The sequence below is a fragment of the Pelodiscus sinensis genome, chromosome 1, assembly GCF_049634645.1.
Source record: "Pelodiscus sinensis isolate JC-2024 chromosome 1, ASM4963464v1, whole genome shotgun sequence".
Taxonomy (NCBI): domain Eukaryota; kingdom Metazoa; phylum Chordata; order Testudines; family Trionychidae; genus Pelodiscus; species Pelodiscus sinensis.
In genome coordinates, this window is record NC_134711.1 from 335,586,507 (window position 1) to 335,730,685 (window position 144,179).

General features: G+C 48.9%; 4 protein-coding genes and 1 long non-coding RNA gene across 5 annotated transcripts; 4 read left to right on the forward strand and 1 right to left on the reverse strand.

Moving 5' to 3' along the window:
* The first annotated feature begins 22,751 nt into the window (after nt 1–22,751).
* Nucleotides 22,752–81,585, forward strand: LOC142827788 (uncharacterized). The gene is made up of 3 exons (XR_012902545.1): nt 22,752–22,849; nt 78,402–78,516; nt 81,299–81,585. It is a non-coding gene; the product is annotated as an uncharacterized LOC142827788 (long non-coding RNA).
* On the reverse strand, nt 69,618–70,577 carry LOC102463599 (olfactory receptor 52E8-like). The gene has a single exon (XM_006112544.2). The coding sequence runs from the start codon at nt 70,575–70,577 to the stop codon at nt 69,618–69,620; it is 960 nt and encodes a 319-aa protein (XP_006112606.2).
* A 7,911-nt stretch (nt 81,586–89,496) lies between the features above and the next one.
* On the forward strand, nt 89,497–90,441 carry LOC102463858 (olfactory receptor 52K2-like). The gene has a single exon (XM_075923592.1). It carries the CDS (start codon nt 89,497–89,499, stop codon nt 90,439–90,441), a length of 945 nt encoding a protein of 314 aa, XP_075779707.1.
* A 12,787-nt stretch (nt 90,442–103,228) lies between these two features.
* On the forward strand, nt 103,229–104,173 carry LOC102443369 (olfactory receptor 52E2-like). Its single transcript, XM_006112545.2, has one exon. It carries the CDS (start codon nt 103,229–103,231, stop codon nt 104,171–104,173), a length of 945 nt encoding a protein of 314 aa, XP_006112607.2.
* Nucleotides 104,174–123,058: 18,885 nt separating this feature from the next.
* LOC142819180 (olfactory receptor 52E4-like) lies at nt 123,059–124,048 on the forward strand. Its single transcript, XM_075904287.1, has one exon. The coding sequence runs from the start codon at nt 123,059–123,061 to the stop codon at nt 124,046–124,048; it is 990 nt and encodes a 329-aa protein (XP_075760402.1).
* Nucleotides 124,049–144,179: the final 20,131 nt, after the last annotated feature.

A 144,179-nucleotide genomic window follows, 5' to 3' on the forward strand; every position in this document is an offset into this window, starting at 1 on the left:
TAACCCAGCTCTGGGCCGTCCCACGGGGTTTGCTCAGCCCCTGGGGTAGAAGCAGCATCTGGATGCAAACAGGCTGGGGAGAGGCCCGTCTGGGCTTCTGTGTTAATTATCCAGCGAGTGGAGTCAACAGCAATTAAAGGTCCTTCCCAAGGGAGTGGAGAACTCTTGGCCTCTAGGCTGAGGCTCAGGGGGGCCGGCATCACTGGGGGGCAAATTATCTCCATTCTGTTGGCCGCTCTGCGTTCTGCGCTGCTGCGTGACGTGCTGCAGTGACGCGAGGACTCTGCAGTCCGGGACGTGTCAGACCCTGGCCCCAGCACTTCACACCAGGCATGAGGCCGTCAAACATTGGCACAGACACTTGGGCCCTGCCGGTGGGATGGCAGGGGGGATTCTGGCCATAATGACATCAGCCAGCCCCAGAGCCGGCACTGACATCGGCTTCCGGAAGGTTCTGGATGGAACCTCCCACCACAACAGCACCACGGCAACCAACGGACGTGAACGAGAATGGGGGGAGGAACATGAATGCACCAACCTAGAGAAAGCCAATAACTGGTGGAGGGGGGATACAGATAGGGAAGAGGGGAGGAATGTACTGACTATGCAGTAGTCAGGATCACATGTTGTGATGGGGAAGCCCAGGGCAGCGATAGGGAGAGATGGGGGGAGGAACATGAATGCACCAACCTATAGAAAGCTTGTAACGGGGGGGGGGGATACAACTAGGGAAGAGGGGAGAAATACGCTGAGGATGCAGTAGTCAGGGTCACATGTTGTGACGGGGCAGCCCAGGGCAGCGAGAGGGAGAGATGTGCCCTTGGACGGTGGCCACTGGGGATGGTGAGGAAGGTGATGGTGCTGAGGAAGGTGATAGCTCACCTGTGAGGTTATTCCACCAGGGATGGTGTGAGTGTGGCTGTTCAGAGGTACCAGCTCTATCTGCCTTACTGAATGAGGGTTTATTGAACCTGCTGTGATGGCGCGTCGGGATTTTCCCGTCTCCCGCACCCCCGAAATGCCATGAACAGACTCCACCAGCCAGTAGAATGGAGGTTGTTTATTGCCCCTCCAGGATATAGCACAGTACAGATGTAATCTGGTTACAGGAACTGGGGGCTAAGAGGCCTCGGTGCTCCCCTTGAGATAGGGGAGTCCCAGCCCCCCTCCCCAGCTCCTTCTCCCCTGCTTTCCAGACAGGAACTCCCTCCCCCTCTCCAAGCCCTGCCCCCAGCCAGGGCAGCATTCCACCTTCCTTTGTTTCTCCCCATGGGGGGTAGCTGGTTCAACAGGTTTGGAGTCACCTTTGCATAATGAGGTTTTCCCTGCTGGGTCTTGCTACAGACAGCAGAGGTCACCACAGCCCAGCAAGTACCCCTACTACGTCACAGTTCTCCCCCCTCCGAGAGTGAACTGAGCAGGGTCACTTCGCTCGTGACCTAGGGAAGTTCGGGCCCGTCGCGACGGGACAGCGCGTCGGCGATGATGTTGGCGCTCCCCTTGATGTGGATCACTTCCATGTCGTAGTCCTGCAGGCCAAACAGGTACGGCTGCAGCTTTTGCAGGGCCCACAGCATGGCTAGGCATTCCCTCTCCATGGTCGCGTAGCTCCACTCCCGGGGCAGCCGCTTCCTGCTCAGGTACACGATGTGGTGACGTCCCCCTTCTCGTCCGCCTGCATCAGCACTGCACCCAGCCCAGTGTCCGAGGCATCCGTAAACACGATAAAGGGCTTGTCAAAGTCCGGGTTTACCAACACTGGGGCCTTGGCCAGGGCTTCCTTCAGTGCCCAGAGAGCCCTCTGGCACTGCTCCGTCCAGACCACCCTGTCTGGCCTCCCCTTCCTGCACAGCTCTGTGATCGGGGCAGCGATGGTGCTGAAGTTGGGCACAAACCTCCAGTAGTACCCCGCCATCCCAATGAAAGCCCGGACCTGCTTCTTTGTCTGGGGTACAGGCCATTCTCAGATGGCCTTCACTTTGGCCGGCTCTGGCTTCAAGCAGCCACTCCCCACCTTATGGCCCAGGTAGGACACTTCGGCCATTCCAACCTTGCACTTCCCAGCCTTTATGGTCAGCTCAGCCTCCCTCAGCCGATCCAGTACCTGGCTGACCTGGGCCACGTGGTCCTCCCAAGACTGGCTGAAGATGCAGATGTCATCGATGTACGCTAGGGCACAGTTCTCCATTCCCCGCAGCTGCTGGTCCACCAGGCGCTGGAAGGTGGCCGGCGCCCCTTTGAGGCCGAAGGGAAGGACCAAGAACTCATAGAGCCCCAGCGGCGTGATGAAAGCCGATTTCAGTCTGGCCTCCTGGTCTAGCGGCACCTGCCAGTAGCCCTTGGTGAGGTCCAGGGTGGTGAGGTAGCGAGCTCCCCCCAGCTTGTCCAGGAGCTCGTCGGGCCTTGGCATCAGGTAGGCATCGGACACCGTGATGGCGTTGAGCTTCCGGTAGTCCACGCAGAACCGGATCGACCCGTCCTTCTTGGGAACCAGCACCACGGGAGAGGCCCAGGGGCTGGAGGACGGCTGGATCACCCCCAGGGCCAACATGTCCTGGACCTCTCTCTCCAGGTCCTGGGCTGTTTTCCCCGTGACCCTGAATGGGGAGCAGCACACCGGAGAGTGGGTGCCTGTCTGCACCCGGTGGACAGCCAGGCTGGTGAGACCAGGCTTGTCGGAGAACAGCTGCTGGCGGGAGCTCAGCACCTCTCGGATCTCTGCCTGTTGGTCTGGGGTGAGCTGGTCCGAGAGGGAAATTGACTCCAGTTAAGAGTCCTCTCCGGTCCCAGGGAACAGGCCCACCAGGGGATCCTCCCCCTGCTCCTCCCAGGGCTTACACACGGCCAGCACCAAGTTCTCCCTGTCCCAGTACGGCTTCATCATGTTAACATGATATACCCGCTGGCCGCGCGTCCGGCCCGTCAGCTCCACCACATAGTTCACCTCGTTCAGCTGCTTAACCACCTTGAAGGGGCCGTCCCAGGCGGCTTGCAGCTTGTTCTTCCTCACAGGGATCAGGACCATCACCTGGTCCCCGGTAGCGTAGGCGCGGGCCCGTGCATTGCGGTCGTACCAGACCTTCTGATTCCTCTGGGCCCTGCTCAGGTTCTCCCTGGCCAGGCCCATGAGCTCAGCAAGTCTTTCCTGGAACGTCAGGACGTATTCCACGACCGGCTCACCCTCTGGGGAGACCTTCCCCTCCCACTCGTCTTTCAGTAAGTCCAGGGGGCCCCTCACTCGCCTCCCATATAACAGCTCGAACGGCGAGAACCCCGTGGACTCCTGGGGCACTTCCCTGTATGCAAACAGCAGGTGGGGTAGGTACTTGTCCCAGTCCTGCGGGTGTTTGTGCATAAAGGTCCATAGCATCTGCTTCAGAGTCCCATTGAACCTCTCCACCAGCCCATTGGTCTGGGGGTGATACGCCGAGGCCCAGGTGTGCTGCACCCCACTCTTTTCCCACAAGCACCGGAGCAGGGCCGACACGAAGTTGGATCCCTGGTCCGTGAGAACCTCCTGGGGAAACCCCACCCTGCTGAAAATGGTCAGCAGTGCGTCTGCCACCGTGTCTGCCTCGATGGAGGGCAGGGCCACGGCCTCGGGGTAGCGGGTGGCAAAGTCCACCACCACCAGGATGTATTTCTTCCCTGTCCGGGTCGCTCTGCTGAAGGGCCCCACAATATCCATCGCCACCTTCTGGAAAGGCTCCTCTATGATGGGCAGGGGTCTCAATGCAGCTTTCTTCCTGTCTTGGGCCTTCCCCACTCGTTGGCAGGAGTCGCAGGACCGGCAGGACCGCTGTACCGCTGCAAACATCCCCGGCCAGTAGAAGTTTTGGAGCAGCCTCAGCCGCGTGCGCCGGATCCCCTGGTGTCCCGAGAACGGGATGTCATGGGCCAGGTGTAGCAGCTTGCGGCGATACCTTTGGGGAACCACCTGCTGCCGCTGGAGCCCCCACTTGCCTACCGTCCCGGGGGAAAGCCATTCCCGGTACAGAAATCCCCTCTCCCACCGGAACTTCTCCTGGCAATCTCCTCCTAGGGGTTGAGCGGCACCCAGGTCAGCCCGGTCCCTCAGGGCCTGCAGGGAGGGATCCGCTCTCACCTCCGCCTGGAATTCAGCGGCTGGGGCTGGGACAGGGCCGTGGTCCCCCCCACTGCCTAGGTCCAACTCTAGGCCTGCTGGGACAGGGCCCTGGGCCCCCTGTTGGGAAACCTCCTCGAGTTCCGGGCCGCCAGCCCCTCACTTGCTCTGGCGACGGGTGGTGACCAGCGTCCTGTGGGGTCCGTCTGGCCACTCCTCCAGGTCACTCCCCATCAGCACCTCGGTGGGCAAGTGCGGGTGCACCCCCACTTCCTTGGGGCCCTCCTTGGCCTCCCATTTCAGATGCACCCTGGCTACGGGTACCTTAAAGGGGGTGCCGTCTATGCCCCTCAGAGTCAGCTGAGTGTCGGGTAGCATACGGTCTGGGGCCACTACGTCGGGTCGGGCCAGCGTCACCTCCGCCCCCGTGTCCCAGAAACCCGTCACCTTCCTACCATCCACCTCCAGGGGTACGAGGCAGTCCCTCCGTAGGGGCCGCCCTGCCCCCACCCGGTACATGGAGAAATCTGCCTCCTGAGGGTCAGACCTCCCAGGGGAGGTACACTGAGCATCCTTCCCCCCTTCCTGAGCGGAGGTTTGCCAGCCAGCCCCTGCCTCTGGAGCAGCCTGCCCTTCCTCCCGCCCCAGCCAGTTAACCCTGGAAAGTCCCAGGTCATGGGACCTGTTCTTGCGCCTGGTGCATTGAGCCCTCTTGTGGCCTCGTTGCCCACAGCGATGGCAAGTTCGGTTCTGTGGGCCTGTTTGGGTCGGCTCTGCCCGGGTCCTGGCTGGTTTTCTGGGGTATCGATGACTGGTCCTGGTCCCTGGGGCTCGCCTCGGAGGTGTCTCTCTCCGTTGCTCAGCCGAGAACTGGTCTCTGCGTGATTCCCTTTCTCTCCGGGACTCCCGTTCACCCCCGGACCGGCTCTCCGTGAACTCATCTGCCAGTTTCCCGGCCTCCTGGGTGTTCTCTGGTCTCCGGTCCTTGAGCCACAGCCTCAGTTTGGGTGGGCACGCTTCATAGAACTGCTCCATCATGACCAGCTGGAGCAGCTCCTCTGGGGTCTGGGCTCTGACTCCAGACACCCACTTGCAGCAGTATTGCGCCAGGCGGGAGGCCAGGTCCACATAGGTCTCCCGTGGCTCCTTCTGCACCCCCCGGAACTTCTTCCTGTACATCTCGGGGGTCAGCCCGAACTTGTGCAGCAGGGCCTCCTTGACTCGGTTATAATCCCCTGGCTGTAGGTCCTCCAGCTGACTGAGCACTCCGGCCGCCTCCTCGTTCAGTGTGGGGACGAGCTCCTGCAGCCAGTCAGCTGGGGGGACCCGTTGCAGTCCACAGGCCCTCTCAAAGGAGCCGAGGAACCCGTCTATGTCACCCATGTCCTTTAATTGGGCCACCGCGAGCCTCTCCAAGCGTCTGGCAGCCCCGGGACCCTGGGGCCCATCCACTCTTGGCACAGCCGGTGCCCCACCGGTTCTCTGCTCTGCCATGGCTAAGTCATGCTGTCGCTGCCTCTCTCGGTCCTGGCGCTCCTTCTCTCGGTCCTGGCGCTCCTTCTCTTGGTCCTGTACTTCCAATGCCTTCATCCGCAGCTGGATCTCCAGCCGCCGCAGCTCTGCTTGGCTGGCCCCTGCCCTAGATGGGCTACGGCTTGCAGGCCTCCTGGGGGAAGCTGTCTCATCTCTCAGGTAGGTTCCATCACTCCTCCCCCTCTCTGAGCCTGAAACACTCTCAGGGGGGGGTCTGGCTGCTTCCCCTGGGAACAAGATCCTGGCCCTGTGGCTGGTCATTCTCTTCCAGCTGGGCAATCAGTTGGGCCTTGGTTACTTTCTGCACAGGCAAGCCCCTCTCTCTGCACAGCCCCACTAGCTCTGCCTTTAAGAGTCGGGCGTAGGCCATCTGCCCGCTGGGCCCCTCGGTGCAGACTCACCAGTCTAGTGCTGCAGCGCCCCACGATTCTCAGGAACCGCTTCACTCTGTCTCCAGCACGCTTGGCTCCAGGGCTCTTGCTTCTACGGCGCCTTGTCGCTTGCCTCTGGGAGCTCCATCCACGGGGTGCAGTGGCTCCCACTTCTGACACCAGTGTGATGGCACGTTGGGATTTTCCAGTCTCCCGCACCCCCGAAATGCCATGAACAGACTCCACCAGCCAGTAGAATGGAGGTTGTTTATTGCCCCTCCAGGATATAGCACAGCACAGATGTACTCTGGTTACAGAAACTGGGGGCTAAGAGGCCTCATTGCTCCCCTTGAGATAGGGGAGTCCCAGGCCCCCTCCTCAGCTCCTTCTCCCCTGCTTTCCAGACAGGAACTCCCTCCCCCTCTCCAAGCCCTGTCCCCAGCCAGGGCAGCATTCCACCTTCCTTTGTTTCTCCCCATGGGGGAGGTGGCTGGTTCAACAGGTTTGGCGTCACCTTTGCATAATGAGGTTTTCCCTGCTGGGTCTTGCTACAGACAACAGAGGTCACCACAGCCCAGCAAGTACCCCCACTACGTCACACCTGCTAATACTATTTCCCTCCGTGAAAGTGTCTTCTGGTCATCTTTGTGTGAAGGAGCCTAGATGAAATTCTTCAAGCATCTCTATCTGTCCAGAGTTTTCTTCCAGCCCCGTGGCTCTTTTATGCACCCTCTTCAATTTTTCAACTTCCTTTCTGAGCGTGGAACCTGGGACAACACGCAGTCAGTTTCCCCAGTGAGTCAGCGCTCTGGAACACAAGGATGCTGAAATATGGATAAGGGGGCACTATGGACAACCAACCCACCATGAGCTCCCAGGGCCATGGGCAGAGGTAACCTCCTTCCCCTTCTCCATTTCACCACTCCTCTGGCTATGCACCCAAGGGTTCCAGCAGCTCGCTTGGCCCAAGCATCCCCCTGGAAGCTCACAATGAGTTGGTTGTCCACAGCGATCCCTAATATACATCTCAGCATCCTTGCGTTCCATCACACGGTGTCCTACTCTGTGGGGCAGGTCTGCATTCCCCGTTCTTATCATAGAATCATAGAATCATAGAATAATAAGACTGGAAGGGACGTTGAGAGGTCACTGAGTCCAGCCCCCCGCCCTCAAGGCAGGACCAAGCTCCGTCTACACCATCCCTGACAGATGTCTATCTAACCTGTTCTTAAATATCTCCAGAGAGGGGGATTCCACCACCTCCCTTGGCAATTTATTCCAATATTTGACCACCCTGACAGTTAGGAATTTTTTCCTAATGTCCAATCTAAAACTCCCTTGCTGCACTTTAAGCCCATTACTCCTTGTCCTGTCCTCAGAAACCAAGAGGAACAAATTTTCTCCTTTCTCCTTGTGACACCCTTTTAGATATTTGAAAACCGCTATCATGTCCCCCCTTAATCTTCTTTTTTCCAAACTAAACAAGCCCAGTTCATGAAGCCTGGCTTCATAGGTCACGTTCTCTAAACCTTTAATCATTCTTGTCGCTCTTCCCTGTACCCTTTCCAATTTCTCCACATCTTTCTTGAAATGTGGCGCCCAGAACTGGACACAGTACTCCAGCTGAGGCCTAACTAGTGCAGAGTAGAGCGGCAGAATGACTTCACGAGTTTTGCTTACAACACACCTGTTGATACAACCTAGAATCATATTTGCTTTTTTTGCAAAAGCATCACACTGTTGACTCATATTCAACTTGTGGTTCACTATGACCCCTAGATCCCTTTCCGCCATGCTCCTTCCTAGACAGTCGCTTCCCATCTTGTATGTATGGAACTGATGGTTCCTTCCTAAGTGGAGCACTTTGCATTTCTCTTTATTAAACCTCATCCTGTTTACCTCTGACCATTTCTCTAACTTGCTAAGGTCATTTTGAATTATGTCCCTATCCTCCAAAGAAGTTGCAACCCCACCCAGTTTGGTATCATCTGCAAACTTAATAAGCGTACTCTCTATCCCAATATCTACATCATTGATGAAGATATTGAACAGTACGGGTCCCAAAACAGACTCTTGAGGAACTCCACTTGTTATCCCTTTCCAGCAGGATTTAGAACCGTTAACAACAACTCTCTGACTACGGTTATCCAGCCAATTATGCACCCACGTTATCGTGGCCCTATCCAAGTTATATTTGCCTAGTTTATCAATAAGAATATCATGCAAGACCGTATCAAATGCCTTACTAAAGTCTAGGTATATGACATCCACCGCTTCTCCCTTATCCACAAGGCTCGTTATCTTATCAAAGAAAGCTATCAGATTAGTTTGGCATGACTTGTTCTTCACAAACCCATGCTGGCTATTCCCTATCACTTTATTACCTTAGGCATTGGTACAGTGTGTCCCACAAGATTATGTATATAAGAAGCAAAACGGACATTTGGAGTAGTGACATTATAAATGAGGCCTTTTATAATAAATGTTTTGTACTCCATTACTACCCAGTGCTGTCCATTCGTGTTATACCTCAGCCTTACTGCTGGTGGTCACCCTCTGCAATAAGCTTTGCTGGATAGGACCCAGGAATGTCTAGCGTCTCTGCTCCATTGGTCGCAGTGCTCTGTGACACACCAGTAAGTTGTTTCGCATGGATGCTGTCTTCCAGACAACTTACTGAATGGGCAGTGACCAGTTTATCAATTATTGCTGTGTTGGGATTTAGTGTTGGTACCCAGACACTGAACAAAATTGCTTGGAATAATATGTGCCGCAGTTTGGGTCCAATGTCACCGATCCAAATCGTTACAGGTAATAACAGGGATTTTTTTTTAACCCAAGTTGTAGTTTCATGCACTTAATTTCCTTCTGTGTTTCTTTTTCTATCCTTTTTTTAACCCGTTTTTTATGTTTGCTTCTATTTCTTTGTTGATTTTTCACCTGTGATGGCTAAACAGTTTAGCAATGCTATGCACATTGTAAATGGTGTACAGCAAAAATACAACAATAATACAGTGGTACAGCAACAATAGTGATACAGCAATCAACAATTGGTTTTACATAGCCAAATTTAAATGAACTAACAAGGATTTCTAGCTGTCAACTTAATTGTCTATACATAGGAGAATGAAGTGTACAGTTTTTTGTTCATAAAGCACTTCATTTTTCTTCTTTTCTTGATGGTTAGGCATTTCTTCACGGTGTGCTGGATCTTCGGGTATGTCTACACTACCCTCCTAGTTCGAACTAGCGGGGTAATGTAGGCATACCGCACTTGCAAATGAAGCCCGGGATTTGAATTTCCCGGGCTTCATTTGCATAAGCGGGGAGCCACCATTTTTAAAACCCCACTGGTTCGAACCCCGTGCAGCGCGGCTACACGGGGCTCGAACTAGGTAGTTCAGACTAGGCTTCCTATTCCAAACTACGAGGTGTACCGGTAGTTCGGAATAGGAAGCCTAGCCCGAACTACCTAGTTCGAGCCCCGTGTAGCCGCGCTGCACGGGGTTCGAACCAGCAGGGTTTTAAAAATGGCGGCTCCCCGCTTATGCAAATGAAGCCCAGGAAATTCAAATCCCGGGCCTCATTTGCAAGTGCGGTATGCCTACATTACCCCGCTAGTTCGAACTAGCGGAGTAGTGTAGACATACCCTCCTAGGCTACGACTATATTGGCAAGATTTTGTGCAAATACTTTTACTGCAAGAGTTTTTGCGTTAAAAGTATTTGCGCAAGAGAGCGTCTACACTGGCATGTGCTTTTGCGCAAAAGCATCCGTGCCAGTGTAGACGCTCTCTTGCTCAATAAAGCTCCAATTGCCATCGGGCTTTCTTGCGCAAGTAATTCATGTTGCCTGTCTACATTGGCCTCTTGCACAAGAACAGTTGTGCAAGATGGCTTATTCCTGAGTGGGAGCATCATAGTTCTTGTGCACGAAGCACTGATTTCATACATTAGAACGTCAATGTTCTTGCACAAGAACTCCCCGCCAGTGTAGACAGGAAGCAAGTTTTTGCACAAAAGAACCTGCTTTTGCACAAAATCTTGCCAATGTAGACACAGCGCCAGTGTTTTTGTGCTGTGATACCTTCTGGAGTTTTTGTTCTGTAGGATAAAACCTTAAAAAACTTCAGTTAGTTGACATAATACAAGTTTGTGCTTGACATCTATCTTGTTTTTAGTAACCCAAATTTAATAAACAGCTTAGTTGAGTTGTTTATAATAGGGATCAAGTCTTTTATAATACAAACTAAAATTTTGCAATTGTTGTATAGAAATCTATTTTCACTTGAGGTTTATTACCGGTTTTGTCTTCCAATAACGCTTAACTGGTAATATAGATACTCACAATATTTCATGAGACAGTGTATTTCTTTCCCCTCAAAGTGCTCAGCAATTTTACCAGGTTTTTAGAGTTAATTTGCTCCTGACACCAATTACACTTTTGTTAACTGTTTAAAAGTTGACAACTACTATTTTCCTTTAACATACCATAGAAGAAAACAGAATTGATATCAAAATGAATTTTTAAAACAGGTGTATGTAAAAACTCTGAGGATATTAAACATTCATGATGCTTAGTTATGTTTAGAAGTTCAACGTGGAAACCTGTTGAAAAAGTTTGCTTAGCTTTATGAATCATTGCTATATCACTCTTATAATTGCATTTAAAAGTAAAAACAAAGTTATAAAAATTCATACCAAAATTGACAATTTGTTAATGTTACCTAAACCTTAATCCTGGACCTTTAATGTTAAGGGTTTGGTTTCCCTTACTTTTTTTTTTTAATAAAAAAATCAAAAACTTTGATTAATAAAAGAAAAAAATTATTTGCAATTGCATTCTTTGTTGAGGCATGAAATATATGTGCATATATTGCAAATGACATATATTGTACCTGAACCCTTTTTGAACTTTGAAAAAAAATATTATTCATAAAATGATTATAGCCAAAATATGATAATAAAATAGTGTGATACCACATTTAAAAAAATACATAAAAATTAACTTTACTTGCAACAGAGTAAAAATAATTTAAAAAAAAACCCAAATGACATACAACATACAACAAAGACAACACACATTACATATAGGACAACTTACAATTAAAAACAAATGGTGCCAACATTACATTTATAACTATACAAAAGAAGAAAAAAAAGGGGAAAAAAGGGTTAAAATTTAAATCAGCAAGTTATTACCTTACTTAAAACTGTTAATAAAAATTATATATATTTCTATTAATATTTTCCAAATATGTTGTATCAGTTTAGTAACTTATGGTATTTCCTATTACTTTATAATAAGCTTTATTTTAAAACTCTGCTATACAGGTGTATTGAAATTTTAAAAAGCTCATGTTTCAAATAAAGGTAATGGTTCAGACTAGAAGGAGAGTCTGCATGTCTGTTGCTTAGCAACCATGTATTCAGGAAAGTTGGGAGTCATTCCAGCTGTTGCATTCCTGAAGGGTTAAAATAATTAATTTATGAGTATTATTTAAAGTAAAATTGTACCTTATTTGTTATTTATTATGTTTTATTTTTAATTTTATATTTTGAAAATTTCTATAAAATAACTAACCTTTAACAGAGAGAGGGAGAGTTGGGAGAAGACGGTAAAGAGACTCGAGTCAAGAGAGTTTAACTCTTTAAGTTCTCTTTACAGCCAGCAGCGAATTTAGCACACTGAGAAAGGGTATAAAGGAAAACATACCGGTATGTAAAAATATCTCAGACAGAAGAATGCATTTTAGCTGAGCACAGAGTATGCTTCCATGGGTTAGAGTAGTTGGAAATCTGCACCCTGGATTTTTATCCTGACTCTAAGATGAGAGTGGGGGTAGTTACCTGCGCTTAAAAAAACTGAATTTGTTCCCACAGTGTCTGTTGCTGTCTGCATGCTAGATGAATTTCAGGAGTGCCACACATGCTGCACTTAACTGTTTCAGGGCAACTCCATGAGTTAGTGCATCAATTCTTGTTAGCCTGCTTAAACTTGCTTTTTCTCTTTGAAATTATTTTTACTTACATTCCTGCAATCAAGTCGCAGGTCCTGTCTGCTGGTGTGCTCTGTGAACTGTTCCTTTTTTTCCTTCTTTTTATTTACCACTTCAGAAAGTATTGTTTGCTTCTTCTCCCTCTTGTGCATTTACTTTTCCCATTCTGACAGGCACCAGTCTAGGTCTCAGTTTAAGTTCAACTGGAACCTGGCTCTTATCATATGGGTGTGGTAGCAATGCAGTAGACCCTGTCTCATCTTTCACATTTGCCAGGACCACCTTGTACGGGACGTTCCTAAAAATGTTCCGTTACTCCCTGTTGGCTGACAGGCTGTGCTTGGGGCCTCCCTGTGTCTTCTCGTGCTTGTGTTACTGAACCTAAGTCTTGCTCACTAGCTTGCAGGCCTGTTGCTGGTTTCATGGGAAAGGCCTCCATTTAGGCCTGCTGACTCCATGGTACCGACACTCAACTTCCTACAGGGATCACTATGGACAACCACCTCATTGTGAGCTTCCAGGGGGATGCTTGGGCCAAGCGAGCTGATGGGACCCTTGGGTGCATAGCCAGGGGAGTGGGGAATTGGAGCAGGGGAAGGAGGTTACCTCTGCCCATGGCCCTGGGAGCTCATGGTGAGTTGGTTATCCATAGTGCCCCCTTATCCATATTTCAGCATTCTTGTGTTCCAGAGCGCTGACTCACTGGGGAAACTGACTGCGTGTCGTCCCAGATTCCACGCTCAGAAAGGATGTGGAAAAATTGAGGAGGATGCATAAAAGAGCTAGAAGGCTGGAAAATAACCTCTGGACAGATAGAGATGCTTGAGAACTTCATCTAGGCACCTTCATACAAAGATGACCAGAAGATACTTTCACAGAGTGGAAATAGTATTAGCAGGTTCAATAAACCCTCATTCAGTAAGGCAGATAGAGCTGGTACCTCCGAACAGCCACACTCACACCATCCCTGATGGAATAACCTCACAGGTGAGCCATCACCTTCCTCAGCACCATCACCTTCCTCACCATCCCCAGTGGCCACCGTCCCAAGGGCACATCTCTCCCTCCCGCTGCCCTGGGCTGCCCCTGTCACAACATGTGACCCTGACTACTGCATCCTCAGCGTATTTCTCCCCTCTTCCCTAGTTGTATCCCCCCTCCACCAGTTATTGGCTTTCTATGGGTTGGCACATTCATGTTCCTCCCCCCATTCTCGTTCACGTCCGTTGGTTGCCGTGGTGCTGTTGTGGTGGGAGGTTCCATTCAGAACCTTCCAGTAGCCGATGTCAGTGCCGGCTCTGGGGCTGGCTGATGTCATTATGGCCAGAATCCCTCCTGCCATCCCACCAGCAGGGCCCAAGTGTCGGTGCCAACGTTTGACGGCCTCACGCCTGGTGCGAAGTGCTGGGGCCAGGGTCTGACACGTCCCGGACTGCAGAGTCCTCGCATCACTGCAGCACGTCACGCAGCAGCGCAGAACACAAAGCGGCCAACAGAATGGAGATAATTTGCCCCCCAGTGATGCCGGCCCCCCTGAGCCTCAGCCTAGAGGCCAAGAGTTCTCCTCTCCCTTGGGAAGGGCCTTTAATTGCTGTTTACTCCTACAGCTGGATAATTAACACAGAAGCCCAGACGGGCTTCTCTCCAGACTGTTTGCATCCAGATGCTGCTTCTGACTCAGGGGCTGAGCAAACCCCCCTGGGACGGCCCAGAGCTGGGTTATAACCAGTGCCCGGCCCTGTGCCGGCTCTCGGCGTGGGACACTGCTGCAGACGCTGGACTGAGAGAGGTGCAGGTCGCGGCTGCCTGAGGGGGGTTCCAGGGAAGACACGTCCCTCTCAGCACTCACAGGTACCAGCTCTGGCTGAGGGCTCCCCTGCCCCACAGCCCCAGGGCAGCGTGGGTGTGAGGGGCAGAGTCGGTCTGGGCCCTTTGCGCTCGGCAGAGCCACAAAACATCCCAGGCCCTGCCCAGGGGAGGATTCCCACCAAAATATCCTGGAGTAAATGTGCATCGTTGGGTGCCCCTCCCCCTCTGGCCAGCAGGGGTCCTGGGAAAGGGTTTCCTTTGTCCGGCTGTGGGTCAGACTGTCCGTGGGGTTGGATGTACCTTGGCCCTGTGCTGGGGGCACTATGAGCACCTGCCTGCTCTGGTTTCATTATCGAGAGCTCCGGAGGGTTTGGGTCAGGAGGAGGCATGACCTCGTCCGTTCTGACCGCGCATCTCACCCTGTTTGAACCGCACCAGGTTTCTCCGGCCGGGTGGGGAGCTGGCAGGTTGTGGGACTTTGTCAGCTACAAGCCACACAATTGTCCCTATTCTATGCAGTAGGAATGTCTGTTGTTGTATTGGGCGATAGAGATGTAGCATGGGAAGGATTAAATACCTCATCAGTGTGAATCCTAGAGCAAGCAGCTGTAGCATGGCAAAGACAGGAGCTGTGACACGGGGAGATGATTTATTAACAGCAACACACCAATGGGGAGTTTGGGAAAGAACATCACTGGCTTTTACAACACAATAAATGATTTATGGGGCCTTTTAAATACTTCTACAGATGACATATGTGTAATGGCGACCCCACACATACACCCATCGCTTACTGGGGTGGACAGGAGGAGGCTGGCCAGCACCCGGAGATACTGGGGTTAAACTCAGGGCGCTAACATGAGTGTTGGCAGGGGGGCAGAAGAACCAACGGGATCCGGTGCTGAAATGCGAATTGGAGAGAGATGCCTGGTCTGCTCTTCCTTTGGGGGGAGTTCTAAGGGAGGGAGCCGGTTCCACACTCCGAATGACTGTGCCTACGAGAAATATTGGACATGGCAGTGAACTGGGCCTTGACGTACGGGGCAGCCCGGACCGTGACTAGGGGAAAGGTGTTTAGTCGCCATCAGGGTGGTTTTCTGTGTTTTGGTTGTTTGGTGAAACGTCTCTGTGTGACCCTTTGCCTTCCCTCCCCCTTCACGGTCTAGGAGCGTATCCCGAGATGTTCTCTGGGCTTTCATTTGTTTTACTCTGTTGCTCTGGAACACCTGGCAACCCCGTCTGTTTTATCAAGGGATTCCTTCTGTTTTGTTAATTAAATCACCCTTTTAAGGAGATGATTTGATTCTTGTGTCCTGAGAAAAAATAGGACGTGTGTATGTGTGTGTGTGCGTGTGTATCTGCATGCCTAAGCCTAAGAGGTCAGCTACCAGAGCCTGCAGTCTGTTCTCTCTTTGTTTTTCAAGTTCTCTTATGGTACCCCTGTGGCTGAAGTCCAAGTGCTTCTTCTTGAGTTCAGGAAGAAAGGGGTTTTCTTTTGCTTCACTTGGTGGTGGCAGCTACCTCTCCGTTCCCCCCCAAAACAGTTGGTGAATCTGTGATTCCAGAGAGTTTTTGCAGCAGAGCCTCTAGAAGGAAGGTATTTAAGGCTTCTTGCAGGCCCCACCTAATGCCCTTGGAGTGCCAGAGTGGGGAACAGCCCTGACACCTACATTAAAGACTTTTGTGTAATTAAAGGCTCATTATCGCAGGGCGCGCTCTTTGCTTAAGCGTGTCAATGACATTAGTTTTGCACCAAGCTAGCTCTAGTGTCCTCCAGGGGTTCGTGCCACTCACCATGTAGGGAAAGGGGTAAAGAGTCAGGCGGCAAAATTTCCAGATGATAAAGACTTCTCATGATAGCGAATTCCCAGGCAGGCTGCGAGGAGCTAGAAAATGATCTCTCAGAACTAGGTGACTGGGCCTGAAAATGGCAGATGAAATTTGCTGATAAATGCAAAGTAACGGAGATTGGAAAATGTAAGCCCCACTAGGGAAACCAAATGTTGGGGACTCATATTGCTCGAGAGAGAGACCTTGGCATCATTGTGGGGAGTTCTCTGAACACGTTTTCAGTGGGCTGCGGCCGTCAAAAAATCAAACGGGGGGTGGTGACTCATGAAGAGAGGGAGAGATACCAAGGAAGAAAACAGAATGTCTGTTTACAACTCCTTGGTGTGCCCACAGCTTAAATACGGGTGAAGATAAGGAGCCCCATTGCACACGCATGCGCACACACACACACACACACACACACACACACATATTGGCACTGGAAAAGTTTCAGAAAAGGGCAACAAAACTGATAAGGGGTTTTGAACAGCTGCAATAGGAGGAGAGATTAGTAGGACTGGGACTTTTTAGCCTGGGAAAGAGACAGCAAGGAGGGATATGCTGAAAGATCTATAAAATCATCACCAATGCAAGGAAACGAAGTCAGAAAGTCCTTGACTCTTTCCCATAACACTAACACTGGGGGTCACCACAGGCGTGACTAGGCAATGCGTTTAGAACAAACCATGGGAAGCGTTTCTTCCCAAAATGCACCGTCACCCCCTGGGACTTTGCTGTGCTGTCACAAGAGGGTGCTACACTAGATGGATCTTTCCAGGCTATTGCCCGTCACTTAACAGATGTTTTTGCGTTTTGTGCACTTTGTAGTTTGCATTTGTACATGTTGTAGGTCTAGCCCAGCTTTAGCTTAATTTTAGACAGACAGAATAGACATCTTGAGACTCTTTAGGGCTTGGGCTTTTTCAATTGAAGCTTTACACTTTTTATTTTACGCTTTGTAAATGTACCAAAAAGTTGGGTTCCGTGTGTTTCTACAGTCCCTTCACTTTACCTGGAATTGCTTGGAGATGTTTTAATAGTAAATGAGTCTACAGCTTCATCCCCAGCACCAATGCCATCCCCAATGTATTTTATACCACTTGTCCATGGTCGAGTTTCCATGTTTTATTGTTAGTGCCTCACCTGTAAGAGAGGGGAAGCATGTGGATTGCATGTTGGATATTGCACGTTTAGGTTTATTTGCACTTTACTTAACCACTTTGGTTTCTAATATTTGGGGCTTTAATTACTTTTTTCCTCTTAGATGGAATGCGGTTCGTATCAATGAAAACATGTGTCATTAACATTTCTAAGCAGCTTAATTTTTTTGTTGTGTCATTTCCCATGATGCTATATTTTTATAAGTCCACAGCCATTGACTTAGGTGAGTTTACATGAATATTTACTCATTTTTGTTCATGATTTACATTTAGGGAGGCTACAATTAATTTTAACCTTTGGAAGGTAGGGAAACAAGAAGACTTTTTATAAATACTCTAGAAGTAAGAGGAAGACCAAGGACAGGGTAGGTATCAGCCGATGGTCAGGGCAGTGCGTGGTGTGTGAGTGTTATTCACCCGAGTCTTCAACTGCTAGAACGCAAGGTTTCTTCACAGCGGGCAGCCTAGGGAAGCCCAACGGGCACCCCAAAGTTATTTTACATTCATGTCTAGCTGCTAGGACCAGGGTCCCTTCGCAGCGGGCAGCCAACAGGCTGACAAACGCCCCAAAGTTTGCAGGGAGAGCCTATTACAGCCAAGACTTTAACTGCTCGGACACATGGTCCCTTTGCAGCGGGCAGCCTAGGGAAGGCTGAGAGGTGCCCCACGGATCTGTCCCCTGGAGGCAACATGATCCAAACGCCCAGTTCTCACTGCATCTGCTCCTATGACCGGCTGGAGTTCTTTTAGATTGTGCTTGGTTCTCTTACAGCAATTAAAGGAGTCAGGTTAAAACTTAACCAACTACAGGTTTATTAAAGAGACTTTTAAAGCATGTGCTTACAGTGGCTATTGCTCTATTTCTTAACTGTTGGCAAATACAGATCTTATAGAAAAATGGTTACTAAGGAAAAAGGAAGAGAGAAAGAAATGGTACCAAGTGACAGCTTAATCTTTCAAGAGCTCTATCCTATGCATACACTAAAACAAAAGGACATGAACGGGTACAATTTTTACCCCCTTCTGCGTCTCTCGATTCCAGTGTGTTAGGCCAGGATCGGTCCCTCAATTCCTCGGAAAGACGAATACGAGGTGGGCGTCCCTGTGGATCTCAGGAGGCAATTACCTAACCCGACCAGTATTCCCGTTCTTATCTAAGATGTCAAATTCTGCTGGTCCGTCTTTGTGATGCTCTTACAAGGGAGTTGTGAACTTAATTTACACTTGTAAGAGAGAGAACTAAATTAGCAGTACTGGACACTTTTTTCTCAGCGGGCGATTCCCGCCCCCCCCCCCCCCCCCCCCGTGGCGAGGACGGCTGTGTGTTCGTATCAATATTAGAGCTACCCAAGGACAGTTCTCGCAACCTCTTGCAGGTCAACAATTGGCGTATCTTTGTTTACAGCCATCCAGGGTCACAGCAGCCAGCATATCCGGGCCTTCTGTCAAGGCTTCAAATACTATGCTGATTTTATTGCTTCTATGCCCTGTATGCACCTCAGGCACCTCAGAGGGGGCAAGAAAGATGGCTGTTGAAAGGGGGGGGTTCCTGTCAGGCTACCATAGTCCCACTGGTCAGTGAGGAGGGAGAAACACTAACAGAACACTTGGAAATGGCAGTGATGCTTAATGACTTCTTTGTTTCGGTCTTCACTGAGGGTATGTCCACACTACAACACTAATTCAAGCTAACTTAATTCGAATTAGTTAATTCGAACTAAGCTAATTTGAATTAGTGCATCTAGACCTAAAAACTAATTTGAATTAGTCTTTTGCTAATTCGAAATAGCATGTCCACATTGAGTGGACCCTAAACCGAAGTTAAAGCTGGCTAGAACCAGTGCCGGCAGGGCATCAGGTTAGGACTTAGAGTGTGGGGCTGCTGCTTCAGGCTAGCTGAGGGCTGTGCTTAAAGGGACCCGACCCCCCCATCCCGGACAGACAGTTCTCAGGGTTCCCCGCTTGCTTGTCTAACTCAATGAGGGACAACAAAGCAGTCCTATCTTGGAGTACCCTGAATGCCCACATTCGGCACATCACAGCACTCAGCCATCAGCCCGGCTGCACTTGCCACAGGCTGCCATCGGGGGGGGGGGTCAATCTGGGGGCTGTCAGGATAGAGGAGGCCCTGCAGGAGGTCTTCCACCCTGAGGAGCTAGCAGAGCCACCCCAGTCCTCCCCATCGGGGGCTCGTGCCCCATTCCTCCCTCATTTCCTTCCACTTACCCCTCCCTAGCCCCCCTTCCTGATGTAAAAAATAAAGGACATGAGTGTTCAAAAATAAAAATTCTCTTTGTTTAACAAAACGGGGGGGGGGGGGCGGATTAACCTCTGGGGAGACTGGGAAAAGGAGGTGGGAGAGGGGAAGAGAGAGGGTGGAAGAAGGGAGGGGAAAACCTGGGAGGAGGGAGCTGGAAGGGGGGAAGCCAGGGGAAGAAGGAGGAGGGGAAGTATAAAGCTATGATACGCCATATCTTCAGTACTGTGTACAGATATGGTCCTCACCTCCGAAAAGATATTTTGGCCTTGGAAAGGGTTCAGAAAAGGGCAACTAAAATGATTAGGGGTTGGGAACAGGTCCCATATGAAGAGATGCTAAAGAGACTGGGACTTTTCAGCTTAGAAAAGAGGAGACTAAGGGGGCATATGATAGATAAATAAAGTTAAAGAGAACTTAGATAAATTCATGGAGGTTGGGTCCATGGAGTGCTATTAGCCAGGGGTAGGAACGGTGTTCCTGGCCTCTGTTTTTGGAAGGCTGGAGAGGGATGGCACGAGACAAATTGCTTGGTCATTGTCTTCTGTCCATCCCCTCCAGGGTACCTGGTGTTGGCCGCTGTCAGCAGACAGGCTACTGGGCTAGATGGACCTTTGGTCTGACCCAGTACGGCCGTTCTTATGTTCTAAGCTCAGGGTCGGGGGTCTCACTGGACCAACTTGATTTTCATGAAAACCTGCTCCTTGGTTCACTTGTGGCCTTTGGTGGCCAGGCTGGCAGCTATCATGCCGTAGACGGCCACATTCCCGTGCCTATTGCAGAGGTCGTAGACATTGGAGGCCAGCCCCCAAACCTCGATGAGGTCCACGATGTCTGCACTCGACCTGGCAGGCGCCCTCCTCTTGTGGCCCCAGAAAGGCTCCTGGGAGCCGCCAGCCTGGTCCTGGGAAGAGGCAGAGGGCTGGGTGGCAGCGGGTGGCTGGCTTATGCCCTGCCAGGTGCAGGGTCTGCTGGCTGGGTTCTGGCAGGTTTGCAACTGGCACGAGCACTGTAGCCAGACCGTGCCCCTTTAAGGGCTATGGGGCCGGATGGGGGGCAGAAAAGTTTCCCTGGATTGGCCCAGAGTGGCCACCAGGGAAACCTGGGAAAGGCTAGCCTCCAACTAGTTCGAATTAAGTGGCTACACAGCCCTTAATTCTAACTACTTAATTTGAACTGTTACTCCTCGTAGAATAAGGTTTGCCTAGTTTAAATTAAGCGCATCGCTAGTTCGAATTAAATTCGAACTAGCGGTTTGTTAGTATAGCCGCTGTGAAAGTTAATTCAAACTAAAGGCTGTTAGTTCGAACTAACTTTGTAGTGCAGACATAACCTGAGAAATATGAAGGAATGACTAACATAGTGAATGCTAGTGGGAAGGGGGTAGGTTTAGAAGATAAAATAAAAAAAGAACAAGTTAAAAATCACCTACAAAAGTTAGATGCTTGCAAGTCACCAATGCATCCTAGAATACTCAAGGAGCTGATAGAGGAGGTATCTGAGCCTCTAGCTATCATCTTTGGAAAATCATGGGAGACAGGATTGATTCCAGAACACTGGCAAAGGGCAAATATAGAGCCCATTTATAAAAGGGGAAATAAGAACAACCCAGGAAACTGCATACCAGTTAGTTTAACTTCTGTGGCAGGGAAGATAATGGAGCAAGTAATTAAGGAAATCATCTGTAAAAACTTGGAAGGTGGCAAGGTGATAGGGAACAGCCAGCATAGATTTGTAAAGAACAAATCATGTCAAACCAATCTGATAGCTTTCTTTGATAGGATAACAAGTCTTGTGGATACGGGAGAAGCAGTGGATGTGGGATACCTAGACTTTAGTAAGTCATTTGATACGGTCTCGCATAATATTCTTATCAATAAAATAGGCAAATACAACTTCGATGGTGCTACTATAAGATGGGTGCGTAACTGCCTGGGTAACCATACTCAGAGAGTCATTATTAATGGTTCACAATCCTGTTGGAAAGGTATAACAAATGGATTTCTGCAGGGGTCTGATTTGGGACTGGCTCTGTTCAATATCTTCATCAACGATTTAGATATTGGCATAGAAAGTACGCTTATTAAGTTTACAGATGCTACCAAGCTGGGAGGGGTTGTGACTAATCTGGAGGATAGGGTCATAATTCAAAATGACCTGGACAAACTGGAGAATGGTCTGAGAAATAGAATGAAGTTTAATAAGGACAAATGCAAAGTGCTCCGCTTAGGAAGGAACAATCAGTTTCACACATGCAGAATGGGAAGCAACTGTCTAGGAAGGAGTACGGCAGAACGGGATCTAGGGGTTATAATGGACCACAAGCTGAATATGAGTCAGCAGTGTGATGCTGTTGCAAAAAAAGCAAACATGATTCTGGGATATATTAACAGGAGTGTTGTGAGCAAGACACGAGAAGTCATTCTTCCGCTCTACTCTGCGCTGGTTAGGCCTCAATTGAAATATTGTGTCCAGTTCTGGGCACCGCATTTCAAGAAAGATGTGGAGAAATTGGAGAGGGTCCAGAGAAGAGCAACGAGAATGATTAGAGGTTTAGAAAACATGACCTATGAGGGAAGGCTGAAGGAATTGGGTTTGTTTAGTTTAGAAAAGAGAAGACTGAGGGGGAACATGATAGCAGTTTTCAGGTATCTAAAAGGGGGTCATGAGGAGGAGAGAGGAAACTTGTTCACCTTGACCTCTGAGGTTAGAACCAGAAGCAATGGGCTTAAATTGCAGCAAGGGAGGTTTAGGTTGGACATTAGGAAAAAGTTCCTAACTGTCAGGTTGGTCAATAAATTGCCCAGGGAGGTTGTGGAATCCCCATCGGTGGAGATAGTTCAGAGTAGGTTAGATAAATGTCTATCAGGGATGGTCTAGACAGTATTTGGTCCTGCCACGGGGGCAGGGGACTGGACTCGATGTCCTCTCGAGGTCCCTTCCAGTCCCAGTACTCTATGATTCTTTGATCCTATGATCATGCTGTAGGTTTCTAAAGAGAAAATGCCGAGACCATTTGCCCGTACCCAGTTGATCCGAGTCTGGACGGCTGCTAAAACCATTGCTAACCGATTCTATTTTTTGCACTTTAGATAGGGCTTGCTTAATTGGTTTGGTTTTTTTTTAACTCATTTGACAATTCCGGCTGGCAGGGGATTTGCAGTTGTTGCTGGATATAAAGTTTTATTTACTGTTTTACAAAATAGGTCTCTAAACTAACCAGCCCCAAACTGTTCAGTCTGTCTGCACATGGCAACCTCCCCGGTTCTCACCGCCTGCCTGGGGAATGCCTGTGAGACCTCCTCTAACCCTCTGTGGTGGCTGGGTGACCAAGCTGAGCCCTGCTCAGAGCAGGTTACTCTCTGTCCCGTCCCTTAGCCAGGCAGACATGCTCTCTGCTTCGGCCACTGCTTCAAGGGAGCAGGGATTGCGTGGAGCTGCTGACGGTGATGCCCCTGCTCTTCCACTGAGCTCGGTCCCGCTGGGATGATTCCCTGGCCCAGGACTGGGCAATGGGTTGGATTTTTCCAATTCAAATTTTGAGCAACCACATAATGACGGATCTGCCCCTTGCAAACTTCATTGTATTAAGTAGCTGTGATGGGTGGAGGATACGACCCTTTCCTAGACCTCCCAGCATTCAGTGGGAGGTGATGGTGATGATGAGAAACTACCCTTTCTTTTCCTTTCGTTTGTGTGTCTAGAGGAGGAGCCGGGGAGAGAGAGAGGGACTGAACCAGAGATAAAGGCTCAGATTTTAGTGCTACCCATGCCAGAGGAAAGACTGAACCCTGGAACAAAGGCTACGTAAGTGAACAGAGAATGTTTTGTTAGACACAATCTGGTTAGTTTCTTTGTGTTTAGATTGGATATACTCCTCTGTGCTACCCCCTTACCTCCCACACACTGTAACTGAATCCCAGGGAAGCAATTCCCTGTGCTTTAAACTTTTTGTATGGCTCTGTAATGTTTAGCAACCAAATGCACATTACCAGACGTGTCTTCTTTGTCTTGTTAATAAAATCACTTTTTAAGACTATGATCTGGCTCCAGTGTCCGAAAATAACCCAGGAGATTCTGAGCACCTGTGCCTGAGACTGAAGTTCCGCTGTTAAGAAATGACAGTTTGTTTCCAAGGAATTACCCCACTTGAAAAAGTTCCTAAGTATTTTTTCCTGGCTTTCAAAGTTGTTTTCCCCATTTGGGTGATGGCAACGTACCACCAAAGATCAGGGAGTCTAGGAAGTCAGTAAACTAGCAAAGATTTTTTTTTAACAAAGCCTACAGTGACAGGGTATTTTAGGGTCTCTTGTGGGTCTCCCTCTTATGCATTTAACGCCCCAGAGTGGGAAACAATGAGGGTAAACCGGTACCCAAACTTGTGTTTCCTGCTAGTGCCTATTGAGGTTTCCCACAGCAGGACATGCAGAAATTCGTGTTGCATGAAGTGCTGTAAATTGTGGAATTGGTTTTAGTAGGGTCGAAATTTCATAATTCATTTCTCCAATAAAAATACAATTTTTCAACAGGTGCAGAGCAACAACTTTGCTTCACTCATGAGAACAACCTCCAGTAGAGCGTGTCGTGTCTCATATTCATATTGTCTCTCCTTTCAGGCATCTGTACTGTGACCATCTTCCTAGGGCCTGCGCACCTAAGGAAGTCAGGGAAAGTACGATACAATCAGACACTGCCCTGCCTTTGACTTGGAGAACGTCTCCCCTACACCATGTCACATTCCAACACAACTATCTTCACCAACCCTTCCACCTTCATCCTGCTGGGCCTTCCTGGACTGGAAAAGGCCCATATTTGGATCTCCATCCCCTTCTGTGCCATCTACGCTATAGCCTTCTTGGGGAACGTCACCATCCTGTTCATTGTGAAGATGGAGCCGAGCCTCCATAAGCCCATGTACTATTTCCTCTGCATACTGGCCTTCACCGACCTGGGCCTGTGCACGTCTATCCTGCCCAAAATGCTGGCGATCTTTATTTTCAATTCTCTGGAGATTGATTTCAATTCCTGCTTCATCCAGATGTTCTTCACTTATGGCATCTATGTGACGCAGTCTGGGATCTTCGTGGCCATGGCTTTTGATCGGTACGTGGCCATCTGCCATCCCCTGAGATATTCCACCATCATGTCCAACCCTGTTTTGGCCAATAGCGCTCTGGCCGCCATACTGCGCGGTATCATACTTATCCTGCCCATGGTCCTTGTAGCGAGGCAGTGGCCATATTGCAGAACCAACATAGTCCCCTCCGTGCAGTGTGGGCACATAAACGTGGTGAACCTGGCTTGTGGTGACACCCGCATCAGTAGTAACTACGGCCTGTTTTTGTTAAGCCTTCTGAATGGCGTGGATGTGTTTTTCATAGCTGTGTCCTATGGCCAGATCCTCAGGGCCATCTTCCGCCTCCCCACAAAGGACGCCCGGCTCAAGACTTTTGAGACCTGCGGCTCCCACCTCTGCGCCATCGCACTCTTTTACATCCCAAGTCTGTTCTCGTCCCTCGTATTCCGTTATGTCCAGAATATGCCCCGGTATGTCAATGTTCTCATGACCATTCTGAATTTCTTGGTGCTCCCCATGCTAAACCCCTTCATCTATGGGGTGAGAACGAAACAGATCCGGGACAGGCTGCTCAGGCTAGTTCTACGGAAAGGCTCCTAATGTTTTTTCCTGGGGCTCTGGCTCTTGCGGGGTGCTCTGTGCGGGGCCGGCTGCTGACGAGACTCAAGGCAGCTCCTGGCCGGTCACCGAGACATTAACCCCTGTTGCTGCCCTCACTGCTCTGTGTCAGAGTGAGACCCTGGGGATGGGTCTGGGCACAGCTCTCGGACACATCGGGCCAGCACCTTGCTCATTGCAGATGTCTAGAAACAGGCAGCCCAGCCAACTATCCTGCCTCTCCCTCATGGCCCTGCCCCTTCCCTGCCTACTGCCCCAGGACCGCCAATGCTCACTCCTCCCCTCCCCCATCACTCTCAGAGGGAAGGGAAGACACAGTGGTAGGGCCAACAGGTCAGACAGGAGCCATGCAGGACGCTGGGAATCCGTAGAGAAGCAGCTGAGGGTTGGGAGCATGTTGTGAGGCAGGTGGCTGAGGCTGCGCAACTTATGGCTGGTGGGCGACACAGAGGGAGGAGACCTTGGTGTGGCTCATTTCTTTCACATTCAGTTCCCTCTTTCTCTCCCCAGCTGGGACCTGTAGCTGGCAGGTCTCTAATGTGAGTTGGGCGTTTCTGGAGTATTTGGCCTTCAAGCTGGGGAGACAACAGCCCAGTAAGGCAGGAGGATAAATCGCTGGGTGAGCTGGGAAGGCAGGATGCTGAGCAGATGCCAGCTGCCTTCGGTAGCTCTCATGGAAGGAGACCTATGAAACAGCACCCATGAACCAACTAGTCACACACATACATGTCACCTTCCTGGGACCACAGGACCCCCCTTGCCTCATGGCTGGAGCTGGGTCATGTCACTGAGTCGATCACACACTCAGCATGGCACTTCTGTCACTGCATCTAGAAAATTTGTAGCCTTGCTGCTGGGTAGCGTTATCCCCTGTCATGGAGGGACCGAGAGAGTCAGAGATAAATTATTCACCCAGGGACACACAATTTGTCAGAGCTGGAAGCAGGAACCGAGAGTCCTGACACCACAGCCGCATTGCCCTGGCCAGGAACTGGCGCTGCTCCTCCTGGCCTAACTGAACTGAGTGAGAATATTGCTGTGCTATACCTGACCTGAGCGTATGGGCCACAGATATGGCTCACCTTGGGATTCATCTGGCTACACGCTATTTAGGTCCTTCTCCCAACTCAGGCTACAGCCTGAGAGAGCCCAGAGAGCTGTAGCTCAGAAAAAGGTTCTTGGGAAGCCTGGCATGGACAGTGAAACTGAGAACAATAGGAGTTCAATAAAACCTTTACTAAGACACAGGAAAGAAAAACAAACTGTGGTAGAGACAAAGATAACACAGTGCTAGTGCTTCCCAGGGAACATTTCTGCAGTAGGGAACTTCTTACCCTGGCGAGGTACACCTGTCTCTGAAGAGCTGGTGTGAAGAGACCGAGGACCAGCCTCTCCCCGGCTTGCCCAAAAAATTCAGAGGGCCCAGCCAGTGCATGTCGAGGGGCTGAGCCAGACTGTGAACCTGAGCCAGTAGTCAGAGAGAGGGCAGAGAAGCTGAAGAGCGAATGAACAGACAGACCCGAGAAGGGATGTTTTACAGACCTTGACCCTGCTTAGCTCAGATCCCACCTATCATCACAATTTGTATTTTCTCAGCCTAAGAAATGTTCAGGTTCACGAACTCCACAGATTGGGAGATGGTGACGCCTATTCCTACCTATAACTGAGGAGCACTCCCAAAGCCGTTATCTTTGGCCTTCCTGGCAGCTTCTCCGCAGGTACCAACAGGATGTGTCTAGACTGGCAAGGTTTTCCACAAAATCAGATGATTTTCCGGAAAATCTTGCCAGCTGTCTACACTGGCCGCTTGAGTTTCCGGAAAAGCACTGACGATCTATTGTAAAATCATCAGTGCTTTTCCAGAAATACTATGCTGCACCTGTCCGGGCAAAAGTCTTTTTCCGAAAGACTTTTGCGCAAAAGGGCCAGTGTAGACAGCATAGTACTGTTTTCCACAAAAAAGCACCGATCGCAAAAATGGTCTAACAGGGTCTCCCGATACCAAAGGACTGGCCACAGTCGCAGGTTAATTTATAGCTACAATCTCACCCCAAAGGGGACGCTCTGTGAGTCCTGCAGAATCCCAAGGTTTGTTCATAACAGAAAGAAAAAGACTCAGAGTAAAATTGACAAAATGACTCTGCATAAACCAGTGGACAATTCTTGGTGTAGGCTGGATGCAGAGATGGAATAAAGAGCTGCCTTATATGCCTTTGGGAATCGTACTTTGTTGGGATGGGGGCTTAGCCCTTCCAGGTTAAGTTCATAGCAAAGATTCTCTGGAAGGGATAAGCTGGAATGAAGACAGAGAGGAGGAAACCCCCTGGGACGTCTTTATACCCTGTCCCCCATGCAGGGGACTCCCCTGTTCTCCCTGTGTGAGAGCACGTCCCGGTGTGGAGTGTAACACAGGTGCAGGATACCTGTCCAAGCCTGACTCAGCCCTTTTTAGGCTGCCTCTGCTCCCAGGCTGGTGTGAACATTCACAGCAACGTTCCCCCTGTGGATTGGCACCACGTGAGGGGCGGTCAGTGAAGTGCAGCTGTGCCGCCCTCTCCCAGTGCTTTGGGAAGCCTGTTGCTGTCCCCCAGGAGCAAAGACGTGAAACACCAGCACAGAGCCAGTACTCCTGGCTTCCTACGCAGAAACGACACATTCATATGAGCAGCATGAACAGAGCATCACAGGACAGCGTGTCCCAATGGCCAGAGTCTACACTGCTGCCCTCACCATCAGGGCTGTGAGGCACAATAGCCAGAGTCAGAATGGCCGCCTTGTCCCTCAGGGCTGTGTGGCCCAATGGTCAGAGTCAAGAGGGCTGCCCTCTCCATCAAACCTCTCTTTGCTGCTAGCAGTGTCACTTTCCAGGTCTCCCTTGTGGGCTAAGAGCACCATTCACACTCATGCACAAGGGGAGGCAGCTGTTCAGAGATTCCCTTTTCCCACTTGTGATTTGGCTAAGAGGCAGACTCCCCTGTGGAGAAGGTAAAGGCCTCGCTGGGGAGAGCCACCAGGTCCTGAGTGGGCAGGACACACCCAGCTTGTGCCTTGGGGTACTCCTGAAAGGGGGGTTTGTCCAGGGTCCTCACGAGTCAGAGAGCAACCTCCTCCTATTACGGGGAGGTCACATTGTCCTTGTGGGGCTGCAGTTTGACTTCCCCGTGGCACAGCCCCACGGGCTGCAACCGCCGGAGCCAGGTCTGAGCGGCCCCGAAGGGAGGGGCACAGACCGTCAGTCGGTCGGCCCAAGACGCCCCTTAGCCCCGGAAGTAAGCTCCGGGAAGTCTCTCTGCGGGGCGCAGTGGAGAGTCCCCCATAGCCCCTGAACATGCATGCTGGAGCCTGCCTGCTCCCCCAAAGAGCCCTTCCCAGCACGACAGGGCCCACTATGTGCCCCAAGAATCCTTTTCCGAGATAGAGCTCTCCAGATTCTCTCTCACGCCGTAGCCTGAGCTGGGGGAAAACCTCCGTATCTTCTGGTCAGATGCAGTCAATGGTGAGCCATAACCGTAGCCCAGTGTATCTCAACAGTGGTACGGGTACCCCCAGGAGTACTCGAGAGATGTCTGGGGGTTCCTCAACACAACTGACAACTGGAGAAAACTGAATTTTTGTTTTAAGTTTTACAGCGCTTTATTATTTTTGTACTTTTTACACCCAAAAATTTCATCGCCCTCCTGGCTACAATTAAGTTGTTTAAGGAAATGTGTTGAAATGCCAGAAAAAAATGTTGTGCATCTGGAAACTATCGGTACTTAGGTTATTTATATATATCTATAGCTATATAAATTTAAGGGGTAGTTTATAAAAAACGGTTAAGAAACTCTGGTCTAGACCATCCCTGACAGGTGTCTGTCCAACTGGCTCTTAAATATCTCCAGGAATGGAGATTCCACAAACTCCGTAGGCCAGTGTTTCTTCAACTGCGTTCCGGGGCACACCAGTGTGATGCACGGCATGTGGAGCTGTGCCGCGTAGAACAGTAGAATTAAAAATGGCTGTCCTTAAAGGGGCAGGCGACCTTTTTTTCTTCAATAATTTTCCCCCAACCTTTTTCTTCCCCTCAATAACTTCCTCCCTAACCCTTGCTCCCCTAATTTTTTTTTAACAAAAGCATCCTTGGTATTCCCCATAAAAAATTTTGGTGTTACTTGGTCTTAAAAGTTTAAGAGACACTGCCCTAGGCAATTTATTCCAGTGTTTAACAACCCTGACAGTTAGGAAATTTTTCCTATCACCAAACCTAAACCTCCCTTGCTGCAATGTAAGCTCATGGCTGCTTGTCCTATGAGACATTTAATTTGGAACCAGAAATAAGTAATCAGGGAGCAGCGGAGAGAGTGAAATATAAAGCGTCAAATCCAGGACAGCTCTGTGTGAAACGTACAATATTAAAAGTAAATCAACAGTTTCAAAAAATGATTTGAGAATGTTCGGAAAGAGCAGAAAAGCTAGGATGGCATAGATAACTCCAAAACATTCCAGGGATCTCATTAATGTCAGTCAGAGATCAGCAGAGATTGAAGTTTGACGCTATTTGTAATTTGCATTAATGATCAGGAAGCAATTGGAAAAGCACTGCAGATATATTTGGCAGATGACCTAACGTTGGCAGAGCACATACACACCAATTGATCTGGAGCATTTTGTGAGCTGGGCTCATGCAAACAAAATGTCCAAAGACAGTAACATACAAGGGTATCCCCTAAGAACGGGGAATGCAGACTTGCCCCCCAGAGTAGGACACTGTGTGATGGAACGCAAGGATGCTGAGATGTATATTAGGGATCGCTGTGGACAACCAACTCATTGTGAGCTTCCAGGGGGATGCTTGGGCCAAGCGAGCTGATGGGACCCTTGGGTGCATAGCCAGGGGAGTGGGGAATTGGAGCAGGGGAAGGAGGTTACCTCTGCCCATGGCTCTGGGAGCTCATGGTGAGTTGGTTGTCCATAGTGCCCCCTTATCCATATTTCAGCATCCTTGTGTTCCAGAGCGCTGACTCACTGGGGAAACTGACTGCGTGTCGTCCCAGGTTCCACGCTCAGAAAGGAAGTTGAAAAATTGTGGAGGATGCATAAAAGAGCCACAGGGCTGGAAAAAAACCTCTGATCATATAGAGATGCTTGAAGAACTTCATGTAGGCACCTTCAGGCAAAGATGACCAGAAGATACATTCATAGTGAGGAAATAGTATTAGCAGGTTCTATAAACCCTCACTCAGCAAGGCAAATAAAGCTGGTACCTCTGAACAGCTATACTCACATCACTCATTGTGGAATAGCCTCACAGGTCAGCCATCATCTTCCTCACCATCCCCAGTGGCCACCGTCCCAAGGGCACATCTCTCCTTCCCGCGGCCCTGGGCTGCCCCTGTCATAACATGTGACCCTGACTAATGCATCCTCAGCGTATTTCTCCCCTCTTCCCTAGTTGTATCCCCCCCACCGTCACTAGCTTTCTGTATGTTGGTGCATTCATGTTCGTCCCCCCATTCTCGTACACGTCTGTTCGTTGCCGTGGGGCTCTTGTAGTGAGAGGTTCCATCCAGAACCTTCCGGAAGCCGGTGTCCGGACCGGCTCTGGGGCTGGCTGACGTCATTATAGCCAGAATCCCTCCTGCCATCCCACTTACAGGGCCCATGTGTGTCGGTGCCAACCCTCGACAGCCTCTAGCTGGGTGCTAAGTGCTGGGGCCAGGGTCTGACACATCCCGGCCTGCAGGCTCCTCGCGTCACTGCGGCACGTCACACAGCAGCACAGAACACAGAGTGGCCAACAGAATGGCCATTGGCTGGCCCCAGCGCTGCTGGCCCCACTGAGCCTCAGCCTAAAGGCCAAGAGTTCTCCTCTCCCTTGGGAAGGGCCTTTAATTGCTGTTTACTCCTCTTGCTGGATAATTAGCAAAGAAGCCGAGAGGGGCGTCTCCCCAGCCTGTTTGCATCCAGATGCCACTTCTCCCCCAGAGGCTGCGTGACCCCCCGGGACGGCCCAGAGCTGGGTTATAACCAGGGCCCAGCCCTGTGCCGGCTCTCGGCACGGGACACTGCTGGAGACGCTGGGGTGAGAGAGGTGCGGGATGCGGCTGCCTGAGGGGGTTCCAGGGAAGACACGTCCCTCTCAGCACTCACAGGTACCAGCTCTGGCCGAGGGCTCCCCTGCCCCCCAGCCCCAGGGCAGCGTGGGTGTGAGGGGCAGAGTCGGTCTGGGCCCTTTGCGCTCTGCAGAGCCACAAACGTCCCAGGCCCTGCCCAGGGGAGGATTCCCACTAAAATATCCTGGAGTAAATGTGCATCATTGGGTGCCCCTCCCCCTCTGGCTGCTGCCTCCGCCCCAAGGTGGCTGCATCTCTGAGCACAGGGGCCCTCGGGCTGAGTGGTGGGGCCGACGTTCGGTACCAAACCAGCCCTCAGGCCGGGCAGCACTTTTCTCAGGCCCCACTGGGGAAGCTCCCCCGGCAGCGAGAGCTGGTCAGAGGGCGGGGGCCAGTGGGGTGAGTGCCCAGACACTGCCCCTCCTGCATCGCAGGGCGCTGGTGGGAAGGGGCCGGGGCTGCCCCCTGACGTGTGTCGCTAGAAGCTATGGGGGGGCAGGGCCCCTCACTGGAACGAGCCAACGTTGGGATCCAGCCCGGGCTGGACGTCTCCTCTCCCAGCACCACTGGAGACGGCAGGTGCCTGTTAGGCCTGGGAATGGGAAACCAACTCAGCTGGCAGCAGAGCCCCCGTCAGGGAAACCTGCGTCCAACGCTGAACGTTTGCAAATGTAGAAGCCCCGAAAGTGCGGTCTGTGTAGGGAAGGTGTCAGGTGGGTCCCTACGGGTGGAAGCACCGACAGCACCGGCTGCAGTGGCCAGTCCAGCTCTGATCCCCCCAGCCAAGCTCTGCTCCCGTGTCTCTGTGGCAAGGAGTTCCCCAGGCCCAGCAGGGATCCTGGGAAAGGGTTTCCTTTGTCCGTGCTGTGGGTCAGACATTGGCCCTGTGCTGGGGGCACTGTGAGCACCTGCCTGCTCTGGTTTCTTTATCGAGAGCTCCATAGGGTTTGGGGTCAGCAGGAGCCATGACATCGTCCGTTCTGACCGTGCATCTCAACCTCTTAGGCCTGCCCCAGGTGCCTCTCACGGGGTGGGGAGCTGGCAGGTTGTGAGACTTTGTCAGCTGCAAACCATGGAAGTCTCCATATTATTTGTATTGGGCGATAGAGACGTAGCATGGGAAGGGTGAACCACCTGATCAGTGTGAATCCTTGAGTAAGAGGTTGTAGCATGGCAAGGAGAGGAGCTGTTACACCGGGAGACGATTTATTAACAGCAACACACCAATGGGTAGTTTGGGAACGAACATCACTGGCTTTTACATCACAATAAATGATTTATGGGGCCTTTTAAATACTTCTACAGATGACATATGTGTAATGGTGACCCCACACATACCCCCATCGCTTACTGGGGTGGACAGGAGGAGGCTGGCCAGCACCCGGAGATACTGGGGTTAAACTCAGGGCACTAACATGAGTGTTAGCAGGGGGGCTGAAGAACCAACGGGATCCGGTGCTGAAATGCGAATTGGAGAGAGATGCCTGGTCTGCTCTCCCTTCGGGGGAGTTCTAAGGGAGGGAGCCGGTTCCACACTCCGAATGACTGTGCCTACGAGAAATATTGGACATGGCAGTGAACTGGGCCTTGACGTACGGGGCAGCCCGGACCGTGACTAGGGGAAAAGTGTTTAGTCATGATCAAGGCATTTTTCTGTGTTTTGGTTGTTTGGTGAAACGTCTCTGTGTGACCCTTTGCCTTCCCTCCCCCTTCACGGTCTAGGAGCGTATCCCGAGATGTTCTCTGGGCTTTCATTTGTTTTACTCTGTTGCTCTGGAACACCTGGCAACCCCGTCTGTTTTATCAAGGGATTCCTTCTGTTTTGTTAATTAAATCACCCTTTTAAGGAGATGATTCGATTCCTGTGTCCCTGGAAGGAACAGGAAATCTGTGTGTGTGTGTGTGTGTGTGTGTGTGTGTGTGTGTGTCTGCATGCCTAATACCAAGAGCTTGCAGTCTGTTTTGTCTCCGTTTTCCAAGCTCTCTCGTGGTACCCCTCTGGGAGAAGTCCAAGTGCTTCTTCCTGAGTTCAAGAAGAAAGGGGTTTTCTTCTGCTTCACTTGGTGGTAGCGGCTACCTCTCCGTTCCCCCCCAAAAAAGTGGGTGAATCTGTGACTCCAGGGAGTTTTTGCAGCAGAGCCTCCAGAAGGAAGGTATTTATAGCCTCTTGCAGGCCCCACCTTGTGGCCTTTGTGTGCCAGAGTGGGGAACAGCCCTGACACCTATAGAAAGGACTTTTGTGTAATTAGAGGCTCATTATAACAGGGCGCGCTCTTTGCTTAAGCGTGTCAATGACATTGGTTTTGCACCAAGCTAGCTCTGGTGTCCTCCAGGAGTCCGTGCTAGTCACCACTTAGGGAAGGGGGTAAAGAGTCAGGTGGCAATTTTTTCAGATGATAAAGCCTTCTCGTGATTGGGAATTCCCAGGCAGACTGCGATGTCCACCCTAATACGCCATTAGCTTTCTCGGTTACTAGGGCACCCTGTTGACTCCTATCCAGCTTCTCATCCACTGTAATCCCCAGGGCTTTTTCTGCAGAACTGCTACTTAGCCAGTCAGTCCCCCACCTGTAACGATGCTTGGGATTCTTCCGTCCGGAGGGCCGGACTCTACACTTGTCCTTGTTGAACCTCATCTGATTTCTTTTGGCCTAATCCTTCAATTTGTCTAGATGAATCCTATCCCGGTTCTCCAACGTGTTTACCTCCCCCCCTAGCTTAGTGTCATCCGCAAACTTGCTGAGGGTTCAATCCATCCCCTCAGCCAGTTCATTAATAACGATGTGGAACAAAGCCGGCTCTGCAACCAATCCTTGAGGCAGTCTGCTTGAAACCGACAGCCAATCAGATATCAACCAGACATAACTACTGTTGGGCCCAACAATCTAGCCAGCTTCCTATCCACCTTCCAGTCCATTTATCCAATCCCTGCTACCTTAACTTACTGACAAGAATATTGTGGGACACTGTATCAAAAGCTAAACTGAAGATATATCACATCCATTGACTTTCCCATATCCACAGAGCCAGTTACCTCCTCATAGAAGCTATTCTGGTTGGTCAGGCATGACTTGTCTTTGGGGTATCCTTGTTCACTATCCCTGATCACTTTTCCCTTTTCCAAGTGCTTCAAAATGGATTTCTTGAGGATCCCCTCCATGATTTTCCAGGGACTGAAGTAAGTCTGATTGGTCTGTAGTCCCCTGGATTGTCCTTCTTCCCTTTTATAAAGATGGGCACTATATTTGCCTTTTTCCAATCATCCCACACCTCTCCCGATATCCACGATTTTTTTAAGATAATGGCCAAAGGCTTTGCAATGACATTGGCCAACTCCCTCAGTACCCTTGGATGAATGAAATCTGGACACATGGATTTGTTTATGTCTATTTTTTCTAAATAGTTCTTGATACAAAGGTTGATGCAGGATGATTTTTGGTGCAATCATGCAAGGTTATTGTCTCTGTCAGATAAACAAAAACATTAAAAGGACATTACTGAATTTCTAGGTCATAAATTTAATCGTGATGAATGGACCCACTCTTTTTCTTGTTGAGTTGTACTATAGTATGTGAAATGTTATTCATAATGGAAAAGCGTTTGACCCAAATAGATTTCAGAACATGGTTTTGTGATATTAATTTTAAAGACATTACTTTTTGAATTTTGAATAAATTACTGTTCTTGCATGATATTTTAAAGAGTTTTTCACTTTTCTAATAGCGTTGGTTAGCTTAAACTTCATAATTTACAATTCATTGTTAAGAGTTTGACCCCTTGGATAAATAACACCTTGTTCTGGGCAGTTCACAGAAAAAAAAAAACACTTTCTTTGAGAAATTGGAGAGTGTCCAGAGAAGAGCAACAAGAATGATGAAAGGTCTAGAGAACATGACCTATGAACGAAGGCTGAAAGAACTAGGCTTGTTTAGTTTAGAAAAGAGAAGATTGAGGGGGGACATGATAACCATTTTCAGATATCTAAAAGGGTGTCATAAGGAGGAGGGAGAAAACTTGTTCATCTTGGCCTCTGAGGATAGAACAGGAAGCAATGGGCTTAAACTGCAGCAAGGGAGGCTTAGGTTGGACATTAGGAAAAAGTTCCTACTGTCAGGGTGGTCAAACACTGGAATTAATTGCCCAGGGAGGTTGTGGAATCAACATCTCTGGAGATATTGAAGAGTAGGTTAGATAAATGTCTATCAGGGATGGTCTAGACAGTATTTGGTCCTGCCATGAGGGCAGAGGACTGGACTCGATAATCTCTCGAGGTCCCTTCCAGTCCTAGTACTCTATGATACTATGATCATGCTGTAGGTTTTCTAAAGAGAACGTGCCGAGACCGTTTGCCCGTACCCAATTGATCACTACTCTGGACGGCTGCTAAAACCATTGCTAACCAATTCTATATTTTGCATTTTAGATAGGGCTTGCTTAATTGGTTTGGGGTTTCTTTTAACTCTTTTTGACAATTCCGTTTGGCTGGGGATTTGCAGTTGTTGCTGGATATAAAGTTTTATTTACTGTTTTACAAAATCTGTCTCTAAACTAACCAGTTCCAGACCCTTCACTCAGTCTGCAGATGGCGGCCTCCCCGGTTCTCACCGCCTGCCTGGGTAATCCAGGAAATACCTCCTCTAACCTGTGGTGGCTGGGTGACCAAGCTGAGCCCTGCCCAGAGCAGGTTCCTCTCTGTCCCATCTCTTAGCCAGGCAGACATGCTCTCTGCTTCGGCCACTGCTGCAAGGGAGCAGGGGATTGCATGGAGCTGCTGACGGTGATGCTCTGGCCCTTCCCCTGAGCTGTGTCCTGCTGGGGAATCATTGAACTGGAAAAATCCAACGCTTTACCAATTCAAATTTTGAGCAATCACATAATGACGAAGCTGCCCCTATCCCGGACTAGCCAGCTCAACAACCATTGCATTAAGTAACTTTAATGGGTGAAGGGTACGACCCTTTCCCAGACCTTCCAGAATTCAGTAATTAAATTGCCTGTAAAGGGTTAAACTACCCTTTCTTTTCCTTTTGTTTGTGTGTCTAGAGGAGGAGCCGGGGAGAGAGAGAGGTACTGAACCAGAGATAAAGGCTCAGATTTTAGTGCTACCCATGCCAGAGGAAAGACTGAACCCTGGAACAAAGGATACGTAAGTGATCAGAGAATGTTTTGTTAGACACAATCTGGTTAGTTTCTTTGTGTTTAGATTGGATAAACTCCTCTGTGCTACTCCCCCACCTCCACACACTGTAACTGAATCCTACAGAAGCAATTTCCTGTGCTTTAATCATTTTGTATGGCTCTGTAATGTCCAGCAACCAAATGCACATTACCAGATGTGTCTTCTTTGTCTTGTTAATAAAAATTACCTTTTTAAGACTATGATCTGGCTCCAGTGTCCAAAAATAACCCAGAAGGTTCTGAGTGCCCGTGCTTGAGACAGAAGTTCTTCTAGTGGGTAAATTCCTTGTTAACAAACTATAATTTCTTAACAGCAGAACTTCAAAGTATTTTTTCTGGCTTTCAAAGGTTGTGGGTTTTTTCCCCCTATTTGGGTGATGGCAACGTACTGCCAAAGATCAGAGAGTCTATGAACTAGCAAAGTGTTTTTTTGATGAAAAGCCTTCAGTGAAAGGGTATTTTAAGGTCTCTTGTGGGTACCCCTCTTATACATTTAGGGCATGTCTATACTACATGGCTCCATCGACAGAGCCACGTAGATGAGTTTACTAGACATAGGAAAATGAAGTGGCAATTTAAATAATCACTGCTTCATTTAAATCAAACTGGCTGCCATGCTGTGCTGATCAGCTGTTTGGTGGCAAAATGGGGCAGTCTGGATGTGCCACGGTCAACAAGGAAGGCTTTTGTCGACCGCTCCGGTAAACCTCATTTCACGAGGCATACCGGAGTGGTCGACAAAGGCTTCCCTTGTCGACCATGGCATGTCCAGACTGCTCCGCTGTGCCGTCAAGCAGCTGATTGGCACAGCACGGGCGCCATTTTGATGTTAATGAAGCGGCAATACCCCTAAAGTCTGAGAGTAAGGAACAATGAGGGTAAACCAGTGCCCAGACTTGTGTTTCCAGCTAGTGCCTATTTAGGTTTCCCACACCAAGACACGTAGCAATTAGTGTCCCACGAAGTGCTGTAAATTATGGAATTGGGATTAGTTGGGTCGATTTCTCATAATTCATTTCTCGAATAAAAATACCATTTTTAACAAGTGAAGAGCAACAAATTTGCTTCACCAATGAGAAAAACCTCCAGTAGAGCGTGTCGTGTCTCATATTCACATTATCTCTCCTTGCAGGCGTCTGTACTGTGACCATCTCCCTAGAGTCTAGGCACCCAAGGTAGTCAGGAAAAGGCACAGTATAATCAGACACATCTCTACCTTCGACTTGGAGCACGTCTCCCCTACGCCATGTCATATTCCAACACAACTGTCTTCACCAACCCTTCCACCTTCATCCTGCTGGGCCTTCCTGGCCTGGAAAGGGCCCATATTTGGCTCTCTATCCCATTCTGCACCGTATACTTCATCGCCATCTTCGGGAACTTCACCATTGTGTCCATTGTGAAGACGGAGCCGAGCCTCCATTTGCCCATGTACTATTTCCTCTGCATGCTGGCCTTCACTGACCTGGTCCTCTCCACATCTATCCTGCCCAAAATGCTGGCAATCTTAATTTTCAATTCAGGGGAGATTGATTTCAATTCCTGCTTCATCCAGATGTTCTTCATTTATGGTGTTTATATGATGCAGTCTGGGATCTTCGTGGCCATGGCTTTTGATCGGTACGTGGCTATCTGCCATCCCCTGAGATATTCGACCATCATGACAAACTGTGTTTCCATCAATAGCACCCTGGCTGCTGTACTGCGCGGCATCATACTTGTCCTGCCCATGGTTCTTGTGGCGAGGCAGTGGCCGTATTGCAGAACCAACATTGTCCCCTCTGTGCACTGTGGGCACATGAATGTGGTGAATCTGGCTTGTGGCGACACCCGCATCAGTAGTCACTACGGCCTGTTTCTGTTAAGTTGTCTGAATGGCGTGGATGTGTTTTTTATCGCTGTGTCCTATGGCCAGATCCTCAGGGCCATCTTCTGCCTCCCCACAAAGGACGCCCGGCTCAAGACTTTCGGGACTTGCGGCTCCCACCTCTGCGCCATTGCAATCTTTTATGTCCCGAGTCTGCTCTCGTCCCTCATATTCCGTTATGTCCACAATGTGCCTCAGAACGTCAGTGTTCTCATGACCATTGTGCATTTCCTACTGCCCCCCATGCTAAACCCCTTCATCTATGGGGTGAGAACCAAACAGATCCGGGACAGGCTGCTCAGGCTAGTTCCATGTAAAGGCTCCTAATGTTTGCTCCTGGGGCTCTGGCTCTCGCAGCGATCTCTGTGTGGGGCCGGCTGCTGACGAGACTCTTCCCCGAGTCAGCTCCTGGCCGGTTACAGACATAAAACTGTGTTGCTTCCCTCACTGCTCTGTGTCAGGGTGAGACCCTGGGGATGGGTCTGGGCAGAGCTCTCGGACACATTGGGCCAGCACCTTGCTCATTGCAGGTGTCTGGACACAGGCAGCCCAGCCAACTATCCTGCCTCTCCCTCACGGCCCTGCCCTTTCCCTGCCTACTGCCCCAGGAAAACCGTTGCTCACTCCTCCCCTCTCCTGTCACTCTCAGAGGGAAGGGAAGACACAGCAGTAGGGCCGACAGGACAGACAGAGGCCATGCAGGATGCTGGGAAGCTGTAGAGAAGCAGCTGAGGGTTGGGAGCATGTTATGAGGCAGGTGGGTGAGGCTGCGCATCTTACGGCTGTTTGGTCCCACAGAGGGAGGAGACCTTGGTGTGGCTCATTCCTTTCACATTCAGTTCCCTCTTGCTCTCTCCAGCTGGGACCTGCAGGTCTATAATTTGAGGTGGGCGGGTCAGGCCTCAGGGGCAGGGCAAATGATCAGTGCTGAAGCCAGGAGGACAACAGCTGAGTGAGGCAGGTGGATAAGTATCCGGGTGAGCTGGGATGGCAGGATGTCACCTTCCTGGGACCACAGAGCCCCCAGTACCTCATGGCTGGAGCTGGGTCATGTCACTGAGTCCATCACATGCTCAGCACGGCAATTTTGTCACTGCGTCTAGACAGTTTGTAGTGAGGCTGCTCAGCAGTGTTATCCTCTGTCTAGAGGAACTGAGAGAGGCAGAGGTAAATGATTCACCCATGGACACACAATGAGTCAGTTTCAGAGATGGGTGCAGGAATCGAGAGTCCTGACGCCACAGCCACATTCCTCTGGCCAGGAACAGGTGCTGCTCCTCCATAGAGCTGGAAGAGACATCAGAAGGTCAAGTCCAGCCCCCTGCTCGAGCCAGGACCAATCCCAACTAAATCAACCCGGCCAGGGCTTTGTCGAGCCGAGACTTAAACACCTCTAGGGATGGAGATTCCACCCCCTCCCTAGGGAACCCATCCCAGCCCTTTCCCACCCTCCTAGGGGAATAGTTTTTCCTAATCTCCAACCTGGACCTCTCCCACCGCAGCTTGAGACCATTGCTCCTTGTTCTGCCGTCACTACTGAGAACAGCCTCTCTCCAGCCTCTTTGGAACCTCCTGGCATTACTAAAGTAAGTGAGAATATTGCTTTGCCATGACCTGACCTGCACGTATTGGCTACATTTCCAACTTACCATTGGCCTCATCTGGCCACATGATATTTAGGTTCTTCTCTGAGCTCAAGCTACGGCCTGAGAGATCCCAGAAAGCTGTAGCTCAGAAAAAGGTTCTTGGGAAGCCTGGCATGGACAGTGAAACTCAGAACAATAGGAGTTCAATAAAACCTTTACTAAGACACAGGAAAGAAAAACAAACTGGGGTAGAGAGAAGGAGTCAAGAACAGAACACGGTGCTAGCACTCCCCAGGGAACATTTCTGAGGTAGGGAACTACTTAGCCTGGTGTAGGTACACCTGTCTCTGAAGAGCTGGCATGAAGAGATGGAGGACCAGCCTCGGTCCGGCCTGCCCGATGAATTCAGAGGGCCAACTAGGTGGTCTGTCAAGGGACTGAGCGGGACTGTGAAGCTGAGCTAATAGTCTGAGAGAGGGCAGAGAGGCTGAAGAGCGAATGACCAGACAGACACGAGCAGGAATGTGTTACAGGCCTTAACCCTGCTCAGTTCAGACCCCACCTACCCTGCCCAAATCGTATTTCCTCACCCTGAGAAATGTTCAGGTGCACGAACTCTACAGGTTGGGAGATGATGACGTCTATTCCTACCTATTACTGAGGATCACTCCCAAAACCGTTATCTTTGGCCTTCCTGGCAGCTTCTCTGCAGGGACCAACTGGCTCTGTTCCCTCATTTTGCTCCCCAAAGTTGAGGAGCAACCAAAGAAGCTTTTCATCCAGGCCAGCGCTTACAAGGGCCCCTGGTAACACCCTGGACTAACTTGCATTGGCTGTTTGTACAGGACACTGGCCTGCAGGTTTCTTCACTGCTTAATACTCCAGGTACCTACGAGTGCAACCAGACTTGTGAAATACTGTTCATGCACAGTGGGATATAATACTCAGTTAGTATAAACCAGCCCAAGGGAAGCATGTTACCTGGTCCAGCAGCTATAGTACGATGGGGATTGTAGTGAGGCTGCACTCTGAAAGGTCAAATCAGGGCAATTACTCAGAGACTGGGCTACTCACACCCCACGACTGGGGCTTCTCCTCTATATGGCACATGAAACCAGTCACACCTGGCATGTCTGTTTGTCACTCTGACCAGCAAGTCACACAAACAACCCCCTGAGACACTCCAGCTTCTCCCGTGCAATAGCCAGCACCGCTCAACACATGCAGGAGAGGAGACGAAAACCAATCTCGCCAAATCCTAACAGGGTTTCCCGATCCCAAAGGACCCGCCACATTCCCAAGTCAATTTATAGCTACGATCTCACGCCAAAGAGGATGCTCTGTGAGTCCTGCAACATCTCAAGGTTTGTTAATACCAGATAGAAAGAAAAGGCTCCGAAAAAATTGTGACGAAATGACGGCGCATAAACCAGTGTACATTTCTGGTGCAGGCTGGTTGCAGAGATGGAATAAAGAGCTGCCTTAAATGCCTCTGGGAATTGTCCTTTGTCGGGACAGGGCTCAGTCCTTCCAGGTTAAGTTCATAGCAAAGATGCTCTGGAAGGGATGAGCTGGAATGAAGACAGAGAGGAGGAAACCCCCAAGGACATCTTTATACCCTGCAAGACACCTGTCCAAGCCTGACTCAGCCCTTTTTAGACTAACTCAGCTCCCAGGCTGGTGTGAACGTTCACAACAACGTTCCCCCTGTGGATTGGCACCACGTGAGGGGCGGTCAGTGAAGTGCAGCTGTGCCGCCCTCTCCCAGTGCTTTGGGAAGCCTGTTGCTGTCCCCCAGGAGCAAAGACGTGAAACACCAGCACAGAGCCAGTACTCCTGGCTTCCTACGCAGAAACGACACATTCATATGAGCAGCATGAACAGAGCATCACAGGACAGCGTGTCCCAATGGCCAGAGTCTACACTGCTGCCCTCACCATCAGGGCTGTGTGGTCCAATGGCCAGAGTCAACAGGGCTGTCCTCTCCATCAGGCCTCTCTTTGCTGCTAGCAGTGTCACTTTCCAGGTCTCTCTTGGGGGCTCAGGGCACCATTCACACTCATGCACAAGGCGAGGCAGCTGTTCAGAGATTCCCTTTTCGACATTATGTTGAAATATCGGCTTGCGGTGTAGACGCGCTCTTTGTTATTGAGGAACAGTGTCCGTTATTCTGACACAACGCTGGTGTGTAGACACAGCCTGTGCGGGCTGGAGTTGCTGTGATGCTGCCTGATGGCCTCCCCTGCCCACAGGGCCTCAGCCCCCTTCCCAGAGCTGCAGTGTCCCTGGCCCCAGACACCCTGTAGAGCAGCGGTTAGTCAGCCACTGTGCATTCTCTAAGTCTAGGCAATGACACCTGCCGTTCAGGCGCCTAGTGCGCCCTCTCCCCCAATGTCGGCCGGAGAGCACTCTTTGCGGTGTCCTTTTATAGATAGGTGCAAACAACGTACATCATTTCTTTACATACCGGGCTGCCGCCCTCTGTTGCCTAGTTACCACCCTTCACCTTACGGAAGGGAGACTCACTTACTATCTTTCGTGTTGTCAATCTCGACCCAGTCCTGAAGCTAGGTAGGTATGTGCATTAGTTTTGGGGGACTCTTAGTACCAAGACATTTCTTATTAAGGTGTTCCGCTACTCCCCTCTGGCTTACAGTCTGTACTTGGTGCCTCCTATGTCCGTCCATGCGCCACATGACCTACACAATCACACAGTTATCAGTAGGGCCTGTTTATTGGCTCCTGTGTTACTGAACCAAAGTCTTGCTCACTAGGTTGCAGGTCTGTTGCTATTTTCATGTTACAGGCCTCTTATATAGGCCTGCTGACTCCATGTTACTGGCCCTCCACTTACTACACAGGGATGTTCTCACACAAGGGCTGCGTCTAGACTGGCAAGTTTTTCCACATGCTTTTGGCAAAAGCACTGACGTTCTACTGTCTGAAATCAGTGCGTCTTGCGCAAATGCTTTGACGTTCCCGTTCGGGCAAAAGCCCTTTTCCGGAAATGCTTTTGCGCAAAAGGGCCAGTGTAGACAGCTGAAAAAAAAACCCAATGGCGAAAACGGTGGTCGGGGCTTTCTTACACAAAACCTTGGCTAGATTGGCACCGACGCTTTGCCGCAAAAAGTGCTTTTGCGGTAAAGCGTCCGTGCCAATCTAGACTCTCTTTTCCGCAAATGCTTTTAATGGAAAAACTTTTCCGTTAAAAGCATTTGTGGAAAATCATGCCAGTCTAGACGTAGCCAAGGAGAACAGTGGAGTCCTCTCCACAGGGAGCAGAGTACAGAGACATCCCTGGGGTTTCATAGAATCGTAGAATAATAGGACTGGAAGGGACCTCGAGAGGTCATCGAGTCCAGCCCCCCGCCCTCAAGGCAGGATCAAGCTCCGTCTACACCATCCCTGACAGATGTCTATCTAACCTGTTCTTAAATATCTCCAGAGAGGGAGATTCCACCACCTCCCTTGGCAATTTATTCCAATATTTGACCACCCTGACAGTTAGGAATTTTTTCCTAATGTCCAATCTAAACCTCCCCTGCTGCACTTTAAGCCCATTACTCCTTGTCCTGTCCTCAGAAACAAAGAGGAACAAATTTTCGCCTTCCTCCTTGTGACACCCTTTTAGATATTTGAAAACCGCTATCATGTCCCCCCTTAATCTTCTTTTTTCCAAACTAAACAAGCCCAGTTCATGAAGCCTGGCTTCATAGGTCATGTTCTCTAAACCTTTAATCATTCTTGTCGCTCTTCTCTGTACCCTTTCCAATTTCTCCACATCTTTCGTGAAATGTGGCGCCCAGAACTGGACACAGTACTCCAGCTGAGGCCTAACTAGTGCAGAGTAGAGCGGCAGAATGACTTCACGAGTTTTGCTTACAACACACCTGTTGATACAACCTAGAATCATATTTGCTTTTTTTGCAACAGCATCACACTGTTGACTCATATTCAACTTGTGGTCCACTATGACCCCTAGATCCCTTTCCGCCATGCTCCTTCCTAGACAGTCGCTTCCCATCTTGTATGTATGGAACTGATTGTTCCTTCCTAAGTGGAGCACTTTGCATTTCTCTTTATTTCCTCCTCTTTGTCTTCATTCCAGCTCATCCCTTCTAGAGCATGTTTGCTGTGAACTTAACCCAGAAGGGCTGAGCCCTGTTCCAACAAAGGACGATTTCCAGAGGCTTTTAAGGCAGCTCTTTATTCCATCTCTGCAACCAGCCTGCACCAAGAAATGTACATAGGTTTACGAGCCGTCATTTCATCACAATTTTATTCTGAGCCTTTTCTTTCTGTTATGAACAAACCTTTTGATGCTTCAGTACTCACAGAGTGTCCTCTTTTGGGTGAGAGCCTAGGTAGAAATTGACCTTGGATTGTGGCGTGTCCTTTGGGATTGGGAGACCCTGTTAGAATTTGGCGAGCTTGATTTTTGTATCCTCTCGTGGTGCTAGCTGTGGCACAGGAGAAGCTGGAGTGTCTAAAGGGGATATTTGTGTGACTCCTTGCTGGCCAGAGTGGCAAACAGAAGTGCTCACTGTGACTGGTTTCATGTGACTTATAGAGGAGGATCCCCAGTCGTGGGCTGTAAGTAGCCCTGTTTCTCAGCAATTTCCCTGAGTGACCCCGGAATCACTGTCGTATTATACCTGCTGTACCAGGTAACATGCTTCCGGATATTGTGTCCCGCGATCCGTGAACAGATTTCACAAGTCTGGTTGCATTCGTAGTTATCCACAGTGTTCAGCTGTAATGTGAGAAACCTGCAGGCCTGTGTCCTGTACAAACAGCCAATGCAAGTTAGTCCAGGGCATTAGCAGGGGCCCTTCTAACTGCTGGCCTGGATGAAATTCTTGTTTGGTTGCTCCTCGACTTTGGGGAGCTAAATGCGGGAACTGAGAAGCTGCCAGGAAGGCCAAAGATAACAGTTTGGGGAGTGAGCTAATCCTCAGCAATATTTGGGAAGAAGTGTCATCATCTACCAACCTGTAGGCTATGTCTACATTGTGCATTCTTGTGCAAGAAGATATACAAATGAGGCATGGCGATGAATATCACCACACCTCATTTGCATACCTAACGAGCCTCCATTTTGCGCAAGGGGCTTTTGTGCAAGAAGGAGCAGTCTACACTCAGGTCAGGTCATGGCACAGCAATTTTCTTACTCCATCTAGTAACTCCAGGAGAAGCAGCGTCAGTTGCTGGCCAGAGCAATACGGCTGTAGGGTCAGGACTCCTGATTCCTGCTGCTGGCTCATTCAGTGTCCCTGGGTGAATCATTTATCTCTGTCTCTCAGTCTATCCATGGCAGGGGATAAAGCTGCCCAGAAGCCTGGCTAAAGGTTGTCTAGATTCAGTGACCAAAACGCCGTGCTGAGTATGTGATCCAGCTGTGGGGCACTGGGGGCCCTGGGAGCTCAGGAAAGGTGTCCTGTACGTGTGTGATCAGCCAGCTCATGGGGGTTTCTTCCATTGATCTCCCTCCACGGGAGCTACCAAAGGCAGCTGGACTCTGCTCAGCATCCTGTCATCACAGCTTACCCGGAGACTCATCCTCCTGCCTCACTTGGCTGTTGTGCTCCTGCTTTCAACAATGATCATTTGCCCTGCCCCTGAAGCCTGACTCAGGCCATAACGCTCCAGAACCACCCACTTCACATTAGAGACCTGCAGGTCCCAGCTGGGGAGAGGAAGAGGGAATTGAATGTGAAAGAAATGAGCCACACCAAGGTCTCCTCACTTTGTGGGACCCACCAGCCGTAAGATGCGCAGCCTCAGCCACCTGCCTCCCAACCCTCAGCTGCTTCTCTAAGGCTTCCCAGAGTCCTGCATGGCTCCTGTCTGTCCTGTCGGCCCTACCGCTGTGTCTTCCCTTCCCTCTAAGTATGATGAGGGAGGGCAGGAGTGAGCAACGGTGGCCCTAGGGCAATGGGCAGGGAAGGGGCAGGGCCGTGAGGGAGAGGCAGGATAGCTGGCAGGACTGCCTGTGTCCAGTCACCTGCAATGAGCAAGGTGCTGGCCCGATGTGTCCGAGAGCTGTGCCCAGACCCATCCCCAGGGTCTCACCCTGACACAGCAGTGAGGGCAGCAACAGGGTTTAATGTCTCTGTGACTGGCCAAGAGCTGACTCAGGGAAGAGTCTCGTCAGCAGCCGGCCCCACACAGAGATCACTGGAAAAGATGGAGCTCCAGGAGCAAACATTAGGAGCCTTTATGTGGAACTAGCCTGAGCAGCCTGTCCCGGATCTGTTTGGTTCTCAACCCATAGATGAAGGGGTTTAGCATGGGGGGCAGCAGGAAATGCAGAATGGTCATGAGAACATTGACATATCGAGGCACATTCTGGACATAACGGAATATGAGGGACGAGAGCAGACTCGGGACATAAAAGAGTGCGATGGCGCAGAGGTGGGAGCCGCAGGTACTGAAAGTCTTGAGCCGAGCGTCCTTTGTGGGGAGGCGGAAGATGGCCCGGAGGATCTGGCCATAGGACACAGCGATAAAAAACACATCCACGCCATTCAGACAGCTTAACAGAAATAGGCCGTAGTGACTACTGATGCGGGTGTCACCACAAGCCAGATTCACCACGTTCATGTGCCCACACTGCACGGAGGGGACAATGTTGGTTCTGCAATATGGCCACTGCCTCGCCACAAAGACCATGGGCAGGATTAGTATGATACCGCGCAGAATGGCGGCCAGAGCGCTATTGGCCAAAACAGGGTTTGTCATGATGGTCGAATATCTCAGAGGATGGCAGATGGCCACGTACCGATCAAAAGCCATGGCCACGAAGATCCCAGACTGCATCATATAGACGCTATGAATGAAGAACATCTGGATGAAGCAGGAATTGAAATCAATCTCCCCTGAATTGAAAATTAAGATCGCCAGCATTTTGGGGAGGACAGATGTAGACAGGACCAGCTCGGTGAAAGCCAGCATGCAGAGGAAATAGTACATGGGCTCATGGAGGCTCGGCTCCATCTTCACAATGAACAGGATGGTGGTGTTCCCCATAAGGGCTATGGTGTACATGGCGCAGGAGGGGATGAAGAACCAAATATGGGCCCTTTCCAGGCCAGGAATGCCCAGCAGGATGAAGGAGGAGGGATTGTTGAAGACAGTTGTGTTGGAATATGACATGGCGTAGGGGATACGTGCTCCAAGTCGAAGGTAGAGATGTGTCTGATTATACTGTGCCTTTTCCTGACTACCTTGGTTCCTAGACCCTAGAGAGAGGGTCACAGTTCAGATGCCTGCAAGGAGAGAAAATGTGAATATGAGACACAATACGCTCTACTGGAGGTTATTCTCACGGGTGAAGCAAATTTGTTGATCTTCACTTGTTGAAAATTGGTATTTTTATTCGAGAAATGAATTATGAAAAATCGACCCTACTAATACCAATTCCAGAATTTACAGCACTTCATGCAACACGAATTTCTGCATGTCCTGTTGCGGGAAACCTCAATAGGCACTAGCAGGAAACACAAGTCTGGGTACTGGTTTACCCTCCTTGTTCCCCACTCTGGGACTTTGAGAATAGAAGAGGGGGACTGACAAGAGACCTTAAAATACCGTGTCACTGACGGCTTTTGTTAAAAAACTTTTCAAGTTCACAGACTCCCTGTGGTACATTGCCATCACCCAAATGGAAAAAAAAAAACCCCACAGCCTTTGAAAGCCAGGGAAAAAATACTTAGAAACTTCTTCCAATGGGGAAATCCCCTGGAAACACACTGTCATTTCTTAACAGAGAACTTCAGTCTCAGGCAGGGATGCTCAGAACCTCCTTATTTTCGAGGGGGTGGGACACAGGAGCCTGATCATAGTCTTAAAAAAGTGATTTTATTAACAAAACAAAGACACATCTGGGCACGTGTATTTGCAAACCTCCTTGCTGGAGGCATAAGGGATCTGTCGAAAAAGGCTTTCTTTCTCGACAGATCCCCCTCTAGACTGCTGCTTTTTGCCGACAAAATGCTGAGTCGGCAAAACACGGCAGCCATTTTTATGCAAATGAAGTGAGGGATATTTAATCCCCGCTTCATTAGCAATGTTGATCTGCCTAATCTGCATCTCTCTGCCAACAGAGGGATGCAGTCTAGACATACCCTCAGTCTCCAGAAAGGGAAGAGCAGGTCGAAAAGGGATTCCCCAGATAAGCAGTGAGAATGGGAGAGGCTGCCCATGTGCAGACAGACTGAAGCAACTGGGACTGGTTAGTTTAGAGACAGATTTTGTAAAACAGTAAATAAAAGTTAGTATCCAACGACAACTGCAAATCCCCTGCCAGCCGGAATTGTCAAAAAGAGTTATAAAGAACCCAAAACAATTATGCAAGCGCCATGTAAAGTGCTGCAAAAACCTGGTCAAATTGAAAGTGGCTAACAATGGTTTTAGTTGTCCAGAGTAGTGATCAACTGGTTTATGGGTAACCAGCCTTGGCACATTCTCTTGACAAGGCCTATGACATGATAAAGTCTTGTCTTGTGAACTGCCCAGAACACGTTGTCAATTACCCATGGGACAAAACTCTTACCAGTGAACGTTAAATGATCAAGTTTAAGCTAACCAATGCTATTAGAAAAGTGAAAAACTCTGTAAAATAGCATGCAAGTGTAAGCAGGGTCAGGGTAAACTCTATCCTGACATCTAGTGGCGAACTGTGGCAAGTGGTGCAAAGAGACTTCAGGGGCTGAGCCCAATTTGCATAGACACACCCACCCTGTCCAGTATGTGCCACAGCAGCCCAAATCGTCACTTTGGCCACTGTGGGAGCCCCAGTCTCTCTGTTATTGAGGCAGAGGGGATAAAAGTGCTGTTACCCTGATTATGCGAATCAAGGACAATGGAATGGTGGAACTGTTTATGACAGAGGGATTCGCCATAAACTAAGTAGCACTCGCTAGACAAGGGGCATGGGTTCCAAACCCAGTCAAATTGAGAGAGGTTGGGGACAGGTCTTGGTACCTGGGGGTGGGGCGGGGCCCTGTCTGAGGGCCTAAACAACACTGATTGCACTCCCTCCTCTCTCCACTGTGGAATATCAGAGTTAATTTAGATTCCATTACGAGTCTAGTTCTGAGCTGTAGAGGTAACTTTGCTGTGGGCCAGCGCTACGGCTTCACTGTTATGAGCTGAAATCACTGTGTGCTGTGCACGAGAGCTGAAATCACTGTTGCTGAGCTGTGGACGAGAGCTGAAATCACTGTTGCTGAGGGGAGCCTGGCGCTGTGCTGCTAGCAAAGCAGTTTGCAAGGGGCAACCAGCAAGCACAGGCGGACAGTAGATGCAGCTGGCGGTGGCCTGCGGCTGGTAGGAGCGGCAGCTGGTGGAGCAGCGGCAGGAGCAACCAGCTGGCAGCCCGGAGCGTGGACCGAGGCGGTTGGTGGCTTTGCGGAGCCGGACAGTGGAGGCGGCTTACCTGACGACAAGTGGAGTGTGGCGGAGTGACTCGCGTTGACGGTGGCGGCACGGAGAGGCGGAGCCACCGCCGGGCCACGTAAGGTGCATTGATCCCCACCCCTCCAGGTTGGAATGGTGAAACCCTGCCGGGTGGACTTTTGAACCCTGGGATGGCACTGACCCAGGGCTGAGACTCTTGGGGTGTTGGACTTTTGGGACGTTGGGGAGATTTGTGGCTGGGGGGAGGGCCGTTGCTCATTGGGGAGATTTGTGGCTGGGGGGAGGGCCGTTGCTCATTGGGTTACCTCATGTTATTAAAGGTTTGCTACTCTACTGAGGCTCTGTGCTTGCGAGAGGGGAAGAATTGCCTCTTTTGAGGCACCCAGAGGTGTATGTAAGATTTCCCAGGTCACTGGGTGGGGGCTCGAGCCCGTGTTGTATTACCGGCTCGTTGGGAGGAGACCCCTAGATACTGAACCCGGCCCTTGCTGCTGCTATTTACTCGGCTTGGCAGAAGGGTTACACAAGTAAGAACAGTAATTTATTCAAAATTCAAAAAGTAATGTCTTTAAAATGAATATCAAAACTATGTTCTGATATCGACTTGGGTCAAACAGTTTTCCATTATGAATACAATTTTACCAACTATAATGTAACTTGACAAGAAAAAAAGTGGGTTCACACATCACGATTACATTTATGACCTAGAAATTCAATAATGTCCTTTTATTTTTTTTGGTTTATCTTACAAGGAAAATAGCCTTGCATGCTTGCACCAAAAATCATCCTGCATCAGCTTTGTATTAAGAACTATTTAGAAAAGCCAGACATACGAAAATCCATGGACCCGGATTTAATGCATCCGAGTGTACTGAGGGAGTTGGCAAATGTCATTGCAGAGCCTTGTGGATATTATGTTTAAAAACTTGTGGAGATCAGGAAAGGTCCTGGATGACTGGAAAAAGGCAAACGTAGTACCTTTTTCCAATCCCTTAAAAAAGGGAAGAAGGATAATCCAGGGAACCACAGACCTGTCAGCCTTGAAAAATCATAGAGGGGATCCTCAAGGAATCCATTTTGAAGCACTTGGAAGAGAGAAAAGTGATCAGGAATAGTCAACGAGGATTCACCAAGGGCAAGTCATGCCTGACCAAAGTGATCAGCTTTTATGATGAGGTAACTGGCTCTGTGGACATGGGAAAGTCAGTGGATGTAATATACCTTGACTTCAACAAAGCTTTTGATACGGTCTCCCACAATATTCATACCAGCAAGTTAAGGAAGTATGGATTGGATAAATGGACTGTAAGATGGATAGGAAGCTGGCTAGATTGTAAGATCGAACAGGTAGAGATCAACGGCTCAATGTCAGGCTGGCAGTCAGTTTCAAGTGGAGTGCTTCAAGGATCGGTTCTAGGGACAATTTTGTTCAACAACTTTATTAATGACCTGGATGAGGGGATGGGTTGCAACCTCAGCAAGTTGGCAGATGACAGATTAGAGGATTGTGCCAAAAGACATCTAATGAGGTTCAACAAGGACAAGTGTAGAGTCCTGAACTTGGGACGGAAGAATCCCAAGCATTGATACAGGCTGGGGACCAACTGGCTAAGAAAAAGCCCTGGGGATTACAATGAATGAGAAGCTGGATAGGAGTTAACAGTGTGCCCTTGTAGCCAAGAACGCTAATGGCATATTGGGGTGCATTAGTATGAGCACTACCAGCAGATCTAGAGAAGTGATTATTCCCCTTTATTCGGCTCTGGGGAGGCCACATCTGGAGTATTGCGTCCAGTTCTGGGGCCCCCACTATAGAAAGGACGTGGACGCATTGGAGAGGGTCCAGCAGAGGGCAACCAAAATGATTCGGAGGCTGGAGCACATGACCTATGAGGAGGGGCTGAGGGATTTGGGTTTGTTTAGTCTGCAGAAGAGAAGAGTGAGGGGGGATTTGAGAGCAGCCTTCAGCTACCTGAAAGGAGGATCCAAAGAGGATCGAGAGGGGCTGTTCACAGTGGTGATGGACGGCAGAACAAAGAGCAAGGGTCTCATGTTACAGTGGTCTCAAAAGTGTGAAAGCGTAATGTTTGGAACCGGCTTGCTGCATCTCCTTGCTGTGCTCTGCATTCCTTGCTTGGTAGACACATGTGTTGTGGGCAGTACACATTAAAAAAGTCTCTGCTCAAGTAAAAAGTGAAAAATGGTTCATGCAAGTAAATTTTTAAACCAAAAATTAGAAAACAATGATATATTTGTACATACTCACAAGGTCTATTAATGTTTAAATTTAGTTTTAATAAAAAATAATCTCAATGTCAGAACTTGAAACTTACCTTCCAAAGTTTAAAATTCAATGTAGCCTCCCTAAATGTAAATCATAAACAAACATGGGTTAATATTCATGTCAACTCACCTAAGTCAATGACTGTGGAATTATATAAATATAGCATAATGGGAAACCCCACAACAACAAAATTAAGCTGCTTAGAAATGTTAATGACACATGTTTTCATTGATATGAGCCGCAGCCCATCTAAAAGAAAAAAGTAAATAAAGCCCCAACTATTGGAAACCAAAGTGGTTCAGTAAAGCACAAATAAACCTAAGTGCACAACATCCAACATGCAATCCACACGCCTCCCCTCTCTTACAGGCCAGGTACTAACAATGAAACAAGCAAACTCGACCACGGACAAGTGGTAAAAAATACATTGGGGATGACATTGGTGCTGGGCCGAAGTTGTAATCTCATTTAATATTAAAACAACTCCAAGCAATGCGAGGTAAAGCGAAGGGGGCTGTACAAACACATGGAACACAATGGTTTGGTACATTATCAAAGCATAAAATAAAAAGTATAAAGCTCCAGTTTAAAAAGTCCAAGCCCTAAAGAGTCTCTAAATGTCTATTTTGTGTGTCTAAAATTAAGCTAAAGCTGGGCTAGAGATACAACGTGTACAAATGCAAACTACATAGTGCACAACACGCAACATCTGTTAAGTGACGGGCAATAGCCTTGTAATGGCTCCGAAATCCTCCTACATGCCAACGTAAGAGGGGCCATATGGGCTCAGACCAAAGATCCGTCTAGTGCAGCATCCTCTCTTGTGACAGCTCAGCATCCTCTAGCCAGAAGTCCCATGCATTTGTTTCCCGTGGTTTGTTTTTAATCCACTGCCTATTCATTCACGTGGTTCTAGTGTTATGGGAAAGAGTCAATCACGTTCTTACTTAGTTTTGCTGGATCAGTGATGATTTTATAGATCGTCTACCATCTGCCCCCTTTGCTGTCTCTTTGCCAGGCTGACAAGTCCCAGTCCTATTCATCTCTCCTCATGTGGCAGCTGTTCCAAACCCTTCATCAGTTTTGTTGCCCTTTTCTGAACCTTTTCCAGTACCAAGATACTTTTTTTCCCTTTCTTTTTCAATGGGACAACCGTATCTACATGCAGTATTCAAGCTGGGGGTGTCCTGTGGAGTTGTGCACGGACATTCTGTTTTCTTCCTTGGTTTCTCTCCCTCTTTTCATGAGTCACCACCCCCTGTTTGATTTTTGGACGGCCGCTGCCCACTGAGTGGATGTGTTCAGAGAACTCCACAATGACGCCAAGATCTGTCTCTTGAGCTAAATGAGACCCCAACATTGGGTTTGCCTAGTGGGGATTATGGTTTCCAATGTGCATTAATTTACATTTATCAACACATTTCATCTGCCATTCTGTGGCCCAGTCACCTAGTTCTGAGAGATCATTTTCTAGCTCATCGCAGTCTGCCTGGGAATTCGCTAGCACGACAAGTCTTTATCATCTGCAAAATTTGTCGCCTGACTCTCTACCCCGTTCCCTACATGGTGAATAGCATGGACCCATGGAGGACACTAGAGCTAGCTTGGTGCAAAACCAATGTCATTTAAACCCTGAAGCAAAGAGCGCGCCCTGCGATAATGAGCCTCTAATTACACAAAAGTCTTTACTGTAGGTGTCAGGGCTGTTCCCCACTCTGGCACTCCAAGGGCACAAGGTGAGGCCTGCAAGAGGCCTTAAATACCTTCCTTCTAGAGGCTCTGCTGCAAAAACTCCCTGGAATCACAGAGTCACCAACTGTTTTGGGGGGAACGGAGAGGTAGCTGCCACCACCAAGTGAAGCAAAAGAAAACCCCTTTCTTCCTGAACTCAAGAAGAAGCACTTGGACTTCAGCCACAGGGGTACCATAAGAGAACTTGAAAAACAAACTGCAGTCTCTGGTAGCTGACCTCTTAGACTTAGGCATGCAGACACACACACATGCACAGACACACACACACACACAGACACACACACGCACAGACACACACACACAGACACGCAAAGAGACGTCCTGTTTCTACCCAGGACACAAGAATCAAATCATCTCCTTAAACAGGTGATTTTATTACCAAATCAGAAAGATGCACTTGATAAAACAAACTTGGTTGCCGGGTGTTCTGCACAGCACAAAGGGCCCCAGATCGACTCTCTCCGCTCACACCCACACTGCCCTGGGGCTGTGGGGCAGGGGAGCCCCTCAGCCAGAGCTGGTACCTGTGAGTGCTGAGAGGGACGTGTCTTCCCTGGAATCCCCTCAGGCAGCCGCGTCCCCACCTCTCTCAGCCCAGCGTCTGCAGCAGCATCCGGCGCCAAGAGCCGGCATAGGGCTGGGCACATTTAATAACAGCTCTGCCATCCCAGGGGGGTTTGCTCAGCCCCTGGGGGAGAAGCAGCATCTGGATGCAAACAGTCTGGTGCTTCTGAGCTAATTATCCAGTGAGAGGAGTAAACAGCAATGAAGACCCTTCCCAAAGAGAGAGGAGAACTCCTGAGCTCTGGGATGAGGCTCAGTGGGGCCAGCAGTGCTGGGGCCAGCCAATGGCCGTTCTGTTCACCGCTCTGCGTTCTGCGCTGCTGTGTGACGTGCCGCAGAGACGCGAGGAGCCTGCAGGCCGGGACGTGTCAGACCCTGGCCCCAGCACTTAGCACCCGGCTTGAGGCCGTCAAACGTTGGCACCGACACCCGTGGGCCTTGCAAGTGGGATGGCGGGAGGGATTCTGGCCATGACGACGCCAGCCAGCCCCAGAGCCGGCCCGGACACCGGCTTCCGGAAGGTTCTGGATGGAACCTCCCTCCACCACAGCACCATGGCTGGGTTCCCCACCCCAGAACAATGTCAACGCTGGGCTCGGTGTCAGGACACCGGCCTGTCTCAGCTCAGGTGGTAACTGGCATCCTTCTGCACAGTCGACGGCCCCGGTTCCAGGCTGTTCATTTGCCCACTGGTGTGGGAAGGCCCACTGTGTGGGGAACCCGGAGGGAAAGGGGAGGGTGCCAGGAAGTGCTGAGGGGATGGGAGTGAGTCTTGGTCTCTCGGCAGCAGGGCGATGCCACATGTTTCTAGGGACGGGAGAGGTGGAGCCCAGCTCCTGCCCTGCCGCAGAGGACAGGGTCTCCACAGAGAGGCAGGCGTGTGCACCGCCTTTCAGGGAGACAAATGCCCAGGGACCAGCTCAGAAGGGGCAAATCCAATGCTGGGGGGCACAAGAAGAAGTGGGAGGGAGCCATGGCAGCGCGCAGCATCATACTCGTACTGCCCCATCCATTGCTGGCCATATTTCAAAACCAACATCATCCCCCACTCCTACTGCGAGCACATGGCCAATGGTGCCGCTGGCCTGCACGGACATCCACATCAGTAGTTACTATGCCTCTTGGTAGCACTCTTTGGGTATGTCTACACTACAAAGTTAGTTCAAACTAACGGACGTTAGTTCAAACTAACATTCATAGCCACTACACTAGCGCTCCGTTAGTTTGAACTTAATTCGAACTAACGGAGCGCTTAGTTCGAACTAGGAAAACCTCATTTTACGATGATTAAGCCTAGTTCGAACTAGCTAGTTCGAATTAAGAGCTGTGTAGACCCTTAATTCGAACTAGTGGGAGGCTAGCCCTCCCCACCTTGCCCTGGTTGCCACTCTGGCCAACACCAGGGAAACTCTATTGCCCCCCTCCCGGCTCCGGACCCCTTAAATGGGCACGGGCTGGCTACACAGTTTGTGTCAGTTGCAAGGCTGCCAGCACCCGTGCCAACACACCCTGCACCTGACACCCATGAGCCAGCCACCCGATGCCACCCAGCCCTCCCCCTCTTCCTGGGACCAGCCTGGAGGCTCCCAGGACCCTGCCCGGGGCCGCAAGAGGCGGGCACCTGCGTGGTCTAGTGTGGAGATCGTGGACCTCATCGAGGTTTGGGGGGAAGCCTCCAATGTCCACGATCTCCGCACTAGACACCGGAACGCGGCCGTCTACGGACGCATGGCTGCCAGCCTGGCCGCCAGGGGCCACCAGCGCAGCCGGGAGCAGGTGAGCTGCAAAATCAAGGACCTGAGGCAGTCCTACTCCCGGGTCTGCCTGCCAGGGGCCGACCTGGAGGCCTGCCCCCACTTCCACGCCCTGGCCCGCCTCCTGGGGGCTCAGGCCATCCCTACCCCCCGGGATGTGATAGAACCTGGGGCAGAGGGACCACTGCAAGAGACTGAGGAGGAGGAGGAGGAGGAGGAGGGCTCCGAGAGCCAGAAGCATGCCGGCAGCCTGCCCAGGACCCAGGACCCCCGGGGCACCCCACAGAGCCGCACGCCTGTGTCGTCTGAGGCTGGGGAGGCGTCCACCTGTGAGTACCATAGAGTCATAGAATCATAGGACTGGAAGGGACCAGGAGGACCTGAGGTTGCGCCGGAGGAGTTTGGAGGCCCTGGAGGAGCAGGGCCATGCCCTGCGAGGCCACCTCCAGAGCCTGCTCGACCGCTTCCCAATTCCTCCTGCTCCCGCTCCTGCTTCCTCCGCACCCCCCGTCCCTCCTGCCCCACCCTCCACAACCATTCCCCACCAACGCCCCCGGACCCACAGTGTGGCGAGACGGGAGAGGCAGCCGGACTCCCACCCCTGAGCTTTCCTTTCCCTTCCTCCCTTCCCTCCCCTTCCTGCTCCCTCGTCCCAGGTTTCCCCCTCCCCTCTCCCACCCTTCTTCCTCCCTCCGCCCACCCCACTTATGTTAAATAAAAAGACATTTTTGTTTGAAAAACAGGTGTCTTTATTTGACAGTAGGTTGGGAGGGGAAAGGGGAAGGGGGGTTGGGTGGAAGAAGGCCCCAGTGGGGCATGCAGGGAGAGGTCGGTCAGTCCTCCTCCTCCTCCACCAGGAAGCTCTCCCGCAGGGCTTCCCGGATCTGGACGGCCCCCCGCTGGGCTTCCCGGATGGCGGCGGTGCGGGGCTGACCGTAGTGTCCAGCCATGCGGTCAGCCTCAGCCATCCAGGCTGGCAGGAAAGCCTCCCCCTTTCGCTCACATAAATTGTGGAGCACACAATATGCTGCCACCATGGGAGGGATGTTGTGCTCGGCCAGGTCCAGACGGGTGAGGAGGCATCTAAATCAGGCTTTCAGTCATCCGAAGGCCCCCTCCACCACGATGCGGGCCCCGGTCAGCCTGGCATTGAAGGCCTGGTGGGAGGGATTGAGGTGCCCCGTGTAGGGCTTCATGAGCCAGGGCTGCAGTGGGTAGGTGGCATCCCCCACCAGGCACACGGGCATGTCCACGTCCCCGACCCTGATGTGGCGGTCGGGGAAGAAGGTCCTGTCCTGCAGCCGCTGGCACACAGAGGAGTTGCGGTACACCCAGGCGTCGTGTGCTTTGCCGGACCAGCCCACATTAATGTCCGTGAACTGGCCCCGGTGGTCACACACGGCCTGCAGAAGGATGGAGAAGTACCCCTTGTGGTTGACGTACCGGGACACCTGGTGTTCCGGGGCACGGATGGGGATGTGCGTCCCGTCGATGGCCCCCCCGCAGTTGGGGAAGCCGAGGGCGCCGAAGCCCCGGATGATGGCGTCTGGGTCGGCGAGGCGGACCACCCTGCGGAGCAGCACCCGGTTGATGGCCTTGACCACCTGCGGAGAGAGACGCAGCAAAGCGCCAATCAGTGGGGCTCCTGGGTGGCTGGGAGCATTCGTGCCCTGGCAGTGCCCCACACCCCACTCCCGGAAGCAACCCCCCTGGCGGCGTGTAGTATGGCCGGGACAGACCGACCCCTCCGGTACGGGGCGCTTTTGCCTCCTCCCGCCCCCCTTTGTCCCTGGGGCGGCCCATCCCCTCCTCGCAGCCCCCCTCCCTCCCGGCGCAGTGGCCGATGAGTGCCATACCTGCATGAGCACCACTGCAACAGTGGATCTCCCCACGCCGAACTGGTTCCCGACGGATTGGTAGCTGTCCGGCGTGGAGAGCTTCCAGAAGGCGATGGCCACCCGCTTCTGGAGGGGGATGGCGGGCCTCATGCGAGTGTCCCTTCTGCGCAGGGCAGGGGCGAGTCACTCGCAGAGCTCCAGGAAGGTGTCCCTCCTCATCCTGAAGTTCTGGGTCCACTGTCGGTCTTCCCAGCGCTCCAGGACGATGCGGTCCCACCAGTCGCTGCTGGTGTCCAGACGCCAGATGCGGCGGGGCACGCCGGTGCCGGGGCGCTGCCGCGGCTCCTCCACAGCCCCCAGGGCGGCCAGGTGGAGAGGCAGGGGTCTGACGTGCACCAGGTGGTGCCAGGCAGCCTCGAGCCATTGGTGGCAGGCTTGCAGCAGCAAGTCCAGAAAGTGCACCAGAAGGTCCTAACGCTAATTCGAACTAGTTTTTAGTTCTAGATGCATTAGTTCGAATTAGCTTAGTTCGAATTAACTAATTCGAAATAAGTTAGTTCGAATTAGCGCTGTAGTGTAGACGTACCCTTTGTGACTGGTCTGTACGTGTTTTTTATTACTGTTTTTTTAATTCTATTACGTGTTTTTTTAATACTACACCCAGTATTGCGGCTCCCACCTCAATCTCATATTAATCTCTTAGGGTATGTCTACACTACCCCCCTGGTTCAAACTCGGGAGGGTAAAGTAGTCGTACGGAGTTGCAAATGAAGCCCGGGAAATTCTCTGTCTCCTCACACCAGCTCCTCAGAGGTAGGTGGACCTAGCTCAGAAATGGTCCCAGGAGGAATGCTAGCACGGTGGTATGTTCTTTTCCCCTTGGCTACGTCTACACTGGCATGATCTTCCGGAAATGCTTTTAAGTTTTCCGTTAAAAGCATTTTCGGAAAAGCACGTCTAGATTGGCAGGATGCTTTTCTGCAAAAGCACTTTTTGTAGAAAAGCATCCGTGGCCAATCTAGACGCGGTTTTCCACAAAAAAGTCCCGATCGCCGTTTTCGCGATCGGAGCTTTTTTGCGGAAAACAGTACTGTGCTGTCTACACTGGCCCTTTTGCGCAAAAGTCTTTCAGAAAAAGACTTTTGCCCGAATGGGAGCAGCATAGTATTTCCGCAAGAACACTGACGATCTTACATGAGCTCATCAGTGTTCTTGCGGAAATTCAAGTGGCCAGTGTAGATAGCTGGCAAATTTTTCTGCAAAATCAGATGATTATGCGGAAAAAATTGCCAGTCTAGACACAGTCACAGTGTCTACTGAGCTTTGTTTGTGATTCCAAGCTACACCTCTCTGGATTCTCTCTCATGCCATAGCCTGAGCTGGGAGAGGAACCTAAACATTGGCTGGCCCATACGCTCCGGTCAGGTCATGGCACAGCAATATTCTCACTCTAGCTAGTAACTCCAGGAGAAGCAGCGTCAGTTCCTGGCCAGAGCAATACGGATGTGGGGTCAGGACTCCTGATTCCTGCTGCTGGCTCATTCAGTGTCCCTGGGTGAATCATTTATCTCTGTGTCTCTCAGTCTATCCATGGCAGGGGATAACGCTGCCCAGAAGCCTGGCTAAAGGTTGTCTAGATTCAGTGACCAAAATGCCGTGCTGAGCATGTGATCCAGCCGTGGGCCACTGGGGGCTCTGGGGTCCTAGGAAAGGTGCCATGTACGTGTGTGATCAGCCAGATCATGGGGGGTTCTTCCATTGATCTCCCTCCATGAGAGCTAGCAAAGGCAGCCGGACTCTGCTCAGCATCCTGTCATCGCAGCTTACCCGGAGACTCATCCTCCTGCCTCACTTGGCTGTTGTGCTCCTGCCTTCCACAATGATCGTTTGCCCTGCCCCTGAGGCCTGACTCAGGGCATAACGCTCCAGAACCACCCACCTCACATTAGAGACCTGCAGGTCTCAGCTGGGGAGAGGAAGAGGGAATTGAATGTGAAAGAAATGAGTCACACCAAGGTCTCCTCACTTTGTGGGACCCACCAGCCATAAGATGCGCAGCCTCAGCCACCTGCCTCACAAAATGCTCCCAACCCTCAGCTGCTTCTCTATGGCTTCCCAGAGTCCTGCATGGCTCCTGTCTGTCCTGTTGGCCCTACCGCTGTGTCTTCCCTTCCCTCTGAGTATGATGAGGGAGGGCAGGAGTCAGCAATGGTGGCCCTAGGGCAATGGGCAGGGAAGGGGCAGGGCCGTAAGGGAGAGGCAGGATAGCTGGCAGGACTGCCTGTGTCCAGTCACCTGCAATGAGCAAGGTGCTGGCCCGATGTGTCCGAGAGCTGTGCCCAGACCCATCCCCAGGGTCTCACCCTGACACAGAGCAGTGAGGGCAGCAACAGGGTTTAATGTCTCTGTGACTGGCCAAGAGCTGACTCAGGGAAGAGTCTCGTCAGCAGCTGGCCCCACACAGAGCTCGCTGGAAAAGATGGAGCTCCAGGAGCAAACATTAGGAGCCTTTCTGTGGAACTATCCCGAGCAGCCGGTCCCGGATCTGTTTGGTTCTCAACCCATAGATGAAGGGGTTTAGCATGGGGGGCAGCAGGAAATGCAGAATGGTCATGAGAACATTGACATATCGAGGCACATTCTGGACATAACGGAATATGAGGGACGAGAGCAGACTCGGGACATAAAAGAGTGCGATGGCACAGAGGTGGGAGCCGCAGGTACTGAAAGTCTTGAGCCGGGCGTCCTTTGTGGGGAGGTGAAAGATGGCCCTGAGGATCTGGCCATAGGACACAGCGATAAAAAACACATCCACGCCATTCAGACAGCTTAACAAAAACAGGCCATAGTGACTACTGATGCGGGTGTCACCACAAGCCAGATTCACCACGTTCATGTGCCCACACTGCACAGAGGGGATTACGTTGGTTCTGCAATATGGCCACTGCCTCGCCACAAGGACCATGGGCAGGATAAGTATGATACCGCGCAGAATGGCGGCTAGGGAACTATTGGCCAAAACAGGGTTGGTCATGATGGCGGAATATCTCAGGGGATGGCAGATGGCCATGTACCGATCAAAAGCCATGGCCACGAAGATCCCAGACTGCGTCACATAGATGCCATAAGTGAAGAACATCTGGATGAAGCAGGAATTGAAATCAATCTCCAGAGAATTGAAAATAAAGATCGCCAGCATTTTGGGCAGGATAGACGTAGACAGGACCAGGTCGCTGATGGCCAGCATACAGAGGAAATAGTACATGGGCTTATGGAGGCTCGGCTCCATCTTCACAATGAACAGGATGGTGAAGTTCCCCAAGAGGGCGATGATGTACACGGCACAGAAGGGGATGGAGATCCAAATATGGGCCTTTTCCAGTCCAGGAAGGCCCAGCAGGATGAAGGAGGAGGGGTTGGTGAAGACAGTTGTATTGGAATGTGACATGGCATAGGGGAGATGTTCTCCAACTCCAAGGCAGAGCGGTGTCTTATTGTACCGTACTTTCCCCTGACTTCCTTAGGTGCCCAGGCCCTAGGAAGATGGTCACAGGACAGACACCTGAAAGGAGAGACAATGTGAATATGAGACACGACACGCTCTACTGGAGGCTGTTCTCATGGATGAAGCAAATTTGTTGCTCTGCACTTGTTAAAAAATTGTATTTTTATTGGAGAAATGAATTATGAAAAATCAACGCTACTAATCCCAATTCCAGAATTTACAGCACTTCATGCAACACGAATTTCTGCATGACCTGCTGTGGGAAACCTCAATAGGCACTAGCAGGAAACACAAGTCTGGGTACTGGTTTACCCTCCTTGTTCCCCACTCTGGGACTTTGAGTATAAAAGAGGGGGACTGACAAGAGACCTTAAAATACCGTGTCACTGACGGCTTTTGTTAAAAAACTTTTCAAGTTCACAGACTCCCTGTGGTACGTTGCCATCACCCAAATGGAAAAAAAAAAAACCCCACAGCCTTTGAAAGCCAAGGAAAAAATACTTAGAAACTTCTTCCAATGGGGAAATCCCCTGGGAACACACTGTCATTTCTTAACAGAGAACTTCAGTCTCAGGCGGGGATGCTCAGAACCTCCTTATTTTCAAGGGGGTGGGACACAGGAGCCTGATCATAGTCTTAAAAAAGTGATTTTATTAACAAAACAAAGACACATCTGGGCACGTGTATTTGCAAACCTCCTGCTGGAGGCATAAGGGATCTGTGGAAAAAGGCTTTCTTTCTCGACAGATCCCCCTCTAGACTGCCGCTTTTCGCTGACAAAATGCTGAGTTGGCAAAACGTGGCAGCCATTTTTATGCAAATGAAGCGAGGGATATTTAATCCCCGCTTCATTAGCAATGTTGATCTGCCTAATCTGCATCTCTCTGCCAACAGAGGGATGCAGTCTAGACATACCCTCAGTCTCCAGAAAGGGAAGAGCAGGTCGAAAAGGGATTCCCCAGATAAGCAGTGAGAATGGGAGAGGCTGCCCATGTGCAGACAGACTGAAGCAACTGGGACTGGTTAGTTTAGAGACAGATTTTGTAAAACAGTAAATAAAAGTTTGTATCCAGCGACAACTGCAAATCCCCTGCCAGCCGGAATTGTCAAAAAGAGTTAAAAAGAACCCCAAACAATTATGCAAGCGCCATGTAAAGTGCTGAAAAAACCTGGTCAAATTGAAAGTGGCTAACAATGGTTTTAGTTGTCCAGAGTAGTGATCAACTGGTTTATGGATAACCAGCCTTGGCACATTCTCTTGACAAGGCCTATGACATGATAAAGTCTTGTCTTGTGAACTGCCCAGAACACGCTGTCGATTACCCACGGGACAAAACTCTTACCAGTGAACGGTAAATGATCAAGTTTAAGCTAACCAACACGATTAGAAAAGTGAAAAACTCTGTAAAATAGCATGCAAGTAAGAACAGTAATTTATTCAAAATTCAAAAAGTAATGTCTTTCTGACATCGACTTGGGTCAAACGCTTTTCCAGTATGAATAAAATTTTACCAACTATAATGTAACTTGACAAGAAAAAAAGTGGGTTCACACATTACATTTATGACCTAGAAATTCATTTATGATTACATTTATGACCTAGAAATTCAATAATGTCCTTTTATTTTTTTTGGTTTATCTTACAAGGAAAATAGCCTTGCATGATTGCACCAAAAATCATCCTGCATCAGCTTTGTATTAAGAACTATTTAGAAAAGCCAGACATACGAAAATCCATAGACCCGGATTTAATGCGTCCGAGTGTACTGAGGGAGTTGGCAAATGTCATTGCAGAGCCTTGTGGATATTATGTTTAAAAACTTGTGGAGATCAGGAAAGGTCCTGGAGGACTGGAAAAAGGCAAACGTAGTACCTTTTTCCAATCTCTTAAAGAGGGAAGAAGGATAATCCAGGGAACCACAGACCTGTCAGCCTTGAAAAATCATAGAGGGGATCCTCAAGGAATCCATTTTAAAGCACTTGGAAGAGAGAAAAGTGATCAGGAATAGTCAACGTGGATTCACCAAGGGCAAGTCATGCCTGACCAAAGTGATCAGCTTTTATGATGAGGTAATTGGCTCTGTGGACATGGGAAAGTCAGTGGATGTGATATACCTTGACTTCAACAAAGCTTTTGATATGGTCTCCCACAATATTCGTGCCAGCAAGTTAAGGAAGTATGGATTGGATAAATGGACTGTAAGATGGATAGGAAGCTGGCTAGATTGTCAGACCGAACAGGTAGTGATCAACGGCTCAATGTCAGGCTGGCAGTCAGTTTCAAGTGGAGTGCATCAAGGATCGGTTCTAGGGACAATTTTGTTCAACAACTTTATTAATGACCTGGATGAGGGGATGGGTTGCATCCTCAGCAAGTTGGCAGATGACAGATTAGAGGATTGGGCCAAAAGACATCTAATGAGGTTCAACAAGGACAAGTGTAGAGTCCTGAACTTGGGACGGAAGAATCCCAAGCATTGGTACAGGCTGGGGACCAACTGGCTAAGAAAAAGCCCAGGGGATTACAATGGATGAGAAGCTGGATAGGAGTTAACAGTGTCTCTTGTAGCCAAGAACGCTAATGGCATATTGGGGTACATTAGTATGAGCACTACCAGCAGATCTAGAGAAGTGATTATTCCCCTTTATTCGGCTCTGGGGAGGCCACATCTGGAGTATTGTGTCCAGTTCTGGGGCCCCCACTACAGAAAGGATGTGGACGCATTGGAGAGGGTCCAGCAGAGGGCAACCAAAATGATTCGGAGGCTGGAGCACATGACCTATGAGGAGAGGCTGAGGGATTTGGGCATGTTTAGTCTGCAGAAGAGAAGAGTGAGGGGGGATTTGAGAGCAGCCTTCAGCTACCTGAAGGGAGGTTCCTAAGAGGATGGAGAGGGGCTGTTCTCAGTGGTGATGGACGGCAGAACAAGGAGCAAGGGTCTCAAGTTACAGTGGTCTCAAAAGTGTGAAAGCGTAATGTTTGGAACCGGCTTGCTGCATCTCCTTGCTGTGCTCTGCATTCCTTGCTCGGTAGACACATGTGTTGTGGGCCGTACACATTAAAAAAGTCTCTGCTCAAGTAAAAAGTGAAAAATGGTTCATGCAAGTAAATTTTTAAACCAAAAATTAGAAAACAATGAAATATTTGTACATACTCACAAGGTCTATTAATGTTTAAATTTAGTTTTAATAAAAAATAATCTCAATGTCAGAACTTGAAACTTACCTTCCAAAGTTTAAAATTAAATGTAGCCTCCCTAAATGTAAATCATAAACAAACATGGGTTAATATTCATGTCAACTCACCTAAGTCAATGGCTGTGGAATTATATAAATATAGCATAATGGGAAACCCCACAACAATAAAATTAAGCTGCTTAGAAATGTTAATGACACATGTTTTCATTGATATGAGCTGCAGCCCATCTAAAAGAAAAAAGTAATTAAAGCCCCAACTATTGGAAACCATAGTGGTTCAGTAAAGCACAAATAAACCAAAGTGCGCAACATCCAACATGCAATCCACACGCCTCCCCTCTCTTACAGGCCAGGTACTAACAATGAAACAAGCAAACTCGACCACGGACAAGTGGTAAAAAATACATTGGGGATGACATTGGTGCTGGGCCGAAGTTGTAATCTCATTTAATATTAAAACAACTCCAAGCAATGCGAGGTAAAGCGAAGGGGGCTGTACAAACACATGGAACACAATGGTTTGGTACATTATCAAAGCATAAAATAAAAAGTATAAAGCTCCAGTTTAAAAAGTCCAAGCCCTAAAGAGTCTCTAAATGTCTATTTTGTGTGTCTAAAATTAAGCTAAAGCTGGGCTAGAGATACAACGTGTACAAATGCAAACTACATAGTGCACAACACGCAACATCTGTTAAGTGACGGGCAATAGCGTTGTAATGTCTCCAAAATCCTCCTACATGCAAACATAAGAGGGGCCATATGGGCTCAGACCAAAGATCCGTCTAGTGCAGCATCCTCTCCTGTGACAGCTCAGCATCCTCTAGCCAGAAGTCCCATGCATTTGTTTCCCGTGGTTTGTTTTTAATCCACTGCCTATTCATTCACGTGGTTCTAGTGTTATGGGAAAGAGTCAATCACGTTCTTACTTAGTTTTGCTGGATCAGTGATGATTTTATAGATCGTCTACCATCTGCCCCCTTCGCTGTCTCTTTGCCAGGCTGACAAGTCCCAGTCCTATTCATCTCTCCTCATGTGGCAGCTGTTCCAAACCCTTCATCAGTTTTGTTGCCCTTTTCTGAACCTTTTCCAGTGCCAAGATACTTTTTTTCCCTTTCTTTTTCAATGGGACAACCGTATCTACATGCAGTATTCAAGCTGGGGGTGTCCTGTGCAGTTGTGCACGGACATTCTGTTTTCTTCCTTGGTTTCTCTCCCTCTTTTCATGAGTCACCACCCCCTGCTTGATTTTTGGACGGCCGCTGCCCACTGAGTGGATGTGTTCAGAGAACTCCACAATGACGCCAAGATCTGTCTCTTGAGCTAAATGAGACCCCAACATTGGGTTTGCCTAGTGGGGATTATGGTTTCCAATGTGCATTAATTTACATTTATCAACACATTTCATCTGCCATTCTGTGGCCCAGTCACCTAGCTCTGAGAGATCATTTTCTAGCTCATCGCAGTCTGCCTGGGAATTCGCTAGCACGAGAAGTCTTTATCATCTGCAAAATTTGTCGCCTGACTCTTTACCCCGTTCTCTACATGGTGAATAGCATGGACCCATGGAGGACACTAGAGCTAGCTTGGCGCAAAACAAATGTCATTTAAACCCTGAAGCAAAGAGCGCGCCCTGCGATAATGAGCCTTTAATTACACAAAAGTCTTTACTGTAGGTGTCAGGGCTGTTCCCCACTCTGGCACTCCAAGGGCACAAGGTGGGGCCTGCAAGAGGCCTTAAATACCTTCCTTCTAGAGGCTCTGCTGTAAAAACTCCCTGGAGTCACAGATTCACCAACTGTTTTGGGGGGAACGGAGAGGTAGCTGCCACCACCAAGTGAAGCAAAAGAAAACCCCTTTCTTCCTGAACTCAAGAAGAAGCACTTGGACTTCAGCCACATGGGTACCATAAGAGAACTTGAAAAACAAAGAGAGAACAGACTGCAGGCTCTGGTAGCTGACCTCTTAGACTTAGGCATGCAGATACACACACATGCAGATACACACACATGCAGATACACACACACACACACACACACACACACACACGCAAAGAGACATCCTGTTTCTACCCAGGACACAAGAATCAAATCATCTCCTTAAACAGGTGATTTTATTAACAAATCAGAAAGATGCACTTGATAAAACAAACTTGGTTGCCAGGTGTTCTGCACAGCACAAAGGGCCCCAGATCGACTCTCTCCGCTCACACCCACACTGCCCTGGGTCTGTGGGGCAGGGGAGCCCCTCAGCCAGAGCTGGTACCTGTGAGTGCTGAGAGGGACGTGTCTTCCCTGGAACCCCCTCAGGCAGCCGCGTCCCCACCTCTCTCAGCCCAGCGTCTGCAGCAGCGTCCGGCGCCGAGAGCCGGCACAGGGCTGGGCACATTTAATAACAGCTCTGCCATCCCAGGGGGGTTTGCTCAGCCCCTGGGGGAGAAGCAGCATCTGGATGCAAACAGTCTGGTGCTTCTGAGCTAATTATCCAGTGAGAGGAGTAAACAGCAATGAAGACCCTTCCCAAAGAGAGATGAGAACTCCTGAGCTCTGGGATGAGGCTCAGTGGGGCCAGCAGCGCTGGGGCCAGCCAATGGCCATTCTGTTCACCACTCTGCGTTCTGTGCTGCTGTGTGACGTGCCGCAGAGACGCGAGGAGCCTGCAGGCCGGGACGTGTCAGACCCTGGCCCCAGCACTTAGCACCCGGCTTGAGGCCGTCAAACGTTGGCACCGACACCCGTGGGCCTTGCAAGTGGGATGGTGGGAGGGATTCTGGCCATGATGACGCCAGCCAGCCCCAGAGCCGGCCCAGACACCGGCTTCTGGAAGGTTCTGGATGGAACCTTCCTCCACCACAGCACCATGGCTGGGTTCCCCACCCCAGAACAATGTTGTCAACGCTGGGCTCAGTGTCAGGACACTGGCCTGTCTCAGCTCAGGTGGTAACTGGCATCCTTCTGCACAGTTGACGGCCCCGGTTCCAGGCTGTTCATGTGCCCACATGCTGCAGGAAGGCCCACTGTGTGGGGAACCTGGAGGGAAAGGGGAGGGTGCCAAGAAATGTTGAGGGGATGAGAGTGAGTCTTGGTCTCTCGGCAGCAGGGAGCCCAGTTCCTGCCCTGCCGCAGAGGACAGGGTCTCCACAGAGAGGCAGGCATGTGCACCGCCTGTCAGGGAGACAAATGCCCAGGGACCAGCTCAGAAGGGGCAATTCCAATGCTGGGGGGCACAAGAAGAAGTAGGAGGGAGCCATGGCAGCGCGCAGCATCATACTCGTACTGCCCCATCCATTGCTGGCCATATTTCAAAACCAACATCATCCCCCACTCCTACTGCGAGCACATGGCCAATGGTGCCGCTGGCCTGCACGGACATCCACATCAGTAGTTACTATGGCCTCTTGGTAGCACTCTCTGTGACTGATCTGGAAGTGTTTTTTATTACTGCATCCTACACCCAGTAATGCGGCTCCCACCTCAATGTCATTTTAATCTCTTACATCCCTGCTGCTTCTCCTTCCTCACACACCGGTTTGGCCATAATGTGCCCCCATATTTCTATATTCTCATTGCCAATATGCGCATCCTGGCACCCCCATCCTGCACCCCTTCATCTACGGAGTGAGGACCAAACAGATTCCAGGACAAGCTACTAAATCTCTTTACTGATAAAGGGACATACATTTTTTCTCCTGGTGCTCTGGAAATCAGACGGATCTCAATGTGGAGCCATCTTGGCCTCTTTCCTGAATCACTGGCTGGACGGTGAGAGAGCCAATATTCTCTTTCCTGACCATGACAAACTGAGGCATGGGTCCAAGTAGGACTCACAGGATTGCCCATGAAAATGTTATTCCTAAACAGTGTCTGTGAGTGGCTTGCCACAGGATGTCAGAACATACTAATATTGCTGGGTGTCTCTAATGTTTATTTAATTTCAATTATTTTAAATAGGAATTAGATACAGAGCTCCTGACATCTAATTAATACATTCTCTGCCAAAAAACTAGCATAAGCTGATGGCCCATCAATGAACAGAGTGGGCAATGGAAGAAACGTAAATCCACCGGACGGGCTTTCCTGTGAATGTTCTAGCCAGAATACGATTAACGGTCCTATTGAGTCGCATGGAAAGAGGGATTGGCTCATGTGACACTGGACTGCATCCCATGCTTAGACTCTTCCAATAACTAGTGGGGGGCTTTTGTTGGAATGAGAATTTGTGTTGGAATGAGAATTCAAAGGAAGAAATGACATCGTCACTTGTCCTCACTCCTTTGACAAAAGAACACCTGAATACATGGAAAGGTCTTCGATAGCGGAGGTGTTCCCAGGCTGGAATGGAGAAGTCTCAGGGTGTCTATGGAGGACTGGTGGAGTAATCAGGGTGAAATACTGTTTTATTCAAATCCCATGTAACTTACAGAACTCCAATTCTGAGTTTCTTTATCTCTTCACTACTCTACTGCATATTACTTATAATCACTTACAATCTATCCTTCTGTGCTTAATATATCTGCTGTGTGTGTGTTCTACCTAAAACAGTGCATGATTCAAAATGCAATTGGAAACGTACTTATGAACAGGGGCTGGCACTTTCTCCTCACCACATTGAGGGAGGGGAAGAATAAACTTACAATTGTCAGGCTTCTGACTAGGGCAAGACGATACAGAAACATTTATCAATGACCTGGAATGAGATATCATATCCTTGCTGATAAAGTTTGCAGACAACGCATCAATCGAGAAGAAAATAATGTGTGTTTTAATATGGATACATAGAACAAGAGACATTTAGGCGCAAAGCAAACAGGGCAGGCTTTTAGGGCAAGGGACGGTATCCTCGGGAGCAAGGAAGCAGATTGGGGTGGCTGTGGAGTAATACACAGGGGTATCTCCATTAGGAGTGGGGAAGTAACATTACGTGTAAGTCAGGCACTGGCCACTCCTAGAATGCTGCCTCCATTTATGGAGTGCTCAATTCATACAGGATGTTGATAAAGCAGAGAAGGAGCATCACTGCCACCCCACCTCACCTTCACTAGTCAATGGACGTGTTCAAAGAAAACCCACCATGCAACTCTCACTAAATATTAAACCCAGCAAAGCAGGAGCTCAAATAGACTTACCCTTCTCCACTGGGCACTTACCATGCTCCATCTGGCACTCAGCCAGGGAGCAGATTTAGGGTTTACCTCCCATCCCTCCTGTCCTGCTCCCTCATCTGAAACTGAGGCCCACCCAAGTGGGCACTTCTGCTATTCCACTCATGCACAACATCATGCCGAAGATGTAGATGGCACCAACTTTGTATAAGGCCGGGCATGCTTCACAAAAGAAATCTGTGAAAATGTGCCACACCATCTGGAGTCAAATTCTCAGCGTCATCTGCGGAGGGAACAGCTGGGCTAGTTACTCATTGCTGTGGCTGAAATAGGTGCAGGGAAGGTGCCTTTTTCCCCTCAGAGCTTGTCCTGTCCCCCTGGAATGCATTCTGCACCTTCTCCCACCCCGCAGATGGACACAAAGGCTTTACTTGTGTTCTCCTTAGCGTGCTTTGGAGTGATGAACTTTAGTCCTATCCCCAATGTTCTGAGATCACTCTCCACAGGCTACTGGTCAGAAATTGACTCGTCTCTCTCTTGTAGCTGGCCACACTGGTTTTATGGTCCTCACAGAGCTTCCCTACCAATCTGGGTTTTGTTAAGTGACCCAGAATAGAAATGGCCAAGGGCCTGGAGAAGTGTCATTACCTCAAGGCCCAGAGCATCACTACACAGTCCAGGTTCAGAGGACCTCTGGTAGCCATTGCTTTGGGATGTGAGAAGCTCTGTTAGAGATGGCCCTGATCAGCAGAAACAGGGGCAAGTAGCCCTTTCTCTGGGAACTATTCTCAGCACCCTCTCGCGGATCTCCTTCGCCCTCACTCCGTAAATGATGGGGTTCAGCATGGGGGGCAGGAGGATGTGGAAACTGGCCACCAGAATGTGGGCAGAACGGGGGATCTGCTGGCCAAACCGGTGGGTGAGGTACGAGAAAAGCACCGGGGAGTAAAACACGAACATCACCCCCACGTGGGAGCTGCAGGTGCTCAGAGCCTTGAGGCGTGCGTCTTTGGAGGGGAGCAGGAAGACAGCCTGGAGAATACGAACATAGGACAAGAAGATCAGAATCACATCCAGCACTAAGAGGGAAACTAAAAACAAGTCATATTCTCCATTGGCCCTAATGTCTGCACAAGCCAGCTTGGCCAGTCCCATGTGCTCGCAGTAGGAATGGGCCAGGACACGGATGCTACAGAAAGGCAACCGGCCAACCAGGAATACCATGGGGAGGACAAGGACTCCGGGCCTCAGGACAATCCCCAAGCCAATCAGGGTGATTCTTTTCTGCGCTAAAATGACAGTGTATCGGAGAGGGTTGCAAATGGCCACATATCGGTCAAAGGCCATGGCCAGGAGAATGGCCGACTCCATGCCCGTGAATGTGTGGATGAAGAACATCTGGGTGAGGCAGCCCTCCAGCCTGATCTCTCTGAGGTTGAACCAGAAGATGCCCAGCATGCGGGGCACGGTGGCTGTGGAGAGGCCCAGGTCAACGGCAGAGAGCACGCACAGCAAGTAGTACATGGGCTGATGCAGACGGGGCTCTGTTTTGACGATGAATAGGATGGTGCAGTTTCCTAGCAGGGTGATGATGTAAATAGCGCAGAAGGGGATGGAGATCCAGACATGTGCAGCTTCCAGCCCTGGGATGCCCAGCAGGATGAATGTGGTGGGGTGGGAGTAGGTGTGATTGAGCAGTGACATCTCAAGGAGCCGCTGATGTCCTTGTGGTTGGCACACAAGCTCCCTGCCAGGAGAAAGAGCAGAGCTTCACTTTGCTTTGCGTCACTCATCCAGCCTGGACATAAGAGCCAAAGAGAGAACCTGCACAAAGAGAAATAAACAATGAATCTCGGATCCAAGAACTCGGAGCGCAAGTGGTGTTCTCGTCCATCCTCCCTGTTGAAGGGAAAGGACTGGGCAGGGATGGTCGAATTGAGGACATAAATGTGTGGTTGCGCAGGTGGTGTCGCAGAGAGGGCTTTGGTTTCTTCAACCATGGGACTCTGTTCTGGGCACAAGGATTGTTAGGAAAAGATGGGATCCACCTAACCAAGAGAGGAAGGAGCATCTTCACGGGCAGGCTTGCAAACCTAGTGAGGAGGGATTTAAATTAGGTTCGTCGGGGGACGGTGATCAAAACCCTGAGGGGAGTTGGAAAGTCAGATACCGGGATGAAATGCAGAGAGGAAGGAGCAAGAAAGGAGGACCCCTGATTCGAATGGAGAAGATAGGACGATCAACTGGTTACCTGAGGTGTTTGTACACTAATGCGAGAAGCCTGGGCAACAAACAGGAAGAACTGGAGGCCCTGGCCCAGACCAAGAAATATGATTTAATTGGGATAACAGAGACTTGGTGGGATGACTCGCATGACTGGAGCACTGCCATGGAAGGGTATAGACTGTTCAGGAAGAACAGGCAGGGGAGAAAAGGAGGAGGAGTTGCACTATATGTAAGAGAGCACTACGATTGCTCTGAACTCCAGTATAAAAAGGGAGATAAACCTGTTGAGAGTCTATGGGTTAAGTTTAAAGGAGCAAACAACAGCAGTGATGTTGTGGTTGGTGTCTGCTATAGGCCACCGAATCAGGTGGATGAGGTAGATGAGGCTTTCTTCGGATAACTGAGAGAAGCTTCCGGTTCGCAGGCCCTAGTTCTCGTGGGGGACTTTAATCACCCTGACATCTGCTGGGAAACCAATACGGCAGTGCACAGGCAATCCAGGAAGTTTTGGGAGAATGTTAGGCATAACTTCTTGGCACAAGTGCTGAAGGATCCAACCAGGGGCTGTGCGTAGCTTGACCTTCTGCTCACAAACAGGGAGGAACTAATAGGGGAAGTGGAGGTGGGTGACAACCTGGGAAGCAGTGATCATGAGATAGTAGATTTCAGGATCCTGACAAAGGAAGGAAAGAGAGTAGTAAAATACACACCTTGGACTTCAAAAAAGCAGATTTTGACTCCCTCCGAGATCTGATGGGCAGAATCCCCTGGGATGCTAACATGAAGGGGAAAGGAGTCCAGGACAGCTGACAGTATTTTAAAGAAGCCTTATTGAAGGCACAGAAAGAAACCATCCCGACGCGTAGCAAGAGAGGCAAACATGGTAGGAGACCGGACTGGCTTACAGGGGAAATCCTTGGTGAACTTAAGCACAAAAAGGAAGCTTACAAAAAGTGGAAACTTGGACAAATGACCAGGGAGGAGTTTAAATGTATAGCTCGAGAATGCCGGGGGGTTATCAGGAAGGCGAAAGAGCAGATGGAATTGCGACTGGCTAAGGATGTGAAGGATACAAGAAAGGTTTCTACAGGCATGTTAACAAGAAAAAGGTGATCAGAGAGCGTGTGCAGCCCCTAATGGATGAAGGAGGTAACCTAGTGACAGATGATGTGGGGAAAGCTGAAGTACTCAATGCTTTCTTTGTCTCTGTATTCACGGACAAGGTCGGCTCCCGGACTAATGGTCTAAGCGACGCAAGATGGGATGAAGATGGACAGCCCGTGGTGGGTAAAGAACAGGTTAGGAACTATTTAGAAAAGCTAAACGTACACAAATCCATGGGCCCGGACTTACTGCATCCAAGGGTACTGAGGGAGTTGGCAAATGTCATTGAGGAGACTTTGGCCATTATCTTTGAAAAGTCATGGAGATTGGGAGAAATCCCGGATGATTGGAAAAAGGCAAATGTAGTGCCCATCTTCAAAAAAGGGAAGAAGGACGATCCAGGGAACTATAGGCCGGTGAGTCTTACCTCGGTTCCTGGAAAAATCATGCAAGGGTTCCTTAAGGAATCCATTTTGAGGCACTTGGAAGAGAGGAAAGTGATCAGGAATAGTCAGCATGGATTCACAAAGGGCAAGTCATGCCTGACCAATCTGATTAGCTTCTATGATGAGGTAACTGGCTCTGTGGATGTGGGAAAGTCAGTAGATGTGATATACCTTGAATTTAGCAAGGCTTTTGATACGGTCTCCCACAATATTCTTGCCAGCGAGTTAAGGGAATGTGGATTGGATAAATAGACAGTAAGATGGATAGAAAGATGGCTAGAAGGCCGGGCCCAGCGGGTAGTGATCAATGGCTCAATGTCAGGATGGCGATCGGTTTCTAGTGGAGTGCCCCAAGGTTCGGTTCTAGGACCGGTTTTGTTCAATATCTTAATTAATGACCTGGATGAGGGGATGGATTGCACCCTCAGCAAGTTTGCGGATGACACTAAGCTAGGGGGAGAGGTAGATACGCTTGAGGGCAGAGATAGGGTCCAGAGTGACTTAGACAAATTGGAGGATTGGACCACAAGAAATCTGATGAGGTTCAACAAGGACAAGTACAGAGTCCTGCCCTTGGGATGGAAGAATCCCAAGTATTGTTACAGGCTGGGGACCAACCACTTAAGTAGTAGTTCTGCAGAAAAAGGACTTGGGGGTTACAGTGGTTGAGAAGGTTGATATGAGTCAACAGTGTGCTCTTGTAGCCAAGAAGGCTAATGGCATATTAGGTTGCATTAAGAGGAGCATTGCCAGCAGATTCAGAGATGTCATTATTCCCCTTTATTCGGCTCTGGTGAGGTCACATCTGGAGTATTGTGTCCAGTTCTGGGCCCCCCACTACGAAAAGGATGTGGACGCATTGGAGAGGGTCCAGCAGAGGGCAACCAAAATGATTAGGGGGCTGGAGCATATGACCTGTGAGGAGAGGCTGAGGGAGTTGGGTCTGTTTAGTCTGGTGAAGAGAAGAGTGAGGGGGGATTTGAGAGCAGCCTTCAACTTCCTGAAGGGGGGTTCCAAAGAGGATGGAGAGAGGCTGTTATCAGTAGTGACAGATGACAGAACAAGGAGCAATGGTCTCAAGTTGTGGTGGGAGAGGTCCAGGTTGGATATGAGGAAAAACTATTTCACTAGGAGAGCGGTAAAGCACTGGGATGGGTTACCTAGGGAAGTAGTGGAGTCTCCATCCCTAGAGATTTTTAAGTCTTGGCTTGACAAAGCCCTGGCCGCATTGATTTAGTTGGGTTGGTCCTGCCTAGGGCAGGGGGCTGGACTTGATGACCTTCTGAGGTCTCTTCCAGCTCTATGGTTTTATGATTCTATGAAGCTGTCGGCTGAGGTGGAGGATCTCTGTAACTCCTGCTATCTTTACAGGCCTCCCTGGGTCTCAGAGTAGAAGAGTTTTGCACCAGGAACATTGAAGCCATGCGGAGGGACAGACAGAAGGGATCACCATGCCTACGACATCCTGGAAATGTAGCCACACATCACACCCCGGACACACTCAGCCAGGAAGCCACCCCTGCAACAAACCCTGTTGCCAGCTCTGTCCACACAGCTACACAAGCAACTCCATGACAGTCCCCAGCCACATCAGCCACCACATCAGGGGCTCATCCACCTGCACATCCGCCAATGTGATCTGTGCATCCAGTGCCAGCCCCTCTGCCATGGAGATTGGCCAGACTGGACAGTCTCAACCACAAAGGATGAATGGACACAAATCAGGTATCCAAAACGGTAACACACTGAAACCTGTAGGGGAAGAATGTAACCTGCCTGAGCACTCATGAATGGACTATAAGTAGCCATTCTTCTACAAATGAATTTCACAAGCCAACTACAAAGAGAGAGAGAGAGAGTGCCGAATTGACCTTCAGATGCAAGTGCAACACTATCTCCCTTGGCCTGAAGAACGACTTGATCCGGTTAACATCTTGCAACTTCAGCTTTCCTTACATTCAACGCCCCATTGACATCAAAGGCTCTGTATGGGACACTGTCAGCCCTCTCAATTCGCCTCATTAGCATTGGGACTACAATTGACAGGTACGTTCCCCCCCTTTCTTATTCTGAGGGTCCCCCTTTTCTTCTCCACTCAAAATCATCTCATCAGATAATGTGGGCTTCGCCCAGGAACGCTCACGATACTGTATATAGATATTTGCTAGCCTCAGACTACTCATTGTTTTTAAAGTTACAGACTAACACAGCTACCCTCCTGAAGCAGCGAGGAGTCCTGTGGCACCTTATAGATTAACTGAAGTGTTGGAGCATAAGCTTTCGTAGATACATGCATCTGATGAAGTGGGTCTTTGCCCACGAAAGCTTATGCTCCAACACTTCAGTTAGTCTATAAGGTGCCACAGGACTCCTCACCGCTTTTGCAGATTCAGACTAACATGGCTACCCCTCTGATACTTGACTACCCGCCTGAGACTTTTAAATCGGACCAAGGACAGTTTCCTAGCTCAGAAACATTGTTCTGTCCTGGGGGACTCCAGCACAGTGATGGATACACTTGGTGCTGTAACTTGGAAGTTTCACGAAGCTGACAACAATTCTGAGCCAAAGGAGCAGGCGGCAGAATTTCACTAGAGCAATGTGAATCCTGAGAACACCGGACTAGCTGCCCAAATGGCCACAGCCCCACAACTGAGACAGAAGGTTGTGCTGGCTACAAATGTGAGGAGTTCAGAGGCGCAGTGACAGCAGGTATAAAACATATTGTGCCCATCTATAAAAAGGGGAATAAAAACAACCCAGGAAACTATAGACCGGTCAGTTTAACGTCTGTCCCAGGGAAGATAATGGAGCAGGTAATTAAGGAAATCATATACAAACACTTGGAAGGTAATAAAGTGATAGGGAATACCCAGCATGGGTTTGTGAAGAACAAGTCATGCCAAACTAATCTGATAGCTTTCTTTGATAAGATAACGAGCCTTGTGGATAAGGGAGAAGCGGTGGATGTCATATACCTAGACTTCAGTAAGGCATTTGATACGGTCTCGCATGATATTCTTATTGATAAACTAGGCAAATATAACTTAGATAGGGCCACGATAAGGTGGGTGCATAATTGGCTGGATAACCGTAGTCAGAGAGTTGTTGTTAACGGTTCTAAATCCTGCTGGAAAGGGATAACAAGTGGAGTTCCTCAAGGGTCTGTTTTGGGACCCGTACTGTTCAATATCTTCATCAATGATGTAGATATTGGGATAGAGAGTACGCTTATTAAGTTTGCAGATGATACCAAACTGGGTGGGGTTGCAACTTCTTTGGAGGATAGGGACATAATTCAAAATGACCTTAGCAAGTTAGAGAAATGGTCAGAGGTAAACAGGATGAGGTTTAATAAGGAGAAATGCAGAGTGCTCCACTTAGGAAGGAACAATCAGTTCCATACATACAAGATGGGAAGCGACTGTCTAGGAAGGAGCATGGCGGAAAGGGATCTAGGGGTCATAGTGGACCACAAGTTGAATATGAGTCAACAGTGTGATGCTGTTGCAAAAAAAGCAAATATGATTCTAGGTTGTATCAACAGGTGTGTTGTAAGCAAAACTCGTGAAGTCATTCTGCCGCTCTACTCTGCACTAGTTAGGCCTCAGCTGGAGTACTGTGTCCAGTTCTGGGCGCCACATTTCAAGAAAGATGTGGAGAAATTGGAAAGGGTACAGAGAAGAGCGACAAGAATGATTAAAGGTCTAGAGAACATGACCTATGAAGCCAGGCTTCATGAACTGGGCTTGTTTAGTTTGGAAAAAAGAACATAAAGGGGGGACATGATAGCAGTTTTCAAATATCTAAAAGGGTGTCACAAGGAGGAAGGCGAAAATTTGTTCCTCTTGGTTTCTGAGGACAGGACAAGGAGTAATGGGCTTAAAGTGCAGCAGGGAAGGTTTAGATTGGACATTAGGAAAAAATTCCTAACTGTCAGGGTGGTCAAATATTGGAATAAATTGCCAAGGGAGGTGGTGGAATCTCCCTCTCTGGAGATATTTAAGAACAGGTTAGATAGACATCTGTCAGGGATGGTGTAGACGGAGCTTGATCCTGCCTTGAGGGCTGGGGGCTGGACTCGATGACCTCTTGAGGTCCCTTCCAGTCCTATTATTCTATGATTCTATGATTCTATGATGATATATGGAAGACAAAGGAAGTGAAAGATTGTATAAAATCAATAAGAAAACCCAAAGGACACAAGCATAGATAAGGACAATAAAAAGGAGTTTTAGAAACGTATTAGGAACAAAGAAATCCAGACAATGGAATTGGTAATTACTGTAGTAAGATGAGGACCCAAAGCACAAGCCTAGGTATCACAGGCCTGGTGTGAGGCCTGAGGCTAAGACTTTGCTAATATAAAGCAAAGTCAAGCTGCAAGCCAAAGGCAGGACCTGCTCACAGAAGCTGGCAAGAACAGGCTGATGTTACAGAAACACTCAGAGCTAAGAGGCACATTCCAGAGGGGTCGTAACAGAACATCTCGTTAAGAAACATCTTGGTACCAACACAACCCTGAAGAGACAAGAGGAACTTACTGACCCAGGTTCAGGACTGGGTCTAAACTGACAGCATGAGAGTTAGTAATGGACCGCCCCTTGTACAAAGGAAGGGGTGGTATCTTGGTAATGTCAGGAGTGATGTGTGACTTTTTTGTACCTGTGTATAAAATGTACCACAAGGGAGTTGTCTTTGTCCAGCTGAGGGGCAGTGTCTCATCCCTGGCACTGAATGAGTTTGTCCATTGTCCGGGGGTACATAGGCATACTGGTTCAGTAGCATCTACTGATAACTGTCACCATATATCGTTTGACAATAAAACTGGCTGGGCTCCTTCAATCCTTATCTGATTTTGTCATCTTTGGGGTTCCCCCGGGAGTCTGCTGTGTTGACTACTGCACAAAGTCAACACAGCACACAGGAGAAGCACACAGGTGCATCCAAAGGGTTAGCATCATTGAAGGAGCAGGACACCTATCAGCACCTCATAATGATGTCTTCTTACTACTGCAGTTACTAGCTGGAAATGGTAGAATGATTTATAATAATGCAGAGAAAGCAGAAGTGTTCACTAAATATTTCTGTTCTGTAATGGCGCGGGGGAGGGAAAGGATGGTATAGACTCGCCATGTAGTGATGATCCTCTTCCCATTCCACTAGCATCTCAAGAGGCTGTTAAACAGAAGCTATTAAGCTGAAACATTTTTCAATCAGCAGGGCTTAATTAATAATAATTAAAGGAGGGAAATTCAATTCATGCCGGTCAGCATGGGTTATGGAAAATAGACCCTGTTACCCTACACAGAGATCTTTGAAGATGGGATTACAGGTTTGGTTGGTAAAGACACTAATGTTGACTAAATAGACTTAGATATCGGTAAGGCACTTGACTTGATACTGCAGGACATTTTGATGAAAAAAACCTAGAGAAGTATAACATTAATATGGCCCACCGTACATGGATTAAAAGCTGGCTATTGGTTCGGTCTCAAAATGTAACTGTAATTGGATCATCGAGTGGGTGTATTTCTTGTGGTGTCCCACAGGGATCAGTTCTTGGTCCAATATTATTAATATTTTTTATTAAGGACCTGGAAGAAAACATGAAATCCTGACATACAAAAAAATTGAAGGAGTAATTAATGAAGGGGACAGGTCATGGATTCAGATCAATCGGGATCGTTTGATAAACTGGAACCAAGTAAATTATATTGATTTTAATCTGGCTACATGTAAATACCTCCAGCTGGGACCAGAAAACGTAAGTCGCCTTTACACGATGAGTGAGCAATCCTGGAACCCGGACACTGAGGAAGATTTGGTGGTTGCTGTGGCTATTCAGCTGGACAGGAGCCCCCAGTGTGAGTCAAAAGAGCTACCATGGTGCTGGGATGCATGGGTGGGAGCGGGAGCAAAGAGGCCATTTTTCCTCTGCTGGAATCCTGGGTCCTGCCCAGTGGCCTCTATGGAGGAAGGACGGGGAGAAGTTGGAAGGGATCTGACACAAGCCACACGAATGACTAAAGGGTTTGAAAAGTTTCCTAAGTGTTGCACACTCAAGGAGCCCCAACTATTTAGCTTAACGAGGGGAGGGCTGGGGGTGACTTGATCACAGCCTGTGAGTGTTGACAAATCTTTGTGAAAGGGCTGCTCAGCCTAGCCAGCAAAGCTGCCATGAACCTGGGATCACAGAAACACACATTCCTGAGTAATGCTGGGCACGGAGCACTCCCACAGGCACCTCCCGGTAACCGGTGATACCAGAACAGCCCGATATCCTGGAGGGTACAAAAGCAGTCGCAAGGACAGCAGGAACACACTGACCCCTAAAAGCGGAGCACAGCCGGGGGCCTGTCTGGAGCACTTGCTGCCCGGACCCCCTGAGGAAGCGTTCGGGGTTGGGAAGAAAACCTGCCTCCCCAAACTCAGGCCAATGGAATGTAACCGCCCCGTCCCCGCACCTCCCTCTGAGAGTGACTCCGTCCCCCCGGTCACTGCAGAGAAGTGTCGCCCAGAGCAGCCTGGGCTTGGACAGGGTGGGCATCTCACTCACCCTGAGCAGAGAGAGCGTTTTTCTGTGAGAAGCAGGAACCTGGCAGCTCAGGAAGGGCTGAGAGCTCCAAATGCTGCTAGGAACCGTGGAGCCTTGTTAACTTATCCCGGAAATCCCCACGGGGCTCCCTCCCTGCCGCCCACCAGGGAACAGAGTGAGCCTTCCAGACAGGAAAACACGTCTACCCCCTGAGCATCCCTCCCAAGAGCTCCCCCACCCTCCCCATGCTGTGAGTCAGAACCATGCAGCTGCTCCAGCGTCTGCCCCTCCAAGCCGGTGGCACCTGGGGTGTGAGAGGAAAGCCCATAGTCACACGGAGAGCGGAAATGGGCCCGGCCTAAGCTTCAGCTTGGAAAAGAGGAGACTAAGGGGGGATATGACAGAGGTCTATAAAATCATGAGTGGTGTGGAGAAAGTGAATAAGGAAAAGTTATTTACTTGTTCCCATAGCAGAAGAACTAGGGGTCACCAAATGAAATTAATGGGCAGAAGGTTTAAAACAAAGAAAAGGAAGTTCTTCTTCACAAAGTGCACAGTCAACCGGTGGAACTCCTTGCCTGAGGAGGTTGTGAACATAAGAACATAAGAACGGCCGTACTGGGTCAGACCAAAGGTCCATCTAGCCCAGTATCCTGTCTGCCGACAGTGGCCAGCACCAGGTGCCCCAGAGAGGGTGGACCAAAGACAATGATCAAGCGATTTGTCTCCTGCCATCTCTCTCCAGCCTCTGACAAACCATTTTATCCCCTGGCTAATAGCCTTTTATGGACCTAACCTCCATGAATTTATCCAGCTTCTCCTTAAACTCTATTATAGTCCTAGCCTTCACAGCCTCCTCTGGCAAGGAGTTCCACAGATTGACTACACGCTGTGTGAAGAAGAACTTTCTTTTATTCGTTTTAAACCTGCTACCCATTAATTTCATTTGGTGTCCTCTAGTTCTTCTATTTAGGGAACTAATAAATAACTTTTCTTTATCGGCCCTCTCCACACCACTCATGATTTTATAGACCTCTATCATATCCCCCCTCAGTCTCCTCTTTTCTAAACTGAAAAGTCCCAGTCGCTTTAACCTCTCCTTATATGGGACCCATTCCAAACCCCTAATCATTTTAGTTGCCCTTTTCTGAACCCTTTCCAAGGCCAAAATAGGTGAGGAGACCACATCTGTACACAGTATTCAAGATGTGGGTGTACCATAGTTCTATACAGGGGCAGTAAGATATTCTGGGTCTTATTTTCTAACCCTTTCCTAATAATTCCTAACATCCTACTTGCCTTTTTGACGGCTAGAACTATAACAGGGTTTAAAAGAGAACTAGATAAATTCATAAAGGTTAAGTCCATTAACGGCTATTAGGCAGGCTGGGTAGGAATGGTGTCCCTAGCCTCTGTTTGTCAGAGGGTGGAGATGGATGGCAGGAGAGAGGTGGTTTGATCATTCCCTGTTCGATTCACTCCCTCTGGGGCACCTGGTGCTGGCCACTGTCGGCAGACAGGGTACTGGGCTGGATGGACCTTTGGTCTGACCCAGTGTGGCCGGTCTTCTGTTCTTATTTTCTTATTAGAGCCCTACTATCTTAAGCTCTAGGAAAGCTCCCACCCAACTCTCACCTGCCCCATGTGGCCCAGTCTGGCTTAACTCCATGACAGGCTGAGGGTAGAGCCATCCCCATGGCCCTGGGCTCCCCATTAGAGGCTCCCAGCAGCACCCCTCAGGCTGGGCAGAAGATATCTCTGCACCCTAGAGACATCTGGTGCCAGTTGCACCCGCAGCCAAAGGAGGTGGCTCCCTGGGGCCACGCTAAGAGGTGGAAATGTCTAATCATGTGGGGGGCAGGGGATGGGAGCTGCCTTTGGTTGGACAAGGGCCTGCAACAGAAGCCCATGTATTCCCGGCCTAGTGTGGGGCCTGAGATCCAGACCAAAGTTGCTCAACCTGGAGTTCCTCAGCTTTTCTCTACCCCCCACATCTCATCTCCCCCATGGAAATGGGGGTACCCATTGCTCGACAGTGCTGCAACCTAGTAGCAGCTTGCTGCCACAACAGAGCGGTGTTGCCCATTCTTACCGGTGTGTTGTTCTTTCAGATGCTGGTAGATGTTTGGCTGTGTGCATGCGCTTCCTCTGTGTGCTGCCCGGGCTCCAAGCAGATATCAGCACCGGAGACCACAAGAGAGCCTCCAAAGCTACACAATTCTAAGAGGTGGGAAGGTGTCTCGGCAGGTTTATTGTCAAATGAAGCACGGTCTCTAGCTCCCCAGATCTGGTGTTGAAAGTGCTGCTTGTGTATGTCTGCCCCGACAACGTACCAGCTCAGTCAGTGGTAGGACTTTCCATTCCCCTACACCAGGCACAGACAGTCCAGTGAGATACACCTTTATACACAGACACAAAGTCACAGGATCTGGTAGTGCCAGAACACCCTGACCCCTGCACCTCCCAGTGATAACAGGAACACACTGCACCCTCCTAAGGACAAGGTCAGGACGACAGCATGATAGCTAGGGATGTTCTCACTGGACCAGCATGCTCCAGGTAATGTGTGACTTATGCCGAGTACCTTAGGTCTGTGTGTTTCTGCAACATCAGCCCTGGTCTTGCCTGATTCCGTGAGCAGGGCCTGCCTCTTGCTCACTGCTCAACTTTACTTTGTATCAGTCAGTGTGCAGCTCGTGCTCTCCAGCAGCTGCTCTGTACCACGGGACAGCAAAGGATCAGGAGAGAGGCTTGCAGCACTGAACTCAGCAACCCCCCAATCAGCTGTGTCAGGCCACACGGGTGAGAAGATCAACATTCCAGAGGTCGACTCAATTGAGTAGGTCTGGGGGGACCCACTAAATCAAATACCAAGGGCAGCCCATCAACCGTGGAACTCCTTGGGGCTGGGGGGAGCAATGGAAGCTGACAAGAGAGATTCTCCCATTGACTTCCCGCTGTGGGGCTGCCCCAGAAAATCGATACAAGGTAGCTGGAGTTACATGTTGTACATGGAGTTTCTTCCCAACTGTAGACCTGGCCTTGGTTTTGGCATCTTTTTTACTGGGCACATTCCTAAGGGAAAAGACCAGCAAACTCTGACGATGACAGACAGGAAGTTTGACTCCCCCGAGACTGTGCCAAAAAGCCTGCTGCTGTAGTGAGGTTCAGGGCTGACAAGCAGAACAGGAGTTGGCTAAGCAAGGAAAAGGAGACAGGCATAGTCAGAGAGAAATAAAGTCCAAGTGTGGTGAGTAGGTGAGAAAAAAACTCTTTTGTTTTCCTTTGCTCTGTATAGCCTCTTGCTCTTCTCCTGGGCCACAGACCAGAACACGTCTTTTCCGGGACATGAGTGTCTTGTATAAAAACAGAGAATTTGCTCTCAGAGAGCTATAGATCCACAGATATGCACATTGGCACCCCCATACTCACATCTGTTGTGTAATTGTAACACACCGTGTACAATATATGTCATGTGAGGCGTCAACGCTCAAGTGATGGTTTGCTGAAAATGACAGTCCTATTTGTGCACATGTATCTTTCTTGCCTCAGAAGTTACAAATACTAACTCTGACCCTGTCTAGCAAATGTGTTTGTGCCTGTGGTAACTCCCAGAAGGCAGCTCACCTCAGGTCTACCCAGCACAGTCTGAATTGACGAGTCCAGTTCTCGCTCCCTGGATGAACACAATGGGACAACGAGAAGCAAATCCCCTTCTGATGGATTTTCCTGGGGTTGCTCTAGCCAGGAGATGGTGAATGGCCAAGGCTGTGACTCATTTAAGAAGACCAGGGCATGTGACCAGCTCACATGACACAGGCGTCCATTTTGGCTCCTACTTTTACACTGACTTTGCATTTGAACTTTTTTGGGTTTGAGGAAGTTCCCTCCCTATGGCAGAAGCTAGAAAGGGAGAGGCCTCACTCTCCACATAAGAGAACTGGGTTTTTTCCCAACTGGGGTGAGAGAGTGTTTCATTCACATCCTGCCTCACTTGGGCTATGTCTAGACTGCAAGCCTCTTTCGAAAGAGGCTTTTTCGAAAGATGCTTTCGAAAAAGCCTCTTTCGAAAAAGAGCGTCTAGACTGCAAGCGGAACTTTCGAAAAAGCAAGCCGCTTTTTCGAAAGAGAGCACCCAGGCAGTCTGGATGCTCTCTTTCGAAAAACCCCTGTTTGCATTCAAGAACGCCTTTTTTCGAAAGAGCACTTTCAAAAAAATGCGTTCTTCCTCATGAAATTAGGTTTACCGCAGTCGAAAGAAAAGCCGCGTTCTTTCGATTTAATTTCGAAAGAACGCGGCTGCAGTCTAGACGCAGGTGAAGTTTTTTCAAAAAAAGGCTACTTTTTTCGAAAAAATCCCTGAGTCTGGACACAGACTTGCAGAATGCAGAATGGAAAAGGTTTCTGAGTCGGGAACACACTTCCATCGGTTCGCTGCTTGCTTGTGCATCTTTCAATGTATCACTTGTCCTTAGTAAATACGATTTCCATTTGTGAAGGGGAATGTGTCCAACTACAGATTGTCTTGGAAAGGTTTCCCCACAAGGAGGGAAGGGCAGACCGGGGAATAACCTGACACCGGCCGGGCTTCTGAGCAGGGCAAGACAGCAAAGCTCTGGGGTCCTTTCTTCGGGAGCAGGGGAGAATTTGCTGGAGATTCTCTTACTGTCCATTCGTGAGTGGCTGGCAAAGGCAGCCATGTAACAGTAGCTAGGTGCATCCCTGGCTGTGACACACATCGAGGCAGCAAATCATGCCTGGCCCACAACCTGCCCCTGCCAGACCATGAGTCAATCTCCCTCTTTCCATGCATGGACAGTGGTTAAAGGCGAATCAGGACTCCTCAGTTGCCTCTGTCCTCTTCCTGGGCCTCACCTTACCCATCTGTACACAGTGGACATAGGTCTGAAGACTGTCACTTGCTGGGTGGTGTGACAAGGTCAGTCCAGAGGGCTGCTTCTGCATGGGGAAAAGGCAGCCCCCAAAGGGTCCAAGGCCTGCAGTTAGGGCAGAGGCTGCAGGGCAATTAGGAGCAGCTGACAGGGAGATGGTCCAGGCAGATTGGGGCCAGGTGACCCCACTTCAGGTCTTTGGAGGCCTTGAAAAGCCTCCCCAGCTGGAAGGTGGAGGAGAGACAGAGCAAGGGCTTGAGACAAAGCATTAGCAGTTCCAGAGCTAGAAACAGCAGGGGAGGGAGTCCCAGAGGGAGCAGCCGGGCTCCCTACCCTAGAAACCAGCTGCAAGCCCCCACCCCTGGCAGAGGGGGAAGCTGCCAGCCAGGGAAAAAGGGACCCGGCAATAGTGCTCGGTAGCTCCTTCAATGAAAGATGCTACAGGGTGTGAGGATATTTCCTGGTGAGAAAGATGGATCGCTGGTCCCAAAGCACTGAGTCCGTGGGCCTGCCAGAAGGGTCCGTGTCTCCCGTCAGTCATCCTTCTCCAGATCTCTTTGTTCGGCTCTCGACCCGTCCATCCTGGACAGACGGGTTTAGTTACCTGCACAATATACTTTGAATACACACAGAGACAGAAAACAGCCAATTCCCCAGTCTCACCACAGAATTCCCAGCGCTCTGGGGGGAGGCATCGTAATTGCTGCTTACTCTGAAAACTGGAAAAATACACAGAACACGAGACACGGACAGAGAGACCTCGGCTGGGGTGTCTCCGGTCTCCAGCCTATTTGCATCCAGGGGCCCCTGCACTCCGAGAGGCCAAACCCCCTGGGCCTGCCCAGCGCTGAGTTATAAACAGTGCGGCTGCCCGGGGCCGCTCTTGTTGCCGTGCGTGGCTGCAGACGCTGGGCTGGGCGAGCTGTAGGACACGGCGACCTGAGGGGGATTCCCAGGGAAGGTCACAGGTATCTGTCTTCTCCTGCTCACCAGACCTAGTACGATGTGTGTGAGGGACACACAGTCATTCTATTGCCCTCTCCCCTCTGCACAGCTAGGAAACGCTCTGGGGCCCAGATAATGTCAATTGGATCAAGTGTTCATCTCAAACCTTCAAGAACTGGTCCAGGGCATGAATTTCCTTCAGTATCACTGGCCAAAGTGTCCCTATTTGCTTGCCCCAACCCCAAGTCCGGCTGCTAGGCTCCACCCCCGAGGTGGCTGCATTTCCCTGGCAGAGGAGGTCCTGTGGGCTGATTGGTGTGGGTAGGGTCATAGGAAAGGGCGAATCCTGAGGCTGTGTTAATGCAAAGAGACTGTCCCCTCTGGCTTTAGCATCTCAGGGCTCTGGGGAAGGGGCTGTGTGCGTGGGTTATTGCCAGCGAATGGGAATTGGATGAAGTGTGCTGTCTTAAACCTTCAAAAAGCGGTTGAGTCAGAGCAGGAACACGCAGCCCAGAGGCACTGTGCTGTGAGACACAGTAAATGAAAATGCCAATTGATCTGCATCATCCATCGAATTGTAGAGTTTATGTTCAGAAGGGACCATGAGATGATCCAGTCGGACAGACTGTAAAATACAAGCTAGTTAATTTCACCCAATTACCCTTGTATTAAGCCTCTTGGCTGGAGGGTAGCTGAGCTCTAGGATGTTCTATCGCAGACTCAGAGAGCCAGGGGGCTGGACCAGACCTCAAGGGTCAGTTAGAAAAATCCGCTGCTAAGATGCAGGATTTGCTGTAGGTAACCCACACAAAACAGGTGGCCACCCTTCTGGCCTTGGAAAACCGCCCCCTTCCCTTAGCATCTCTTCCACCGTCCTACTGCGCTTAACGTTTGGATTTGAACCCGAGAGTTAAAATCTGCTGTGCTGTACTGGGGTCCTGCTGCCTCTCGTCCTGCGCCCTGTGGCAAGAGAAAACAGCGTTTCCCAGCGTTTCCGGGCAGCCTCTCCCATACTGGAAGATTCTTTTCAAGTCACTCTTTAAGCTCCTCTTTGCCAGACTAAGAGGCCGTTCTTTCAGCCTTCACCGGTGCGGGGCCTCTCCCTCCTTTGGGTCAGCTTTGTCCCTCTCCTATGGATCCGATCCCCCATCCTGACATCTTCCTGTGCTGCAGTGGCCAAAACTGGACCCATTAGAACAGCTGCAGCCGCCCCCGGGCCTAGCAGAGAAGTGTGAGCCCCTCCTGTGACTTGCAGGCCCGGCTGCTGATACTGCAAACCAACCTGGCCTCTGCAGTTATCCCCGGAGCAAATCCATCCCCAGCCCTGGAAGCTGCAGGGAGCAGGACGCGGAGGGAAAGATTGTGCTGCTTCTCTAGGTAGCACCCTGGGGCGGGCCACGCCCTGTGCTGCAGGTGAGCCCCTGTCATCGGGGTGAGACCTGTCTGCACAGACATACAACTGCCGGGCTGCTGCAGCCTGCTCAGTGCAGCCAGGGCCTCAGGAGAGCCGGGAAAGGGTCTAGCCCGGATCTGCAGACGTGGGGAGCTGCAGAATTTCCCGCTTCTCATCGCAGTGTCTCCCAACGGCCAGGAATCCTCGGTGCTAAATAACTGACTGTGATTCCCTCCCTCCCCGTGACTTATGACTTATAGACACAAATGGACATAACTCAAAGATGCTTTGGGCAAATGATCTCATGTAATGTATCGATCGTCACGTCAGCATGGGCTGGAGCTGTGTATCTGGCTCTGGTGTGCGTATGTTTCTTAGGTGTAAAATCAGACACATGGGGTGCATCTAGACTGGCAAGTTTTTCCACAAAAGCAACTGCTTTTGCGGAAAAACTTGCCCGCTGTGTACACTGGCCACTTGAATTTGTGCAAGAACACTGACAATCTAATTGTTAGTGTTCTTCCGCAAATACTATGCTGCTCCCATTCGGGAAAAAGCCCTTTTCTGGAAATGTTTTTGCGCAAGAGGGCCAGTGTAGACAGCTAAAAAGTGTTTTGAGCAAAAAAGCCTCAAATGGCCATCGGGGCTTTCTTGCGCAAAACCACGTCTAGATTGGCACAGACACTTTTCCGCAAAACGTGCTTTTGCACAAAAGCATCTGTGCCAATCTAGACACTCTTTTCTGCAAATGCTTTTAACGGAAAAACTTTTCCGTTAAAAGCATTTGCGGAAAATCATGCCAGTCTAGACGTAGCCATGGAGTAGGAAATAGTTTATGATTTTAAAATGTGTAAATGGAAAACCATCAGGGTGATTCCAAGGTTAGGAGGCCTCAGTCTTTGGATAATCATATTCAAATAGACTTTTGCCCTTAAGTCTCAGCTGTAGCTGGTAGGGACTGGCCAGGTGACTTCCCATGCAAAAAGGGACTCAAAAACTATAGGAAAGGAGGGGTGTTTTGATTTTGGCTGGCACACCTGAGGGAAGGAACCAAAGACCCCAGGGGGAGGAAAACTCCTACTTTAGAGGCTTAGCTGGAAAGAAACCGTGTTAGGGTGAGTTTGTAAGGAGTTTGTACTGAGGTTTCGGTGTAGAATTAGCGAAGCATTTTCTGTTATTTTGAGTCTATAACCCACTTTGCTCGGCCAGTTCTCCCATGTAACAACTTACAATCCTACTGCTTCTGCTCAATCAAATCACTTTTATTTTCTATCAAACCCAGTAGAAATCATTGTTACCTGAGGGAGCGGCCGATGGGCACACCCCCCCCCTTTCATTTTAAAGGAGACTTGTTTTACCACACATAGGAATGACTGAGCCATGAACCATCATCAGAAATGGTGATAAAGGTTCCCAGAAGCTACGTCTACACTTCAGCCTTTGTTGGCAGAGACAGTGCAAATGAAACGCTCATTAGCATTTCTTGCACTCTCATTTGCATAGTCTCTTCCGATCCATTTTTGAGAAGAGATTTTTTTTTTGCAAAAAACCCCCAGGGTAGACGGGGCAAAAAACCCTTTTGCTCAAGATCCTGTATATCTGTTTTTTGACGAATAAGGGTTCTTGCACAAAAGGGTATTTTTGTGCAAAATGGCCCCGTCTGCAAAGAGTTTTTTGGTGCAAAAAAAACCTCTTCTACAAAACAGAACAGAAAAGACTATGCAAATGAGAGTGCCAGAGATGCTAATGAGCACTTCATTTGCATTGTCTCTGCCAACAAAGGCTGCAACGTAGATGTAGCCAGAGAGTAGTTATTAACAGGTCACAGCAAGTGGGGTTCTGCAGGGGTCTCTTTTGGGACCCGTTCTCTTCAATACCTTCATCAATGATTTAGATAATAGCATAGAAAGTACGCTTACTACATTTGCAGATGATACCGAGATGGGAGGGGTTGACCAGAGGATAGGGTCAAACTTCAAAGTGATCTGGAGAAATGCTCTGAGGTAAATAGGATGAAGTGTAATAAGGACAAATGCAAAGTGCTCCGCTTAGGAAGGAACAATCCGTTTCACACATACAGAATGGGAAGCGGCTGTCTAGGAAGGAGTACGGCAGAAAGGGATCTAGGGGTCATAGTGGACCACAAGCTAAAGATGAGTCAACAGTGTGATGCTGTTGCAAAACCAAAAACAAACAAGCAAGCAAACAAACAAACAAAAAACAGTTCTGGGGGGCATTAACAGGAGTGCTGTGAGCAAGATATGGGGAGTCATTCTTCCGCTCTACTCTGCGCTGATTAGGCCTCAGTTGGAATATTATGTCCAGTTGTGAGTACCACGTTTCAGGAAAGATGTAGAGAAACTGGAGAAGGTCCAGAGAAGAGCAACAAAAATGATTAAAGTTCTTGAAAACATGAGGGATGAGGGAAGACTGAAAGAATCGGGCTTCTTTAGTTTGGAAAGGAGAAGACTGAGGGGGGACATGAGAGCAGTTTTCCAGTCTCTAAAAGGGTGTTACAAGGAGAAGGTAGAAAAATTGTTCTCCTTGGCCTCTGAGGACAGGACAAGAAGCAATAGGCTAAAATTTCAGCAAGGGAGGTTTAGGTTGGACATTAGAAAAAGCTTTGTAACAGTCCGGGGGGTTAAACACTGGAATAAATTGCCTGGGGAGGTTGTGGAATCTCCATCTCTGGAGATAGGTAGGAGCAGGTTGGACAGACACCTGTCGGGGACGATCTAGATGGTGCTTGGTCCTGCTATGAGGGCAGGGGACTGTACTCCATGATCTCTTGAGGTCCCTTCCAGTTATAGGATTCTATGATTCTATGGAATTAGCATTAGTATTGTCAATTATTCAGGTTCATTTCTCTGAATAATTTTCAAGCAACCAATTTGCTCCACCCACTAGAACAGCGTTGAGTAGTGCATGTGTTTTCTCATGTGAACATAATTTCTCCTTCCAGGCATTTGAACTGTGACCATCACCGTAGACTCAGGGCACACACAGGAATTAATATGAAAATAGAGTACATGCAGAGGACACCATTTTGTCTTACAGTTGGACACCTTCTCCAAATTCCATGTCAGCTTCCAACACAACTATCTTCACCAACCCCTCATCCTTTATCCTCCTGGGCATTCCTGGCCTGGAGAGAGCCCATGGATGGATCTCCATCCCCTTCTGCGCCATGTACACCATAGCTGCTTTGGGGAATGTCACCATCCTGTTGACCGTGAAGAGGGAGCCAAGTCTCCATGAGCCCATGTACTATTTCCTCTGCATGCTGGCCATCACCGACCTGGTCCTGTCCACATCCACTCTGCCCAAAATGCTGAGCATCTTCTGGTTCAATTCCAGGGAGATCAATTTCAGTGCCTGCTTCACCCAGATGTTCTTCATTCACAGCTTCTTAAAAATAGAGGGTGGAATCTTCGTGGCCATGGCTTTGGATCGCTACGTGGCCATCTGCAATCCCCTGAGACATTCCACCATCCTGACAAACTCCATGGTAGCCAAGATTGGCCTGGCCGTGGTGGGGCGTGGTGGCATTCTCTCACTGCCCTATCCCTTCCTGGCCAGGCAATGGCCATATTGCAAAACCAACATCATCCCCTCCACGCACTGTGAGCACATAGCAGTGGTGAAACTGGCCTGTGGCGACATCCGTGTCAGTAGTTACTACGGTCTCTCGGTGACATTATTTTTGATGGGTCTGGATGTGTTTTTCATCATCCTGTCATACACCCAGATCCTCAGGGCCATCTTCCGCCTCCCCAGCAAGGATGCCCGGCTGAAGACTTTTGGGACCTGCACCTCTCACCTCCTTGTCATTTTAGCCTTTTACATCCCAACTCTCTTCTCCTTCCTCACACAACGGTTTGGCCACAACGTTCCTCTTTATTACAATGTTCTCACTGCCAACATGTACCTTCTAATGCCCCCTGTGCTGAACCCCATCATCTATGGGGTGAGGACCAAACAGATCCGACACAGGCTGCTCCGGCTGATCATTCATAAAGACTAATTGATTCTCCTGCTGCTCTGTCTCTGTCTCTCAATAGGTTGGGTGTCAAAAACTACCAGCAGCTAAGGAAATTTCACCCAGACAGAAAAAAGCAGTAACTGCATTCTAGAGACAATCTCTGTGTGATTTGAACTTCCCCAGTGTTTTAAGAGGGCCTGAAATACATGCCCATGTATCCCAGACCTAAAGTGAGGTCTGCAGTCTGGGCCAAAATAGTCAAGTTGTTGCTGACATAAGTGTATGACACTGTGCCCCAGGTCTGTATGTAAATATGTTTTAAAATATGAATATGCATATATCAAAAGGTGTTTTATGCAAAATGGGGCTCATTCAAAATCGAATAGCCCGTGAATGTGCATATTCTATTTGTGTGCACGAGTGACAGGGCGTCTGCCCTCACTGGCTCTTTCAGGGCAAAACCCAACCCTGAGTGAGAGCTGAGAGCAAAGCTCCAGCTGAGGTAGTCCTGGCTGGGGGTATATAAAGAAGGACTCCTGGAGGGGCAGAGACAGACTCACTCTTGGTATGGCTGGAGATCAAGTAGGACTTGGCTGCCTAGGAAGCAGGAGGCTTCCTAGAGGTAGAGCAGGGTTGGGGAAATTCTGGCAAGGCAAGCTCCCAGGCTGCATTGCCTGAAGCAAGGCCTGAGGATCCTCAGGCTGCAGGGGGGCAGCCAGGGCAGGCAAAGGCAGTAGTTTGCCCCACCCCCTTGCCAATGCTGAGTGACCATTACAGATGGCAGTTCACCCCTGAGGCCGGGCCTAGATGAAGATGGCAGTGGGTCACTGAAGCAAGGAAGATACAGGGCAACTGGGTGTTCCTTGGGAGGGAAGGAACCCCATGTACAGAGAATGATAAACACCCCCTGGAAGGAGGCAGAGAGTGACTGGAGGGGGCACTGCCGGAGGGAAGTGTCTTGAAGAGGATCCCGCAGTCTGGGAGCGATGTGGAAGAGACTGCATGGAGTGAGGTGACAGGGAAACACCGGCAGAGCAAGGCGCCATGCATGTACGTGAGCTTCGGACAGGAGGTGCCGTTGTGGTGAGTCCGCCCCCGGACAGCATGTATCACTCTTTTATGGGAAGTTAGAAATGTGAAGTGTCAATTGGTTTATGAATCTAGATTCTCCAGTGAAAGCCATTATTGGGGCGTAAGGAACTTAATGGCCTGGTGCTTAGGACAATGATCTGTGAATGGCCTTGTTTGTCCTGCAGCCAAACCTGCATTAGGGCCTCCAGAGACATGTCTCTATGCCGCCTACTGCTGGAATCCTCCTTGAATTCGATATTGTTCCACCAATCAGGGGGAGGGGCAGCATGGACCAAACGGTTCTGCACCTGGGAAAATTATTTTTAAGGGATGGGAAGCAAACCATGATGGATTTCAGAGCCTGCTCCCCTCCCATCCTCAGCATATCACATGGAAGACCTGGAAAAAACCTGATTCTGGGGGAGAAGCTGTTACACCCAGGTCTTAGACAATTTCATCTCTGGACAGAAGCAGTGTACCAGAAATCAGGTCTATGCGGAGAAGATGATTTGTAACAATCTCTCTCTACGAGCCTTAGCGGGGGTGGATTGTTTACCTGAGCTTAGTAGCTTCTTGTGATCTGTCTCTCATCACTGGCAGCCACTCACATACTACTCTTAACACTTAAGAAAACCATGTTTCTTCTTCCTTTCTTGTTCTCCCAGACACACTGGAGGATTGGGCCAAAAAAATTCTGATGAGGTTCAACCAGGACTCTGCATTTGTCTTTCACTTGGGACAGAAGAACCCCAAGTATTGTTACAGGCTGAGACCGACTGGCTAAGTAGCAGTTTATCAGAAAAGGCCCTGGGGATTGCAGTAGATGAGAAGCTGGATATGAGTCAACAGGGTGCCCTTGTAGCCAAGAAGGCTAATGGCATATTAGGGGGCATTAGGAGGAGCATTGTCAGCAGATCTAGAGAAATGATTGTTCCCCTTTATTCGGCTCTGGTGAGGTCACACCTGGAATATTGCGTCCAGTTCTGGGCTCCACCATTACAGAAAGGACGTGGACGCATTGGAGAGGGTCCAGCGGAGGGCAACAAAAATGATTAGGGGGCTGCAGCACATGACCTATGATGAGAAGATGAGGAATTTGGGCTTGTTTTGTCGGCAGAAGAGAAGAGTGAGGGGGGATTTGATAGCAGCCTTCAACTCCCTGAAGGGAGGTTCCAAAGAGGATGGAGAGAAGCTATTCTCAGTAGTGAGCAATGGCAGAACAAGGAGCAATGACCTCAAGATACAGTGGGGGAGGTTTAGGTGGGATATTAGGAATATCTATTTCCCTAGGAGGGTGGAGAATCCCTGGGATGGGTTCCCGAGGGAGGGGGTGGAATCTCCATCCCCAGAGGTGTTTAAGTCCCGGCTTGACAGAGCTTTGTCTGGGATGATTGAGTTGGGTTGGTCCTGCTTTGGGCAGGGGGCTGGACTCAATGACTCCTGAGGTCTCTGCCGACCCTGGGATTCCATGAGTCTATGATTCTATTTTTGTTTATTGTCAAAACCAGTGTTTGGGGAAGAGGTCGGGGAGGAGGGGACAACAGAGACAGTCTCCTCAGGAGCAATGAAGCAGATCGGGGTGGCTGTGGAGCCACACGCGGGGATCTCCATTAGAACTGGGGTGGTAACATTCCCTGTGAATCTGGCACTGGTGGGACCACTGCTGGAATGCTGCTCCGTCTTTGGTGTGCACAATTCACCCGGGATGTCGATAACGCGGTGATGGATCATCAGACTAGTCGAGTGGTTCTCCAGTTCGTTTGATCGCGCCCCCTGGGCTGTGTGTCTTTCACCGTTTACCCCCCCCACCCCCACCTCCTGTCACTCTAATTCATGCCCCAATGAAAAGAAACCCCCCAAGCAACTCTCACGACACATTGAAACCAGCAGAGCAGTGACTCTCACAGAGCCAATCGCCCACTGGGATAAGGGCAGAAGCCAAATTGTGATTGTGGTTGAGGCTCACAATGAAACCTTCACTCCAGGGGCATAGCCGTGGGTGGGCCAGAGTGGATCAGGGCTGCCCCCTCAATTGGTATCTAGGGTCACCCGTTGCTCCAGGCATGCACCAGGGCTTCCCATGCTCTGCCCCTCTGCAGTAGCTGGGAAAGAGGGGGGCAGTGTTTACCCCTCTCCACCCTGGCACTCCAGGCAGAGAGTGAGGCAGGGCTTACCCCACTTGACCCTGCTGCTCCATCCAGAGAGTGGGATGGGACACTGGGTCTGGCTTCGTAGGCGTTGGCACTCTGGCTAGGACGTGTGGCTGGGGGGCTGGGGTTTGCTCCGCTCCACCCTGGCACCCTGTCCGAGGAGCAGAACTGGGCTTTACTGGATCCACTCCAGCGTGCTGGCTAGGGAGCAGGGCCAGGGCTTCCCCTACTCAGTTCCAATGGTGCAGACCGGGAGCAGGGCTCAGGTGCTGGGGATTATCCTGTTCCTCTTCACCATTCCCACCGGGAAGCACGAGGGGGATTTGCCCTTCTCCACCCCAGCACTTATCAGGCTCCATCCCAGTACTCCAGCCATGGAGCAGATTTGGGCTTCAACCTCCTTCTGGTGGCTCCACCCATTTTGCCCACCCACCTGAAGTTGGGGCCACTCAAGTGGGCCCCTCTGGATATATCACTTGTGTCCAAATCTCACAGCAACATGGAACAACCCAACTTTGTGCGATGCTGGGCACGCTTAAATGGGAAATCGTGCCGCCACTTGTGGAGTCAAATTGCCTGCCTATTCTGGGTCGTAATTCAACATGATCTGGACAAAATGGTCCTAATTCTCATAACTTCCTCTGTGATAATGAGATACGAGTATGGCTAGAGAAATGACTTTCAGTGCATCGTAACCTCAGCTCTGACACCTTACTTGGCATGTGTTGTAAGTCTTATTATTATGATAAATGAACAAGGGAAAGGGGATTACAGGATGCTGCCCCAAAAGGAGTGTCACAGCATGGTCCTTTGCCAGGCAGATATTGAGGATGACAGACAGGAAGTTTGGCTCCCCGGGGACTGTGCCAAAAGGCCTGCTGCTGCAGTGAGGTGTGTGAGGGTCAGGGCTGACAAGCAGAATGTGCAGGTGGCTCAGCAAGGATAGGAAGACAGGTATTGTCAGGGGGTGACATAGTCCATGTGGGGTGAAAAATAACTCTTGTGTTTTCCTTTGCTCCGTATCTTGGCTTGCTCTTCTCCGGGGCCAAAGACTGGAATGTGTCTTTTCCAGGACATGGATGTCTTGTATAAAAATAAAGAATTAGTTCTCGGAGAGTTCTCGTTCTACATATATACAGTGAACCCCGGAGCAACATGATGGCATCCCCATATTCACTTCTCTTGTGTAATTGCAACAAACATTGTACAATATATGTCATGGGAGGCGTCAATGCTCAACTGATGGGTTGCTGAAAATGACAGTCCTTTTTGTGCGCATGTAACTTTCTTGTCTCTGAAGTTACAAATACTGACTCTGACCCTGTCTAGCAAATGTGTTTGTGCCTGTGGTAACTCCCAGAAGGCAGCTCACCTCAGGTCTACCCAGCATGGTGTGAATTGAGGAGTCCAGTTCTCGGTCCCTGGATGAACACAATGGGCCAACGAGAAGCAAATCCCCTTCTGATGGATTCTCCTGGGGTTACTCTAGCCAGGAGATGGTGAATGGCCCAGGCTGTGGTTCATTTAAGAAGGCCAGGGCATGTGACCAGCTCACATGACATAGGCGTCCATTTTGGCTCCTACTTTTACACTGACTTTGAGTTTGAACTTTTTTGGCGATGAGGAAGTTCTCTCCCCATGGCAGAAGCTATAAAGGGAGAAGGGATGTTACCACCAGGCCTCACTCTCCACATAAAATAACTGTTTTTTTTTCCGAATTGAGGGGAGAAAGTGCTTCATTCACATCCTGCCTACATTGTAGAATTCTGACTGGAAATGGTCTATTTTTAGATAACACACTTGCATCGGTTCAATTACTGTTTGTACATATTTAAATGTATCTTTTGTCATTCATAAATGTGATTTAAATATTTGACGGGAAATACGTTCTGGAACTGATTCTTCCCATGCTGCGGGGGAGGAGGCTGGGAGCAAACTAGGTAATAACCTAGTCCGTATCTCCCTTCAGTCATCAGTCTCCAGACCGATCTGTCTACTCTCCACCCATCCATGGACTATGACAGAGACCTGGACATTGTCCCTCATGGTTATTTATAAAGTACATTTTAAATACACACGTGCAGAAAACAGCCAATTCCCCTGTCTCACCACAGAGCCCAGGAATTCCCAGCGCTCTGTGTGGAGGCATCGTAATTGCTATTTACTGCGAAAGCTGGAAAAATACACAGAACACGAGACATGGACGGAGAGACCTTGGCTGGGGTGTCTCCGGTCTCCAGCCTATTTGCATCCAGGGGCCCCTGCACTCCGAGAGGCCAATCCCCCTGGGCCTGCCCAGCGCTGAGTTATAAACAGTGCGGCTGCCCGGGGCCGCTCTTGTTGCCGTGCGTGGCTGCAGACGCTGGGCTGGGCGAGCTGTAGGACACGGCGACCTGAGGGGGATTCCCGGGGAAGGTCACAGGTATCTGTCTTCTCCTGCTCACCAGACCTAGTGCGATGTGTGTGTGAGGGACACACAGTCGTTCTATTGCCCTTTCCCCTCTGCATAGCTAGGAAACGCTCTGGGGCCCAGTTAATGTCAATTGGATGAAGTGTTCATCTCAAACCTTCAAAAACCGGTTCAGCGGGAAGCAGACACTGAAAGCAGAAACACGCAGCCTAGAGGTGGACAGACCGGCATGCGAAGGAGCAACTACTTGAAGGTGTCAGACAGTCCCAACTAAATGTGGTGCCACCAGGACCACTTACAGTGGCCAATCCACATGTGAGTCTTATTCACCTAAGCCCTTGGTTCCTATAGGCTGTGTCTAAATTGGCACCCTTTTCTGTAAAAGGGATGCTAATGAGACAGTTTGGAATTGCAAATGACGCGGAGGATTTAAATTTCCCCCATGGCATTTGCATGAACATGGCTGCCGCTTTTTTCTGGTTCGGGGTTTTGCTGGAGAAAAGCGCCAGTCTAGACGGGATCTTGTGGAAAATAAACCCTTTTCCGGAAGATCCGTTATTCCTACATTCGGTGAGTGTGTCCTGGCCCCTCAATGTAACCCCTCTCCCAGGCCTTGGGTTGCCCACTGATTGTGTCTGTAGGAATTTTCTACTGTTCATTTATGGAAATATTGAATAGCTTCGGGCCTAGGGCTAATCCCTGCATCACAGCACTTAGAACAGCCCCATTTGCCACCAATAGGCCATTGACAGCGGCTGTCTGAGATCTGTCATCCCCAGCTCAGCCCACTTCTCATGTGCTCCCCCGATACTGTAACGGGCTCATGGTCAGAATGTTTTCCAGGATGAAACCAACTCCCTCAGAATAATCCGAGTCCCTGCACCTGATTGACTCCCTGCAGGACACTAAGGAAGAAATCAGGTTTGCTGGACACATCTGTTGTTAATTGACATGAATTATATTCCTCGATAGTTTTCATAGAATCATAGAATACTAGGACTGGAAGGGACATCGAGTCCAGTCCCCTACCCACATGGCAGGACCAAATACTGTCTAGACCATCCCTGATAGACATTTATCTAACCTGCTCTTAAATATCTCCAGAGATGGGGATTCCACAACCACCCTGGGCAATTGATTCCAGTGTTTGACCACCTTGACAGTTACAAACTTTTTCCTAATGTCCAACCTAAACCTCCCTTGCTGCAGTTTAAGCCCATTGCTTCTTGTTCTATCCTCAGAGGCCAAGATGAACAAGTTTTCTCCCTCCTCCTTATGACACCCTTTTACATATCTGAAAACGGCTATCATGTCCCCCCTCAATCTTCTCTTTTCTAGACTAAACAAACTCATTCTTTCAGCCTTCCCTCATAGGTCATGTTCTCTAGACCATTAATCATTCTTTTTGCTCTTCTCTGGACCTTCTCCAATTTCTCCACATCTTTCTTGAAATGCGGTGCCCAGAACTGGACACAATACACCTGGGCTACGTCTACACTGGCCACAATTTCCGGAAAAGCCATGCAAATCAGGTAAGTCAGGATAGGGAAATCCGTGGGGGATTTAAATATCCCCCGCGGATTTAAATAAACATGTCCGCCACTTTTTTTCCGGCTTGGGGAAAAGCCGGAGAAAAAGCGTCTAGACTGGCGCGATCCTCCAGAATAAAGCCCTTTTTATGACTTCTTGTGTCTTGCTCACAACACACCTGTTAATGCATCCCAGAATCATGTTTGCTTTTTTTGCAACAGCATCACACTGCTGACTCATATTCAGCTTGTGGTCCATTATAACCCCTAGATCCTTTTCTGCCGTGCTCCTTCCTAGACAGTCGCTTCCCATTCTGTATGTGTGAAACTGATTGTTCCTTCCTAAGTGGAGCATTTTACATTTGTCTCTATTAAACTTCATCCTGTTTACCTCAGATCATTACTCCAATTTGTCCAGATCATTTTGAATTATGACTCTATCCTCCAGAGCAGTCGCAATCCCTCCCAGCGTGGAATCATCTGCAAACTTAATAAGCGTACTTTCTATGCCAATATCTAAATTGTTGGTGAAGATATTGAACAAAGCCGGTCCCAAAACAGACCCCTGTGGAACCCTACTCGTTATGCCTCTCCAGCAGGATTGTGAACCATTAATAACTGCTGTCTGAGTACGGTTATCCAGCCAGTTATGCACCCACCTTATAGTAGCCCCATCTAAGTTGTATTTGCCTAAGTTATTGATAAGAATATCATGCAAGACCGTATCAAATGGCTTACTCAAGTCTAGGTATACCACATCCACCGCTTCTCCCTTAACCACAAGACTCGTTCTCCTATCAAAGAGAGCTATAAGATCGGTCTGACAAGATGTATTCTTTACAAATCCATGCTGGCTGTTCCCTATCACCTTGCCACCTTCCAAGTGTTTACAGATGATTTCCTTAATTACTTGCTCCATTATGTTCCCTGGCACAAAAGTTGAACTAACTGGTCTGTAGTTTCCTGGGTTGTTCTTATTTCCCTTTTTATAAATTGGCACTATATTTGCCCTTTTCCAGTCTTCTGGAATCTCTCCTGTCTCCCATGATTTTCCAAAGATGATAGCTAGATACCTCCTCTATCAGCTCCTTGATTATTCTAGGATGCATTTCATCAGGCCCTGGTGACTTGCAGGAATCTAACTAGGTGATTTTTAACTTGTTCTTTTTTTTATTTTATCTTCTAAACCTACCCCCTTCTCCCTAGCATTCACTGTGTTAGGCATTTCTTCAGACTTCTCGGTGAAGACCGAAATGAAGAAGTCATTAAGCATCACTGGCATTTCCAAGTTTCCTGTTACTGTTTCTCCCTCTTCACTGACCAGTGGTCCTACCCTCTCCTTGGTCTTCCTCTTGCTTCTAATGTATTTATAAAAGGTCTTCTTGTTTTCCTTTATTCATGTAGCTAGTTTGAGCTCATTTTTTGCCTTTGCCTTTCTAATTTTGCCCCTGTGTTCCTGTGCTGTTTGCCTATATTCATCCTTTGTAATTTGTCCTAGTTTCCATTTTTTATATGACTCCTTTTTTATTTTTAGATCATGCAAGATCTTGTGGTTAAGCCAAGGCGGTCTTTTGCCATATTTTCTATCTTTCTGACACAGCGAAATAGCTTGCTTTTCGGCCCTTAACAATGTCCCTTTGAAAAACTGCCAACTCTCCTCAGTTGTTTTTCCTCTCAGTCTTGATTCCCATGGGACCTTACCTATCAGCTCTCTGAACTTACCAAAATCTGCCTTCCCGAAATCCATTGTCTCTATTTTGCTGTTCTCCCTTCTACTCTGCCTTAGAATTGTGAACTCTATGATTTCATGATCACTTTCACCCAAGCTGCCTTCCACTTTCAAATTCTCAACTAGTTCCTCCCTATTTGTTAGGATCAAATCAAGAACAGCTTCCCCTCTGGTAGCTTTTTCAACCTTCTGAAATAAATGTTGTCTCCAAGGCAGTCCAAGAACATATTGGATAGTCTGTGCCCCGCTGTGTTATTTTCCCAACATTTATCTGTATAATCGAAGTCCCCCATCACCACCAAATCTTGGGCTTTGGATGATTTTGTTAGTTGTTTAAAAAAAAGCCTCATTCACCTCTTCCACCTGGGTAGGTGGCCTGTAGTAGACTCCTAGCATGACATCACCCTTGTTTTTAACCCCTTTTAGCCTAACCCAGAGACTCTCAACACCTCCGTCTCCTACGTCCATCTCCACCTCACTCCAAGTGTTTTCATTTTTAATATATAAGGCAACACCTCCTCCTTTTTTCCCTGTCTATACTTCCTGAGCAAGCTGTACCCTTCCATACAAACATTCCAATTCTGTGTATTATCCCACCAAGTTTCTGTGATGCCAACAAAGTCATAATTGTACTTATTTATTAGCACTTCCATTTTTTTAACTGTTTTCATCCCAGCCTCTTCACTCTTTCCTACCCTTGCCAGAACTTGATTTTATCTTTCCTTTTATGTGATAGTTTCATAGTTTGCATTTAACACAGAACCGACGGTTATTTGCTTTTGAGGGTTCCCTTTGATTTTGCCACCTGGCTGCATACTTCTGGCTCCCAATGCGACGTATGCCTGATCGATCACTTAGTAACTCAGCTGTTTGCATCTTTAGGTTTCTACTGGAAATGGTGCTTCAAACCTTCCTTGCCTGTCAATGGACTGGACTGGAAAGGAAAGGAAAGGGTCACATTACATTACCGTATTTTCCGGCGTATAAGACGACTTTTTATACTAAAAAACATCCCCCAAAAATCGGGGGTCGTCTTATACGCCGGGTATAAACAATCAGGCAGTCCCCGACTTGCAGGTACGAACGGGGCTTTTCTCGCCCCGGAGGACACGGACTGCGGGACCTCGCGGTCCCACCGCCCGTGTACTCCAGGGCGAGAAAAGCTGCTCCGCGTCTCCCTGGTCTGCAGACCAGGAAGACGCGGAGCAAAGCCGTGGAGGGGCTCCGGCAGCAGGGCAGCCCAGGCGCGCCTGGCCTGCCCCGCTGCCCGAGCCCCTCCGCGGCTTTGCAAAGCCTCGGGGGAAGCCGGCAGCGGGACAGCCCAGACGCGCCGCGGCTGTCCCGCTGCCGGCATCCTCAGAGGCTTTGCTCCCGGTGTCCCTGGTCTGCTGGGGACCGTCTCCAGCAGACCAGGGACACAGGGAGCAAAGCCAGGGAGGCGGAGGGGTCCTGTGCCTCTGAGGCTTTGCTCTGGCAAAGCCTCAGAGGCACGGGACCACGCCGCGGCTGCGGCTTTGCTCCCTGTGTCCCTGGTCTGCTGGAGGGGTGCAGCTAGTGCGCCTCCCCCCCCCCCAGCAGACCAGGCTTTTGTTGTGGACCTTGGGGCAGAGCAGCTGGGGCACTGCTGGTTGGCCTCTTAAGGGGGGGGTAGTCTTATACGGCTTTTTACTAGAAAATTTTTAACTAGAAAATTAGGGGGTCATCTTATACGCCCAGTCGCCTTATACGCCGGAAAATACGGTAGATTAAGTGAGTACCTCATACTGCTTTGCTTGAAATGCAGAACAAAAGCACTTCTTGAAAACACCCACTTTTTCTATAACATTAACAGGCTTTCTGTCAATCTCTTGGAATAGGTGTAATATATTCTAGGAGTTCTGTTATCTTATTATACTTAATAACCCCTTTTTTCATTATCCTCAGGTCTGCTATATGTTTTCTCTGATTTCTTTAATGCCCATTATCAATTTCATGACTTCCAATTTGTATCGCTTGGGTCTGTTTTTCCTTTTTCTCATTTGTTATGTATTGCTGGTTTTCAACTCAATGGTTACCTTCTCTTTGCCACTGAAGAGGGTTTTGTCCAAATTTCTCTTCCCTCTTGAGTTATGACTTCCTCACTATGTTAATTTGTTCCTGATCAACTCCAAATTTCACTCCCATTTTTCCATCTAATTTTTACCTTCCAATCAGTTTTGCTGATAATTTACTTCAGCTCTGGTCAATATCTAAGTTACACAGACATTACTGGTTGGGCGTTCTTCTTCGTTTGCTCATTTGTATGTAATCAGGTTCTGCCTCATTTTCATCTCCTCCCTCAAATGCTCCCTTCTTTGTCTTTCGTCTCAACTGAACAGTCTGAGATTTTCCCCTCGGTCTGTGGGCAGCAGCTTCTCCCATTCTAGTAGCCTGTCTTGGAAACCCATTTTCTGACAGCTCCATTATCCATAGAAACTGGCTGACCCAAACTGAGAGCATGTCCACATCCTTAAGCAGCTACATGTTATAGAATCATAGAATCATAGAATCATAGAATAATAGGACTGGAAGGGACCTCGAGAGGTCATCGAGTCCAGCCCCCCGCCCTCAAGGCAGGATCAAGCTCCGTCTACACCATCCCTGACAGATGTCTATCTAACCTGTTCTTAAATATCTCCAGAGAGGGAGATTCCACCACCTCCCTTGGCAATTTATTCCAATATTTGACCACCCTGACAGTTAGGAATTTTTTCCTAATGTCCAATCTAAACCTCCCCTGCTGCACTTGAAGCCCATTACTCCTTGTCCTGTCCTCAGAAACAAAGAGGAACAAATTTTCGCCTTCCTCCTTGTGACACCCTTTTAGATATTTGAAAACCGCTATCATGTCCCCCCTTAATCTTCTTTTTTCCAAACTAAACAAGCCCAGTTCATGAAGCCTGGCTTCATAGGTCTTGTTCTCTAGACCTTTAATCATTCTTGTCGCTCTTCTCTGTACCCTTTCCAATTTCTCCACATCTTTCTTGAAATGTGGCGCCCAGAACTGGACACAGTACTCCAGCTGAGGCCTAACTAGTGCAGAGTAGAGCGGCAGAATGACTTCACGAGTTTTGCTTACAACACACCTGTTGATACAACCTAGAATCATATTTGCTTTTTTGGCAACAGCATCACACTGTTGACTCATATTCAACTTGTGGTCCACTATGACCCCTAGATCCCTTTCTGCCATGCTCCTTCCTAGACAGTCGCTTCCCATCTTGTATGTATGGAACTGATTGTTCCTTCCTAAGTGGAGCACTTTGCATTTCTCTTTATTAAACCTCATCCTGTTTACCTCTGACCATTTCTCTGTTGTCCATGTTTGTCCTGTTCGGTGGTGAGGATGTGTCCACCGAGAGGTGTGTCCACTGAGAGGTGTGTCCACCGAGAGGTGTGTCCATCGAGAGGCTGTCCATGAGGATCAGGAGTTTTCCCTGAGCTGCGGTAGAGTTGGGGTGTCTCTGCCTGGCCATATCTCAGTGAAGGGTTCAATGTTTTCAACTCTCAGATGACAAGCAAGCAAGTGAATGGGGAACTCCCTAGTGTCTGGATTCACTAACTGGGCTTTCACTGCACTAAGGAAGAGGAAGGGGTAACGGGGATCCAGAAATGTGTTTCCTACTAGGGCCTATTGTTTGTCCTCATGTGGGATTCACCTAGCCATTGAGCATTATCAGATATGGAATTGGTATTAGTAGGGTCCGTTATTCACATTCTTTTCTCTGAATAATGAAATTCTCATTTGTAAACAACCTCCACTAGTACTTGTGTTTTCTCATATTAACAGAACCTCTCCTTCCAGACGTTGCTACTGGACCATCACCCTGGACTCTGGGCACATGCAAGAGTTCATTTGAATAGAAAGTACATGCTGGAGACACCATTTTACCTCAGAGTTGGGCACCTTCTATGCTAGTCCATGTCACTTCCCAACACAACCGACTTCACCAACCCCTCCACCTTCATCCTGCAGGGCATTCCTGGCCTGGAGAGAGCCCATGGATGGATCTCCATTCCCTTCTGTGTCATGTACACCATCGCCCTCTTGGGGAACTTCATTATCCTATACATAGTGAAGAGGGAGCCAAGTCTCCATGTGCCCATGTACTATTTCCTCTGCATGCTGGCTGCCACCGACCTGGTCCTGTCCACATCAACTGTGCCCAAGATGCTGAACATCTTCTGGTTCAATTCCAGGGAGATCGATTTCAATGCCTGCCTCACTCAGATGTTCTTCATTCACTGCTTCTTAAAGACAGAGGCTGGAATCTGTGTGGCCATGGCTTTGGATCGCTACGTGGCCATCTGCCATCCCCTGAGACATTCCACCATCCTGACGAACAACATGGTGGCCAAGATCGGCCTGGCCATGGTGCTGCGTGGTGGTGTTCTCTCACTGCTCTACCCCATCCTGGCGAGGCAGTGGCCATATTGCCGAACCAACATTATCCCCCACACGCATTGTGAGCACATGGCCGTGGTGAAGCTGGCCTGCGCTGACATCCGTGTCAATAGTTACTATGGGCTCTCTGTGACTTTCTTTGTGATGGGTCTGGATGTGTTTTTTATCACTCTGTCATATATCCAGATCCTCAGGGCCATTTTCCGCCTCCCTACCAAGGATGCCCGGCTTAAGACTTTTGGGACCTGTGTCTCCCACCTCTGTGTCTTTTTAGCCTTTTACATCCCAACTCTCTTCTCCTTCCTCACCCACCGGTTTGGCCACAACGTGCCCTTGTATTACAATGTTCTCACTGCCCATATGTACGTTCTAATGCCCTCGATGCTGAACCCCATTATCTATGGGGTGAGGACCAAACAGATCCGGGACAGGGTGCTCCGGCTTGTTACTCATAAAGAATAATTGATTGTCCTGGCACTGTGTGAGAAAGGTGCCTGCAGAGTTGGCCAGGGGAATGTTGAATAGTCAACATGGATTCACCGAGGGCAAGTCCTGCCTGACCAATCTGATAGCTTCTAGGATGAGGTAACTGGCTCTGTGGACATGGGGAAGTCAGTGGATGTGATATACCTTGACTTTAGCAAAGCTTTTGATATGATCTCTCACAATATGTATAGAAAAGTGGCTAGACTGTCGGGCCCAACGGTAGTGATCAACGGCTCGATGTCAGGTTGGCGGTCAGTTTATAGTGGAGTGCCCCAAGCTTCAGTTCTAGGACTGGTTTTGTTCAACATCTTTTTTAATTACCTGGATGAGGAGATGGGTTGCCCCCTCAGCAAGTTTGCAGATGACAGTAAGCTAGGGGGAGAGGTAGATACACTGGAGAGCAGGGATAGGGTCTAGAGTGACCTATACAGATTAAAGTATTGGGATGGAAGAATCCCAAGCATTGTTATTGGCTTGGGACTGAATGGCTAAGTAGCAGTTTGGCAGAAAAGGACCTGGGGGTTACAGTGGATGAGAAGCTGGATATGAGTCAACAGGGTACCCTTGTAGCCAAGAAGGCGAATGGCATATTAGGGTGCATTAGGAGGAGCATGCATCCATTGCTAGAGGTTTTTAAGTCGGTTTGTCAAAGCCCTGGCTGGGATGATTGAGTTGGGTTGGTCCTGTTTTGGGCAGGGGGCTGGACTGGATGACTCCTGAGGTCTCTTCCAGCCCTGGGATTCTATGATTCTATGATATTCTGGGCCCTCCTCTCTGAATCTTGACTGGGCAATGAAAGAGATTTACACCTTTATTCTTTGCAAAGTACAGTATCAAGGTGACGACATAGGGAATGCAACTCTGTAAAATTCGCACGTTTGCCACCTTTCTATTCGCCGGAAACTAGAGCTCTGTGATCGCAGCTTCTGCCCCAGTCCTTCCCTAAGGGCCTGTCCTCCCATACAGGTGCCGTGTCCACATCTCCCCTCACGTCCCCACTCCTGCTGCTCACTCTTCTCCCCTACGGCTGGTAAGCCCTGAATTGTCCCCACACCCGCTGTGTCCTTTCTGCTCCAGGCCTCGGATGGGAGCTACTGGAGCCGGACAGGGATCCTTGCTGCCAGTAGGAGGTGGCCACGGCCTACCAGGGACTGATGTCAGTTAAGTGACCTCTACCTCCTCCACAGTATCTGGACCCTGGGAGATCCTCTTTGCAACTGGATATTCTGGTTGAAATCTGTGGCCCCTACATGGCTGCTGGACACAATTAAAAAAACAGACTTCCTGGTAAAGTCCGGGTTGTTATTGCAGAAACACAAACTCCTACAAGGCACCAGGCAGAAGGTTGGGATGACTGTGACACTGTGCCCCATGTGGCTGCCTCTAGACTGGCAAGTTTTCTGCAAAAGCAAATGCTTTTGTGGAAAACTTGCCAGCTGTCTACAGGGGCCGCTTGAATTTGCGCAAGAACACTGACAATCAAATGTAAGATTGTCAGTGATATTGTGCAAATACTATGCTGCTCCCGTTTGGGAAAAAGCCCTCTTGCGCAAATGTTTTTGCGCAAGAGGGCCAGTGTAGACAGCTAAAAAGTGTTTTGTGCAAAAAAGCCCCAATGGCGAAAATGGCGATCGGGGTTTTCTTGCGCAAAACCGCGTCTAGATTGGCACGGATGCTTTTTTGCAAAAAGTGCTTTTGTGCATAAGCATCTGTGCCAATCTAGACGCTCTTTTCCGCAAATGCTTTTAATGGAAAAACTTTTCTGTTAAAAGCATTTGCGGAAAATCATGCCAGTCTAGACATAGCCTGTTTGTATGCAAATATGTTTTAAAATATGAATATGCGTAACTCAAATTATGCTTAATGCAAAGCGGGGCTAGTAACATCTCATCCCACAGCTTGTAACCACCTGCTTGTGTGTTCTATTTGTGTATGTATCATTCTTTTATGTGAAGTTAGAAATATAAGGTGTAAATCTTTTTATTAATCTAGATCGTCAATTTATTGGTGCTTAAGTTACTTAATAGGCTGGTGCGTAGGACAATGATCTGTAAATGGCCTTGTTTTGCCTGCAGCCAAACTTGTGGTTAATCCTACAAAGACATGTGTCTCTGCTACCTAGAAGCACAGGAAGCACCTGGAAGCCATCTTGAATTTGACATTTTTCCACATGTCAGGAGTGGGGGGGCCGAGCATGGAAGAGAGAGTTCTGAAGCTAGGAAAATTGTGTTTAAGGGATGGGAAGCAAACTGTGATGGACTTCAGCTGGCTTCAGAGTCTGCTCCCTGTAGTACAATGAGGGCCCGAAACATAAACCCAAGTGTCACTGGCCGGGTATGAAGCCTGAGGCCTAGACAGCAATGGTGAAGCAGAGTTAAGCTGTGAGCAAGAGGTAGTCCCTCCTCACAGAGCTAGGCACAGGCCGTAAGCACATTTCATAAGGGTCGTAACAGAACACCTCGTTAAGAAACTTCTCGGTAACAACACACGGCCAACAAATATTTGGTGTTACCTTGGAAGGTTGGGATGGAGAAACATCTCAGAGGGGCAGCCATGTTAGTCTGCAACTTTAAAAACAATGAGTAGCCCTGTGGCATCTTTGGGTGCTTCCATCCACCCCGCAGGAAACTGGAGCTACTGGAGGTAGCGTTAGTGGGGCTTCTTGGGGGTGGGGGGAAAGAGGGGGCCCCAAATGCCTCACAATTGACTGGTGAGGCCTTCCTGATGGACCCATCGATCCCGATCGACGAGTTGGTGACCACGGGCCTAGAGCCTGGCCACAAAGGGCCATACCAGGACTCTGGAGCAGGACCGCAGTGAAGTGAAAGCTGCGGCAGGCCTCTTCCAGCGCGAGGAAGTGCAGCTCACGCACCGGGGCTGGATCCCACTCCTGCCCCTATTTTGACGACCTGCATTGCATCCTGGGGGGTGATGCAGCCCCTTCCCCACCCCTGGTGGTGGACTCGGGGCTGGAAAAACCTGTCATCACCCACCCGGGGCCACAGCCCATAAGGTGGAGGGAATGGTGAGCACCCTCACCCCGCTCACTTTGGAGCCGGTACCCGAGGGCCTGGATATGTCCCAGGTATCCTCTGTGGCCAAGGAGAGATCCACAGATCAGTGCTCTTAGTTTTTCTCACACGCAGGGTGGGGGTGGTGGGCGCTGAGGGGCTGGGGTATGATTGTTGCTCGGGCTGCTCAGCCTGGTACTTGTGCTGCCGTCGGTGCACATGGGTGCACATTCAGCGTCAGTCTGCACCACGCAACCCCAGGAGGCAGCCCCAGAGCACCCCAGGGCTCCTGCTCACAGGCTCTGGGGAGGCCGCCCACACGTCTGGTGCTCTCCCATCACCAGCCACTGCTGGAAGGAGGCAGTGGACAAGGACATGCCCGCGCACAGACTCTGGAGTGCCCCACATGGGCAGGCCTGCACCCTCAAGGCAGCACCTGCTCCCGGGGACAGCGCTGCCAGGTGCAGGGCTGTGTGCAGCCCCGAAGGAAGCCTTGGCATCTCGAGGCCGCTCTCCCAGCCATTGGATCCCAGTGTGACCGGCCCTTCCCTTGCTTGTTTGTCTGGGGGAGGGAGGGCGGGCAGGAAGCAGGGTCCCCTGGGCACCTCTGGGCCCCTGTGAGGCAGGGTCCACTGTCCAGACCACACATGGCCTTGCTCCCAGGACAGCACTGTCCTCTGGCCCGAGATCTGTGAAGGGAGTGTTAGTATGAACTCTGGCTGCTCGGCCTCACTTCTTCCCAAGCACTGGGTGTTTTATTGGCGGTGGCCACTAGGCCGGACTGTCTAACTTGAGGCAGGGTGTAGCCATAGGCCCTCAGCCATAGGGGCAAAGACACATACATAGGGTGGCAAGTATCACAGGGGTAGCCGTGTTAGTCTGAATCTGCAAAAGCGACGAGGAGTCCTGTGGCACCTTATAGACTAACTGAAGTGTAGGAGCATAAGCTGACGAAGTGGGTCTTTGCCCATGAAAGCTTATGCTCCTACACTTCAGTTAGTCTATAAGGTGCCACAGGACTCCTCGTCGCTTATACATAGGGTGGAGCACACTTTGAGGGCCCTTAAAGACCTACCGCCCTGCCTATGAAGGATAGATTCTAGGGCTGGTTTTGCTCAACATCATTAATGACCTGGATGAGAGGATGGATTTCACCCTCAGCAAGTTTGCAGAAGACACTAAGCTAGGGGGAGAGGTAGATACACTGGAGGGCAGGGATAGGGTCCGGAGAGACCTAGACAGATTAGAGGATAGGGTCATAGAATCATAGAACCATAGAACCATAGAACTGGAAGAGACCTCAGAAGGTCATCGAGTCCAGTCCCCTGCTCTAGGCTGGACCAATTCCAACTAAATCAACCCGGCCAGGGCTTTGTCAAGCCGAGACTTAAACACCTCTAGGGATGGAGACTCCACTACTTCCCTAGCGAACCCAGCCCAGTGCTTCACCACCCACCTAGGGAAATAGTTTTTCCTAATATCCAACCTGGACCTCCCCCACTGCAACTTGAGACCATTGCTCCTTGCTCTGCCATCTGTCACTACTGAGAACAGCCTCTCTCCATCCATGCGTCCCATCCCACCAGGTATTACAGAAACCTGGTGGGATGGGACGCATGATTGGAATGTTGGTATGGAAGGGTACGGCTTGCTCAGGAAGGACAGACAGGGAAAAAAGGGAGGAGGGGTTGCCTTGTATATTAAAAATGTACACACTTGGACTGAAGTGGAGATGAATGTAGGAGATAGCTGTGTAGAGAGTCTCTGGGTTAAGCTAAAAGGGGTAAAAAACGAGGGTGATGTCATGCTAGGAGTCTACTACAGGCCACCTAGCCAGGTGGAAGAAGAGGTGGATGAGGCCTTTTTTAAACAATTAACAAAACTATCCAAAGCCCAAGATTTGGTGGTGATGGGGGACTTCAACTATCCAGACATATGTTGGGAAACTAACACAGCGAGGCACAGGCTATCCAATAAGTTTCTGGACTGCATTGGAGACAACTTTCTGTTTCAGAAGGTTGAAAAAGCTACCAGAGGAGAAGCTGTTCTGGATTTGGTTTTAACAAATAGGGAGGAACTAGTTGAGAACTTGAAAGTGGAAGACAGTATAGGGGACAGTGATCACGAAATAATAGAGTTCATGATCTTAAGGAAAGGTAGAAGGGAGACCAGCACAATTGAGGTAATGGATTTCAGGAAGGCAGATTTTGATAAGCTCAGAGAACTTGTAGGTAAGGTCCCATGGGAAGCAAGACTGAAGGGAAAAACAACTGAGGAGAGTTGGTAGTATTTCAAAGGGACGTTGTTAAGGGCCCAAAAGCAAACAATTCCGCTGTGTAGGAAAGATAGAAAATATGGCAAAAGACCAGCTTGGCTTAACAAGGAGATCTTGCACGATCTCAAAATAAAAAAGGAGTCATATAAAAAATGGAAACTAGGACAACTAACAAAGGATGAATATAGGCAAGCAACACGGGAATGCAGGGGCAAGATTAGAAAGGCAAAGGCACAAAATGAGATCAAACTAGCTACAGGCATAAAGGGAAACAAGAAGACTTTTTATAAATACATTAAAAGCAAGAGGAAGACCAAGGACAGGGTAGGCCCACTGCTTAGTGAGGAGGGAGAAGCAGTAACAGGAAAATTGGAAATGGCGGAGATGCTCAATGACTTCTTTGTTTCGGTCTTCACCGAGAAGTCTGGAGGTGTGCCTAACGTAGTGAATACAAGCAGAGAGTGGGTAGGTTTAGAAGATAGGATTCACAAAGAACAAGTTAAAAGTCACTTAGGAAAGTTAGATGTCAGCAAGTCACCAGGTCCTGATGAAATGCATCCCAGGATACTCAAGGAGCTGATAGAGGAGGTATCTGAGCCTTTAGCTATGATCTTTGAAAAATCATGGCAGACAGGGGAGATTCCAGAAGACTGGAAAAGGGCAAATATTGTGCCCATCTATAAAAAGGGGAATAAGAACAACCCAGGAAACTACAGACCGGTCAGTTTAACGTCTGTCCCAGGGAAGATAATGGAGCAGGTAATTAAGGAAATCATATGCAAACACTTGGAAGGTAATAAAGTGATAGGGAATAGCCAGCATGGGTTTGTGAAGAACAAGTCATGCCAAACTAATCTGATAGCTTTCTTTGATAAGATAACGAGCCTTGTGGATAAGGGAGAAGCGGTGGATGTCATATACCTAGACTTTAGTAAGGCATTTGATACGGTCTCGCATGATATTCTTATTGATAAACTAGGCAAATATAACTTAGATAGGGCCACGATAAGGTGGGTGCATAATTGGCTGGATAACCGTAGTCAGAGAGTTGTTGTTAACTGTTCTAAATCCTGCTGGAAAGGGATAACAAGTGGAGTTCCTCAAGGGTCTGTTTTGGGACCCGTACTGTTCAATATCTTCATCAATGATGTAGATATTGGGATAGAGAGTACGCTTATTAAGTTTGCGGATGATACCAAACTGGGTGGGGTTGCGACTTCTTTGGAGGATAGGGACATAATTCAAAATGACATTAGCAAGTTAGAGAAATGGTCAGAGGTAAACAGGATGAGGTTTAATAAAGAGAAATGCAAAGTGCTCCACTTAGGAAGGAACAATCAGTTCCATACATACAAGATGGGAAGCGACTGTCTAGGAAGGAGCATGGCAGAAAGGGATCTAGGGGTCATAGTGGACCACAAGTTGAATATGAGTCAACAGTGTGATGCTGTTGCCAAAAAAGCAAATATGATTCTAGGTTGTATCAACAGGTGTGTTGTAAGCAAAACTCGTGAAATCATTCTGCCGCTCTACTCTGCACTAGTTAGGCCTCAGCTGGAGTACTGTGTCCAGTTCTGGGCGCCACATTTCAAGAAAGATGTGGAGAAATTGGAAAGGGTACAGAGAAGAGCGACAAGAATGATTAAAGGTCTAGAGAACAAGACCTATGAAGCCAGGCTTCATGAACTGGGCTTGTTTAGTTTGGAAAAAAGAAGATTAAGGGGGGACATGATAGCAGTTTTCAAATATCTAAAAGGGTGTCACAAGGAGGAAGGAGAAAATTTGTTCCTCTTGGTTTCTGAGGACAGGACAAGGAGTAATGGGCTTAAAGTGCAACAGGGGAGGTATAGATTGGACATTAGGAAAAAATTCCTAACTGTCAGGGTGGTCAAATATTGGAATAAATTGCCAAGGGAGGTGGTGGAATCTCCCTCTCTGGAGATATTTAAGAACAGGTTAGATAGACATCTGTCAGGGATGGTGTAGATGGAGCTTGGTCCTGCCTTGAGGGCGGGGGGCTGGACTCGATGACCTCTCGAGGTCCCTTCCAGTCCTATTATTCTATGATTCTATTATTCTTTGGAACCCCCCTTCAGGAAGTTGAAGGCTGCTATCAACCCCCCCCTCACTCTTCGCTTCTGCAGACTAAACAGACCCAAGTCCCTCAGCCTTTCCTCATAAGTCCTATGCTCCAGCCCCCTAAGCATTTTGGTTGCCCTCCGCCGGACCCTCTCCAATGCGTCCACATCCTTTTTGTAGTGGGGGGGCCCAGAACTGGACACAATACTCCAGATGTGGTCTCACCAATGCCGAATAAAGGGTAATAATGACATCTCTGGATCTGCTGGCAATGTTCCTCTTAATGCAACCTAAAATGCCATTAGCCTTTTTGGCTACAAGGGCACACTGTTGACTCATATCCAGCTTCTCATCCACTGTAACCCCCAGGTCCTTTTCTGCAGAACTACTACTTAACTGGTTGGTCCCCAGCTTGTAACTATGCTTGGGATTCTTCCGTCCCAAGTGCAGGACTCTATACTTGTCCTTGTTGAACCTCATCAGATTTCTTGTGACCTAATCCTCCAATTTGTCTAAGTCATTCTGGACCCTATCTCTGACATCGAGCCGTTGATCACTACACTCTGGGCCCGGCCTTCTAGCCATCTTTCTATCCATCTTACCATCCATTTATCCAATCCACATTCCCTTAACTTGCTGGCAAGAATATTGTGGAAGACCATATCAAAAGCCTTGCTAAAGCCAAGGTATATCACATTCACTGACTTTTCCATGTCCACCGAGCCAGTTACCTCATCATAGAAGCTAATCAGATTGGTCAGGCACAACTTGCCCTTTGTGAATCCATGCTGACTATTCCTAATCACTTTCCTCTCATCCAAGTGCCTCAATATGGATTCCTTAAGGATCCCTTCCATGATTTTTCCAGGAACCGAGGTAAGACTGACCGGCCTATAGTTCCCTGGATCGTCCTTCTTCACTTTTTTGAAGATGGGCACTACGTTTCCCTTTTTCCAATCATCCGGGATTTTTCCTGATCTCCACGACTTTTCAAAGATAATAGCCAAAGGCTATGCAATGACATTTGCCAACTCCCTCAGTACCCTCAGATGCATTAAATCTGGGCCCATGGATATGTGTACGTTTAGCTTTTCTAAATAGTTCCTAACTTGTTCTTTACCCAACAAGGGCTGTCCATCTTCATCCCATCTTGAGTCACTTAGTGCAGAAGTCCAGGAGCCGAGCTTTTTCGTGAATACAGAGGCAAAGAAAGCATTGAGTACTTCAGCTTTCCCCACATCATCTAACACTAGGTTACCTCCTTCATCCATTAGGGGCCGCACACACTCTCTGATCACCTTCTTCTTGTTAACATGCCTGTAGAAACATTTCTTGTTATCCTACACATCCTTAGCCAATCGCAATTCCATTTGCGCTTTCGCCTTCCTGATACCCCCCCGGCTTTCTCGAGCTATACATTTAAACCCCTCCCTGGTCATTTGTCCAAGTTTCCACTTTTTGTAAGCTTCCTTTTTGTGCTTAAGTTCACCAAGGATTTACCCTGTAAGCCAATCCAGTCTCCTACCATGTTTGCCTCTCTTGCTACGCGTCGGGATGGTTTCTTTCTTTGCCTTCAATAAGGCTTCTTTAAAATACTGCCAGCTGTCTTGGACTCCTTTCCCCTTCATGTTAGCATCCCAGGGGATTCTGCCCATCAGATCTCTGAGGGAGTCAAAATCTGCTTTTTTGAAGTCCAAGGTGTGTATTTTACTACTCTCTTTTCTTTGTTTGGTCAGGATCCTGAAATCTTCCATCTCCTGATCACAGCTTCCCAGGTTGTCACCCACCTCCACTTCCCCTATTAGTTCCTCCCTGTTTGTGAGCAGAAGGTCAAGCTGCGCACGGCCCCTGATTGGATCCTTCAGCACTTGTGCCAAGTAGTTATCCCCAACATTCTCCCAAAACTTCCTGGATTGCCTGTGTACCTATGAGGAGAGGCTGAGGGACTTGGGTCTGTTTAGTCTGCAGAAGAGAAGAGTGAGGGGGGATTTGATAGCAGCCTTCAACTTCCTGAAGGGGGGTTCCAAAGAGGATGGAGAGAGGCTGTTCTCAGTAGTGACAGATGGCAGAACAAGGAGCAATGGGCTCAAGTTACGGTGGGAGAGGTCTAGGTTGGATATTAAGAAAAACGATTTCCCTAGGCGGGTGGGGAAGCACTGGGATGGGTTCCCTAGGGAGGTGGTGGAATCTCCATCCCTGGAGGTTTTTAAGTCTCGGCTTGACAAAGCCCTGGCCGGGTTGATTTAGTTGGGATTGGTCCTGCCTAGAGCAGGGGGCTGGACTTGATGTCTCCTGAGGTCTCTTCCAGCTCTTTGATTCTATGATTCTGTGATGCACAGATCATGTCATGAAGATTGATGGGTTACATGAAATCGTTTGCTCCAAGCACCTTTCAGTTATGTATATTCACGTCCATGGGTGGGGTGTTCCTCACACCGCTAATTTGAACCACAGATCTACTGCAGCAGGGCCAGTCGTCTCTGTAGCATGGACAAGTCCTTAGAGAGCTCCAGGGCTGCACACAGGTGTCCTTCGGTGAACGATGGGCTTTTGAAGTCACCTTGTGCTACCTAACTATCACCGGGGATTGCATTCCTGGATTCACATAAGGCAATTACACACCAAGGAGTTTAGAGACACCTTCCCACAAGCTTCAGAAACGGATGGTACTACAGCCACGTGTCATCTTCCAATATTTCCTGTTCAGCTCTGAATGAACAGAACACAGTGGGGCTCTCCTGCTTCCGTCATTTGCATCTCACATGCTACCGGGCCATCGAGTCGACTGCAGTCACGTTCTCCTTCCTGTTCTTTGACAAGGCTGCACGTCCAAGCTCTAGCTCAGGGGTTCCTAACCTTTTTCGGTACCCATACCCCCTTGTCTTTTAGTGAACCTTCCCATACCCCCTATTCAACAGGAAAGGAAATAAATTCTAGACTCTAGAATCCACAACTGTTTTCACGATCACGACTACTTTTGGAATATTTCAATTAGGATAATCTAGTTATTTACCAAATATTCCCTGTACCCACTTGACAAGCTTCTCGTGACCCCTGGGAGTACGCGTACCCCAGGTTGGGAACCCCTGCTCTAGCTTATCTCTATGGACTGGCCCCAATGACCACGCACTGACTTCTCTAACGTGCCTCGGAAGGTGGCGCTAGGTCAGTTAGCCAATCAGGTGCTAAACCGCATTTGCAAGGCCCCTTTGCTTTAATGATCCAGTGCCTAGGGACATGGGTTCCTGCTCCCTGAGGGGGGTGCTAGAACAGAAGAGTGGGCCTAGAAATCCAAAGCGGGAGGCAGGGCCTCAACGTTGTAAGTACATAAGAACATAAGAGTAGCCAGACTGGGTCAGGCCAATGGTCCATCTCCTCCAGTGTCCTGTCTGCCCACAGTGGCCAGCACCCGGTGCCCCAGAGGGGGTGAACAGAACAGGGAATCCTCAAGGGATCCCTCCTCTATCACCCATTCCCAGCCTCTAAGGCTACGTCTAGTCTACAAGCAGATTTTTCGAAACAGAGAGCCACTTTTTCGAAAAAGAGTCCAGATGCTCTCTTTCGAAAATACAGTTTGCATTCAATAGCGCCATTTTTCACAAGAGTCCTTTCGAAAAAAGGCATTATTCTGCATAAAATGAGGTTTGCCATGATCGAAAAAAACTGCCTCGTTCTTTCGATTTACTTTCGAAAGAACGTGGCTGCAGTCTAGATGCAGGTGAAGTTTTTTCAAAAAAAGGGTACGTTTTTCAAAAAAAAAACCCTGTAGTTTAGACACACCCTAACAGAGGCTAGGGATACCATTCCTTCCCATCATGGCAAATACATTTTTCTTCATGCAGCTCACAGTCAACCTGTGGAACTCCTTGCCAGATGATGTTGTGAAGACCAGGGCTTTAACAGGATTCAAAAAAGAATTAGATAAACTTGCTACCTATTAATTTCATGTTGTGACCCCTAGTCTTGTGCTATGGGAACAAGTAAATAACTTTTCCTTATTCACTTTTTCCACACCTGTCATGATTTTATAGACCTCTGTCAGATCCCCCCCTTAGTCTCCTCTTTTCTAAGCTGAAAAGTCCCCGTCTTTTTAATCTCTCTTCACAGGAGACCCATTTCAAACCCCTCATCATTTGTGTTGCCTTTTTCTGAACCTTTTCCAATACCAAGATACATTTTTAAGGCTGAGGCGACCACATGTGAACGCAGTATTCAAGGGGTGGTTGTCCCATGGATTTATAACTGACTCAAAAGCACTTGGGACATTGATGAGCTCCTGGACCATCTTGGCAGAGTGATGTATATCACAACTCCTAACTTCACAAACAGGTCCTGAGAACAGAAATCCTCTTCAACCAGAGATCCGAGAAAGAAAGCAGCATCTGCTACGCCTACTGAGGTCTATTGTTTCATGAAGATGCTCTTTGGCCTCCACGAGGCTCTGTTCTCCATTCAGCAGTTGATGGACTGCGATCGATGGCCAACTCTAGGAAGATCCTTTCAGCTCGTATCAGAGGGGTAGCCACAGGCAGCCCACCAACCTGAAGCATATTCTCACCAGCAACTACACAACGCACCATAATAACTCAAACTCAGGAACCAATCCTTGCAACAAACCTCGGTGCCAACTCTTCCCACATATATACACCAGCAACACCATCACAGGACCTAACCAGATCAGCCATACTGTCACTGGTAGGTTCTCCTGCACATCTACCAACGTAATATATGCCATCATGTGCCAACAATGCCCCACTGCTCTATACATCGGCCAAACTGGACAGTCCCTATGTAAAAGAATCAATGGACACAAATCTGATATTAGGAATGGCAACATACAAAAACCTGTAGTGGAACACTTCAATCTCCCTGGACACACAATTGCAGATCTAAAAGTAGCCATCCTGCAGCAAAAAAACTTCAGGACCAGACTTCAAAGAGAAAGTGCTGAGCTACAGTTCATCTTCAAGTTTGACACAATCAACTCTGGATTAAACAAAGACTGTGAATGGCTCGCTAACTACAAAAGCAGCTTCTGCTCTCTTGGAATTCACACCTCCAGATCAGCTGCTAGAAGTGGGCCTCATCCTCCATTATTGGATCCACCTCCTCATCTCCAGCCTGATCCTGGCCTGCATATTTATACCTGCCTCTGGAAATTTCCACTACATGTATCTGACGAAGTGGGTCTTTGCCCACGAAAGCTTATGCTCCTACACTTCAGTTAGTCTATAAGGTGCCACAGGACTCCTCGTCCCCTTTCAGCTAGGTGGCTACTGTCTTACACACCTTGCAGAATGCTGAGCTCACTTCCGACCCCATCCTGCAAAATGCCGGAGACCACAACCCTCTGAGAAAGGGTGACAGAGGGGTTCCCCGAGCTGGGAGTGGGATCCCTGGGAAATCCTGGATGGGGTTGCTTGGTTTTATTGACATAGGCAGAGCACTGGGACTGGGGAAGAGCTCCGCAGAGGGCTAGCCACTACACAAAGGCCCCTACAGCCTTACCACACCGGACCCTGGAACACAAAGAAATGAAAAATGAACTTAACTGGAGAGGCTATTGAAGGGGACACTGAGGGGGAAAAATACATGGTGAGGTTTATGGAATCAATAATCACAAGAATGCTGAAAGGTCTAGAGGACATGAGCTATGAAGGAAGGCTGAAAGAATTGGGTTTGTTTAGCTTAGAAAAGAGAAGATTGAGGGGGACATGATAGCAGTTTTCAGGTATCTAAAAGGGTGTCATAAGGAGGAGGGAGAAAACTTGAAGCAATGGGCTTAAACTGAAGCAAGGGAGTGTGACGGACCGGGCCGTGTCCGGGCACAGCTGAGGGCATCTGCTCAGGGCGAATTGCTCAAATTCAGGGCTCCTTACAGCCCCCAGACTGGTGACCTCTCCAAACAGTCCACAAACCAGTCCCACAGAGCGCTTCAGCTGCCTGCCTGAAGCCTCACGAGCAAAACCCCTCTGACACCCCAGCAATATCCGTGGCCTAGATGGCGCCGGGCCTCACACAAAGGTGGGGGGTCCTAGCATCCAATCCCACCTACCCCGAACAAGTTCTGTCCGGTTCCAAGAAACCAGCCACAGATCCCTGGTCAATCTACCCTTTGGACCTTGCCCACAAACCACGCTGAGCCAATCCTTTAGAATCTATATCTAAAGGTTTATTCTTACAAGAAAGAAAAGCATGAGAGTCAGGTTGTTAAAGAATAGTACATTACATGCACCGAATCTCCCAGTCCTCGATGCAGGCTCTAGCAGAGATGTTACAGCTGCTGGTTTAAAAGTCCTTGTTGCACATCCTAGGATCAGGATGGGTTCACAGGTCTTTCCAGCTCTTCGATCCCTGCAATGCTGCCTCTGGGATGAAGTGCTGAGCTGAGAACCAAGATGGATACCACCACATGGCCTATTTATCCCTCCTTCCTGGTCTCTTCTTGGCTATCGCAGGTCACCTGGTCCACCTTATTCCTGTGTTGCCTGCTGGTAGCCCTTAGGTATGAGTCACCCTCATTCTGTAGGTGTGTCCTTGGCCCATTGGGTGCCATTGTCCCACAGGGCCTCTCTGATTAGCATGTCCATAGGCTGGGCCCTGCCCACTGCTCAACCACATGCAGGGAAATATTCAGTTTCCACACAGATTACAGATTCCTAACTACACACACAGACATTATACAAACACATGAACAGTTTACATAGGATTATCCGATAATAAGCTCCTATTCAGCACCTCACATGGCCCCCTTTTATACCATTTTCTGGGGCCAACACCCCCACCTATGGGTGCAACAGCGATCTGGATGCTTCCCTCAAATTCGGTAATGTGACAGGGAGGTTTAGGTTGGACATTAGGAAAAAGTTCCTAACTGTCAGGGTGGTCAAACACTGGAATAAATTGCCCAGGGAGGTTGTGGAATCCCCATCTCTGGAGATATTTAAGAGCAGGTTAGATAAATGTCTCAGGGATGGTCTAGACAGTATTTGGTCCTGCCATGAGGACAGGGGACTGGACTCGATGACTCTCGAGGTCCCTTCCAGTCCTAGTGTTCTATGATTCTATGATTCTATGGAGAGTTACGAGATTTGCCCAATACTCTGGGGGATGCTCCTTTAGTAGAGTTACTCTTCTGGGCCTGGGGGGAGGTTCACAATTCTATCCGTGTGCTGCTTGTGCTACTTGTGCTCTCATAGGGAGCTGAATTCTCCCTGCTGCCAATTCCCCCTCCCACTGGAGCGCTACTCCCCTTCACACTACGATCCTTGTTCCACCATCGACCCCTGCTGGGAGCAGCCTGACCCACCCCACGGAAATCCCTCGGTTTCTTTCTAATCAGACATCATCTTTTAAATAGACACAAAACCCCAGAGCAGCCAACTCCTCCCTGACTCAGCTCAGAGCCCAGGAGTTCTCCTCCCCTTTGGGACGGGCCCTTAATGGCTGTTTACTACTAACGCTGGAGAACGAGCTGAGAAGTGCAAACAGGCTCCTCTCCAGCCTGTTTACATTCAAATACTGCTTCTCCCCAAAGGTAGAGCCAACCCCCCCCGGGACCCGACAGAGCTGTATTATATTATAACGGTGCCCAGCCCTGTGCCGGCTCTCGGCGTGGGACGCTGCTGCCGACACTGGGCTGAGAGAGGTGCGGGACGCGGCTGCCTGAGGGGAGTTCCCAGAGAAGACACGTCCCTCTCTGCACTCACAGGTACCAGCTCTGGCTGAGGGGGTCCCCTGCTCCACACATCCAGTTCAAGGGACCTCGAGAGGTCATGAAGTCCAGTCCCCTGCCCACATGGCAGGACCACATACTGTCTAGACCATCCCTGATAGAGATTTATCTAACCTACTCTTAAATATCTCCAGAGATGGGGATTCCACAACCTCCCTGGGCAATTTATTCCAGTGTTTGACTACCCTGACAGTAATGTCCAACCTAAACCTCCCTTGCTGCAGTTTAAGCCCATTGCTTCTTGCTCTATCCACAGAGGCCAAGATGAACAAGTTTTCTCCCTCCTCCTTGTGACACCCTTTTAGATACCTGAAAACTGCTCTCATGTCCCCCCTCTTGACTTCAAGGTCTCTCTTTTGAGCAGTTGTAGTTCAATTAGTCCCCATTATATTGTATGTAGAGTTGGGATTATTTTTTCCAATGTGCATTACTTTACATTAATCAACATGAAATTTCATTTGACATTTTGTTGCTCAATCACTTAGTCTGGTGAGGTCTTTTTGAAGCTCTTCACAGTCTTAACTATCATGAGCAGTTTAGTATCATCTGACAATTTTATTCTTTACTATTGTTTCAACTAATTTGCCCAGTACTGACATTAGGCTCACCCGTATGTAATTGCCGGATCACCCGTAGAGCCCTTTTCAAATATAAACATCACATTAGCTCTCGTCCAGTCATTAGGTACAGAAGCCGATTTATAGGATAAGGACAAATCAGACTGAATAGTTCTGCAATTTCTGCAATCAGAGTGAATAGTTCTTTATCATCTTTGAGTGCTCCCTTAGCGTCTCCATTGTCCAAGGGCCCCCTGGGTGTTAAGCCGGCTTCCTGCTTGTGAGGTCCTTAAAAACCATTTTGCTCTTCGTTTTTGAGTTTCTGGCTAGCTGCTCTTCAAACGAATTTTTAGCATTTCTTACTGTATTTTTACACTTAATTTGACAACATTTATAGTCCTTTCTATTTCCCTCACTGGGATTTGACTTCCACTTTTTAAAAGACGTGTTTTTATCTCTCACTGCTTCTTTTACCTGGTAGTTAAACCACAGTGGCTCTTTTTTTGGTTCTCCTGCTCTGTTTTTTAATTTGGAGTATACATTTAAGTTGGGCCTCTATTATGGTGTCTTTGAAATGTTTGCAGAGATTTTATATTTGCACCTTTTAATTTCTGTTTAAGTAACCTCCTCATTTTTTAGTAGTTCCCCTTTCTGAAATGAAATGCCACCGTGTTGGGCTGCTGAAGTGATTTTTCCACCACAGGGATGTGAAATTTTATTACATATTGGACACTATTTCCAAGTGGTCCAGTTATATTTACCTCTTTACCAGATGCCGTGCTTCACTTAGGACTAAGTCAAGAACAATCTCTCCCCTTGTGGGCTCCAGAACCAGCTGCTCCAAGAAGCAGTCTTTTAAGGTATCAAGAAATTTTATTTCTGCATCCCGTCCTGAGGTGACGTGTACCCAGTCAATACTGGTCCAGTTGAAATCCCCAACTATTATTGAGTTCTTTAGTTCGATGGCTTCTCTAATCTCCCTCAGCATTTCATAGTCATTTTATAGCGCCATTCCCCCTGCACGACCTGCTCTGTCCTTCTGATATATTTTGTACGCTGGTATGACTGTGTCCCATTGATTCTCCTCATTCCACCAAGTTTCTGTGATGCCTATTCTATCAATATCCTCCTTTAAAACTAGGCACTCTAGTTCACCCATCTTATGATTTAGACTTCCAGCGTTTGTGTATCAGCACTTGAAATGTTTGTGGCTATTTATCTGTCTGCCATTTCCTGATGTGTTAGATTCTTTTTCATTTGATTGTTTCTCATCTGATCTTCCCCATATTTTATCATCTTCCATCCTCTCCTCCTGACTAGAACATAGAAAATCTCTGTTAATAGACCCTCCCCTAAGAGAGGTCTCTGTCCGACCCACGTGCTGCTCCACACCCGTTGGCTTTCCCCCAGCCCTTAGTTTAAAAACAGTTCTTATAACCTTTTTCATGTTAAGTGCCAGCCATCTGGTTCCATTTTGGTTTAGGTGGAGCCCATCCTTTCTGTGCAGGCTCCGCTCTCCCAAAAGTATCCCCAGTTCCTAGCAAATCTAAACCCCTTCTCCCTACACCATTGTCTCATCCACTCATTGAGACGCTGAAGTTCTGCCTGTCCACCTGGCAGAGCCGCGTGTGGAACTGGAAGCGTTTTAGAGAACGCTACCATAGAGGTCCTGGATTTCAATCTCTTTCCTAGCAGCCTAAATTTGGCCTTTACGACCTCTCTCCTCCCCTTCCCACTGTCATAGGTAACTATATTTACCACGGCCACTGGCTCCTCCCCAGCACTACACATAAGACTAGACATCTAGAATTCTCAAGAGACCCACAGTCTTCGCACCAGGCAGGTTAGCCATCATATGGTTCTCCCGGTCATCACAAACTGCTGTCTATGTTTCTAATGATCAAACCTCTCACTGCTAACACCTGCCTTTTCCTAATGACTAGAGTTCCCTCCTTCTGAGAGCCCCGGGGGTAGCCGAGTTTGTCTGTTGGGGTATGTCTACACTATAGCATGATTTTGAAATATCTTATTTTGAAATAGTTAATTTGAAATAAGTTTTTTCGAAATAACGCATCTACACACAAAATGCATTTCGAAATAGCGTTTTGCTATTTCAAAATAACACGTCCACATTGAGTGGACGCTGAATCGCATTGAAGGCAGCCAGAACCAGGTCCAGCAGGGCACCAGGTCAGGAGCTATTTTGTGTGGCTGCTGCCTGAGGCCATTTGAGGCCTGTGCTTAAAAGGACCCTGCATGATTTCCCTGCATGCTTTCCCCCATGCTAATGGACTCAGTCGTGTTACGGGCAGATGGGGACTCTACCTACTTAAATAACCACTGAGGGTGCTAACAGCTCCCTGAGTGGTAGCCTTCCTCTTTTAGGTATCTATCTATTGACTTTGATTTTTATCTGCTTAGGTTTAAGTGCCCATTCTCCAGACACTTAATGATGCTCTGTCTCCCATCCCCTTCCTTTTTCTTTCTCTCCCCCCTCCCCTTCCCCAATCTTATTCCTGTCAAGTTTTCATATCCCCAAATCATAACTCCAGTTATCTGAAGAAGGGGGCTGTGCCCACGAAAGCTCATGATACCATCTAAGTGTTTCAGTAGTCTATAAAGTGCTACCAGACCATTTGTTGTTTTTTTCTCCCCCAGAGAGGTATCCTTAGTGCGACAGGATCCCACAACATTACCTGATATAACTTTATCTCAGCTATATCCTGTATAGCGACTGAGTGACCAACCCAATGGCATGGCCAGTTCGTTCTCCATTCATTCATGGTCTGAGCTTGGGCGATGGCTAAAAGAGCAAGTGACCCCCTGGTGTTGCTCTCATCAAGGAACAGGCCTTTCCCTGGGTTGTAGTACCTCCTGGTGCCTATTAAGCTCTCTCACAAAATGATGTATGGAAGTTACTGACCCAGGCACAGGGCCGGCATGCGGAGGATTCATTGTTCATAATTCATTTAACTGAAAAAGAAATTATTTTTCAGCGTGTGAAGAGAAAGTAATCGGCTTTGCCCTTGACACCAGCCTCAAGCAGGGCATGTCGTGTCTCATATTATCATTTTCTCTCCCTCTAGGCAATTATACTGCGACCATCATTATAAACCTTGGGCACATACAGAAAGTGAGAGGAACGTATGGTACTTCCAAGAGACACTGTTCTGCCCCAGAGTTGGACACGTTCTCCACTATCCCATGTCAAACTCCAACACAACCGAGTTCTCCAACCCCTCCACCTTCATCCTGCTGGGCATTCCTGGCCTGGAGTGGGCCCATGTCTGGATCTCCATCCCCTTCTGTACCATGTATGTTGTAACCATCTTGGGGAATTTCACCATCCTGTACATCGTGAAGAAGGAGTCAAGCCTCCATGAGCCCATGTACTATTTCCTCTGCATGCTGGCCATCACCGACCTGGTCCTGTCCACATCCACCCTGCCCACCATGCTGAGCATCTTCTGGTTCAAGTCCAGAGAGATCAGTTTCAGTGCCTGCCTCACCCAGATGTACTTTGTTCACTCCTTCGCAGCGATTGAGTCTGGGATTTATGTGGCCATGGCTTTGGATCGCTACGTGGCCATCTGCCATCCCCTGCGACATGCCACCATCCTGAAGAACTGCGTTGTAGCCAAGATTGCCCTGGCCGTGGTGCTGCGCGGTGCTGTGCTCGCACTGCCCTACCCCATCCTGGCCAGTCAGTGGCCATATTGCAGAACCAACATCATACCCCACACGCACTGTGAGAATATGCGTGTGGTGAAGCTGGCCTGCGCCGACATCAGCATCAGTAGCTACTATGGCCTCTTTACACTAATCTCTAGGATTACTCTTGATGTGCTTCTTATCACTGTGTCCTACACACAGATCCTCAGGGCCATTTTCCGCCTCCCCACAAAGGACGCCCGGCTCAAGACTTTTCGGACATGTAGCTCCCATCTCTGCGCCATCTTAATCTTTTACATCCCAGCTGTCTTCTCTTCCCTGACAACTCGGTTTGCTCATAATTTGCCTGTTCATTTCCATGTTCTCACTGGCAATTTGTACCTCCTGTTGCCCCCCATGCTGAACCCCATCATCTATGGGATCAGGACCCAACAGATCTGGGCCAAGCTGCTCCGGCTTTTTCCTCATAAAGGGACTGAAGTTGTCTCCTTTGGCTCTGGCTCTCAGTCCAAGTCCGTGTAAAGTTCCCAGGTTCTTGGCCCTGCCTGACTCACTGATTGACCAGTCAAAGAGAGAATAAATCCTTTCCTGTCCTTACCATGGCTTTGAGTGTGACTTACAGTGTGAAGGGTATGTCTACACTAGCTCGGTAATTCAAGCTAGGTAGGCAAATGAAGGCAACCAGAGTTGCAAATGAAGCCCGGGATATTAAAATCCTGAGCTTCATTTGCATGTTCCCAGGAGCCGCCATTTTTAAATCCCCCTAAGTCCAAACTAACTGCCCATGACTAGACGTGGCAGTTAAACGTTAATTCGAACTAACTCCTTTGTTTGAATTAACTGTTTCTCATTCCACAAGGAGTAACAGTTAATTCGAACTAAGGAGATAGTTCGAATTAACATTTAACTGCTGCATCTATCCACGGGCAGTTAGTTCAGTCTAAGGGGGTAATTTAAAAATGGCAGAGCCCGGGAACATGCAAATGAAGCCCGGGATATTTAAATCCTGGGCTTCATTTGCGACTCCAGTTGCCCTCTTTTGCCTACCTAGCTCGAACTAAAGAGCTAGTGTAGACATACCCTAACTTATTAACATCTATATAAGTGACACCCTCATAGGACCTAACCACAACATCAAAAGCCCATTCACCAGCACATCCTCTAATGTGGCGTATGCCATCAAGTGCCAGCAATGCCCCTCTGACATGCATATTGGCCAAATGGATAAATGGACACAAGTCAGGCACCAGAAATCGAAACTCACAGAAACTCGCAGGGGAACATTGTACCCTGCCTGGGCTCTCGGTCCTGGATTTCAAAGCAGCCGTTCTTCTACCAAAAATTTTTCCCAGGCAATTACAGAGCCAGAGTGCAGACTTGACCTTCATATGCAAACTTGACACTGTTTCTCCAGGCTTGAACAAAGCCATTAACTGGATGGCCCTTTATAAAGCAGCCTTCCATACACTTAACACCTGCATTTCACATGCAAAGCAAAGGAAGAGACACTTCCAGCCCACTCAATCAGCCTAATCTGCACAAGCCCTGAAATTGACATTTACTTTTTCTCTCTTCCTTCTCTTTCTGTTCTAAATTCTGGATTCCTTCCCCCGCCCCCTACTCCAACTCATATCAAAGGGGCCACAGGGCTACTTGTTCTTTTTAAAGTCACACACTAACACGGCTCACCCTTTAAGACGTTCTACCTCATAGATTTGCCCCCTTTCTAATTGTATTTGTCATTGTAAATGAGATCCAAGGCCCTGCACCATCCCCCTCGTCTTCTCCCAAGACCCCGCCTCTAATCCAAATCTTCCCTTGAGTATCCCCATCCCTTCTATGCCTTTCACCCTGCAGCCTGCAGTCTTGATTGCTCCTGTTCTCCCCCACTACTCTTTGAAACATCTGTGTGATGGGTGCCTCCTAGAACGGAAATACAGCTGAGGCATCTGTGTCACTCATCTGGCTTCCCTCTTGCATTGCGACATGACACGCCTGCTTCAGACCAACATCTGCAGACAGGGCCCCACCCCCAGCTATTTACCTGAATGCTTTGGCCAGCCAGTCATGGACCCACCATAAAGAGGCCACAGAGAAAGTTCTCTTGTCTCCCCAGAGCTCAACCATCCTGTTCTGGGCAAAACCCACCCAGTGTGCATTGATTGCCCAGTACACCAAGGGCAGAGTTTCAGGAGGGTGGTGGGCAGCCATGTGCACAGGGAAATAATTTGCGTTTCTTCCCATTCCCATGAGAATCCAGGAGCGGGGGGCAAGTACTCGCATTCCATGAATGCCTCTAACTCCTGGCTGGGGAAGGGAGAAGGCAGAGGAATAATTCATGGAATCCAAGTACGTTCCATTTGCTCTTTTAATATGAGGCACACAGCTCTGTGGAGGTGGCCTTCCACATCCAGAAGTTGTGGAATCACTGCTGGTCATCCCCCCACTCCACGACAAGCCAGTGCGACTCATCACAGCTAGTGTCCTGCCTCCAAAGCGTCTATTCAGAGTGGGGTGTGGTTGCAAGGGCCTTGCTCCTGCACACAGGGATGGGCTCTGAAGGATGAGTTCGGTGTCCAGCTCCTGCAGGGCCATGAAGGCGGCCGGCACAAAGTGCTACACGACCTACAGCATGGCCGTGTGGGGTCATCACATGCCCAGAGGCAGCTCTGGCTCCATAGCAAGGAGTGTGCTGTGGTGTCCAAAAACAGGGCAACGAGAGTAGACACTGCTGAAGCTTTGCTGTCCCTTGGAGAGGAGTTCAGCACACAGCAGAAGGTGAAAAACAGCTGTCCAGGGGGATCCCTTTAAGAGCGTCTCATCTAGCCTTAGGCAACAGCTCCTAGAAGCAACTGCTAACCTCATAGAATCATAGAATCAGAGAACACTAGGACTGGAAGGGACTTCAGGAGTCATCGAGTCCAGTCCCCTGCCCACATGGCAGGACCAAATACTGTCTAGACCATCCCTGATAGACATTTATCTAACCTACTCTTCAATATCTCCAGAGATGGGGATTCCACAACCTCCCTGGGCAATTGATTCCAGTGTTTGACCACCCTGACAGGTAGGAACTTTTTCCTAATGTCAAACCTAAACCTCCCTTGCTGCAGCTTAAGCCCATTGCTTCTTGTTCTATCCTCAGAGGCCAAGATGAACAAGTTTCCTACCTCCTTCTTATGACACCCTTTTAGATATCTGAAAACTGCTCTCATGTCCCCCTTCAGTCTTCTCTTTTCAAACCCAATTCCTTCAGCCTTCCTTCAAAGGTCATGTTCTCTAGACCTTTCATCATTCTTGTTGCTCTTCTCTGGACCCTCTCCAATTTCTCCACATTTTTCCTGAAATGTCGTGCCCAGAACTGAACACAATACTCCAACTGAGGCCTAACCAGCACAGAGTAGAGCGGAAGAATGACTTCTTGTGTTTTGCTCACAAAACACCTGTTAATGCATCCCAGAATTATGTTTGCTTTTTTTGCAACAGCATCACACTGCTGACTCATATTCAGCTTGTGGTCCACAGTAACGCCTAGATCCCTTTTCGCCATACTCCTTCCTAGACAGTCGCTTCCCATTCTGCATGTGTGAAACTGATTGTTCCTTCCTCAGTGGAGGCCATTTCATTTGTCTTTATTAAACTTCATCCTGTTTACCTCAATCCATTTCTCCGATTTGTACAGATAATTTTGAATTATGACCCTATCCTCCAGAGCAATCACATCCCCTCCCAGCTTGGTACCATCTGCAAACTTAATAAGCATACTTTCTACGCCAATATCTAAATAATTGATGAAGATATTGAACATAGCTGGACCCAAAACAGTCCCCTGCAGAACCCCACTTCTTATCCCTTTCCAGCAGGATTGTGAACCATTAATAACTACTCTCTGAGTACGTTATCCAGCCAGTTATGCACCCACCTTATAGTAGCCCCATCTAAGTTGAAATTGCCTAGTTTATTGATAAGAATATAATGCGAGACCGTATCAAAGGCCTTTCTAAAGTCTAGGTATACCACATCCACCGCTTCTCTCTTATCCACAAGACTCATTATCCTATCAAAGAAAGCTATCAGATTGATTTGACATGATTTATTCTTTACAAATCCATGCTGGCTGTTCCCTATCACCTTGCCACCTTCCAAGTGTTTACAGATGAATTCCTTAATTACTTGCTCCATTATCGTCCCTGGCACAGAAGTTACACCGGTACACCTCGTTCCGATTAGAGAGCCTAATCCGAACTACCTACTCCAGGCCGCGTGTGGCCGCTGGCACGGAGTCCGAACTACCTGGGCTTTAAAAATGGCGGCGCCCGGCAAGCTGCAAATGAAGCCTGGGATATTTAAATCCCGGGTTTCATTTGCAACTTCGGTTGCCTACATTAACCACCCTAGTTTGAACTAGGGTGGTAGTGTAGATATACCCTATGTTAGGCATTCCTTCATACATCTTGGTGAAGGCCAAAACAAAGAAGTCATTAAGCATCTCTTGGCATTTCTAAGTTTCCTGTTACTGTTTCTCCCTCCTCACTGACCAGTGGGCCTACCCTGTCCTTCATCTTCCTCTTGCTTCTAATGTATTTATAAAAAGCCCTGTCTGAACTGAACAATCCATGTGGACGCTATCTTTCAAAAAAGCACATCACTTTTTCATTGTGCTTTTGCTGTCTAGATGATCTCTTTCAAAATTAGCTTTTCCAGAAGATCTCTTCCAGTCTTCTGCAGTCTAGACGTAGCCTCAGTTTACGTGGTATTCTCTAATGAGATGTTTCCGAGCAGGCCAGATCTGCTAGTGGTTCTCAGCCCATGTCTCCTGGTTTGGTTCCTTGAAGATCAGGAATGTGTGCATGTATGTGTGTGTGCCTCCATGTGTGTGTGCAAATGGCCTATGGTTGGGTTTGCATGTGCTTTTGTGTGTCTGTATCCTCGGAACATCCAGAGAGTTCCCGAAAAGAGCCATTTTCCTGGAGCTCGCACATGGGGTTTAAGTCCTTGGTCCACTTCTTGAAGTGCTCACATTTCCCATGTCTCTCAAAACAGCGGAAGCACTGACCTGTCCTAGGCACCTGCCAAGCAATCTCAGTCAACAGTGATACATGGAGATAGTTTGCTCTCTCCAGCACATCAGCCAGGCCCCTATTTACAGAGTGTGTGGGCCTGGGTCCCCCCAAACTCCTCAGTAGCTTCTAAAGGGGGGGGGGCAGGAAGATGCCTGGTTCTAGATGTGATGTAGTGGGCAGGCAGTACCATCTGGGTGTGTCTAGATTACAGGGTTTTGTCAACAAAAGTGGACTTTTGTCGACAAAACTATACCTGCGGCTACACTACCACCGAATTCTGTTGAGAGTAAGTTGACAGAATGCGGCAGATTTGTCGATGGCGGTAAACCTCATTCTACAAGGAATAATGCCTTTTGTCGACAGAGTTCTGTCGACAAAGGGCGCTATTGCATCCACACTGTTTTTTTTCAAAAGAGAGCGTCTAGACCCTCTGTCGAAAAAGCGGCTTGTTTTGTCGACAGAACTGGCTGTAGTCTAGATGCTCTTTGTCGACAGAGGCTTTGTCGACAGTATTTGTTGACAAAGCCTCTGTTGACAAAAGTCTGTAGTCTAGACGTACCCTCTGTTTGGGCAGGTTGGGCATTCACTTGTTGTTGTGTTTGGGCTGTGGGTGACCCCTACTGGCCTGTGTGTGTAAGCACTGCCCAGCGGGGGGGTCGGCTGAGGAGTCTGAGGTCACGAAGACAGTGACCCAACCGGTTCCTACCTGTTGAGGGCAGGGACTAAACAAAGGAAATGAGTGTTCGGGGGAAGGATCAGTTTCAGCTCGGGGAAACCATGAAGGGAACAGACTAAGCAGAGGGTGGGGAGTTTAGGGGCCTAGGCACCACATTCCAAGGGGTCTGAGGCATCCTGGCCCTGGCTCCTGTGGCCACATCACGTCTATGATGTGCTGTATCCTGGAGAAACAATAAACCCTCTATTCTACTGGCTGGTGGAGTCTATTTTTGCTGCTACGGGGGTGCAGGATCAGGGGGATCCCCAGCACACCGTCATACTCGGCAAAATGGAAATAGGAGTAGGAGCTTGTGGACACACATCCTTGGCCAAAAAAGGTGCTCAAGAAATGGTGAACCCTCTACCATGAACTTGAGCAATCATGTCTCTTGGGCCTCATTTTACCTACCTGTATAATGAGTTTGTATTGATAGTGATTTTCGTATACTAGGTCTTTTCCCTACCCTTTCTGCTTGAGGCTCTGCCCCTATCGGGAGGATACTCAGCATCTGTGTAGGGAATATGCCCAAGAGACGCAGAGACATGCTTGGTCACTGTGAGGAAAATGAGGCCGGGAAAGGCAGATGAACGCCTGGCCCCTCTGAGGGAAATAGGGCAGAGAGGCACAGACACTCGCCCACCCTCTGCGAGGGGAATGAGGAAGAGTAATACAGATACACACAGACCTAAGTGTACTGGGCTTAATGAAAAACCTTCAATGGAAGGTACTGGACAGTGATAATAGACACAAACATGCAAAGCAGCGAATTCGTCCCTGGCTCAGCCCAGACCCCAAAGGGCCTCATCTCCTATGGGAAGGGCCTTTAATGGCTATTTACTCCTAAAGCTGGAGAAAGAGCAGAGAAGTGCGGACAGGCTCCTCTCCAGCCTGTTTACACTCAGATGCTGCTTCTCCCCCAAGGCAGAGCAAACCCCCCAGGACGGCCCAGAGCTGGGTTATAACCAGAAATCTAGGCTGCAAGTCCTTTCCATTCCTGTTTTCCCTTGTAATCCTCTTCAACCCATCCTGTATCCTCCTGGCACTTGTTATTGATGTTGTCTCCATCCACTCTTCCCCTTTGTCTATGGGACAAACCATCCTTCTCTTCTTCCTTGTCCTTCCACCTTCAGTGGCCACCTGTTGTACCCCTTCTTCATTCTCCAACTCCGCATACCTGTTCTTGAGCTCTATTTCTCCTTCACTGGCCCATCTTTTCCTCTGCCTGGTTCTCATAGTCACATGCTTCCACTGTCCATTTTCTTCACCCAGCAGTCCCCCCTCTTAGGCCTTTGATCCTGCTTCCATCTGTATGTCTAAGCTTTCCCCTTCAGACACCTCATGCCTTTGCTCCATCATCTGCTCCAACCCCCTTCTAAACTCGACCACAGTTTCCACCTGCATCTCCAGTCCTCGGATCTTTTCTTCCGTCAGCTCTATCAGGCGGCAAACAAAACTCCTTTCAGGTACCCCCTCCAGAATCATGTACATCCACCTTGTGTCCTCTGCTAATTGGGCCATGGCCACTGCTGCCTCTGTGTTTATCAGCCTTCTCACCTAAATCCTGTTAGTCCGGCGAACACAAAAACAAACCAACCCCCCCCCCCCACGGCAATAACAAACCCCAATGAGTCCCACAATCCAAACTCCCCTTACAAACTCCCACTCAAACTCCACTGTTTACTGGCTCCTGGGGAAGGCTGTCCCTAACCAGTCATCAACCGGCAGTACAACAGCTGCAGTCAGCTATGTGCAATGCCTGAGCCTAGGACCCCAAAGCGATATTGTCATGCCATGGTCAGAAGACTGTATTACCAATCCCAACCCCCCCTCAATGTGGAGAGGAAAAAGCACCAGCACCCGTCCCAGAGCAGAATTCTCTTTTTTATTCCAAACCAGCATTCAAGTGCTGCCAAACGTTGTAGGGTTATCCCCTTGTGTTATTGCAACGTTCTGTGTACCTTGGAATGCTGCATGGATCAGCTGAGTGATCTCACAACTCAGCAAGTTCCCCTGCTCTGGGTCGTTAGAAAACCTCTCTTTGTGTCTGTTCAACGTTGTTATCCATTGTGATTTTCCAGCTGATGATGATGCAGTACAGCTATTCACAACCATGAAGTGGTGTGCCTCCGTTTACCCTTCCACAGAGCAGAGCAAGTTTATTATGGTTTCCCTGTTGTGACAAGATTTTAACCTGTGTACAAGTGTTAGCCCTAACCCTACTTCTAGTACATTCAATACTCTTTTCCAAATATCATACGATACACATTTTCATAGGCTATCTTGCCAGTATTGAATTCTTTATTATAATGTGTACCATGAGTCGCAAACATTGCGTCATGAGATTTAATAATCACAAACAACAATTAGAGACAGGGAAAGCTACGAGTTAATGAGCTGTACACAGTAAGAATCCCCTGTATGTGACGGTCAGAAAGCACAGTAAGGTCAGGAAAGGGTTTATTCCCTTTTGACTGGCCGCTCAGTGATTCAGGGAAGAGGGAGAAGCCGGAGCAGCCTGGCCTGGATCTGTTTGGTCCTCACCCTGTAGATGATGGGGTTTAGCATGGGGGGCACTACAAGTAGACATTAGCTATGAGACTTTGGAAATGAAGGGGCAAAAGAGGGTAAATTGGGACACGAGGGAGAAGAAGAGAGATGGGATGAAGAAGGTTAAGATGACATAAGAACATAAGAACGGCCATACTGGGTCAGAACAAAGGTCCATCTAGCCCAGTAGCCTGTCTGCCGACAGTGGCCAGCACCAGGTGCCCCAGACAGGGAGGACCGAAGACAATGACCAAGTGATTTGTCTCATGCCATCCATCTCCAGCCTCTGACAAACAGAGGTCGGGGACACCATTCCTACCCCCGGCCAGGTGGTCGATAATATATCCCTACTGGTATATTCTTATTAGAGCAGGGAATTACTATCCATAGTGATTCTTTTGAACATGTTGTTCCATTTCAGATTTTTACTTCATTTGAGCCTATGTTATCTTTCACATACAGTGCCACTTCGGCACCCGCATGACTTATTCTGTCCCTCCGATATATTTTATATCCTGGTATGAATGTGTCCCACTGATTGTCCTCATTCCACCAGATTTCTAGGATGCCTGTTATGTCAAACTCCTCCTTTAATACGAGGTATTCTAGTTCACCCATCTTATTATTTAGACTTCTAGCATTTCATAGAATCCTAGAATCATAGGACTGGAAGGAACCCCGAGAGGTCATCGAGTCCAGCCCCCTGCCCTCAAGGCAGGACCAAGCTCCGTCTACACCATCCCTGACAGATGTCTATCTAACCCGTTCTTAAATATCTCCAGAGAGGGATAGTGTAGAAAGTGTAGAAGCACTTTAAAAAAATGCCACTGTTTGTCTGCCCTTCCCTGATATATTAAATTCCTGTATATGTGATTGTTTCTCATCTGATCTGGCCCATACTTTATCATCTCCCCTCCTCTCTTTCTGACTAAAGCCTGGAGAATCTCCATCAATGGACTCTCCTCTAAAAGATGTCTCCATCCGATCCACGTGCTCCTCCGCACTAATCGGCTTTTCCCCATCTCTTAGTTTAAAAACTGCTCTACGACCTCTTTAATGTTTAGTGCCAATAGTCTGGATCCACTTTGGTTTAGGTGGAGCCCATCCTTCCTGTATAGGCTCCTCATCCCCCAAATTTGTCCCCAGTTCCTAATAAATGTAAACTCCTCCTCCCTACAACATCGTCTCATCCCCGCATTGAGACTCTGAAGCTCTGCCTGCCTACCTGGCCCTGCGCGTGGAACTGGAAGCATTTCAGAGAACGCCACCAGAGAGGTCCTGGATTTCAGTCTCTTTCCTAGCAGCCTAAATTTGGCCTCCAGGACGTCTCTCCTACCCTTCCCTACGTCATTGGTACCTGCATGTACCACGACCACCGGCTCCTTCCCAACACTACACATAAGTCTATCTAGATGCCTCGAGAGATCCGCAACCTTTGCACCAGGCAGGCCAGTCACCATACGGTTCTCCCGGTCATCACAAACCCAACTATCTATGTTTCTCATCATCAAATCACCCACTACTAACACCAGCTCCATGGTACCCCCAGCCATGGCCCTGAGCTGAGGTCTCTGCCCCCACCGAGGAACAGCACAGACACTGAACCACGTCAGGTCCAAGGGGAGTTCAGTTTTGGGCTCAAGTCTCTGGGACACCCCTCCCCAAATGGGATCAAATCCCACAATGAATTATTTGGATAAGCCCCCTTTAGCAATGAAAGGGGGAATGCGCACGCTGGTTGCCCACCCAGGTAACAAGTGTTTACACTGGTTTTGATAGAAAATAAAAGTGATTTTATGAAGTAGAAGTAGTAGGACGGAAGTGGTTCTAAGTGAGAACAGCTGAGGAAAGTCGGTTACAAAACAAAAGAAACAAAACCACTTGGCTAATTCTACACTGAAACCTTAGTACAAACGTTTTCAGCCTCACCCCAGAACTTCTTTTCCAGCTGCCCCTCCGAACAGGGCTGTCCTTCTACCCTCCCCCCCCCCCCCCCCGCGTCTTCAGCTCCTTTCTTCAGGTGCGGCCCAGCCAAAAGACCCAGGCCTCTGCTTCCCTATTCTTTTGTGAGGAATTGAGGCCACTGCCTTCCAACCATTACTCAGGCTTACGGACAAAAGGCTATTTGCATACGACTGCCCAGACACTGAGGTCCCACTTGCTGGTTTCCATTTACACATTTAACAAGCATAAAGAATTCCCTTCTCCAAGTTTCTAGTTTGACACGCAAGAGTCATACACACACCAGAATAAGATACGCAGACTCAGCGGATTATGACAAGAAGATGGATGGGTTACATGAAATCGTTTGCTCCAAGCACCTTTCAGTTCTGTATATTCACGTCCATGGGTGGGGTGGGGCCCTCACACCGCTAATTCAAACCACAGAAGATCGACTGCAGCAGCGTCAACCCTTCTCTGTAGTGTGGCCCCCCCCGGAGAGCTTCGGGGCCACACACGGCCGTCTTTAGGGTGCCTCTAGACTACATTCCTCTTTCGAAAAAGAAGTGTAAATGAAGGAAATTGAAAATGCAAATGAAGTGCAGATTTACAAATCTCAGGCTTCATTTGCATAATCCCATCTGATTGTTTTTTGGGGAAAAAAAGCAGTCCAGACGTGGTTCTTTCGAAAGAACTCCCTCCCTTTTCAAAAGAACCATGTCAATTTCATTTTTTCAGGAATAAAGTTCTTTCAAAAAAGTGATAGAAATGTAAGGTTTTTTTTCAAAAGTACCACGTCTGGACTATTTTATTTTTCGAAAAAAACCTTTTTCGTAAAAGCGATTGGACGCGATTATGCAAATGAAGCACGAGATTTGTAAATCTGTGCTTTGTTTGCCTTTTTTATTTCCTTCATTGACATTCCTCTTTCGAATGTGGTCTAGACTCAGCCTAGGTGAACGATGGGCTTTTGAAGTAACCTTGTACTTCCTAACCATCCCCGTGCTTAAATTCCTGGATTAGCGTAAGGCAGTTACACTAAGCAGTTCATAGGCAGCTCACCACAAGCTTCAGAGACAGATCGTATTACAGCCATGGTTCATCTTCCATGACCTTCAGGACATAATGAGAGAGGTCTGGGAACATGCCCCGTCAACCTCGCAAGGACATTAGGAAAAACATCCTGCCTGTCCGGGTGGTTCAACACTGGAATAAGTTGCCCAGGGAGGTTGTGGAATCTCCATCCCTGGGAATATTTAAGAGCAGGTTGGACAGACACCTGTCAGGGATGGTCTAGATGGTGCTTGGTCCTGGACTTGATGCCCTCCTGTGGTCCCTTCCAGTTCTAGTGTTCCCATGCTATGATTCTATGGGTTGAGCTCACGGACAGGGTGGTCCTGATTCTTCCACTGCAGGAGTCAAAGTTCCTCACCTACAGGCCAGGCCCTTACAAAATAGTCTGCTGGGTGGGACTGGTTCTCCAGCCACGAGGGACTGCAACTCATCCCATATCCTCTCAAACCGCACCAGGCCCCCAGGTTCCTGATATGGCTGTAACTCAGAACCCACAACTGTGTCACACCATGACAGCCAAGCCATCAAAACAAGCCTGATGAAGGCCTTCACCACAATTTTTACTGTACTTCCAGGCCACCTCATGGCCACGTGTCACACTATCCTGAGGACCCCAAGGGAAGTAGTCCAGGTGATCACCTATCTCCCCCTGTGACAGATGAGGGAGATCATGGAGAAGGAAGTCCAAGTAATGCTGGAGACGGGGATCATAGCATGCTCATGGAACAGTGGAGCAATCCCATCACATTATTCCTGAAGCCCGATGCAATTCTCCCAACTCTATAGATGTCCAAAGCGTTAATTATGACATTTATCTAATGCCCCAGATTGATGAGATCCTGGACCATCTGGGCAGAGTGATGTACGTCACAACTCCTAACTTCAAACGGGTCCTGAGTACACAAATCCTCTTCAATGAGAGATCCAAAAAAGAAAGCAGCATCTGCTACGCCTACCGAGTATCATTTGGCAGCCGATGGATGCATTCTTGGCCTTTACACAGAACGCGCTGCTGTCTCCTTCCATGGCCTACTGCTCGACAGCCAGCTCTAGGAAGACACTTTCAGCAAGGCAGCAACTGTCCTACACACCTTGCAGAATGCTGAGCTCACTTCCAACCCCATCCCACAAAATGCTGGAGAGCACAACACTCCGGGAAAGGGTGACGGGGTGGGGGGTAGAGTGTGTCCCCGAGCTGGGAGTGGCATCCCTGGGAAATCCTGGATGGGGTTGCTTGGTTTTATTGACATAGGCAGAGCACTGGGACTGGGGAAGAGCTCCGCAGAGGGCTAGCCACCACACAAAGGCCCCTACAGCCTTACCACACCGGACCCTGGAACACAGGGAACTGAAAAATGAACTTAACTGGAGAGGCTATTGAAGGGGACACTGAGGGGGAAAGAAATCCATGGTGAGGGTTATGGAGGAGTAGGAAGACACAATGAACACACCACGCCATTCAAGCAGAAGGAATGGCACAATGGAAACACCAGGAATTACCAGCCTGTTGTAAAAGATTTGCTCTTATTGTTCAGTATCACGATGCAAATAAGTTGCTGAAGGTCACCCTTATAAGCACGGATTTGGTGCTGATAATAAATCCTAAGAAAAGGGGCAACATGTATGAGTTGGGGGGAAAGTTCTGAACGTGCTTGGAGTGGTACAGAAGCCTTACAGGGATACTGCACATAGAATCATGGAAAATATGGACGAGACCTCAGGAGCCATCGAGTCCAGCCTCCTGCCCAAAGCTGGACCAACCCAACTCAATCATCCCAGCCAGGGCTTTGTCAAGCCGGGACTCAAACACCTCTAGGGATGGAGATTCCACCCCCGCCCTAGGGAACCCAGCCCAGCGCTTCCCCACCCACCTAGCCCTGGTGTACATGAGGGAGCTGTTTCAACATAACCCCCCTTCTTTTGAAATAATAAGTGGAGCATCCACAGTATCAAACCCTTTATTTCGAAATAACAGACTGGTTCTTTTGAAATCTGTGTTCCTGCTTTCCTGAGGGAACCACCCTTATTTTGAAATAGCATTGGTGTGGACACTGCACTGCGGCTTGTTGTGCTGCCAGTGTCTCAGGCTGTGTCCAGACTCAGGGTTTTTTTCGGGAAAAGTAGCCTTTTTCTGAAAAAACTTCACCTGCGTCTAGACTGCAGCCGCGTTCTTTCGAAATTAAATCGAAAGAACGCGGCTTTTCTTTCGACGGCGGTAAACCTCATTTCTCGAGGAAGAACGTCTTCTTTCGAAAGTGCTTCTTTCGAAAGAAGGTGTTCTTGACTGTAAATAGGGCTTCTTCGAAAGAGAGCATCCAGACTCACTGGGTGCTTTCTTTCGAAAAAGCGGCTTGCTCTTTCGAAAGTTCCGCGTGCAGTCTAGACGCTCTCTTTCGAAAGAGGCTTGCAGTCTAGACATAACCTCAGTGTCGTCTGGTCAGGGTTCTTGGGGCTGTCCCGGTGCACTCCCGACAGGACCTCTCCTCTGTCAGTGATGATAAACGTTTGGCTGTGTGTGTCAATGTCAGTGCTCCCTTGATCTTCTGTTTTCTAAACGAAAGAAACCCAACTCTTTCAAGTATCAGAGGGGTAGCCGTGTTAGTCTGAATCTGCAGAAGCAGCGAGGAGTCCTGTGGCACCTTATAGACTAACTGAAGTGTGGGAGCATAAGCTTTCGTGGGCAAAGACCCACTTCGTCCACTACATGCATCTGACAAAGTGGGTCTTTGCCCACGAAAGCTTATGCTCCTACACTTCAGTTAGTCTATAAGGTGCCACAGGACTCCTCGCCGCTTTTGATCTAGAGTGTTAGACCCCGTGCACTCGGGTCAACACAGGAGATTTCTGAGTGCTTCCGGAAACGACAGATGCAGGCATGGATAAAATCATCGAGCAGGTTTAGTGTCAAATGCGATGGTAGCAGAAATTCTCACTGTGCATTCTGCAAGCGTTGACAATGTATTGACACATAGCCGGCCTATTGCCAAGTAACAGATATTAACAGCGGTTAGCCAGAGTAAAACCACTGTGCACCTGCCATTTCAGCTGCCTAGCGCACCTTCCCCCCTCAAGGTCGGTCAATGTCCACGGTTTGCGAGGCCCTTTTATAGACAGGCGCAAACAACTGACATCACTTCTTTATGTACCAGGTTGCCACCCTTAAAAGTATTAGGTTGACACCCCCTGGCGTACCTAGATACAACCCATTACCTTGTACAAGGTGCTTCAATCAAAACATGCCTATCCATCATGCTCTCATCCCAACCCAGTACTGAACCGGGGCGGTATGTCTTTGTTATCTATGGAGAGCGTACCGGTACCAAGAGGTTTCTGCAATGAAATGGTTTCTCACCATCCTCCTGGAACGTTTACAGGCATGGCCTGTGACCAGCACCTCCTAGGTCTGTGTGTTTCTGCAATATCAGGAGCCCTGGTCTTGGCAAGTTTCTGTGAGCAGGACCTGCCTTTTGCTCGCAGCTTAGCTCTGCTTGACACTAGGGGTATGTCTAAACTACATGCCTCCGTCGACGGAGGCATGTAGATTAGCCAGATCGGCAGAGGGAAATGAAGCCGTGATTAAAATAATCGCGGCTTCATTTAAATTTAAATGGCTGCCCCGCTCTGCCGATCAGCTGTTTGTCGGCAGATCGGGGCAGTCTGGACGCGTCGCGCCGACAAAGAAGCCTTTCTTGATCGGCACAGGTAAACCTGGTTTCACGAGGCATACCTGTGCCGATCAAGAAAGGCTTCTTTGTCGGCGCGGCGCATCCAGACTGCCCCGATCTGCCGACAAACAGCTGATCGGCAGAGCGGGGCAGCCATTTAAATTTAAATGAAGCCGCGATTATTTTAATTGCGGCTTCATTTCCCTCTGCCGATCTGGCTAATCTACATGCCTCCGTCGATGGAGGCATGTAGTTTAGACGTACCCTAGCAGAGCATTGACTGCTGTTCTGGCCTTAGGTCTCCATGGCCAGGCTCTCTGATTACTACACTGCTCTTTCCAAATAAGTACTCCCCAGTGCTTCTGTAACCACCACTACACAACTTCGAACATGGGCCTTCTGAAGCCGAGTATCAGAGCCTCTACAGCTTGAGTGATGAATGCAGCCTGCTCTCAGCTCTCTTGCTGTACATGGTCTAGGTGCCACGGCATTGGCGAGTGAACTACACTAAGTCAAGGTAGCACCTGCACAATACCGGAGCCTGCCTCGGACTCGTTCCCAGGCTCCCCTACAGTGGGGACACGCTAGTTCAATTTTGGTTTTTTCAGGAGTTATTTCAAATTTAGATATTTCAAAATAATTTCCTCGTGTAGACATGGTCTCAGTGAAAGAGGTTGCTTTTCTAATCGCCAAACAAGAACTCCCCTAATGCAACTTCAGACTCCTATCCTTGTTCCGTCTCCTGTTCTGGGAGCAGCCTGAGCCAGACCCACGGAAAAGTGGGCACTGTCCCTCGGTTTCTTTCTAATCAGACATCATTTTTAAATAGACACAAAACCCCAGAGCAGCCAATTACTCCCTGATTCAGCTCAGAGCCCAGGAGTTCTCCTCCCCTTTGGGACCGGCCTTTAATTGCTGTTTGCTACTAACGCTGGAGAATGAGCTGAGAAGTGAAAACAGGTTCCTCTCCAGCCTGTTTACATTCAAATGCCCCAAGGCAGAGCCAACCCCCCTGGATCCCCACAGAGCTGTATTATAATGGTGCCCAGCTCTGTGCCGGCTTTCGGTGTAGGACGCTACTGCGGACGCTGGGCTGAGAGAGGTGACGTGGCTGCCTGAGGGGGGTTCCAGGGAAGACACATCCCTCTCAGCACTCACAGGTACCAGCTCTGGCTGAGGGGGTCCCCTGCTCCACACACGCAGTGCAATGTGACTGTGATGGGATAGAATCAGTCATGGTCCTTTCTGCTCTTATCATAGAATCATAGAATCATAGAATAATAGGACTGGAAGGGACCTCGAGAGGTCATCGAGTCCAGCCCCCCGCCCTCAAGGCAGGACCAAGCTCCGTCTACACCATCCCTGACAGATGTCTATCTAACCTGTTCTTAAATATCTCCAGAGAGGGAGATTCCACCACCTCCCTTGGCAATTTATTCCAATATTTGACCACCCTGACAGTTAGGAATTTTTTCCTAATGTCCAATCTAAACCTCCCCTGCTGCACTTTAAGCCCATTACTCCTTGTCCTGTCCTCAGAAACCAAGAGGAACAAATTTTCTCCTTCCTCCTTGTGGCACCCTTTTAGATATTTGAAAACCGCTCTCATGTCCCCCCTTAATCTTCTTTTTTCCAAACTAAACAAGCCCAGTTCATGAAGCCTGGCTTCATAGGTCATGTTCTCTAGACCTTTAATCATTCTTGTCGCTCTTCTCTGTACCCTTTCCAATTTCTCCACATCTTTCTTGAAATGTGGCGCCCAGAACTGGACACAGTACTCCGGCTGAGGCCTAACTAGTGCAGAGTAGAGCGGCTTCACAGATATTGAATTTATCCAGTTATTTCTTGGACCCTGTTAAAGTCCTAGTCTGCGCCACATCCTCTGGCAAGGAGTTCCACAGGTTGTGTGTGCTGTGTGAAGAAAAATTTCCTTTTGTTTGTTTTAAACCTGCTGCCTGTTAATTTCATTTGATGATCCCTAGTCCTTGTGTTATGGGAACAAGTAAATAACAGCGCATATTCAACCTGTGGAACTCCTTGCCTGAGGAGGCTGTGAAGGCTAGGACTATAACAGGATTTAACAGGGAATTAGATAAATTCATAGAGGTTAAGTCCATTAATGGCTAATAGCCAGGATGGGTAAGGAATAGTGTCCCTGGCCTCTGTTTGTCAGAGGTGGAGATGGATGGCAGGAGAGAGATCGCTTGATCATTACCTGTTCAGTTCCCTCCCTCTGGGGCACCTGCACTGGCCACTGTCACCAGACAGGATACTGGGCTAGAAGGACCTTTGGTCTGACCCGGTATGGCTGTTCTTATGTTCTTATGATCCTATGTTTTAAAATCATCTCCTCTCCCAAATGATGGCAGGAGAACCCATGTGACTCTTTTTAAATGGCCCCAGGTTAATACTATAGTAAAAGACAGAACTGTCGGATACATGGATGGACAAATCACAATGACTAGTTCCCCAGCTTCCCATCTGGGCTCTTGGGCATAGTTTCTGCCAAGATGCAGACCTGCACTGCCGCACGCAAAACATTTCCCCCCACCCACCTCCTCTGGAGAGCCGCACAACAGCACTTCCACAGCAAGCAGTGTCACCAGAGGGTGGGGCCAGCTGAGACGACAGGGTGAGCGAGCTGCTGGGGCAGGGATCCAGGACCTGTCACAGCTGGTAGGGGGCAGCCTGCTCTGGTAGCCAGGTCTGCCATGGGGCAGGGGGATGGGGCCTTTTCTGGTGGTTGGGGCCAGGAACACGAGCTGCCGCATGGCCAGGGTCTGCTCCAGCAGCTGCGTATGGGACATAGCACATGGCGGGGGCAAGGGAGGGTTCCACTCCAGCGGCTGGGAATGTGTGTGTGTTAATAACATGGGGGCGACGGTGGCACACACCCACACCAGTGAACATGACCTCAGTCCTGGTACACAACCCCAAACTCATCTGCTAATGGTTGGAAATCTTAGAGGGGACACTGCTCTTGGGTGAATGCCATCTGGTCCGGTGACTTCTTACCGTTACGTTTATCAATTTGCTCTAAAACCTCCTCTAATGACACCTCAATCTGGGACAATTCCTCGGATTTGTCACCTACAGAGAATGGCTCAGGTTTGGGAATCTCCCCGATATCCTCTGACGTAAACCCTGAAGTAAAGAATTAATTCAGCTTCTCTGCTATCACTTTATCATCTTTGAGTGCTCTTTTAGTATCTGGATCATCCAACAGCACCACTTCCTGCTTCTGAGGTCCTTAAAAACCATTTTGCTATTACTTTTTGAGTTTCTGGCTAGCTGCTTTTCAAACCCATTTTTAGCATTTCTTACTGTATTTTTACACTTAATTTGACAACATATATGGTCCTTTCTATTTCCCTCACTGGGATTTGACTTCCACTTTTTAAAAGATGTGTTTTTATCTCTCACTGCTTCTTTTACCTGGTTGTTAAGCCACACTGGCATATTCTTGGTTCTTTCCCTATGTTTTTTAATTCGGGGTATACATTTAAGTTGGGCCTTTATTATGGTGTCTTTGAAAAGTTTCCATGCAGCTTGCAGGAATTTTACTTTTGTCACTGTACCTTTTAATTTCTGTTAAACTAGCCTCCTCATTTTTGAGTCGTTCCCCTTTCTGAAATGAAATGCCACCGTGTTGTGCTGCTGAGATGTTTTTTCCACCACAGGGATGTGAAATTTTATTTCATTATGGTCACTATTTCCAAGCGGTCCAGTTATGTTTACGTCTAGGACGAGATCCTGCGCTCCACTTAGGACTAAGTCAAGAACAGCCTCTCCCTTTGTGGGCTCCAGAACCAGCTGCTCCAAGAAGCAGTCTTTTAAGGTATCATGAAATTTTATGTCTGCATCCCGTCCTGAGGTGACGTGTACCCAGTCAATATGGGGAAAATTGAACTCCCCCACTATTATCGAGTTGTTTAGTTTGATGGCTTCTCTAATCTCCTTTAGCATTTCATAGTCACTATCACTGTCCTGATTAGGTAGTTGATAATAGATCCCTTCTGTTAAATTCTTATTATTGGAGCATGGAATTAGTATCCATAGAGATTCTATGGAACATTTTGGCTCATTTAAGATTTTCCACTTCATTTGATTCTACATTTTCTTTCACGTATAGCGCCATTCCCCCTGCACGACCTGCTCTGTCCTTCCGATATATTTTGTACCCTGGTATAACTGTGTCCCATTGAGTCTCCTCATTCCACCAAGTTTCCATGATGCCTATTCTATCAATAGGCTCCTTTAAAACTAGGCACTCTAGTTCACCCATCTTATGATTTAGACTTCTGGCATTTGTGTATAAGCACGTGAAATGTTTGTGGCTATTTATCTGTCTGCCATTTACTGATGTGTTAGACTCTTTTTCATTAATTTGTTTTGTTTCTCATCTGATCTCCCCCATATTTTATCATATTCCATCCTTTCCTCCTGCCTAGAACATAGAACATCCCTATTAATAGACCCTCCCCTAAGAGATGTTTCTGTCTGATCCATGTGCTCCTCCGCACCCGTTGACTTTCCCCCAGCCCTTAGTTTAAAAACAGTTTTTACAACCTTTTTAATATTAAGTACCAGCAGTCTGGTTCCACTTTGGTTTAGGTGGAGCCCTACCTTCCTGTATAGACTCCTCCTATACCCAAAGTTTCCCCAGTTTGATCATATAAATCTAACCCCCTCCTCCCTACACCATCGTCTCATCCACGCATTGAAACTCTGAAGTTCTGCCTGTCCACCTGGCAGAGCCGCGTGTGGAACTGGAAGCATTTTAGAGAACACAATAATAGAGATCCTGGATTTCAATCTCTTTGCTAGCAGCCTAAATTTGGCATTTATGACTTCTCTCCTTCCCTTTCCAATGTCCTTGGTAACTACATATACCATGGCCACCGGCTCCTCCCCAGCACTACACATAAGACTATCTAGAAGTCTCGAGAGACCCGCAACCTTCGCACCAGGCAGGTTACCCATCATACGGTTTTCCCAGTCATCACAAACTGCTGTCTATGTTTCTAATGATCTAATCCCCCATTACTAACACCTCATTTTTCCTAATGACTGGAGTTCCCTCCCCCAGAGAGCTGCACGGGGTAGCTGAATTAGTCTGTTACAGAAAAAAACAATAAATGGTGTGGTAGAACTTTATAACCTAACGAAACATGTAGATGGTATCATGAGGCTTCGTGGGCACAGCCCACTTCTTCAGAAGACCAGAGTTATGAGTTGGGGATATGAAAACTCGAAATAAACAGGAGAGGGGAAAGGGAGGGGGAGAGAAAAAAGGCAGGGGGTGGGAGACAGAGCATCAAAAAAAAGGGAGGGGTGGGAGACAGAGCATCATTAAGTATCTAGAGAATAGGTACCTAAGCAGATAAAAATCTATGTGAATAGATTCCTAAGAAAGGAAGGATACCACTCAGAGAGCTCTTTGCACCTTCATTGGTTATTAAGTATTAAGATTCCAGGGCTTCTCTTGGATCTGGCTTGTGGAGCTGGTTTGTGACAAGACAGCTACCTGCAGGTCTGTCAGACTGTGGTTCGGCAGGCTGAAATGCTCACCAACAGGCTTCTTTGTGTTCTCTTTCCTACTTCCAATTCGGAGACAATTTCTATCTCCAACTCGGCGGCACAGC

Bases quoted from the DNA above. Each gene is read 5' to 3' on its own strand.
- LOC102463858 (XM_075923592.1), top strand. From the start codon at position 89,497: ATGTCAGCTTCCAACACAACTATCTTCACCAACCCCTCATCCTTTATC.
- LOC102443369 (XM_006112545.2), top strand. From the start codon at position 103,229: ATGTCACTTCCCAACACAACCGACTTCACCAACCCCTCCACCTTCATC.
- LOC142819180 (XM_075904287.1), top strand. From the start codon at position 123,059: ATGTCAAACTCCAACACAACCGAGTTCTCCAACCCCTCCACCTTCATC.
- LOC102463599 (XM_006112544.2), bottom strand. From the start codon at position 70,577: ATGTCACTGCTCAATCACACCTACTCCCACCCCACCACATTCATCCTG.